This window comes from Salvelinus namaycush, chromosome 21 (genome assembly GCF_016432855.1).
Source record: "Salvelinus namaycush isolate Seneca chromosome 21, SaNama_1.0, whole genome shotgun sequence".
Classification (NCBI taxonomy): Eukaryota; Metazoa; Chordata; class Actinopteri; order Salmoniformes; family Salmonidae; genus Salvelinus; species Salvelinus namaycush.
In genome coordinates this window covers 43378139-43506231 of record NC_052327.1, presented here as the reverse complement: position 1 = coordinate 43506231, position 128093 = coordinate 43378139, and the positions used below count along the sequence as shown (strand labels likewise).

Sequence of the window (128093 nt, the reverse complement as noted above, 5' to 3'; positions counted from 1 at the left end):
CATTTATGATGTTATTTCGTATTTCTGTGGAAAATGTTTAGTACTATTTTCCGCCCTCATTGCAGGCGCTGTCTCGCTATAACGTAAGCTGTATGTCGTACTAAAGTTATTTTTTGAATTCTAACACGGCGATTGCATTAAGAACTAGTGTATCTTTCATTTGCTGTACAACATGTATTTTTTAGTAAAGTTTATGATGAGTTATTTGGTCAGATTAGGTGAGTGTCAGAAATATATCCGGAGATTCTGGGAAAAAGTTGCTACGTTTTCACAATGTATAACCACTGATTTCAGCTCTAAATATGCACATTTTCGAACAAACCATATATGTATTGTGTAATATGATGTTATAGGACTGTCATCTGATGAAGATTGTGAAGGTTAGTGAATACATTTATATCTTTTGCTGTTTTTTTCGCTATCGCTACCTTTGCGTTGAATGAATGCGGTTGTGTGGTTGGCTATTGTAGTAAGCTAATATAATGCTATATTGTGTTTTCGCTGTAAAACACTTTAAAAATCTGAAATATTGGCTGGATTCACAAGATGTTTGTCTTTCATTTGCTGTACACCATGTATTTTTCATAAATGTTTTATGATGAGTATTTAGGTATTTCACGTTGGTCTCTGTAATTGTTCTAGCTGCTTCGGTGCTATTTGTGATTGTAGCTGCAATGTAAAACTATGATTTATACCTGAAATATGCACATTTTTCGAACAAAACATAGATTTATTGTATAACATGTTATAAGACTGTCATCTGATGAAGTTGTTTCTTGGTTAGTGACTAATTCTATCTCTATTTGGTCGGTTTTGTACAAGCTACCTGTGCTGTGAAAGAAATGTCTGTGCTTTTTTGTATTTGGTGGTGAGCTAACATAAATATACGTGGTGTTTTCGCTGTAAAACATTTAAAAAAATCGGACATGTTGGCTGGATTCACAAGATGTTTATCTTTCATTTGCTGTATTGGACTTGTTAACTTCTAGTTCCTCCCAAACCCGGATCCGGGAGCACCCCCACCAGTAAAAAAGCTGACTAGCATAGCCTAGCATAGCGTCACAAGTAAATACTAGCATCTAAATATCATTGAATCACAAGTCCAAGACACCAGATGAAAGATACACTTCTTGTGAATCCAGCCACCATTTCTGATTTTTAAAATGTTTTACAGGGAAGACACAATATGTAAATCTATTAGCTAACCACGTTAGCAAAAGACACAATTTTTCTTACTCCACCATATTTTCACTCCATCAGTAGCTATCACCAATTCGACCAAATAAAGATATAAATAGCCACTAACCAAGAAAAAACTTCATCAGATGACAGTCTGATAACATATTTATTGTATAGCATATGTTTTGTTAGAAAAATGTGCATATTTCAGGTATAAATCATAGTTTACAATTGCAGCCCCCATCACAACTCTCACTAAAATGACTAGAATAACTACAGAGACCATCGTGTATTAGCTAATTACTCATCATAAAACATTTCTTAAAAATACACAGCGTACAGCAATTGAAAGACACAGATCTTGTGAATCAAGACAATATTTCAGATTTTCTAAGTGTTTTACAGCAAAAACACAATATATCGTTATATTAGCTTACCACAATAGCAAACCAGACAACAGCATTGATTCCAGCCAAACACAGCGATAACGTATTCACCACCAAAATAAATTAATTTTTCACTAACCTTCTCAGAATTCTTCAGATGACAGTCCTGTAACATCATATTACACAATCCATATAGGTTTTGTTCGAAAATGTGCATATTTAGCAGCACAAATCGTGGTTATACAATGTGATCAGTGGCAACAGGTCATGCATTCTGGCCGGCGCCATCTTGGAAAGGCACCTAATCTAATCAATAAATAATCGTAAACTTGACTAAAAAATACAGGTTGGACATCAAATGAAAGATGCATTAGTTATTAATGCAACCGCTGAGTTAGATTTTTAAAATTAACGTTACTAGACATACAGTGTGCGTTACAGCCAGACTAGTGCCGCAATAATGGCGGACAAATCCGTTTACATTTTTCCACATAAATACGGAATAACATCATAAATAGCTCTTACTTTTGGACGAGCTTCCATCAGAATCTTGTGCAAGTGGTCCCTTGTCCAAAAGAATCGTTGCTTGGTTGTAAAACGTCGTCTTCAACTTCGGAATTAGCAGCTAAGAATAGCTATGTGGCCACAACATGCCCAAATCCTCCAAACGCAATACTAAGGAAATTCCGAAAATAGCAATATACTCGCATAAACTGATATAACTCGGTTTAAAATAACTTCGTTATGATGTTTCTAACACCTATATCGAATTAAATTACAGACGGATATATCTAAGGTCGATAACTGAGCGTTTCAAAATGCCATCCTGAGGTCCTGCTTTGCGCAATGACGAACGTCGAAAAGAGAGCTCCCCTCGTTCCTTGGCCTTTTATAAACTCTGAGAACTACGTAGAAACTCCATTCCACTTCTCATTGGTTACTGACATCCAGGGGAAGGCGGGTGCAGTTCATGTCGACCCATAGGATACATACAGAGCTTTAAACTGATCTGAGAACAGAGCCTCATTTTCAGACCTTCGCAGTTCCTGTCATGGATTTCGCTGCAGAAAGAGTTCTGGTTCACCCACAGACATAATTCAAACGGTTTTAGAAACTAGAGATTGTTTTCTATCCAATAGTAATAATAATATGCATATTGTACGAGCAAGAATTGAGTACGAGGCAGTTTAATTTGGAGACCAATTTTCACTAAGTCGAAACAGCACCCCCTATATTCTCAAGAGGTTTAATGTGTGAAAGTTAAATTTTTCTAAAAAAAAAAAATTGAATTTCGCGCGCTGCCTTTTCAGTGGAATGTGGGGGGGGGTTGGGTTGTGCCGTGGCGGAGATCTTTATGGGCTATACTCGGCCTTGTCTCAGGATGGTAAGTTGGTGGTTGAAGATATCCCTCTAGTGGTGTGGGGGCTGTGCCTTGGCAAAGTGGGTGGGGTTATATCCTTCCTGTTTGGCCCTGTCCGGGGGTATCATCGGATGGGGCCACAGTGTCTCCTGACCCCTCCTGTCTCAGCCTCCAGTATTTATGCTGCATTAGTTTATGTGTCGGGGGGCTAGGGTCAGTTTGTTATATCTGGAGTACTTCTGTCTTATCTGGTGTCCTGTGTGAATTTAAGTATGCTCTCTGTAATTCTCTCTTTCTCTCTTTCTTTCTCTCAGAGGACCTGAGCCCTAGGACCATGCCTCAGGACGACCTGACATGATGACTCCTTGCTGTCCCCAGTCCACATGGCCGTGATGCTAGTCCAGTTTCAACTGTTCTGCCTGCGGCTATGGAACCCTGACCTGTTCACCGGACGTGCTACCTGTCCCAGACCTGCTGTTTTCAACTCTCTAGAGACCGCAGGAGCGGTAGAGATACTCTTAATGATCGGCTATGAAAAGCCAACTGACATTTACTCCTGAGGTGCTGCATTTATGAACATTTGAACATCTTGGCCATGTTCTGTTATAATCTCCACCCGGCACAGCCAGAAGAGGACTGGCCACCCCTTATAGCCTGGTTCCTCTCTAGGTTTCTTCCTAGGTTTTGGCCTTTCTAGGGAGTTTTTCCTAGCCACCGTGCTTCTACACCTGCATTGCTTGCTGTTTGGGGTTTTAGGCTGGGTTTCTGTACAGCACTTTGAGATATCAGTTGATGTACGAAGGGCTATATAAATAAATTTGATTTGATTTGAAGGACACATAGTCTACTAGTCCTAATAAGGACAAACATACCGAAGAGCACACCAAGCTAAACATAAGTATGAAGGCCAAAGACATAGGCCCATAGGATAGATGGACATATATTATTTTTAGGACATGAAGGGGTCCTGCCACCATTATAACTTAACTGAAAGCAGATATGGGCGTTATTGGGCATAAACAAGCAGGAAGCTTAAACTAAAAGATAATGGTGGCAGATAGACTGAGGGAAGGAACTTCATATGTATGTGGGATGGACTCATATGCTGTATGTGTATAAGAACAGAGCGAGTGTTTAGGGTCTGTGGTTGTTCCGCGGACCAGCACGGCTTATGATATTTCTGTATTAAGAACTAGTGTATCTATCATTTCCTATACAACATGTATTTTTTAGTAACGTTTATGTATAGTTATTTGGTCAGAATAGTTAAGTGTCATAAAAATATCCGCACATTCTGGGAAAAAGATGCTACGTTAGCGCAATGTATAACCACTGATTTCAGCTCTAAATATGCACATTTTCGAACAAAACATAAGTGTATGTATAACCTGATGTTATAGGACTGTCATCTGATGAAGCTTATCAAGGTTAGTCAAAATTTATATATCTTTTGCTGGTTTGTTACGATCGCTAACATTTGCTGCTGGTAAATGGCTTGTGTTTCTGGCTATTGTGGTAAGCTAATATAATGCTATATTGTGTTTTCGCTGTAAAACACTTAAGAAATCGGAAATATTGGCTGGAATCACAAGATGCCTGTCTTTCATTTGCTGTACACCATGTATTTTTCAGAAATGTTTTATGATGAGTATTTAGGTATTTGACGTTGGTGTCTGTAATTACTCTGGCTGCTTCGGTGCTATTTCTGACGGTAGCTGTGATGGTAGCTGCAATGTAAAACTGATTTATAGCTCAAATATGCACATTTTTCGAACAAAACATAGATTTATTGAATAACATGTGATAAGACTGTCATCTGATGAAGTTGTTTCTGGGTTAGTTTGGTTGGTTCTTGGTTAGTTAGGTTGGTTTTGTGCATGCTACCTGTGCTGTGAAAAATGTCTGTCCTTTTTTGTATTTGGTGGTGAGCTAACATAAATATACGTGGTGTTTTCGCTGTAAAACATTTTAAAAATCGGACATGTTGGCTGGATTCACAAGATGTTTATCTTTCATATGCTGTATTGGACTTGTTAATGTGTGAAAGTTAAATATTTCTAAAAAAGATATTTTGAATTTCGCGCCCTGCACTTGAAGTGGCTGTTGTCATATTGTGCCCGGCTTCGGGCTTGCAGCCCAAAGAAGTTAATGCAATCGCCGTGTTAGAATTCTAAAAATAACTTCATTACGACATCCAGCTTAGTTATAGCGAGAGAGTGCCCAAAATCTGGGCGCAAACTACTAGTACAACATGTTCGACAGATATATGAAATAGCATCATAAAATGGTTCCTACTTTTGACGATCTTCCAATGAGAATGTTGTACAAGGGGTCCTTTGTCCAGAACAATCGTTGTTTGGATTTAGAATGTCCTCTTCTCCAGTCAATTAGCACGGAAAGCTAGCAAAGTGGCGCGAAGCTCTCCTTCCTGAACATACGCAGACAAAGCAACACGCCTAACGTCCCGAAAAAATTTCAATAATCTAATAAAACTATATTGAAAAAACATACTTTACGATGATTGTGCTGACAAACTGCCTGGGAGCTCCTCAGTGGTGAAACTCCTCCTCCTTCAATCAGTGGTGAACCAGGTGGAACAAATCTTCCAGGCAATCTGGGCGTGCCAGCACCTGGCTCTGCTGTTGTCTTTAGACCACAGTGAAAGGAGCATTTATAACACCACAAGACCAAGGAAACTTCATCTTTGTGATCAAGGTGACTGTGCAAGTCCAAGCCCTCCACAAAACTGTGAAAGACAGCCGGTAAGCGCCATATTGGCCATGCTTGGCTAGACTGCTAATGATACTCTGGAAAACACAGACTCTTAACTCTTAACTTTGATAGGACTTTTGCAGTGGTATTTATAACTTCAAATGTTGTTTGTGGGGTATAAAGGAAAAGTAAGAAGAGCCAAATTCATTGTTGACAAAGAACTTGTTTGAAATGGTTAAAAGTAATTTAAACTTTGTAGAAATCTTATTAAACCAAGTTCTTAATTCAGTAACAAATGTATAGTCTAAAAAATCTTTGGCTAAAGAATGTAAGATTTGTCTGCTTAAAACTACTGATTAGAAAATAAATGTAATGTGTTACTACTAAAAATATTTTGAATGTATTTGGCTAAAATGCAAATTTAGATAAAAATATACTGATTCTGCTCATTTGATTAAAAATGGTGGGTTTCTATTTTGGGAAACATTTGCTTAAAAGTGGAAACCTTGTATTTTATAATGGCAGAAATGTGTTTATCTGAGGTGAATGTGGATAATTTTGTGTATTTAATTAGGCTGTCAACTCAAATAATAACTTGTATTTGTCATCTCTTTTTTGAGGTTTTTCACCTGTTTACTGCCAACCAAAGAATGGTAAATAAAAGACAAACAACTGATTCTATGGCTGTTTATTGAGTGAAATCCAGTTAAAATCTTCATGTGGAGGGACTGTCCTTTTCAAGTGGGGAATTGCACAAGAAGGAGGTCAAAACTTGACAATGATATTGTCACATGTATCAAATAAAATCAAAGCCGGAGATATTAGTCGTCTATAACGACAGCTTTTCAGAAGGCAAAACCAGGTCCCTTCACACGCTCTCCAGAAAACAGGAAACTGGTGACACGTCATACAAAGAGCTTTTATTCGACCCCAGATCAAGTTATACACTCCATTTCTTCTCTCACTGCCTGTCGACATCTAGTGAAAGACGTATGAAGTGCATGTATACTAATAAATATCAAGGACATTTATAGGCAGGCCCTAGAACAGAGCATCGATTTCAGATTTTCCACTTCCTGTCAGGAAGTTTGCTGCAAAATGAGTTCTGTTTTACTCACAGATATAATTCAAACGGTTTTAGAAACTAGAGAGTGTTTTCTATTCCAATAGTAATAATAATATGCATATTGTACGAGCAAGAATTGAGTACGAGGCCGTTTGAAATGGGCACCTTTTATCCAGGCTACTCAATACTGCCCCTGCAGCCCAAAGAGGTTAAAAGCCTTTATTGAATTCACAAGTTCTTGTAAGTGTTATATTTGTAAGACGATTTTCCACCACATACGTGGCGAGCTTGGCCAGGAGATCAAGGGACCACGGAGAGTGACGTTCCGGGCTGGCGACAGTTTCTTTGGACAATCTTGCAAACGGGTGGCCACCCAACTATTAAAAGGTAAGCTTGTTCTTACATAGTTGAATGTTTGTATAAATTGCTTCAGAGATACTGTCTCAGCGAGAAGGGCGTCACGTTGGTCTCTCTTTAAATTTCCTAAAAACCCAGTAAATGCTAAGAACTTTTGAATTCAATGAATTGCATGCATGTGTGATTTTGGGGGTTGTCAAAAGTAAACATATATGTGCATGTGTAGGGACTAAGTGAGTAGGGGCTGTGAACCTTGCTGGTGTCGGGCGTTTAGCGGAGGGGGCTTGCACTCGTTCTGATCGTACCGTTAGAACGGACCCACGTGTCTGGCTTGATTGGGAGGAGTCGTTCCGTCTGATTCTGCTTGGCCGAGCTCGACTGTCTCAGGGTCTGTTTTGGGATGTGCGTAAACACAGCCCAATCAACCTGAGCGGGCGACTTGAGTCGGGTGTGTGTGATTCGGACTGCCCCTCTCACCGGACCATTCATTTGGGGACCTTGTGTGGCCTGACTGGTGCGGCGGTTTGCGCTCTCTGACTGAGCTGCCTGGCCCGGTGTGGGGCTGCGGCTGTCTGCCCATACGGTCAAAACAGATAAAGTAGTTAGAAAGCCCACGATACCACCCTTTAACTTCTCTGCGCTACGCATCCCTAATACGGGATCACTTTCCTAAACAACCGCTAGAATTGCAGGGTGCCAAATGCATAAATATTACTAAAAATATTTATAATCATGCAATCACAAGTGAAATATACCAAAACACAGCTTAGCTTGTTGTTAATCCACTTATCGTGTCAGATTTTGAAAATATATTTTACAGCGAAAGAAATCCAAGCTTTTGTGAGTGTAGCTTTCAATGCTACATCAGCTAGCCCCAAATTAGCATGGTCACGAAAGTGTGAAAAGCAATAAAATTAATCGCTTACCTTAGATAATCTTCGGACGTTTCCACTTACGAGACTCCCAGTTACACAACAAATCTTCTTTTTGTTCGATAAATATTACTTTTATCACAAAGAAAACGCCATTTGGTTTGCGCGTTATGATGAAAAAAACTACAGCCTCGTTCCGGTCCTGAAAGGAAGATGGAAATTTCCAAACGTATCAGATTAAAAAATATTACTACAAATATTTATAATCATGCAATCACAAGTGAAATACACCAAAACACAGCTTAGCTTGTTGTTAATCCACCTATCGTGTCAGATTTTTAAAATATATTTTACAGCGAAAGAAATCCAAGCTTTTGTGAGTGTAGCTTTCAATGCTATAACAGCTTAACCTTATATTAGCTTGGCTAGCTTGGTCACGAAAGTAAGAAAAGCAATCAAATTAATCGCTTACCTTTGATAATCTTTGGGTGTTCCCACTCACGAGACTCCCAGTTACACAACAAATGTTATTTTTGTTCGATAAATATTACTTTTATCACAAAAAAACGCCATTTGGGTTGCGCGTTATGATGGGGGGAAAAAAGCCGTGTTCCGTTCGACAAATCCCCAAATGTATCCGAAATGGTCGTAGAAAAATTTCAAATGTTTTTTTATAATCAAACCTCAGGTTGTCTTTAAAAAGGAAAAATTAGAAAGGGGTCTGCTTGGATGGTATAATTCACGGCTACCGCCCCTGTTGAGAAGAGGGGGACTGAACAGTTGAATAAATAGGGAGCGGAAGAACTCTGACCCGATTTGGCTGGGTTAAACTGCAAAATAAATCCTGCGGATAAAACGCTCCGTCTAGCTAAACGGGGGTCTGTAAATCGGTAGGTCACGCCACGATATTGCTCTAATACAGAATAGAGGCCAATATTGGGTGGGTGAATAGGGTATGAAGACAGGCTGACCCGGTTAGGCAGTATTCTCGTCATACCGTGAAAAATCCTATAGAACAGAGCCTATAGAACAGGCTTATGTCGAGGAAGTGAATTAAGTCAGGAGGGAAAAACTTATGTGGAGGAAGTGAATTAAGTTTAGTAGAAAAAACTATAGGTCGTTTTAGGTAAAACGAAGGATATGTGTGAACAAATGTGAATAAAGAAACTGAACGAATTAGAATAAACGCATGAATGAGAATTCTCTGTGGTGAAATGAGTAGATCAGAATAAACTAGAATATACGGAAAAAGGAGGAAGAACAGGTTGTGTGTGTATCTTGTCATAGGTCCAGAGGAGGGACTGCGCAGCTTTTCTGTGATAGGCAGGATAATAAGGTTAAGGGGAGGCACTCTTAACTATCGCTAGACAAAGGGAACGAAATCGATAGACATTGGGCAAAATAAGTTATAAATAAGGATAAAATATTGACGTGATAATGTGTTAAACGTCCATTGTAAAAATACAATAGGTGTTAAAAAGAGGTATTAAACAGGGCACAGATAGTATATAACGGATGCGAAGTAGGGAGAAAAAATATACAGATAAACAAAAATTATACTACGTGGTTAAAATAAATCTAGGCTGTCTAGAATAAAGTGACAAAAATACATGAGAAACACCATAACAGAAGTCTAGAACACATATTAAAAATATCACGAGCATTGTAACGAAATAGGAGGAAACAGCAGGCGACCAGGCACTCTGTAGCAACAGAGGCTGCAGTTTAAAAATAGCCTGAAGGACAGGAAGAGGTGTAAAAGATACTGAGGCCAGGACAAGAGAGGAGGGCGTGAGAGGCTTGCCTCACTGACAGTGAATTAGGAATTAAGCAATAAGGAAAGAAAATAGAAATAAGAAAGAGTAGGCAGTATAAATAAATAAATTAGAAAGAAAAGGTATTAGATAAAATCCTAAACATTAAGTAAAGCTGAAATAACAGAATAAACAAGTGGATAAAATGAATAGAACACAAGTAGAGATCTTAGGGGCGAGACACCCCCTGAGCAAAGAAGAAATAATAAAGACTTCTATAAAATGGGAAAAACGCACAAAAAAGTTAAACACCAAATAGCCAGCGGTGGGAACATTAGATGTCTCTGTGTGTGAGGAATGGAGACGCTGATAAAGAACTATAAACCGAATGACAAGAAACAGAAAAGAAGAAATAAACGGGAAAGAGAAAATGAAATACTAAAAATGTTCAAAGAAGAAGGAACTGGTCTGTTAAAAAGCATGAAGACGGCAAGAGAAATGTTGAAGAAAGATGACAAAACAAAGAAGGGGAAAGAAGAGTGGGTGACTAACCCCCCACCTTATTCCGATGGGCAATTCCCAATGATAACTGGACACATGGAAATACAAGGTGAGATAGAAGTAACGGAAGAAGAAGAAGAGGCTGTCACGCCTGAGGCAACATGTGCACCCTCTCACCCAACAGGCAGAGACAAGAAAAGGACTGTGAAAAACTCAAGAACAGAAGAAGGGTTCAATTGCTATGAAGGCCTGAGAGAAACCTTAGCAGCAATGGAAACAGTAAAAAATGGAAAGGAGTCATCAGAGCCATTTACAAAAGAAAAAAGAAAAGCAAAGGAAAGAAAGGAAGAATACCATAGGAAAAGCTTGGGAATATTAGCAGATCCCCAAGAAAAACAGAGTCTTAGTGAGTCAGAAGGAGATGAGGAGGAGAGCTACAGATACAAAAGAAATAGAAAAGAAAGAGAAGAGCAAGCATCACAGCTACAGGAGGAATGTAAAGGGCTGGGATTAAAACTAGGAAAGAGTAGGGGAAGGCAACAGCGAGAGGATAACGATCTGGTCTGCGATGCATATGAGGGCATGAGGAGTAGGTCTGCAGAAGGCTATATTGGGGCTCGTAGAAAGGGGTCAGAGAAGGAACATGGTTACTACAAAGGACAGTGTCCAATCCTGATAAAAAGGCACTCAGGGACACTATACACCATGGGCTACGCAGGACCTGGAGGGGTTGGTTGTCCGTCTGCCAGATCTACATGAGGGGGCGGGTAAATTAATCAGAACCTGTGAAGAACATACAGTGGGGAAATTGCTGGCGGTGGGTGACATAAGGGCACTACTGGCCAGGGTAACGAGCATGCGTACTATGGGAGAGATCATGCAGGACGGTGGCATCGATGGCACAGAAGGGGGTGTGATAAATGATGGACTACTGTTCAACAGACACAGACCAGCCATCAAGGTGCTTTAAGAGCATCATATCCAACTAAAGTGGATCCCAAAGCACTGAGAGGTGAAGCTATTGGGGCCACAAAAAACCCAGCCACATACCTACATGGACAGCTGAAAAGATGGAGGATGGAAACAGAACAAGATCCTGAGGGGAACGACCTAATGACAACTATGTTCCGGAGTTCAGTGATAGAAGCCATGCCCCAGCCAGTAAAGAGCAGGCTGGAGGATGTGGTGGGACTTACTTCAAAACCTTACAAGGAATTCTGTGACTATATGATTCATGCTGTGGAGAAACATAGGAAGGATGAACAGAGACAGATGGAACAAGGAAAAGACATACAGAGGAGACTGACCCAGTTGCAGTTGGACGAGCTAACCAACAAAGGGAAGAAGAAAGTCCAGGCCGCAGTAACGACCCCTGTGTCAGAGATGGGAACAATGGCTGCTGTCTCCCCAGGAGAGCCACAGCTGCTCGGCCCCGGACAGGCCCAAATGCCAACCGCACTGCCAGTAGTAAATGTGTACACACAGCCCCCGAATTGTAATGGTGGGAAAAAACAACAGAAAAATGTACGGTCTGATCAAGGGAAAGGACCCAGGAGCCCTCGAGGGCCACCTGGTACTTGTTGGGAATGTGATCAAACGGGACACAACAGACGAGACTGTCCTACACGCCCATGGCAGGATCGGACTGAAGGAAATAGAAATAGAAGACCACCACCAACAAACAATGCCCCAAGGGGCTGGAGACCACCTGGTACTGAAAATCAGAATGGTGGGGATGCGAATGATGGATGGCGGGGCAACCCAAACCAGCCAGGCCCTCTGGACCCATGGTCAGGGCCTAGTCACACATACTAGGGATGCCCAGAGAATCCTACGGGGGAGGGTCAGTTTCCAATAATAACTACAAGGGCTGACCAAGAACCTATGCTGCAGGTTCAAATAGAGAACAGAGGCACACACATGATGATAGATACTGGAGCCACTTACACATGTGTGAGTCCAAATTATGCCTCTCATCTCCCCATGTCTGGTAAATATGCCAAAACAATAGGATTCTCGGGAAATACGCAGTTAATTCCAATGACTGCTCCAGTTCGTCTAACGGCTGATGGTAAATCAGCCACGATTCCAATATTAGTATCAGATCAAACACCAATTAACATATTGGGAAGGGATGCTCTATGCAAAATGGGCATACAAATTAAATGTTCTCCCGATGGAGTAATAATAGAAAGAACAGGATTACAATTACCAGTGGTGACTGCAGGAGAGACAGCTAACATATTGGCTAGGAGGCATTGAGGCAGATGTAGATAGAACTGTAAGGAAATGGGGTAAATTCATTCAGGCCCAAATACCTAAAGCAGTTAGAGCAAAATCTGAATATCACTGCACAATGCAATTTGACCCTCATCAGGACCCCTTACTAGAACAACTCTGGGTTATGGGGGCAAATGGAAGGAAACCACCAATAATGTCTCAGTACGTAATCATTGAAAAGCAGGGGGCCGCAATGGATGTGATGGACGGAGACGGATCTGAATTTGTGCAAAAATGGTTCAATGTTTCTGACTCTGTCCCTCACATTACATTGCTGGTAAATCAGGGATTTACATCAAAAGATCTAGGACCTATGATGAAGAAAGCTGGGGAAAAGAGTTGGGATAAAACAGACAATCCATTAAGTTTCCATTCAAAAGATAAAGCATTTATCAAAATAGTAACCACTACAATGTTGATTGGTGATCCCAGGGAGATAGAGGTTAGTGCAGGCCAACAGGTAATGTTAGGTGAGGGAATAGGACTGATTGGTGAACTCAGAGAAGAAATGGAGAAGATCATACCACTAGAGGTATGGTCACAACACGATACAGACGTTGGATTAGTGAAGTCAGCAAGTCCTGTTAGCATCAAAATAAAACCTGGTGCTAAACCTCCGTGGAAAGCCCAGTATCCTATGAAGCCTGAGGCTGAAGAAGGGATAAGACTGACAATTGAAGGACTGCTCAGGGCAGGTGTATTGATAGAGATGCCCAGCCGTTGCAATACACCCCTGCTACCTGTTCTTAAAGCCGAGGGTAAAAAATGGAGACTGGTCATGACTTAAGAGCTATCAATGACATTGCTCAGGATTGTCCTGCTGAAGTCCCAAACCCTCACACGCTGTTGACCAATGTTCCCCCTGATGCCAAATACTTTACCGTTATTGACCTATGTGGAGCGTTTTTTAGTATACCCCTGGCGGAAGAATGCAGACATTTGTTTGCTTTCAGGTACAGAGGCAGACCTCTGTCTTACTCTCGTCTTCCGCAGGGATTTAAGCTCAGCCCCCACTTGTTCAATCAAATACTGAGAGCTGATTTGGAAGAATTAATGCTAGATGGCACGCTGATCCAATATGTGGATGACCTGTTGATCTGTGCTTCGACAGTAGAACAGTGCCACTCTGACTCACTAAAAGTACTGCAGCGATTAGCAGGAGGAGGACACAAAGTCTCTAAAACAAAACTGCAGTACTGTCAACCTCAGGTTGAGTACTTAGGCAGAACGATAGCTCATGGAACTAAAGCAATAGCTCCAGGGCAGCTAGAGGGTATTAGCAAAGCACCGTTGCCACAAACGGTAGCTGAAATGATTACCTTTTTGGGAATGACGGGATTTAGCTCTGATTGGATAGAGGAGTATGTAGTTAAAACAGCTCCTCTGAGAGAAATAATGAAAGAAGCAGGACAGCTAAATCTGAGAGCAAAACTAGATTGGAACACTGATGCTTTGGTTGCATTTGAAACACTTAAGAGGGAAATGCAAACAGCACCAGCTCTAGCAGCCCCAGATTACACTAAACCATTTTTATTATACGTAGCAAATAGGTGTGATAATTATGCAGCGGCTGTTCTTATGCAGGAGACATGTAGTGGTAGGAAGAAACAGCCTATCGCTTACTACAGTTCTAAACTAGATCCGGTAGCTCAGGGTTACCCACCGTGTTATCAAGGGTTGGCAGCATTGCATTATGCTTATGACAAGGCGTCAACTATTACCATGGGGTATCCTGTGATTATCAGCACTCATCATAAAATAGTGGAGTTAATAGAACAAGGTAAATTTGTGTTAACCAATGCTAGGACATTGGACTATATGTCCTTACTCACCTATCCGGATGTCTCCATTAAAAGATGCAGCACTGTGAATCCAGCAGACAGAATTCCATTTGAATTTGAAGGAAAAGCACACGACTGTGTTGCAGAAGCTTTAACATTTACCAGACTGCGTCCAGACCTCAAATCTATTCCGTTAATAGACAAAGAGGGATATAACCTGGAGAATTACTTTGTTGATGGTTCTTGTTTCAAAGACTACACAGGTAATCATGCAGGGTTTGCAGTAGTTAAACAACAGGGGAAAGCTTTTACGGAGGAAATATTAGAACATTGCCCTCAACCATGTTCGGCCCAGTTGGCTGAACTACAGGCACTGACTGCAGCATGTGTGCTAGGAAGAGGTAAAATAGTTAACATCTATACTGATTCAGCTTACGCACATGGTGTATGTCATTTGTTTGGTGCAGTCTGGAAACAGCGAGGATTTAAAAAGAGTGATGGTACTCCCATCCAGCATCACGCGCAAATTGTCAAACTAATGACAGCTTTAATGTATCCTCGGAAACTAGCAATAATTAAATGTCAAGCGCATTTGTCATTAGGGGTAATAATGCAGCTCATGAAGCTGCCAAAAAAGCATCTAGATGTATTGTCCCAATTCTCATTGCACCATTGATGGACATAGTTGCCATTGTACCTATTACATCTCCGGCTGAGTTAATTCAAATTCAGTCTCGTGCTGGAATAACTGAGCAAAAAGACATGGGATATGGAGAACACATGATGGTGCCATACTAGCCACCACCACTTTACTGACGTTACTTATTAATGATGCACATGATATTGATCATTGTGCAAGGGGGGAGGTGATAAGAAAAATCAAAAAACAAGGTTTTTGGTCACCTTATTTACAAGCAACAGTAGACGAAATCTTGTCAAAATGTGAAAATTGTGCAAAAAACAACATACGTAAAGGTATAACTACGCCCATAGGTCACATACCGGTTCCAGAAGGCCCGTTTAGACACATTGTAATGGACTATGTAGACATGATAAAACCTATACGAGGTAAAAGGTACATGCTAGTTATCATAGATAGGTTCAGCAGATTGGTAGAAGCAATACCATCGGCTGATCAAGGGTCAGGAACAGTGATAAAATTCTTATCGACAGAAGTAATTCCCAGATTTGGGATCCCGTCCGGAATTAGCTCAGACAATGGTTCAGCGTTTATACAAAAAGTTGTAAAAACAATAATACAGCAGCTAAGAATGAAACAGAGACTGGGATGTGTTTATCCTCCGCAATCACAAGGAATGGTTGAGAGGGTTAACGGAACGCTGAAAAGCAAGATAACAAAGATCTGTAGATCTACAGGGCTAAATTGGGTGGATGCTTTACCGCTTGCACTAATGAGTTGTCGCATGGAAACTAACAGAAACACGCATCTATCACCGCATTGTAACGCTCGTCGTTAGGTGGAAGAGAGGAGGACCAAATCGCAGCGTGGTATGTATCCATATTTATTTGAATACTTCTTTTACACGAACAAAAACAATAAACCAAAACGAAACCAACGACGCTACAGTCCTGAACATGTGAACCTATAAACCAAAGAACGCAACGAACAGGAACAATCACCCACAAACAAACAGTGAGAACAGCCTACCTTAATATGGTTCCCAATCAGAGACAACGTAAAACACCTGCCTCTGATTGAGAACCATATCAGGCCAATTAGACAACCCTAAACCAATGAAACACATAACATAGAATATACCCACCCAGCTCACGTCCTGACCAACTAAACAAAGACTAAACAAAGGAAATAAGGTCAGGAACGTGACACGCATGAAATGCTTACGGGTCGACCCATGCCTATACCAATGTTAGGAGGACTGTACAAAGGTCTCTCCTTAGATATATTGCAAAGTGAATTAAAATCATATGTGCAGCACCTAACTAAGATACACAAAGTTATATATTCACAGGAGAAAAAGAAGGTGCCTGAGCCGGGACCGGAAGGACCTCTCCCAGTGATACCAGGAGACCTAGTCTACATTCGAGTGTTCCGAAGGAAGTGGGATCAACCAAGGAGAGAAGGACCCTACGAGGTGGCCGAAGCAACAACAACGGCCGTCCAAGTGAAAGGAAGCAAGACGTGGTACCATCTGAACCACTGCACCCGAGTCCCAACAGAGAGAAGGACACAACCATATAGAGATGAGGACACAGAGGATGCTGATTCACCAGGCGGGAGCCCGGAAGGAGCAGAAGCAGCGGAAACGATCGAGACGCCGGGAAGGAGCCAAGAAAACGGCAGACCAAGTGAAAGCCAAAATACGACAGGTGCATCGACTAATGCACCCAGAAGAGAAAGACGGAGAGACAATGCTGGAGAGAAAACCTGTAAACAACCAATATTCTCTCCAGTGGGTCCAGAGAGTCCAGGAATGGGGGGGAGTAACATGCCTGCTACTCCTGACGACATACCTGTTGTGGCAGACCTCTTTGACAGAAGCCCTCCACAGTGGGACCCCGAAGTACCACCTGCAGAATGGGAACATCTCTTCCCTGAAATTGATACCTTTCCAGATGGAAGCCCAGTCCGGCCTGAGGAGAGGGAGCCTCAGGGGAAGAAAGAGGAAGAGAAGCCTCACGAGAAACAGAAGGAGAGACCCCGCAAGGAGGAGCAGAAGTCCCGCAAACTGGAGAAAACAGGGATTTCCCCACAATTGACTTTTCAGCTCTTGAATGGTCCCCTTAACAAACAATTGAAGTTAGAACCACAGAAGAACAATGACATTGACATAGCAAAAGTAACAGTGAACTCTAGTACAGAGACGACAGACTCACGCACAATCAAGAAGCATGGTGGAAACAGGAAGAGAAGAGAGGAACCAGCCGAACAATCTAAAAAGAATGACAGGGTTAGAATCTCTGTTCCACCTCAAATCATAACAGAAGCAGGAGAACAAAAATCTATCTCAATCATAAGGATCAAACCCTTACCAGAGATTGCACTCTGTGGATGGACACATCATCAAACGAAGGGAGAAGTCGTTTGGGACCACAGAGGATGTGACCTGATGGTAATCAAATAAAAAGACGAGTGGGTGCTCATCATGAACAAGATTGAACCAGTGGAAGGTGAAGAATACATAGTTGAAATAGCGAGAACAAGATTGAATGAAGGAAGTAGCACCACGGTCATTAGAATTGATCCTATGCCTATACCTGAACGGGAAGAGCCTGTGACAACTAGAACAACGACAACAACGGTGGCAGCTGCTGTGAAGACCACAGTAGCTACCACTAAGATAACATCACCTGCCCTTACCAAGCAGTCCACTGTACCCACAAAGAAACCTGAAACACCAGAACCAGGCGGGTTCTTTACTGACATTTGGAACTTTCTGACAAACTCTAATGATCTACCTCAAGACAAGAACATTGTAACGACGACAGATATCTCAGAATTAGAACCACTCAAGGACAACACACGAGAAGAAGTAGTCAAGAACGAGTGGTATGAATGGGCTAAATATACGGCAAACAAACACAGAATGGACAATTGTATTTTGTGTAGCAAGTCACCTTTGTCTAATCTTTTAATAGTCCCTGAACCTGCATCATTTAACAACTGTGCGAGTTGGAAAGATGGCCACTGTGCGACATAGAATGCAGAATTGCTCTGGGTAGCTCTCGGGGTAGGACTATATTGAATGAGACCATGTTGGGAGACAATGACTGTGCTGCCTATAACATTAGAACTGAATTAAATGGACCTCAACTAGATAGAAGCACCATTGTTAAAGGAAAATATGAATGTTTCTATAGCCATAACACCCATGGAATTGACGTAGGAAACACCACTGTAGAACGTAATACTATTTGGGTATTAGAGAATGCGGGAGTTCGTAAAATTAATGATAAAGGGTTGATTATGAATAGAAAAGGGTTGTGTGGTCACATAACTCAGGTGGCGCCATCTCTTACTATGTTGAAAAATCAAGACAGAGGTATCGCTGATAGTTTCTGGATGTGTGGAAAAAACAAACTGCTGAATGTATTGCCTGAAGGATGGACTGGTCTTTGTGCCTTAGTTAGAGCAATTCAACAGGTCGCCATTATTAAATCACCCCATGATGACTATGTTAAACCTAGAGTTAACTTCTACTTGGTCACAATCCCGGATCCGGGAGCACCCTCATCAGTAAAAAAGCTGACTAGCATAGCCTAGCATAGCGCCACAAGTAAATACTAGCATCTAAATATCATGAAATCACAAGTCCAAGACACCAGATGAAAGATACACATCTTGTGAATCCAGCCATCATTTCTGATTTTTAAAATGTTTTACAGGGAAGACACAATATGTATTTCTATTAGCTAACCACGATAGCAAAAGACACAACTTTTTTTTCTCCACCATTTTTTTACTGCATAGGCAGCTATCACAAATTCGACCAAATAAAGATATAAATAGTCACTAACCAAGAAACAACTTCATCAGATGACAGTCTGATAACATATTTATTGTATAGCATATGTTTTGTTCGAAAAATGTGCATACTTCAGGTATAAATCATAGTTTTACATTGCAGCCACCATCACAACTCTCACCAAAGCAACTAGAATAACTACAGAGAGCAACGTGAATTACCTAAATACTCATCATAAAACATTTATGAAAAATACACAGTGTACAGCAAATGAAAGACAAAGATCTTGTGAATCCAGCCAATATTTCAGCTTTTTTAAGTGTTTTACAGCGAAAACACAATATAGCATTATATTAGCTTACTACAATAGCCAACCACACAACAGCATTGATTCAAGCCAACAATAGCGATAACGAATAAACCAGCAAAAGATATAAATTTTTTCACTAACCTTCTCAAACTTCTTCAGATGACAGTCCTATAACATCATATTACACAATACATATAGAGTTTGTTCGAAAATGTGCATATTTAGCGGCACAAATCGTGGTTATACAATGAGAATAGTAGCCAAGCTGCAAACAAAATGTCGGGAGAAATCTTGGGAGAGGCACCTAATCTAATCAATAACTAATCATAAACTTGACTAAAAAATACAGGTTGGACAGCAAATGAAAGATACATTAGTTCTTAATGCAACCGCTGTGTTAGATTTTTAAAATTAACGTTACTACGACATACAGCGTGCGTTAAAGCGAGACCGCACCGAAATTAATGGCGGAATAGTAGGTCAACATTTTTCAACAGAACAACGAATTAACTTCATAAATAGTTCTTACTTTTTGATGAGCTTCCATCAGAATCTTGGGCAAGTTGTCCTTTGTCCAGAATCATCGTTGCTCGGTTGTAGATTGCCGTCTTCAACTTAGGAATTAGCAGCAAACATTAGCTATGTAGCCCAGACGTGCCCAACTCACTATAACGCAGCACAAAGAAATATCCGAAAATCGCAATATACTGATATAAACTGATATAACTCGGTTTAAAATAACTACATTATGATGTCTTTAACACCTATATCGAATAAAATCAGAGCCGGATATATCTAAGGCCTATAACGAGAGCTTTCCAGGATGCCATCCTGAGGTCTGTCTCGCGTCATGGCGAACGTTGAAAAGAGTGCACCCCACGTTCCAAGACCATTTATATGGCCTCAGATCTGCCTAGCAACTCCATTCCAATTCTCACTGCTTGCTGACATCTAGGGGAAGGCGTATGCAGTGCATGTCGACCAATAGAATACATGCAAATTAATAAACTGACCCTGGAACAGATTGCCTGATTTCAGATTTCTCACTTCCTGACAGGAAGTTTGCTCCAACTTGAGTTCTGTTTTACTCACAGATATAATTCAAACGGTTTTAGAAACTAGAGAGTGTTTTCTATCCAATAGTAATAATAATATGCATATTGTACGAGCAAGAATTGAGTACGAGGCAGTTTAATTTGGGAATGAATTTTTACAAAGTGAAAACAGCACCCCCTATTGAGAAAAGGTTAAAAGGGCTTATGAAACAGATCCTGAAGTATACCTTGATGCAATTGGACAGCCTAGTGGGGTACCTAAGGAATTTAAGGCCAGAGATGAGGTTAAATCAGGATTTGAATCTATATTCTTGTGGATAACACCTAATAAGAACTTAGAGTGGATTAATTATATTTACTATAATACACAGAGATTCATTAACTTCTTCTTAATAGGGGGCGCTATTTTCACTTTGGGAAAAAATAGTGCCCAAATTAAACGGCCTCGTACTCTGTTCTAGATCATATGATATGCATATTATTATTACTATTGGATAGAAAACACTCTGAAGTTTCTAAAACTGTTTGAATTATATCTGTGAGTAAAACAGAACTCATTTGGCAGGCAAACTTCCAAACAGGAAGTGAAAATTCTGAAATGGGTCTCTGTGAAAGGCATCGCCTATTCAATTGCCTTGTATTTATGGATATGTATGCACTTCATACGCCTTCCACTAGATGTCAACAGGCAGTAGAACGTTGAATGAGGTGTCTTGCCTGATGTGGGACCGAATGAGAGCATTTGGAGTGACAGGTCAGCCATATTGGCAGTATTTTGCTGCGCACCTGGGTGCACCATATCGTTGTCTGCAATGCGTTAGGTAGACACGAAGAAATGCTCCGTCTGGGACGTTATTGGATACATACGAGAAATACATCCTAAAGATGGATTCTCAACTGAGTTTGACCAGTTTATTCGACTTTTATTATCACTTTTTGAATTTTTCGTTCCATGCGTCAAACTTTCATGGACACGTGAGCTCCACTATGCTAGCCAAAATTGCTAATTCGACAGAAGAAGTGGACATTCTAAAACAAAACAACGATTTATTGTGGAACAAGGATTCCTGGCACTGCATTCTGATGAAAGTTCATCAAAGGTAAGAGAATATTTATGATGTTATTTCGTATTTTTGTTGAATATGTTGACTCCAACATGGCGGAGAATGGCTGAGCGCTGTCTCAGATTATTGTATGCTGTGCTTTTTACTAAAGTTATTTTTTAAATCTAACACAGCGGTTGCATTAAGAACCAGTGTATCTTTAATTATATGTCCAACATGTATTTTTCAGCAAAGTTTATGATGAGTTTTTCTGTTAGATTACGTGACTCTCTAAAATTTCTCCAGACAATTTGGAGCATTTTGGCGCCATGTTCACAATGTAAAACCAGGATTTGTAGCTATAAATATGCACATTTTCGAACAAAACATAAATGTATTGTATAACATGATGTTATAAGACTGTCATCTGATGAAGTTGTTCAAAGGTTAGTGATTAATTTTATCTCTATTTGTGGGTTTTGTGAAAGCTATCTTTGCGGTGAAAAAATGGCGTTGTGTTTTGGGCTATTGTAGTGAGCTAACATAAATATATGTTGTGTTTTCGCTGTAAAACATTTAAAAAATCGGACATGTTGGCTAGATTCACAAGATGTTTATCTTTCATTTGCTGTATTGGACTTGTGATTTCATGATATTTATATGCTATTATTTACTTGTGGCGCTATGCTAGGCTATGCTAGTCAGCGTTTCTGATGAGGAGGATCCCGGATCCGGGAGGGTGGGTCGGTAGTTAACTATACCGACTCGGCTCTAACTGCGTTGGGGGAACAGGTACAGGCTACCAGTAAAATGACATGGCAAAATAGACAGGCTCTCAACTGGCTCTTAGCGGAGAAGGGGGGAGTTTGTGTCATGTTTGGAGATGACTGTTGCACCTTTATTCCCAATAACACTGCACCTAATGGTTCTTTCGTTATTGCTATGGCCAAACTTAAAGGATTACGAGCAGAAGTAAAGGCTAATGCTGGTTTTGACTCTCATGTTTGGGATTGGTTGGACCTAGCATTAGGAAAGTGGGGAGCTATGTTTGCTAGGATGGCCATCATGCTGGGAGGAGGGTTATTGGCACTGGGTACTGTATTTTGTTGTGTTTTACCCTTGATAAAATCCTTTGTGGTTCATACAACAGTTAAACAGATGTCTGTAAGGAGAGCTGACCCTCCTGTGGTAATTAACCCTGTACCTGGAAGCCCTGGCCATTATACCAATAAGTATGGAAAGCCTTGTAATGCTGTCGGAGGACCTCTTGACTGTCCCTTTGGTAATCCGAACTTTCTTTATGGAGTGATTCGGGGAGGTGGTTATGCATGCCACGATTTTCGTACGGATGGTTTGCCTGTTTATGTTAAATTACCAAGTTCAGGTGAATGTCTACTTGTACATGTCCACAAAAAATGTCATTTGCGTGGCTATTGCAAGTGGTGCACAAAAAATCGTGAGGATGGTCATGACCATTATCCAGAACCTTTTTTCTGTGCTAAGTGTCAAAGAGGGGATTGTCGTATTTGTCACGATGAGGACTGTGCTCCTATGTAATGATTTTTAGCATATCTGTCTAGCCTAATGCTTTGTGTTATTGTGTGTTTGTTTGAATTTTTTACATATATATCTATGAATATATATTTTTATTTTTATTAAAGTTAGTTTTGCCTTCTAAAAATAGGATAATTTAATAACATGCTAGGAAACAGAGGGAATTCCGGTTACAAGTGTCTACGGACCATGTCCTTAATCTTCTAACAAAGGGTGTTATCTTTGATATTACTTTGTTAGAGAGGTGTCTGCGAGGGAGGATCATGTTGAAATGTTTGATTTTAGAATGATGTCTTGTTAATTTTCTTTTTTGAAACTGCATGAAGGCTACTTATATTGGGCTCATAATCATTGTTTTATTTCTCCATTTTCACAAAACTGAGATAACCTCAGGCAAGGCTACATACTACATGCTCATTGCTTCTACACAATATAATGATTGATTATAATGTTTTTAATTTCTTACTAACTAGATCTTTTACTCCTATCTATGCTATTAGTTGGAGATGTTTGGTCTAGTTGGGTTGTGTAAGTGTTTTATGTTTCCAATTGGATCTTTTACTCCTATCTTTGTTGATGTTTGGAGATGTTTGGTCCAGTTAACCTGTATGCTTTATTCACATTTGATAATCTTTTTGCCCATCTTTGGTATTGGCCTTCACCATCTTGATGTCCTTTTAGTATAGTTTGTGGGACTAATTAGTCCCAGAGGAGGGATTTGTGGGAGTAAATGGTACATATTGGGACAGATATAATGCTATAGAGCAAAGACAGGTGTACATCAGACCACAGGAGGAGAAGGCGACACTTAAGTGCATAGGACAGCTGGACATACTAATGTTAGAGGGACACATAGTCTACTAGTCCTAATAAGGACAAACATACCAAAGAGCACACCAAGCTAAACATAAGTATGAAGGCCAAAGACATAGGCCCATAGGATAGATGGACATATATTATTTTTAGGACATGAAGGGGCCCTGCCACCATTATAACTTAACTGAAAGCAGATATGGGCGTTATTGGGTGTAAACAAGCAGGAAGCTTAAACTAAAAGATAATGGTGGCAGATGGACTGAGGGAAGGAACTTCATTTGCATGTGGGATGGACTCATATGCTGTATGTGTATAAGAACAGAGCGAGTGCTTAGGGTCTGTGGTTGTTCCACGGACCAGCACGGCTTATGATATTTATGTATTAAAAGCCTTTATTGAATTCACAAGTTCTTGTAAGTGTTATATTTGTAAGACGATTTTCCACCACAATACATATAAATATATGGATGAGCAATGAGAGAGCAGCATAGGCAAGATGCAATAGATGGTATAAAATACAGTATATACATATGAGATGAGTAATGCAAGATATGTAAACATTATTAAAATGGCATTATTAAAGTGAATAGTGATCCATTTATTAAAGTGGCCAATGATTTCAAGTCTGTATGTAGCAGCCTCTCTGTGTTAATGATGGCTGTTTAAACTTCTTATGGCTGCAATCCCGTTAACGGGATGATATGACAACAGCCAGTGAAAGTGCAGGGCGCCAAATTCAAACAACAGAAATCTCATAATTCAAATTCCTCAAACATACATGTATCTTATACCATTTTAAATGTAATCTTGTTGTTAATCCCACCAAAGTGTCCAATTTCAAATAGGCTTTACAGCGAAAGCACCACAAACGATTATGATAGGTCACTGCAAAATCACAGAAAAACACAGCTATTTTCCCAGCCAAAGACAGGGGTCACAAAAAGCAGAAATAGAGATAAAATGAATCACTAACCTTTGATGATCTTCATCAGATGACACTCATAGGACTTCATGTTACACAATACATATATGTTTTGTTCGATAAAGTTCATATTTATATCCAAAAACCTCAGTTTACATTGGCGCCATGTTCAGAAATGCCTCCAAAATATCCGGAGAAATTGCAGAGAGCCACGTCAAATAACATAAATACTCATCACAAACTTTGATGAAAGATACATGTTTTACATATAATTAAAGATACACTTGTTCTTAATGCAACCACTGTGTCAGATTTCAAATAGCTTTACGGCAAAAGCACAATATTCAATAATCTGAGAACAGCGTTCAGCCACAAAAGGAAGCAATACACTTACCCACCAAATTGCGCAGTCAACAAAACTCATAAATAGTATTATAAATCTTCACTTACCTTTGCTAATCTTCGTCGGAATGCACTTCCAGGACTCCCACTTCCACAAGAAATGTTTGTTTTGTTCGGTAATGTCCATCATTTATGTCCAAATAGCTATATTTGTTAGCGTGTTTGGTAAACAAATCCAAAGTCAGGAAGCGCGTTCACTAAAAGCAGACAAAATGTCAAAAAGTTCCGTAACAGTCAGTAGAAACATGTCAAACGATGTATTGAATCAATCTTTGGAATGTTTTTAACATAAATCTTGAATAACGTTCCAACCGGAGAATACCATTGACTTCAGATGTGCGATGGAACAGAGCTCCCTCTCATGTGAACGTGCATGGTCAGAGCATGGTCAGGTCATGGTAGACCTGACTAATTCCTGTCTCCTCCGGCCCCACTTCACAGTAGAGGCATCAGACAAGGTTCTACAGACTGTTGACATCTAGTGGAAGCCGTAGGAAGTGCAAACAGATCCATATCCCACTGTGTATTCAATAGGGGCTGGGTTGAAAATCGACCAACCTCAGATCCCACTTCCTGTTTGGATTTCTTCTCAGGTTTTTGCCTGCCATATGAGTTCTGTTATACTCACAGACATCATTCAAACAGTTTTAGAAACGTCAGAGTGTTTTCTATCCAATACTAATAATAATATGCATATATTAGCAACTTGGACTGAGGAGCAGGCTGTTTACTATGGGCACCTCTGGGCACCTTTCATCCAAGTTACTCAATACTGCCCGTGCAGCCATAAGAAGTTTTAACAGTGATGGCCTTGAGATAGAAGCTGTTTTTCAGTCTCTCGGTCCCAGCTTTGATGCATGTGTACTGACCTCGCCTTCTGGATGGTAGTGGGGTGAACAGGCAGTGGCTCGGGTGGTTGTTGTCCTTGATGATCTTTATGGCTTTCCTGTGACATCGGGTGGTGTAGGTGTCCTGGAGGGCAGGTAGTTTGCCCCCGGTGATGCGTTGTGCAGACCGCACCACCCTCTGGAGAGCTTTGCGGTTGTGGGTGATGCAGTTGCTGTACCAGGCGGTGATACAGCCCGACAGGAGGCTCTCAATTGTGCATCTGTAAAAGTTTGTGAGGGTTTTAGGTGACAAGCCACATTTCTTCAGCCTCCTGAGGTTGAAGAGGCGCTGTTGCGCTCCTCTGTCATTGTCACAGCTGTGCATATCCCCCCTCAAGCCGATACCACGACGGCACTCAAGGAACTTCACAGGACTTTATGCAAACTGGAAACCATATATCATGAGGCTGCATGTATTGTAGCTGGAGATTTTAACAAAGCAAATTTGAGAACAAGGGTACCTAAATTCTATCAGCATATTGATAGAATACTACTGCTACTCTAACTTCCGCGATGCATACAAGGCCCTCCCCTACCCTCCTTTCAGCAAATCTGACCACGACTCCATTTTGCTCCTCCCTTCCTATAGACAGAAACTCAAACAGGATGTACCCGTGCTAAGAACTATTCAACGCTGGTCTGACCAATCGGAATCCACGCTTCAAGATTGTTTTGATCACGCGGACTGGGACATGTTCCAGGTAGCCTCAGAGAATAATATCGACGTATACGGTGATTCGGTGAGAGAGTTTATAAGGAAGTGCATAGAAGATGTTGTTCCCACTGTGATTAGGTACAAGAAAGGTGACTGGGAATATGGCCGAATACAAACAGTGTAGTTATTCCCTCCGCAAGGCAATCAAACAAGCAAAATGTCAGTATAGAGACAAAGTGGAGTCGCAATTCAATGGCTCAGAAACGAGACGTATGTGGCAGGGTCTACAGACAATCACGGACTACAAAAGAAAAAACAGCCAGGTCACGGACACTGACGTCTTGCTTCCAGACAAACTTTAGCTGATTTAGCTACTTCAGAACATCAACACAAGCAGACCAGAAATAGACAAGTTTTTCTTAGGAAGTTATTTGATTGGTGTGAAGTCAAATCCAAACTGGCCCCCCTTGGAGGTTGTTTTGCTGCACCAGTACAACCCACAGTTGAGCTCAGCTCAATGCTTATTGGCTAATTATTTAATTTTTTTAACAAGGGAGGCCAAATGCTTTTGGCATCAATCAAATGCTACGGCGGCAACATGTTATACTCTTTCGGTCCAGACAGCATCAACTACATGGGCTACACATACTGAGACAGAGGGGTGCTGTTTCCATCGCTCGGATGATTTCAGCCTCTTGCGAATTGACACAAATATTAAAACACAGAGAGAGATGAAAAATGAATAATAATAATTTATATATTTCTATTGGTCAAATATTTGGGAAAACTGGCTTCCCTTCGCATCCATCCATTTGCTATTGCTATCTATTCAGGAAGGCCCTCACAAATCTGTCAGTAAAATCCCTTCCCATGAAACAGAGAACACACTCTGTCCTGCTGAGTTTTGATCAGGGTTTGGAACCGGTTCAAGGAACAGAACCAGAACCGAGAACAAAAGATAACCGTTATTTTAAAAGCATGGGAACCGGTTAATAACGTTATTTTACGTTCCGGGCATTTTTTTCCAGTCCCACAAAAAAATGCAACAAAGTGCCCATGCAAAGCCCTCACTGTCACTCAGAAACATATTCCAGTGTCTGCCTGCCACCTGAAGATCTTTGCCTGTGTATGTGTGTAGGCTACCTGCCCCTCCCCTCTTGCTGACGCATGCATAGTCTACTGTAGCTGCTGATGTTACAAGCGTGATTCAAATTAAGGAGAGAGATTTTTATTAGAGAACAATGGATTAACTTTTTCAAAGCTAGTTAAGTATACTATAGTTATCATGTTTCACATTGGATTTATTAACTTCAAAAAAGTAAAACATGTTTTTATTTTATTTCTGGTGCCGCTCTGCACACACAAGCTTGTTAGCAAGCTAGCTTATTAGCTAGCTCTGGTCTAGCTCTCGAAATCTGTAGATGGCATTATGTGTAATGTAATGGAACTGAGAGTCATAATCAAGGGCTAGTTCTGGTCCAACGTTAGTTAATCAAATCTAATCAAATATTATTAGTCACATGCGCTGAATACAACATGTGTAGACCTTACAGTGAAATGCTTACTTACGAGCCTCTAACCAACAATGAAGTTAAAAAATAATAATAATATGAATAAGAAATAAAAGTAATAAGTAATTAAAGAGCAGCAGTAAAATAACAATAGTGAGACTATATACAGGGGTGTACCGGTACAGAGTCAATGTGCGGGGGCACCGATTAGTCAATGTAATTGAGGTAATATGTACATGTAGGTAGAGTTATTAAAGTGACTATGTATAGATGATAAAAACAGAGAGTAGCAGCAGTGTAAAAGGGGGGGGGGTCAATGCAAATAGTCTTGGTAGCCATTTGATTTGATGTTCAGGAGTTTTATGGCTTGGGGATAGAAGCTGTTTAGAAGCCTCTTGGACCTAGACTTGGCGCTCCGGTACCGCTTGCTGTGCGGTAGCAAAGAGAACAGTCTATGACTAGAGTGGCTGGAGTCTTTGAACATTTTTAGGGCCTTCCTCTGACACCGCCTGGTATAGAGGTCATGGATGGCAGGAAGCTTTGCCAAAGTGATATACTGGGCCGTATACCCTCTGTAGTGCCTTGCGGTCGGAGGCCGAGCAGTTGCCATACCAGGCAGTGATACAACCAGTCCCTGACTGGTTGTATTTTTTTTTACCTTTATTTAACCAGGACAGACTCATTGAGATTTAAAATCTCTTTTTCAAGAGCGTTCTGGCCAAGATAGGCAGCACCAAGTCATTACAAAAATTACAGACAAACAACATAAAAAACTTCAAGTAATCTAGTAAAAACCATAGAATTCACAAGAGTATAACAAAAATCAAAAACAGCAAATTAAAAACATTGACAGGTCAGGGAATCAGTCTCAAGATCATTCATCAGTGATTTAAAAATACCAATCAGGACAAGTTCTTCCAGTTTAAAAGTATTTTGTAAGGCGTTCCAAGACGATGGCGCAGAGTAGATAAAAGCCCTTTTACCAAATTCAGTTCGGACATTTGGAACAGTTAGCAGGATAAAGTCCAGCGAACAAAGAGAGTACCCACCACATTTCTGAACAATAAAAATGCCCAAATAAAAAGGTAGTAAACCCAAAATGGCTTTATAAATAAAATTATACTAGTGACGAGCCTACGAGTGACTAGAGAAGATCAGCCAACCCTGGTATACAAAGTGCAGTGGTGCGTAAGGGTTTTGTAGTTTAAAATAAATCTCAAAGTGCCATGGTAAAGGGTGTCGATTGATCTCAAACACTGAGCGGAAGCATTCATATATAAAATATCCCCATAGTCTAGTAAAGGCATAAATGTAGCTGATACTAGCCTCCTTCTGGCTTCAAAAGAAAAACAGGCCTTATTCCTAATATAAAAACCCAATTTCAGCTTCAATTTTTTTGTAAGTTGTTGAATATGCAATTTAAAAGAGAGGCCATCATCAATTTAAATTCCAAGATATTTATATGAGGTTACAACCTCAATCTCCTTGCCCTGACAGGTAGTAATAGGTGAAAGGTTCAGAGGTCTATTTCTTGCTTTAGAAAACACCATTAGTTTAGTTTTGTCAGTATTGAGGATAAGCTTCAATTGACACAAGGTATGTTGAACAGTATAAAAAGCAGTTTGCAAGTTCTGGAAAGCTTTTGTAAGAGACGAGGCACAACAGTAATTAACAGTATCATCAGCATAAAAATGAAGTTGCGCATTTTGGACATTTTTGTCTAAATCATTTATATAAATAGTGAATAAAAGAGGACCAAGTACAGAGCCTTGGGGCACACCATTAAAGACAGACAATTTAACAGACATAAGCCCATCAAATTGAGTGCACTGAGTTCTATCAGACAGATAGTTAGCAAACCATGCAACTGCATGCTCTGAAAGACCTACACTCGACAATCTCTGCCTTAGTATAGCATGATCAACTGTATCAAAAGCCTTAGAGACATCAATAAAAAGTGAGAGACAGTGCTGTTTTTTGTCAAGGGCTTCAGTGATATCATTTAAAACCTTCATGGCTGCTGTAATTGTGCTATGCTTCTTCCTGAAGCCCGATTGGTACATTGATAAAATAGAGTTAGTAAATAAAAACTCTTTTAGCTGTTCACTCACAAGGGTTTCAAGTATTTTCACCAGGGGTGACAGCTTTGAGATTGGCCTATAATTATTTAAAAGAGTTGGATCTCCCCCTTTTAAAAGTGGTAGGACAAATGCTGATTTCCAGATCTTTGGAATTTCATTACATTCCAGGGTTAGATTGAACAGATATGTAAGTGGTTCAGCTATGAAATCAGGATGCTCTCGATAGTGCAGCTGTAGACTCTTTTGAGGATCTGAGGACCCATGCCGAATATTTTCAGTCTCCTGAGTTAGTTAGGCTAAATCTCTGATGTTCAAAAGACATTCAAAGTGCCTTCATGGAAGCCGCTCCTCCGTAGGTATCATTCTGTGGTCTTAATTCAGGTAATGCATGTCATAACAACAATATGCCCAGCGCTGCATGCCCACTGCCATCCTCACCTTCAAAATTTCAGTCGTATGTAGCACCCTACACTACACTTGTCTGTCCAATGCATGTACATAGCTTGCACGGTCCACTGCTCTATCCATTGGTGAAGAAATTTAATGTCGAGCTAAATGTAAAAAATATATACAGTATATATTTCTGAAGTTTAAAAGGGAACAGAAAGGAACGTTATTTTTTGGGAGGTTTGAACCGTTTCAGAATTTTACTTCGCTGGTGGGAACAGTGGAACAAAAAAAATGATGGTTCTGTTCAGAACAAAACTATTGGAAACTATTTTTGGTTCCAACCCCTGGTTTTGATGCAGTCTTTACCCGACAAAGTCAGGTTAGGATGTCATTTATCCCGTGAGAGCTTTTGTCCCGAACCCATTAAGGTGTTTTAGGTGCCAAGCTTATGATCATGTTGCAGCAGTGTGTAGGAAGGAGATTCCTAGATGTGAGAAGTGTGCAGGAGGGCATGAGACAAAGGAATGTGTAGTATCTGTTGAAAAAGATGTGTGTGTTAACTGTAGGGGTAAACAGAACGGAAAACGCCGCACACTGCTGCTCATGCTCCCAGGTGATATTTATTTATGACAACATTTCGACCCTTAGGTCTTCATCAGGTATCCATCATATACCATTGATACCTGATGAAGACCTAAGTGTCGAAACATTGTTATAAATAAATATCACCTGGGAGCATGAGCAGCGTTTTCCTTTCTGTTTCCGATGAGTTTGCCTACAACTCCAGCACCTGCGGAAAGTACCTGGATGTGCATATGTTCTTCAGCTTTTGTAACTGTAGGGGTACACATGGTGCTGGAGATCCGTAGTGTCCAGTTTAAAAAAAGGCAGGTTGAGATTGCCAGGATCAGAGTAGTACAGAAGGTGTCGTATGCTGAGGCACTGAAGAGAGTAGTATAGGGAGATGGGTCCAGGGCGAGGGATCCTAAGAGGCTCCTTGTGAATAAGCCAAGGCCAATAGTTAGCATTCATAGCCATGGTTATCAACTTTACCGCGGAAATGGAACGTATATCACATAAAAATAGATGATGTGGTGGCAGCTGCAGAAAAGTACTTGGGTGTATGAGATTTTACTGCAGAAGAGTTGGCCTGGTGTTGGATGAGATGGAATAGTGGTGAGGGTGTAGTTTAAAAAAAAAGTATTCTTTATTTAACTAGGCAAGTCAGTTAAGAACAAATTCTTATTTACAATGACGGCCTACCGAGGAACAGTGGGTTAAATGCCTTGTTCAGGGGCAGAACGACATATTTTTACCTTGTCAGCTCAGGGATTCGATCAATGCTCTAACCTTTTTTTTCACCTTTATTTAACCAGATAGGCCAGTTGAGAACAAGTTCTCATTTACAACTGCGACCTGGCCAAGATAAAGCAAAGCAGTGCGACAAAAAACAACAACACAGAGTTACACATGGGATAAACAAATGTTCAGTTTATAGCGCAATAGAAAATCTATATACAGTGTGTGCAAATGGAGTAAGGAGGTAAGGCAATAAATAGGCCAATAGTAGCGAAGTAATTACAATTTAGCAAATTAACACTGTAGTGATAGATGTGCAGATGATGATGTGCAAGTAGAAATACTGGTGTGCCAAAGAGCAAAAAAGTAAATAAAAACAATATTCAACTAACCTGCCGCCCCAGGTTAGACGGTAGGGCAATTTTTCTTCCCTTTTCCCAGTCCCTTTTCCTTTCCCTTTTTGTGTCACATCGTGTAATGAATTCACACTCCGGAACAGTAGGCAGAAACACACGGCCAGATAAGAGAACTACAGTAGATGACTAGGAAGGCTGCGACTGGCCTCACACTCCAGTACAGTTGGTGGCGCTGTATGCGCCTTTCAGTTGGTTGCGATCGGCCAATACAAATGTAAAGAAGAAGAACAATCCGTTCCCATACTGCAATGCGTCAATAATTTGATAATGTACCAAAATGGTGAGGAGTTTCTATGTGTACATCCATTTGTTCTATTTTGTATGGTGTACATATAATACATTTTGTGTTGCAGTGGCTTTTATTATTATGCAGTGTTTCCTGTAGGTAGCTAGAGCCGAAAACACAGACAGGAAACGGTATTGGGCTCAAGGCCTTTGAGGGCTAGCACTGCTTAGCTCGCATTATTTTCAGTTGGCTAGCGAGCTATAGTAGCTATATGCTTATGGCCAACGTTGGCTAGCTAGCTGTATACATATTATATTATATTGTTGTAGTTGATATTGGTAGTTAGGTAAAGGTCTATACATATCCCACATAAAATGCATCCCAATAGCCCATGTAACACCACTATGCAACAGTAACCTGTTGAAGTTAGCATGCAAACAATTAGCAAACTAGACAGGCAGGATATAAGCATGTTTTGTGACCACTGACACTAGCCCAAGCAGAGACCTTAGAGGATAATAATCTATGACCCAAGCATTAGTTTTAACAGTTACAGCCAACAAGTTGAAAAAGATAAATGTGCACATTGAACTAGCTATGGCTATTAACATATGATTATTATTTTTAGACACTGATCTACAAGGCACTGATGGTTCAGGCATTCTTGGGAGTCCTGATGTACGCAGACGGATCCCCATTAAGCTGCTATCCAAGCAGCCAGTCAGAAGCAAGGCTGTTAACCACTCACAGAGACCCTTAAGCAGACTCCCCTCCAAAACCCAGTCTAATGATGAAGGTAAGCATGATGGTGGCTTGAAGGAGAGAGAAGCACATCCAGAATTGCCATTCATGCCAATTGTATTCCTTAATGTTCTAGAGGGCTTTGGGTTCAAGCAGGAAGATAGATTTGAGCGCAAGTCTGGAGATGCGTTAGGCAACCAGAGGAGGTTCTCTCAGCCCCTGTTCTGGGACTACAAAGTAAGTGTCCATTCTCTATTTTTCTTCTAAATCACGGTTACTCCTCTAATTTGTTGCGACCCAAAATAACACTATCATGATGTTGCAGGCTGCATATTGTGTGTATTCTTTCAGAGACAGCTAAATGTGAAAATATTAGTTTTGTCTCTTCAGCTGAATCTGGTTGGCGAAAAGGACGACACGCCAGTTCATTTCTGTGAGATATGTGGCCTTCCCATAAAGCTCTATGGACGCATGGTAAGTTTATGCCTCCTTCCCTCACTAGGAATATTTCTGCAAGTAACTATAATCCACACTCTTTATTCATTCATTTTTATGCCTTGACACCACAGTAGGTTGGTGGCACCTTAATTGGGGAGGACAGGCTTGTGGTAATGACTGGAGCGGAATCAGTGGAATGGTATCAAATACATTAAACACATGGTTTCCATGTGTCTGATGCCAATCCATCTACTCTGTTCCAGCCATGAATATGAGCCGTCCTCCCCTCACCAGCCTCCTGTGCTTGACACTTGGCGCTCATGTGTGCTAACATTGTTCCTCTTCCACAGATTCCCTGCAAGCATGTATTTTGCTATGATTGTGCCCTGCTCCATGAGAAGAAGATGGAAAAGATGTGTCCAGGGTAAATTGCCTCTCCAACCTTGCCTTCGATTATAATGTACAAGTTAAATTAGTCATGAACTGTTGTGAGCCATCTCCCTCACATTGTGAGTGCACAGTCTAGTCTCTCTGTTAATTCTCAAAGCATGTGTTGATGTAATGCGTGTGTTGTCGCTGGCTCCACTTCCCTTACTAAACCCCTAAGATTAGTCTCACCCTATACAGCTGCACAGATCCGGTCCAGCGGGTCGAGCAGTGCCTGCGGGGCCTCCTCTACATGTGCAGCATCGTTCCGGGCTGCAAGCGCACCTACTTGTCCCAGCGCGACCTGCAGGCCCATGTCAACCACCGACACATGAGGGCAGCCAAGGCTGCAGGAGGGGGCATCCTACCACGCCTAGAGCCCTTGCATCCACAACTGGCCTCAGAGCCACCTGACCACCACCGTCGGCTACCACTGCCCCACCTGGCCAAAGGCCCCCCCACTTTTATCCAGGCTACTCAATACTGCCCCTGCAGCCCAAAGAGGTTAAAAGCCTTTATTGAATTCACAAGTTCTTGTAAGTGTTATATTTGTAAGACGATTTTCCACCACATACGTGGCGAGCTTGGCCAGGAGATCAAGGGACCACGGAGAGTGACGTTCCGGGCTGGCGACAGTTTCTTTGGACAATCTTGCAAACGGGTGGCCACCCAACTATTAAAAGGTAAGCTTGTTCTTACATAGTTGAATGTTTGTATAAATTGCTTCAGAGATACTGTCTCAGCGAGAAGGGCGTCACGTTGGTCTCTCTTTAAATTTCCTAAAAACCCAGTAAATGCTAAGAACTTTTGAATTCAATGAATTGCATGCATGTGTGATTTTGGGGGTTGTCAAAAGTAAACATATATGTGCATGTGTAGGGACTAAGTGAGTAGGGGCTGTGAACCTTGCTGGTGTCGGGCGTTTAGCGGAGGGGGCTTGCACTCGTTCTGATCGTACCGTTAGAACGGACCCACGTGTCTGGCTTGATTGGGAGGAGTCGTTCCGTCTGATTCTGCTTGGCCGAGCTCGACTGTCTCAGGGTCTGTTTTGGGATGTGCGTAAACACAGCCCAATCAACCTGAGCGGGCGACTTGAGTCGGGTGTGTGTGATTCGGACTGCCCCTCTCACCGGACCATTCATTTGGGGACCTTGTGTGGCCTGACTGGTGCGGCGGTTTGCGCTCTCTGACTGAGCTGCCTGGCCCGGTGTGGGGCTGCGGCTGTCTGCCCATACGGTCAAAACAGATAAAGTAGTTAGAAAGCCCACGATACCACCCTTTAACTTCTCTGCGCTACGCATCCCTAATACGGGATCACTTTCCTAAACAACCGCTAGAATTGCAGGGTGCCAAATGCATAAATATTACTAAAAATATTTATAATCATGCAATCACAAGTGAAATATACCAAAACACAGCTTAGCTTGTTGTTAATCCACTTATCGTGTCAGATTTTGAAAATATATTTTACAGCGAAAGAAATCCAAGCTTTTGTGAGTGTAGCTTTCAATGCTACATCAGCTAGCCCCAAATTAGCATGGTCACGAAAGTGTGAAAAGCAATAAAATTAATCGCTTACCTTAGATAATCTTCGGACGTTTCCACTTACGAGACTCCCAGTTACACAACAAATCTTCTTTTTGTTCGATAAATATTACTTTTATCACAAAGAAAACGCCATTTGGTTTGCGCGTTATGATGAAAAAAACTACAGCCTCGTTCCGGTCCTGAAAGGAAGATGGAAATTTCCAAACGTATCAGATTAAAAAATATTACTACAAATATTTATAATCATGCAATCACAAGTGAAATACACCAAAACACAGCTTAGCTTGTTGTTAATCCACCTATCGTGTCAGATTTTTAAAATATATTTTACAGCGAAAGAAATCCAAGCTTTTGTGAGTGTAGCTTTCAATGCTATAACAGCTTAACCTTATATTAGCTTGGCTAGCTTGGTCACGAAAGTAAGAAAAGCAATCAAATTAATCGCTTACCTTTGATAATCTTTGGGTGTTCCCACTCACGAGACTCCCAGTTACACAACAAATGTTATTTTTGTTCGATAAATATTACTTTTATCACAAAAAAACGCCATTTGGGTTGCGCGTTATGATGGGGGGAAAAAAGCCGTGTTCCGTTCGACAAATCCCCAAATGTATCCGAAATGGTCGTAGAAAAATTTCAAATGTTTTTTTATAATCAAACCTCAGGTTGTCTTTAAAAAGGAAAAATTAGAAAGGGGTCTGCTTGGATGGTATAATTCACGGCTACCGCCCCTGTTGAGAAGAGGGGGACTGAACAGTTGAATAAATAGGGAGCGGAAGAACTCTGACCCGATTTGGCTGGGTTAAACTGCAAAATAAATCCTGCGGATAAAACGCTCCGTCTAGCTAAACGGGGGTCTGTAAATCGGTAGGTCACGCCACGATATTGCTCTAATACAGAATAGAGGCCAATATTGGGTGGGTGAATAGGGTATGAAGACAGGCTGACCCGGTTAGGCAGTATTCTCGTCATACCGTGAAAAATCCTATAGAACAGAGCCTATAGAACAGGCTTATGTCGAGGAAGTGAATTAAGTCAGGAGGGAAAAACTTATGTGGAGGAAGTGAATTAAGTTTAGTAGAAAAAACTATAGGTCGTTTTAGGTAAAACGAAGGATATGTGTGAACAAATGTGAATAAAGAAACTGAACGAATTAGAATAAACGCATGAATGAGAATTCTCTGTGGTGAAATGAGTAGATCAGAATAAACTAGAATATACGGAAAAAGGAGGAAGAACAGGTTGTGTGTGTATCTTGTCATAGGTCCAGAGGAGGGACTGCGCAGCTTTTCTGTGATAGGCAGGATAATAAGGTTAAGGGGAGGCACTCTTAACTATCGCTAGACAAAGGGAACGAAATCGATAGACATTGGGCAAAATAAGTTATAAATAAGGATAAAATATTGACGTGATAATGTGTTAAACGTCCATTGTAAAAATACAATAGGTGTTAAAAAGAGGTATTAAACAGGGCACAGATAGTATATAACGGATGCGAAGTAGGGAGAAAAAATATACAGATAAACAAAAATTATACTACGTGGTTAAAATAAATCTAGGCTGTCTAGAATAAAGTGACAAAAATACATGAGAAACACCATAACAGAAGTCTAGAACACATATTAAAAATATCACGAGCATTGTAACGAAATAGGAGGAAACAGCAGGCGACCAGGCACTCTGTAGCAACAGAGGCTGCAGTTTAAAAATAGCCTGAAGGACAGGAAGAGGTGTAAAAGATACTGAGGCCAGGACAAGAGAGGAGGGCGTGAGAGGCTTGCCTCACTGACAGTGAATTAGGAATTAAGCAATAAGGAAAGAAAATAGAAATAAGAAAGAGTAGGCAGTATAAATAAATAAATTAGAAAGAAAAGGTATTAGATAAAATCCTAAACATTAAGTAAAGCTGAAATAACAGAATAAACAAGTGGATAAAATGAATAGAACACAAGTAGAGATCTTAGGGGCGAGACACCCCCTGAGCAAAGAAGAAATAATAAAGACTTCTATAAAATGGGAAAAACGCACAAAAAAGTTAAACACCAAATAGCCAGCGGTGGGAACATTAGATGTCTCTGTGTGTGAGGAATGGAGACGCTGATAAAGAACTATAAACCGAATGACAAGAAACAGAAAAGAAGAAATAAACGGGAAAGAGAAAATGAAATACTAAAAATGTTCAAAGAAGAAGGAACTGGTCTGTTAAAAAGCATGAAGACGGCAAGAGAAATGTTGAAGAAAGATGACAAAACAAAGAAGGGGAAAGAAGAGTGGGTGACTAACCCCCCACCTTATTCCGATGGGCAATTCCCAATGATAACTGGACACATGGAAATACAAGGTGAGATAGAAGTAACGGAAGAAGAAGAAGAGGCTGTCACGCCTGAGGCAACATGTGCACCCTCTCACCCAACAGGCAGAGACAAGAAAAGGACTGTGAAAAACTCAAGAACAGAAGAAGGGTTCAATTGCTATGAAGGCCTGAGAGAAACCTTAGCAGCAATGGAAACAGTAAAAAATGGAAAGGAGTCATCAGAGCCATTTACAAAAGAAAAAAGAAAAGCAAAGGAAAGAAAGGAAGAATACCATAGGAAAAGCTTGGGAATATTAGCAGATCCCCAAGAAAAACAGAGTCTTAGTGAGTCAGAAGGAGATGAGGAGGAGAGCTACAGATACAAAAGAAATAGAAAAGAAAGAGAAGAGCAAGCATCACAGCTACAGGAGGAATGTAAAGGGCTGGGATTAAAACTAGGAAAGAGTAGGGGAAGGCAACAGCGAGAGGATAACGATCTGGTCTGCGATGCATATGAGGGCATGAGGAGTAGGTCTGCAGAAGGCTATATTGGGGCTCGTAGAAAGGGGTCAGAGAAGGAACATGGTTACTACAAAGGACAGTGTCCAATCCTGATAAAAAGGCACTCAGGGACACTATACACCATGGGCTACGCAGGACCTGGAGGGGTTGGTTGTCCGTCTGCCAGATCTACATGAGGGGGCGGGTAAATTAATCAGAACCTGTGAAGAACATACAGTGGGGAAATTGCTGGCGGTGGGTGACATAAGGGCACTACTGGCCAGGGTAACGAGCATGCGTACTATGGGAGAGATCATGCAGGACGGTGGCATCGATGGCACAGAAGGGGGTGTGATAAATGATGGACTACTGTTCAACAGACACAGACCAGCCATCAAGGTGCTTTAAGAGCATCATATCCAACTAAAGTGGATCCCAAAGCACTGAGAGGTGAAGCTATTGGGGCCACAAAAAACCCAGCCACATACCTACATGGACAGCTGAAAAGATGGAGGATGGAAACAGAACAAGATCCTGAGGGGAACGACCTAATGACAACTATGTTCCGGAGTTCAGTGATAGAAGCCATGCCCCAGCCAGTAAAGAGCAGGCTGGAGGATGTGGTGGGACTTACTTCAAAACCTTACAAGGAATTCTGTGACTATATGATTCATGCTGTGGAGAAACATAGGAAGGATGAACAGAGACAGATGGAACAAGGAAAAGACATACAGAGGAGACTGACCCAGTTGCAGTTGGACGAGCTAACCAACAAAGGGAAGAAGAAAGTCCAGGCCGCAGTAACGACCCCTGTGTCAGAGATGGGAACAATGGCTGCTGTCTCCCCAGGAGAGCCACAGCTGCTCGGCCCCGGACAGGCCCAAATGCCAACCGCACTGCCAGTAGTAAATGTGTACACACAGCCCCCGAATTGTAATGGTGGGAAAAAACAACAGAAAAATGTACGGTCTGATCAAGGGAAAGGACCCAGGAGCCCTCGAGGGCCACCTGGTACTTGTTGGGAATGTGATCAAACGGGACACAACAGACGAGACTGTCCTACACGCCCATGGCAGGATCGGACTGAAGGAAATAGAAATAGAAGACCACCACCAACAAACAATGCCCCAAGGGGCTGGAGACCACCTGGTACTGAAAATCAGAATGGTGGGGATGCGAATGATGGATGGCGGGGCAACCCAAACCAGCCAGGCCCTCTGGACCCATGGTCAGGGCCTAGTCACACATACTAGGGATGCCCAGAGAATCCTACGGGGGAGGGTCAGTTTCCAATAATAACTACAAGGGCTGACCAAGAACCTATGCTGCAGGTTCAAATAGAGAACAGAGGCACACACATGATGATAGATACTGGAGCCACTTACACATGTGTGAGTCCAAATTATGCCTCTCATCTCCCCATGTCTGGTAAATATGCCAAAACAATAGGATTCTCGGGAAATACGCAGTTAATTCCAATGACTGCTCCAGTTCGTCTAACGGCTGATGGTAAATCAGCCACGATTCCAATATTAGTATCAGATCAAACACCAATTAACATATTGGGAAGGGATGCTCTATGCAAAATGGGCATACAAATTAAATGTTCTCCCGATGGAGTAATAATAGAAAGAACAGGATTACAATTACCAGTGGTGACTGCAGGAGAGACAGCTAACATATTGGCTAGGAGGCATTGAGGCAGATGTAGATAGAACTGTAAGGAAATGGGGTAAATTCATTCAGGCCCAAATACCTAAAGCAGTTAGAGCAAAATCTGAATATCACTGCACAATGCAATTTGACCCTCATCAGGACCCCTTACTAGAACAACTCTGGGTTATGGGGGCAAATGGAAGGAAACCACCAATAATGTCTCAGTACGTAATCATTGAAAAGCAGGGGGCCGCAATGGATGTGATGGACGGAGACGGATCTGAATTTGTGCAAAAATGGTTCAATGTTTCTGACTCTGTCCCTCACATTACATTGCTGGTAAATCAGGGATTTACATCAAAAGATCTAGGACCTATGATGAAGAAAGCTGGGGAAAAGAGTTGGGATAAAACAGACAATCCATTAAGTTTCCATTCAAAAGATAAAGCATTTATCAAAATAGTAACCACTACAATGTTGATTGGTGATCCCAGGGAGATAGAGGTTAGTGCAGGCCAACAGGTAATGTTAGGTGAGGGAATAGGACTGATTGGTGAACTCAGAGAAGAAATGGAGAAGATCATACCACTAGAGGTATGGTCACAACACGATACAGACGTTGGATTAGTGAAGTCAGCAAGTCCTGTTAGCATCAAAATAAAACCTGGTGCTAAACCTCCGTGGAAAGCCCAGTATCCTATGAAGCCTGAGGCTGAAGAAGGGATAAGACTGACAATTGAAGGACTGCTCAGGGCAGGTGTATTGATAGAGATGCCCAGCCGTTGCAATACACCCCTGCTACCTGTTCTTAAAGCCGAGGGTAAAAAATGGAGACTGGTCATGACTTAAGAGCTATCAATGACATTGCTCAGGATTGTCCTGCTGAAGTCCCAAACCCTCACACGCTGTTGACCAATGTTCCCCCTGATGCCAAATACTTTACCGTTATTGACCTATGTGGAGCGTTTTTTAGTATACCCCTGGCGGAAGAATGCAGACATTTGTTTGCTTTCAGGTACAGAGGCAGACCTCTGTCTTACTCTCGTCTTCCGCAGGGATTTAAGCTCAGCCCCCACTTGTTCAATCAAATACTGAGAGCTGATTTGGAAGAATTAATGCTAGATGGCACGCTGATCCAATATGTGGATGACCTGTTGATCTGTGCTTCGACAGTAGAACAGTGCCACTCTGACTCACTAAAAGTACTGCAGCGATTAGCAGGAGGAGGACACAAAGTCTCTAAAACAAAACTGCAGTACTGTCAACCTCAGGTTGAGTACTTAGGCAGAACGATAGCTCATGGAACTAAAGCAATAGCTCCAGGGCAGCTAGAGGGTATTAGCAAAGCACCGTTGCCACAAACGGTAGCTGAAATGATTACCTTTTTGGGAATGACGGGATTTAGCTCTGATTGGATAGAGGAGTATGTAGTTAAAACAGCTCCTCTGAGAGAAATAATGAAAGAAGCAGGACAGCTAAATCTGAGAGCAAAACTAGATTGGAACACTGATGCTTTGGTTGCATTTGAAACACTTAAGAGGGAAATGCAAACAGCACCAGCTCTAGCAGCCCCAGATTACACTAAACCATTTTTATTATACGTAGCAAATAGGTGTGATAATTATGCAGCGGCTGTTCTTATGCAGGAGACATGTAGTGGTAGGAAGAAACAGCCTATCGCTTACTACAGTTCTAAACTAGATCCGGTAGCTCAGGGTTACCCACCGTGTTATCAAGGGTTGGCAGCATTGCATTATGCTTATGACAAGGCGTCAACTATTACCATGGGGTATCCTGTGATTATCAGCACTCATCATAAAATAGTGGAGTTAATAGAACAAGGTAAATTTGTGTTAACCAATGCTAGGACATTGGACTATATGTCCTTACTCACCTATCCGGATGTCTCCATTAAAAGATGCAGCACTGTGAATCCAGCAGACAGAATTCCATTTGAATTTGAAGGAAAAGCACACGACTGTGTTGCAGAAGCTTTAACATTTACCAGACTGCGTCCAGACCTCAAATCTATTCCGTTAATAGACAAAGAGGGATATAACCTGGAGAATTACTTTGTTGATGGTTCTTGTTTCAAAGACTACACAGGTAATCATGCAGGGTTTGCAGTAGTTAAACAACAGGGGAAAGCTTTTACGGAGGAAATATTAGAACATTGCCCTCAACCATGTTCGGCCCAGTTGGCTGAACTACAGGCACTGACTGCAGCATGTGTGCTAGGAAGAGGTAAAATAGTTAACATCTATACTGATTCAGCTTACGCACATGGTGTATGTCATTTGTTTGGTGCAGTCTGGAAACAGCGAGGATTTAAAAAGAGTGATGGTACTCCCATCCAGCATCACGCGCAAATTGTCAAACTAATGACAGCTTTAATGTATCCTCGGAAACTAGCAATAATTAAATGTCAAGCGCATTTGTCATTAGGGGTAATAATGCAGCTCATGAAGCTGCCAAAAAAGCATCTAGATGTATTGTCCCAATTCTCATTGCACCATTGATGGACATAGTTGCCATTGTACCTATTACATCTCCGGCTGAGTTAATTCAAATTCAGTCTCGTGCTGGAATAACTGAGCAAAAAGACATGGGATATGGAGAACACATGATGGTGCCATACTAGCCACCACCACTTTACTGACGTTACTTATTAATGATGCACATGATATTGATCATTGTGCAAGGGGGGAGGTGATAAGAAAAATCAAAAAACAAGGTTTTTGGTCACCTTATTTACAAGCAACAGTAGACGAAATCTTGTCAAAATGTGAAAATTGTGCAAAAAACAACATACGTAAAGGTATAACTACGCCCATAGGTCACATACCGGTTCCAGAAGGCCCGTTTAGACACATTGTAATGGACTATGTAGACATGATAAAACCTATACGAGGTAAAAGGTACATGCTAGTTATCATAGATAGGTTCAGCAGATTGGTAGAAGCAATACCATCGGCTGATCAAGGGTCAGGAACAGTGATAAAATTCTTATCGACAGAAGTAATTCCCAGATTTGGGATCCCGTCCGGAATTAGCTCAGACAATGGTTCAGCGTTTATACAAAAAGTTGTAAAAACAATAATACAGCAGCTAAGAATGAAACAGAGACTGGGATGTGTTTATCCTCCGCAATCACAAGGAATGGTTGAGAGGGTTAACGGAACGCTGAAAAGCAAGATAACAAAGATCTGTAGATCTACAGGGCTAAATTGGGTGGATGCTTTACCGCTTGCACTAATGAGTTGTCGCATGGAAACTAACAGAAACACGCATCTATCACCGCATTGTAACGCTCGTCGTTAGGTGGAAGAGAGGAGGACCAAATCGCAGCGTGGTATGTATCCATATTTATTTGAATACTTCTTTTACACGAACAAAAACAATAAACCAAAACGAAACCAACGACGCTACAGTCCTGAACATGTGAACCTATAAACCAAAGAACGCAACGAACAGGAACAATCACCCACAAACAAACAGTGAGAACAGCCTACCTTAATATGGTTCCCAATCAGAGACAACGTAAAACACCTGCCTCTGATTGAGAACCATATCAGGCCAATTAGACAACCCTAAACCAATGAAACACATAACATAGAATATACCCACCCAGCTCACGTCCTGACCAACTAAACAAAGACTAAACAAAGGAAATAAGGTCAGGAACGTGACACGCATGAAATGCTTACGGGTCGACCCATGCCTATACCAATGTTAGGAGGACTGTACAAAGGTCTCTCCTTAGATATATTGCAAAGTGAATTAAAATCATATGTGCAGCACCTAACTAAGATACACAAAGTTATATATTCACAGGAGAAAAAGAAGGTGCCTGAGCCGGGACCGGAAGGACCTCTCCCAGTGATACCAGGAGACCTAGTCTACATTCGAGTGTTCCGAAGGAAGTGGGATCAACCAAGGAGAGAAGGACCCTACGAGGTGGCCGAAGCAACAACAACGGCCGTCCAAGTGAAAGGAAGCAAGACGTGGTACCATCTGAACCACTGCACCCGAGTCCCAACAGAGAGAAGGACACAACCATATAGAGATGAGGACACAGAGGATGCTGATTCACCAGGCGGGAGCCCGGAAGGAGCAGAAGCAGCGGAAACGATCGAGACGCCGGGAAGGAGCCAAGAAAACGGCAGACCAAGTGAAAGCCAAAATACGACAGGTGCATCGACTAATGCACCCAGAAGAGAAAGACGGAGAGACAATGCTGGAGAGAAAACCTGTAAACAACCAATATTCTCTCCAGTGGGTCCAGAGAGTCCAGGAATGGGGGGGAGTAACATGCCTGCTACTCCTGACGACATACCTGTTGTGGCAGACCTCTTTGACAGAAGCCCTCCACAGTGGGACCCCGAAGTACCACCTGCAGAATGGGAACATCTCTTCCCTGAAATTGATACCTTTCCAGATGGAAGCCCAGTCCGGCCTGAGGAGAGGGAGCCTCAGGGGAAGAAAGAGGAAGAGAAGCCTCACGAGAAACAGAAGGAGAGACCCCGCAAGGAGGAGCAGAAGTCCCGCAAACTGGAGAAAACAGGGATTTCCCCACAATTGACTTTTCAGCTCTTGAATGGTCCCCTTAACAAACAATTGAAGTTAGAACCACAGAAGAACAATGACATTGACATAGCAAAAGTAACAGTGAACTCTAGTACAGAGACGACAGACTCACGCACAATCAAGAAGCATGGTGGAAACAGGAAGAGAAGAGAGGAACCAGCCGAACAATCTAAAAAGAATGACAGGGTTAGAATCTCTGTTCCACCTCAAATCATAACAGAAGCAGGAGAACAAAAATCTATCTCAATCATAAGGATCAAACCCTTACCAGAGATTGCACTCTGTGGATGGACACATCATCAAACGAAGGGAGAAGTCGTTTGGGACCACAGAGGATGTGACCTGATGGTAATCAAATAAAAAGACGAGTGGGTGCTCATCATGAACAAGATTGAACCAGTGGAAGGTGAAGAATACATAGTTGAAATAGCGAGAACAAGATTGAATGAAGGAAGTAGCACCACGGTCATTAGAATTGATCCTATGCCTATACCTGAACGGGAAGAGCCTGTGACAACTAGAACAACGACAACAACGGTGGCAGCTGCTGTGAAGACCACAGTAGCTACCACTAAGATAACATCACCTGCCCTTACCAAGCAGTCCACTGTACCCACAAAGAAACCTGAAACACCAGAACCAGGCGGGTTCTTTACTGACATTTGGAACTTTCTGACAAACTCTAATGATCTACCTCAAGACAAGAACATTGTAACGACGACAGATATCTCAGAATTAGAACCACTCAAGGACAACACACGAGAAGAAGTAGTCAAGAACGAGTGGTATGAATGGGCTAAATATACGGCAAACAAACACAGAATGGACAATTGTATTTTGTGTAGCAAGTCACCTTTGTCTAATCTTTTAATAGTCCCTGAACCTGCATCATTTAACAACTGTGCGAGTTGGAAAGATGGCCACTGTGCGACATAGAATGCAGAATTGCTCTGGGTAGCTCTCGGGGTAGGACTATATTGAATGAGACCATGTTGGGAGACAATGACTGTGCTGCCTATAACATTAGAACTGAATTAAATGGACCTCAACTAGATAGAAGCACCATTGTTAAAGGAAAATATGAATGTTTCTATAGCCATAACACCCATGGAATTGACGTAGGAAACACCACTGTAGAACGTAATACTATTTGGGTATTAGAGAATGCGGGAGTTCGTAAAATTAATGATAAAGGGTTGATTATGAATAGAAAAGGGTTGTGTGGTCACATAACTCAGGTGGCGCCATCTCTTACTATGTTGAAAAATCAAGACAGAGGTATCGCTGATAGTTTCTGGATGTGTGGAAAAAACAAACTGCTGAATGTATTGCCTGAAGGATGGACTGGTCTTTGTGCCTTAGTTAGAGCAATTCAACAGGTCGCCATTATTAAATCACCCCATGATGACTATGTTAAACCTAGAGTTAACTTCTACTTGGTCACAATCCCGGATCCGGGAGCACCCTCATCAGTAAAAAAGCTGACTAGCATAGCCTAGCATAGCGCCACAAGTAAATACTAGCATCTAAATATCATGAAATCACAAGTCCAAGACACCAGATGAAAGATACACATCTTGTGAATCCAGCCATCATTTCTGATTTTTAAAATGTTTTACAGGGAAGACACAATATGTATTTCTATTAGCTAACCACGATAGCAAAAGACACAACTTTTTTTTCTCCACCATTTTTTTACTGCATAGGCAGCTATCACAAATTCGACCAAATAAAGATATAAATAGTCACTAACCAAGAAACAACTTCATCAGATGACAGTCTGATAACATATTTATTGTATAGCATATGTTTTGTTCGAAAAATGTGCATACTTCAGGTATAAATCATAGTTTTACATTGCAGCCACCATCACAACTCTCACCAAAGCAACTAGAATAACTACAGAGAGCAACGTGAATTACCTAAATACTCATCATAAAACATTTATGAAAAATACACAGTGTACAGCAAATGAAAGACAAAGATCTTGTGAATCCAGCCAATATTTCAGCTTTTTTAAGTGTTTTACAGCGAAAACACAATATAGCATTATATTAGCTTACTACAATAGCCAACCACACAACAGCATTGATTCAAGCCAACAATAGCGATAACGAATAAACCAGCAAAAGATATAAATTTTTTCACTAACCTTCTCAAACTTCTTCAGATGACAGTCCTATAACATCATATTACACAATACATATAGAGTTTGTTCGAAAATGTGCATATTTAGCGGCACAAATCGTGGTTATACAATGAGAATAGTAGCCAAGCTGCAAACAAAATGTCGGGAGAAATCTTGGGAGAGGCACCTAATCTAATCAATAACTAATCATAAACTTGACTAAAAAATACAGGTTGGACAGCAAATGAAAGATACATTAGTTCTTAATGCAACCGCTGTGTTAGATTTTTAAAATTAACGTTACTACGACATACAGCGTGCGTTAAAGCGAGACCGCACCGAAATTAATGGCGGAATAGTAGGTCAACATTTTTCAACAGAACAACGAATTAACTTCATAAATAGTTCTTACTTTTTGATGAGCTTCCATCAGAATCTTGGGCAAGTTGTCCTTTGTCCAGAATCATCGTTGCTCGGTTGTAGATTGCCGTCTTCAACTTAGGAATTAGCAGCAAACATTAGCTATGTAGCCCAGACGTGCCCAACTCACTATAACGCAGCACAAAGAAATATCCGAAAATCGCAATATACTGATATAAACTGATATAACTCGGTTTAAAATAACTACATTATGATGTCTTTAACACCTATATCGAATAAAATCAGAGCCGGATATATCTAAGGCCTATAACGAGAGCTTTCCAGGATGCCATCCTGAGGTCTGTCTCGCGTCATGGCGAACGTTGAAAAGAGTGCACCCCACGTTCCAAGACCATTTATATGGCCTCAGATCTGCCTAGCAACTCCATTCCAATTCTCACTGCTTGCTGACATCTAGGGGAAGGCGTATGCAGTGCATGTCGACCAATAGAATACATGCAAATTAATAAACTGACCCTGGAACAGATTGCCTGATTTCAGATTTCTCACTTCCTGACAGGAAGTTTGCTCCAACTTGAGTTCTGTTTTACTCACAGATATAATTCAAACGGTTTTAGAAACTAGAGAGTGTTTTCTATCCAATAGTAATAATAATATGCATATTGTACGAGCAAGAATTGAGTACGAGGCAGTTTAATTTGGGAATGAATTTTTACAAAGTGAAAACAGCACCCCCTATTGAGAAAAGGTTAAAAGGGCTTATGAAACAGATCCTGAAGTATACCTTGATGCAATTGGACAGCCTAGTGGGGTACCTAAGGAATTTAAGGCCAGAGATGAGGTTAAATCAGGATTTGAATCTATATTCTTGTGGATAACACCTAATAAGAACTTAGAGTGGATTAATTATATTTACTATAATACACAGAGATTCATTAACTTCTTCTTAATAGGGGGCGCTATTTTCACTTTGGGAAAAAATAGTGCCCAAATTAAACGGCCTCGTACTCTGTTCTAGATCATATGATATGCATATTATTATTACTATTGGATAGAAAACACTCTGAAGTTTCTAAAACTGTTTGAATTATATCTGTGAGTAAAACAGAACTCATTTGGCAGGCAAACTTCCAAACAGGAAGTGAAAATTCTGAAATGGGTCTCTGTGAAAGGCATCGCCTATTCAATTGCCTTGTATTTATGGATATGTATGCACTTCATACGCCTTCCACTAGATGTCAACAGGCAGTAGAACGTTGAATGAGGTGTCTTGCCTGATGTGGGACCGAATGAGAGCATTTGGAGTGACAGGTCAGCCATATTGGCAGTATTTTGCTGCGCACCTGGGTGCACCATATCGTTGTCTGCAATGCGTTAGGTAGACACGAAGAAATGCTCCGTCTGGGACGTTATTGGATACATACGAGAAATACATCCTAAAGATGGATTCTCAACTGAGTTTGACCAGTTTATTCGACTTTTATTATCACTTTTTGAATTTTTCGTTCCATGCGTCAAACTTTCATGGACACGTGAGCTCCACTATGCTAGCCAAAATTGCTAATTCGACAGAAGAAGTGGACATTCTAAAACAAAACAACGATTTATTGTGGAACAAGGATTCCTGGCACTGCATTCTGATGAAAGTTCATCAAAGGTAAGAGAATATTTATGATGTTATTTCGTATTTTTGTTGAATATGTTGACTCCAACATGGCGGAGAATGGCTGAGCGCTGTCTCAGATTATTGTATGCTGTGCTTTTTACTAAAGTTATTTTTTAAATCTAACACAGCGGTTGCATTAAGAACCAGTGTATCTTTAATTATATGTCCAACATGTATTTTTCAGCAAAGTTTATGATGAGTTTTTCTGTTAGATTACGTGACTCTCTAAAATTTCTCCAGACAATTTGGAGCATTTTGGCGCCATGTTCACAATGTAAAACCAGGATTTGTAGCTATAAATATGCACATTTTCGAACAAAACATAAATGTATTGTATAACATGATGTTATAAGACTGTCATCTGATGAAGTTGTTCAAAGGTTAGTGATTAATTTTATCTCTATTTGTGGGTTTTGTGAAAGCTATCTTTGCGGTGAAAAAATGGCGTTGTGTTTTGGGCTATTGTAGTGAGCTAACATAAATATATGTTGTGTTTTCGCTGTAAAACATTTAAAAAATCGGACATGTTGGCTAGATTCACAAGATGTTTATCTTTCATTTGCTGTATTGGACTTGTGATTTCATGATATTTATATGCTATTATTTACTTGTGGCGCTATGCTAGGCTATGCTAGTCAGCGTTTCTGATGAGGAGGATCCCGGATCCGGGAGGGTGGGTCGGTAGTTAACTATACCGACTCGGCTCTAACTGCGTTGGGGGAACAGGTACAGGCTACCAGTAAAATGACATGGCAAAATAGACAGGCTCTCAACTGGCTCTTAGCGGAGAAGGGGGGAGTTTGTGTCATGTTTGGAGATGACTGTTGCACCTTTATTCCCAATAACACTGCACCTAATGGTTCTTTCGTTATTGCTATGGCCAAACTTAAAGGATTACGAGCAGAAGTAAAGGCTAATGCTGGTTTTGACTCTCATGTTTGGGATTGGTTGGACCTAGCATTAGGAAAGTGGGGAGCTATGTTTGCTAGGATGGCCATCATGCTGGGAGGAGGGTTATTGGCACTGGGTACTGTATTTTGTTGTGTTTTACCCTTGATAAAATCCTTTGTGGTTCATACAACAGTTAAACAGATGTCTGTAAGGAGAGCTGACCCTCCTGTGGTAATTAACCCTGTACCTGGAAGCCCTGGCCATTATACCAATAAGTATGGAAAGCCTTGTAATGCTGTCGGAGGACCTCTTGACTGTCCCTTTGGTAATCCGAACTTTCTTTATGGAGTGATTCGGGGAGGTGGTTATGCATGCCACGATTTTCGTACGGATGGTTTGCCTGTTTATGTTAAATTACCAAGTTCAGGTGAATGTCTACTTGTACATGTCCACAAAAAATGTCATTTGCGTGGCTATTGCAAGTGGTGCACAAAAAATCGTGAGGATGGTCATGACCATTATCCAGAACCTTTTTTCTGTGCTAAGTGTCAAAGAGGGGATTGTCGTATTTGTCACGATGAGGACTGTGCTCCTATGTAATGATTTTTAGCATATCTGTCTAGCCTAATGCTTTGTGTTATTGTGTGTTTGTTTGAATTTTTTACATATATATCTATGAATATATATTTTTATTTTTATTAAAGTTAGTTTTGCCTTCTAAAAATAGGATAATTTAATAACATGCTAGGAAACAGAGGGAATTCCGGTTACAAGTGTCTACGGACCATGTCCTTAATCTTCTAACAAAGGGTGTTATCTTTGATATTACTTTGTTAGAGAGGTGTCTGCGAGGGAGGATCATGTTGAAATGTTTGATTTTAGAATGATGTCTTGTTAATTTTCTTTTTTGAAACTGCATGAAGGCTACTTATATTGGGCTCATAATCATTGTTTTATTTCTCCATTTTCACAAAACTGAGATAACCTCAGGCAAGGCTACATACTACATGCTCATTGCTTCTACACAATATAATGATTGATTATAATGTTTTTAATTTCTTACTAACTAGATCTTTTACTCCTATCTATGCTATTAGTTGGAGATGTTTGGTCTAGTTGGGTTGTGTAAGTGTTTTATGTTTCCAATTGGATCTTTTACTCCTATCTTTGTTGATGTTTGGAGATGTTTGGTCCAGTTAACCTGTATGCTTTATTCACATTTGATAATCTTTTTGCCCATCTTTGGTATTGGCCTTCACCATCTTGATGTCCTTTTAGTATAGTTTGTGGGACTAATTAGTCCCAGAGGAGGGATTTGTGGGAGTAAATGGTACATATTGGGACAGATATAATGCTATAGAGCAAAGACAGGTGTACATCAGACCACAGGAGGAGAAGGCGACACTTAAGTGCATAGGACAGCTGGACATACTAATGTTAGAGGGACACATAGTCTACTAGTCCTAATAAGGACAAACATACCAAAGAGCACACCAAGCTAAACATAAGTATGAAGGCCAAAGACATAGGCCCATAGGATAGATGGACATATATTATTTTTAGGACATGAAGGGGCCCTGCCACCATTATAACTTAACTGAAAGCAGATATGGGCGTTATTGGGTGTAAACAAGCAGGAAGCTTAAACTAAAAGATAATGGTGGCAGATGGACTGAGGGAAGGAACTTCATTTGCATGTGGGATGGACTCATATGCTGTATGTGTATAAGAACAGAGCGAGTGCTTAGGGTCTGTGGTTGTTCCACGGACCAGCACGGCTTATGATATTTATGTATTAAAAGCCTTTATTGAATTCACAAGTTCTTGTAAGTGTTATATTTGTAAGACGATTTTCCACCACAATACATATAAATATATGGATGAGCAATGAGAGAGCAGCATAGGCAAGATGCAATAGATGGTATAAAATACAGTATATACATATGAGATGAGTAATGCAAGATATGTAAACATTATTAAAATGGCATTATTAAAGTGAATAGTGATCCATTTATTAAAGTGGCCAATGATTTCAAGTCTGTATGTAGCAGCCTCTCTGTGTTAATGATGGCTGTTTAAACTTCTTATGGCTGCAATCCCGTTAACGGGATGATATGACAACAGCCAGTGAAAGTGCAGGGCGCCAAATTCAAACAACAGAAATCTCATAATTCAAATTCCTCAAACATACATGTATCTTATACCATTTTAAATGTAATCTTGTTGTTAATCCCACCAAAGTGTCCAATTTCAAATAGGCTTTACAGCGAAAGCACCACAAACGATTATGATAGGTCACTGCAAAATCACAGAAAAACACAGCTATTTTCCCAGCCAAAGACAGGGGTCACAAAAAGCAGAAATAGAGATAAAATGAATCACTAACCTTTGATGATCTTCATCAGATGACACTCATAGGACTTCATGTTACACAATACATATATGTTTTGTTCGATAAAGTTCATATTTATATCCAAAAACCTCAGTTTACATTGGCGCCATGTTCAGAAATGCCTCCAAAATATCCGGAGAAATTGCAGAGAGCCACGTCAAATAACATAAATACTCATCACAAACTTTGATGAAAGATACATGTTTTACATATAATTAAAGATACACTTGTTCTTAATGCAACCACTGTGTCAGATTTCAAATAGCTTTACGGCAAAAGCACAATATTCAATAATCTGAGAACAGCGTTCAGCCACAAAAGGAAGCAATACACTTACCCACCAAATTGCGCAGTCAACAAAACTCATAAATAGTATTATAAATCTTCACTTACCTTTGCTAATCTTCGTCGGAATGCACTTCCAGGACTCCCACTTCCACAAGAAATGTTTGTTTTGTTCGGTAATGTCCATCATTTATGTCCAAATAGCTATATTTGTTAGCGTGTTTGGTAAACAAATCCAAAGTCAGGAAGCGCGTTCACTAAAAGCAGACAAAATGTCAAAAAGTTCCGTAACAGTCAGTAGAAACATGTCAAACGATGTATTGAATCAATCTTTGGAATGTTTTTAACATAAATCTTGAATAACGTTCCAACCGGAGAATACCATTGACTTCAGATGTGCGATGGAACAGAGCTCCCTCTCATGTGAACGTGCATGGTCAGAGCATGGTCAGGTCATGGTAGACCTGACTAATTCCTGTCTCCTCCGGCCCCACTTCACAGTAGAGGCATCAGACAAGGTTCTACAGACTGTTGACATCTAGTGGAAGCCGTAGGAAGTGCAAACAGATCCATATCCCACTGTGTATTCAATAGGGGCTGGGTTGAAAATCGACCAACCTCAGATCCCACTTCCTGTTTGGATTTCTTCTCAGGTTTTTGCCTGCCATATGAGTTCTGTTATACTCACAGACATCATTCAAACAGTTTTAGAAACGTCAGAGTGTTTTCTATCCAATACTAATAATAATATGCATATATTAGCAACTTGGACTGAGGAGCAGGCTGTTTACTATGGGCACCTCTGGGCACCTTTCATCCAAGTTACTCAATACTGCCCGTGCAGCCATAAGAAGTTTTAACAGTGATGGCCTTGAGATAGAAGCTGTTTTTCAGTCTCTCGGTCCCAGCTTTGATGCATGTGTACTGACCTCGCCTTCTGGATGGTAGTGGGGTGAACAGGCAGTGGCTCGGGTGGTTGTTGTCCTTGATGATCTTTATGGCTTTCCTGTGACATCGGGTGGTGTAGGTGTCCTGGAGGGCAGGTAGTTTGCCCCCGGTGATGCGTTGTGCAGACCGCACCACCCTCTGGAGAGCTTTGCGGTTGTGGGTGATGCAGTTGCTGTACCAGGCGGTGATACAGCCCGACAGGAGGCTCTCAATTGTGCATCTGTAAAAGTTTGTGAGGGTTTTAGGTGACAAGCCACATTTCTTCAGCCTCCTGAGGTTGAAGAGGCGCTGTTGCGCTCCTCTGTCATTGTCACAGCTGTGCATATCCCCCCTCAAGCCGATACCACGACGGCACTCAAGGAACTTCACAGGACTTTATGCAAACTGGAAACCATATATCATGAGGCTGCATGTATTGTAGCTGGAGATTTTAACAAAGCAAATTTGAGAACAAGGGTACCTAAATTCTATCAGCATATTGATAGAATACTACTGCTACTCTAACTTCCGCGATGCATACAAGGCCCTCCCCTACCCTCCTTTCAGCAAATCTGACCACGACTCCATTTTGCTCCTCCCTTCCTATAGACAGAAACTCAAACAGGATGTACCCGTGCTAAGAACTATTCAACGCTGGTCTGACCAATCGGAATCCACGCTTCAAGATTGTTTTGATCACGCGGACTGGGACATGTTCCAGGTAGCCTCAGAGAATAATATCGACGTATACGGTGATTCGGTGAGAGAGTTTATAAGGAAGTGCATAGAAGATGTTGTTCCCACTGTGATTAGGTACAAGAAAGGTGACTGGGAATATGGCCGAATACAAACAGTGTAGTTATTCCCTCCGCAAGGCAATCAAACAAGCAAAATGTCAGTATAGAGACAAAGTGGAGTCGCAATTCAATGGCTCAGAAACGAGACGTATGTGGCAGGGTCTACAGACAATCACGGACTACAAAAGAAAAAACAGCCAGGTCACGGACACTGACGTCTTGCTTCCAGACAAACTTTAGCTGATTTAGCTACTTCAGAACATCAACACAAGCAGACCAGAAATAGACAAGTTTTTCTTAGGAAGTTATTTGATTGGTGTGAAGTCAAATCCAAACTGGCCCCCCTTGGAGGTTGTTTTGCTGCACCAGTACAACCCACAGTTGAGCTCAGCTCAATGCTTATTGGCTAATTATTTAATTTTTTTAACAAGGGAGGCCAAATGCTTTTGGCATCAATCAAATGCTACGGCGGCAACATGTTATACTCTTTCGGTCCAGACAGCATCAACTACATGGGCTACACATACTGAGACAGAGGGGTGCTGTTTCCATCGCTCGGATGATTTCAGCCTCTTGCGAATTGACACAAATATTAAAACACAGAGAGAGATGAAAAATGAATAATAATAATTTATATATTTCTATTGGTCAAATATTTGGGAAAACTGGCTTCCCTTCGCATCCATCCATTTGCTATTGCTATCTATTCAGGAAGGCCCTCACAAATCTGTCAGTAAAATCCCTTCCCATGAAACAGAGAACACACTCTGTCCTGCTGAGTTTTGATCAGGGTTTGGAACCGGTTCAAGGAACAGAACCAGAACCGAGAACAAAAGATAACCGTTATTTTAAAAGCATGGGAACCGGTTAATAACGTTATTTTACGTTCCGGGCATTTTTTTCCAGTCCCACAAAAAAATGCAACAAAGTGCCCATGCAAAGCCCTCACTGTCACTCAGAAACATATTCCAGTGTCTGCCTGCCACCTGAAGATCTTTGCCTGTGTATGTGTGTAGGCTACCTGCCCCTCCCCTCTTGCTGACGCATGCATAGTCTACTGTAGCTGCTGATGTTACAAGCGTGATTCAAATTAAGGAGAGAGATTTTTATTAGAGAACAATGGATTAACTTTTTCAAAGCTAGTTAAGTATACTATAGTTATCATGTTTCACATTGGATTTATTAACTTCAAAAAAGTAAAACATGTTTTTATTTTATTTCTGGTGCCGCTCTGCACACACAAGCTTGTTAGCAAGCTAGCTTATTAGCTAGCTCTGGTCTAGCTCTCGAAATCTGTAGATGGCATTATGTGTAATGTAATGGAACTGAGAGTCATAATCAAGGGCTAGTTCTGGTCCAACGTTAGTTAATCAAATCTAATCAAATATTATTAGTCACATGCGCTGAATACAACATGTGTAGACCTTACAGTGAAATGCTTACTTACGAGCCTCTAACCAACAATGAAGTTAAAAAATAATAATAATATGAATAAGAAATAAAAGTAATAAGTAATTAAAGAGCAGCAGTAAAATAACAATAGTGAGACTATATACAGGGGTGTACCGGTACAGAGTCAATGTGCGGGGGCACCGATTAGTCAATGTAATTGAGGTAATATGTACATGTAGGTAGAGTTATTAAAGTGACTATGTATAGATGATAAAAACAGAGAGTAGCAGCAGTGTAAAAGGGGGGGGGGTCAATGCAAATAGTCTTGGTAGCCATTTGATTTGATGTTCAGGAGTTTTATGGCTTGGGGATAGAAGCTGTTTAGAAGCCTCTTGGACCTAGACTTGGCGCTCCGGTACCGCTTGCTGTGCGGTAGCAAAGAGAACAGTCTATGACTAGAGTGGCTGGAGTCTTTGAACATTTTTAGGGCCTTCCTCTGACACCGCCTGGTATAGAGGTCATGGATGGCAGGAAGCTTTGCCAAAGTGATATACTGGGCCGTATACCCTCTGTAGTGCCTTGCGGTCGGAGGCCGAGCAGTTGCCATACCAGGCAGTGATACAACCAGTCCCTGACTGGTTGTATTTTTTTTTACCTTTATTTAACCAGGACAGACTCATTGAGATTTAAAATCTCTTTTTCAAGAGCGTTCTGGCCAAGATAGGCAGCACCAAGTCATTACAAAAATTACAGACAAACAACATAAAAAACTTCAAGTAATCTAGTAAAAACCATAGAATTCACAAGAGTATAACAAAAATCAAAAACAGCAAATTAAAAACATTGACAGGTCAGGGAATCAGTCTCAAGATCATTCATCAGTGATTTAAAAATACCAATCAGGACAAGTTCTTCCAGTTTAAAAGTATTTTGTAAGGCGTTCCAAGACGATGGCGCAGAGTAGATAAAAGCCCTTTTACCAAATTCAGTTCGGACATTTGGAACAGTTAGCAGGATAAAGTCCAGCGAACAAAGAGAGTACCCACCACATTTCTGAACAATAAAAATGCCCAAATAAAAAGGTAGTAAACCCAAAATGGCTTTATAAATAAAATTATACTAGTGACGAGCCTACGAGTGACTAGAGAAGATCAGCCAACCCTGGTATACAAAGTGCAGTGGTGCGTAAGGGTTTTGTAGTTTAAAATAAATCTCAAAGTGCCATGGTAAAGGGTGTCGATTGATCTCAAACACTGAGCGGAAGCATTCATATATAAAATATCCCCATAGTCTAGTAAAGGCATAAATGTAGCTGATACTAGCCTCCTTCTGGCTTCAAAAGAAAAACAGGCCTTATTCCTAATATAAAAACCCAATTTCAGCTTCAATTTTTTTGTAAGTTGTTGAATATGCAATTTAAAAGAGAGGCCATCATCAATTTAAATTCCAAGATATTTATATGAGGTTACAACCTCAATCTCCTTGCCCTGACAGGTAGTAATAGGTGAAAGGTTCAGAGGTCTATTTCTTGCTTTAGAAAACACCATTAGTTTAGTTTTGTCAGTATTGAGGATAAGCTTCAATTGACACAAGGTATGTTGAACAGTATAAAAAGCAGTTTGCAAGTTCTGGAAAGCTTTTGTAAGAGACGAGGCACAACAGTAATTAACAGTATCATCAGCATAAAAATGAAGTTGCGCATTTTGGACATTTTTGTCTAAATCATTTATATAAATAGTGAATAAAAGAGGACCAAGTACAGAGCCTTGGGGCACACCATTAAAGACAGACAATTTAACAGACATAAGCCCATCAAATTGAGTGCACTGAGTTCTATCAGACAGATAGTTAGCAAACCATGCAACTGCATGCTCTGAAAGACCTACACTCGACAATCTCTGCCTTAGTATAGCATGATCAACTGTATCAAAAGCCTTAGAGACATCAATAAAAAGTGAGAGACAGTGCTGTTTTTTGTCAAGGGCTTCAGTGATATCATTTAAAACCTTCATGGCTGCTGTAATTGTGCTATGCTTCTTCCTGAAGCCCGATTGGTACATTGATAAAATAGAGTTAGTAAATAAAAACTCTTTTAGCTGTTCACTCACAAGGGTTTCAAGTATTTTCACCAGGGGTGACAGCTTTGAGATTGGCCTATAATTATTTAAAAGAGTTGGATCTCCCCCTTTTAAAAGTGGTAGGACAAATGCTGATTTCCAGATCTTTGGAATTTCATTACATTCCAGGGTTAGATTGAACAGATATGTAAGTGGTTCAGCTATGAAATCAGGATGCTCTCGATAGTGCAGCTGTAGACTCTTTTGAGGATCTGAGGACCCATGCCGAATATTTTCAGTCTCCTGAGTTAGTTAGGCTAAATCTCTGATGTTCAAAAGACATTCAAAGTGCCTTCATGGAAGCCGCTCCTCCGTAGGTATCATTCTGTGGTCTTAATTCAGGTAATGCATGTCATAACAACAATATGCCCAGCGCTGCATGCCCACTGCCATCCTCACCTTCAAAATTTCAGTCGTATGTAGCACCCTACACTACACTTGTCTGTCCAATGCATGTACATAGCTTGCACGGTCCACTGCTCTATCCATTGGTGAAGAAATTTAATGTCGAGCTAAATGTAAAAAATATATACAGTATATATTTCTGAAGTTTAAAAGGGAACAGAAAGGAACGTTATTTTTTGGGAGGTTTGAACCGTTTCAGAATTTTACTTCGCTGGTGGGAACAGTGGAACAAAAAAAATGATGGTTCTGTTCAGAACAAAACTATTGGAAACTATTTTTGGTTCCAACCCCTGGTTTTGATGCAGTCTTTACCCGACAAAGTCAGGTTAGGATGTCATTTATCCCGTGAGAGCTTTTGTCCCGAACCCATTAAGGTGTTTTAGGTGCCAAGCTTATGATCATGTTGCAGCAGTGTGTAGGAAGGAGATTCCTAGATGTGAGAAGTGTGCAGGAGGGCATGAGACAAAGGAATGTGTAGTATCTGTTGAAAAAGATGTGTGTGTTAACTGTAGGGGTAAACAGAACGGAAAACGCCGCACACTGCTGCTCATGCTCCCAGGTGATATTTATTTATGACAACATTTCGACCCTTAGGTCTTCATCAGGTATCCATCATATACCATTGATACCTGATGAAGACCTAAGTGTCGAAACATTGTTATAAATAAATATCACCTGGGAGCATGAGCAGCGTTTTCCTTTCTGTTTCCGATGAGTTTGCCTACAACTCCAGCACCTGCGGAAAGTACCTGGATGTGCATATGTTCTTCAGCTTTTGTAACTGTAGGGGTACACATGGTGCTGGAGATCCGTAGTGTCCAGTTTAAAAAAAGGCAGGTTGAGATTGCCAGGATCAGAGTAGTACAGAAGGTGTCGTATGCTGAGGCACTGAAGAGAGTAGTATAGGGAGATGGGTCCAGGGCGAGGGATCCTAAGAGGCTCCTTGTGAATAAGCCAAGGCCAATAGTTAGCATTCATAGCCATGGTTATCAACTTTACCGCGGAAATGGAACGTATATCACATAAAAATAGATGATGTGGTGGCAGCTGCAGAAAAGTACTTGGGTGTATGAGATTTTACTGCAGAAGAGTTGGCCTGGTGTTGGATGAGATGGAATAGTGGTGAGGGTGTAGTTTAAAAAAAAAAGTATTCTTTATTTAACTAGGCAAGTCAGTTAAGAACAAATTCTTATTTACAATGACGGCCTACCGAGGAACAGTGGGTTAAATGCCTTGTTCAGGGGCAGAACGACATATTTTTACCTTGTCAGCTCAGGGATTCGATCAATGCTCTAACCTTTTTTTTCACCTTTATTTAACCAGATAGGCCAGTTGAGAACAAGTTCTCATTTACAACTGCGACCTGGCCAAGATAAAGCAAAGCAGTGCGACAAAAAACAACAACACAGAGTTACACATGGGATAAACAAATGTTCAGTTTATAGCGCAATAGAAAATCTATATACAGTGTGTGCAAATGGAGTAAGGAGGTAAGGCAATAAATAGGCCAATAGTAGCGAAGTAATTACAATTTAGCAAATTAACACTGTAGTGATAGATGTGCAGATGATGATGTGCAAGTAGAAATACTGGTGTGCCAAAGAGCAAAAAAGTAAATAAAAACAATATTCAACTAACCTGCCGCCCCAGGTTAGACGGTAGGGCAATTTTTCTTCCCTTTTCCCAGTCCCTTTTCCTTTCCCTTTTTGTGTCACATCGTGTAATGAATTCACACTCCGGAACAGTAGGCAGAAACACACGGCCAGATAAGAGAACTACAGTAGATGACTAGGAAGGCTGCGACTGGCCTCACACTCCAGTACAGTTGGTGGCGCTGTATGCGCCTTTCAGTTGGTTGCGATCGGCCAATACAAATGTAAAGAAGAAGAACAATCCGTTCCCATACTGCAATGCGTCAATAATTTGATAATGTACCAAAATGGTGAGGAGTTTCTATGTGTACATCCATTTGTTCTATTTTGTATGGTGTACATATAATACATTTTGTGTTGCAGTGGCTTTTATTATTATGCAGTGTTTCCTGTAGGTAGCTAGAGCCGAAAACACAGACAGGAAACGGTATTGGGCTCAAGGCCTTTGAGGGCTAGCACTGCTTAGCTCGCATTATTTTCAGTTGGCTAGCGAGCTATAGTAGCTATATGCTTATGGCCAACGTTGGCTAGCTAGCTGTATACATATTATATTATATTGTTGTAGTTGATATTGGTAGTTAGGTAAAGGTCTATACATATCCCACATAAAATGCATCCCAATAGCCCATGTAACACCACTATGCAACAGTAACCTGTTGAAGTTAGCATGCAAACAATTAGCAAACTAGACAGGCAGGATATAAGCATGTTTTGTGACCACTGACACTAGCCCAAGCAGAGACCTTAGAGCAGGGGTGTCAAACTCATTCCACGGAGGGCCTAGTGTCTGCAGGTTTTTGGTTTTTCCTTTCAATAAAGCCCTAGACAACCAGGTGTGGGGAGTTCCTAACTAATTAGTGATGTTAATTCATCAATCAAGTACAAGGGAGGAGCGAAAACCCGCAGACACTCGGCCCCCCGTGGAATGAGTTTGACACCTGTGCCTTAGAGGATAATAATCTATGACCCAAGCATTAGTTTTAACAGTTACAGCCAACAAGTTGAAAAAGATAAATGTGCACATTGAACTAGCTATGGCTATTAACATATGATTATTATTTTTAGACACTGATCTACAAGGCACTGATGGTTCAGGCATTCTTGGGAGTCCTGATGTACGCAGACGGATCCCCATTAAGCTGCTATCCAAGCAGCCAGTCAGAAGCAAGGCTGTTAACCACTCACAGAGACCCTTAAGCAGACTCCCCTCCAAAACCCAGTCTAATGATGAAGGTAAGCATGATGGTGGCTTGAAGGAGAGAGAAGCACATCCAGAATTGCCATTCATGCCAATTGTATTCCTTAATGTTCTAGAGGGCTTTGGGTTCAAGCAGGAAGATAGATTTGAGCGCAAGTCTGGAGATGCGTTAGGCAACCAGAGGAGGTTCTCTCAGCCCCTGTTCTGGGACTACAAAGTAAGTGTCCATTCTCTATTTTTCTTCTAAATCACGGTTACTCCTCTAATTTGTTGCGACCCAAAATAACACTATCATGATGTTGCAGGCTGCATATTGTGTGTATTCTTTCAGAGACAGCTAAATGTGAAAATATTAGTTTTGTCTCTTCAGCTGAATCTGGTTGGCGAAAAGGACGACACGCCAGTTCATTTCTGTGAGATATGTGGCCTTCCCATAAAGCTCTATGGACGCATGGTAAGTTTATGCCTCCTTCCCTCACTAGGAATATTTCTGCAAGTAACTATAATCCACACTCTTTATTCATTCATTTTTATGCCTTGACACCACAGTAGGTTGGTGGCACCTTAATTGGGGAGGACAGGCTTGTGGTAATGACTGGAGCGGAATCAGTGGAATGGTATCAAATACATTAAACACATGGTTTCCATGTGTCTGATGCCAATCCATCTACTCTGTTCCAGCCATGAATATGAGCTGTCCTCCCCTCACCAGCCTCCTGTGCTTGACACTTGGCGCTCATGTGTGCTAACATTGTTCCTCTTCCACAGATTCCCTGCAAGCATGTATTTTGCTATGATTGTGCCCTGCTCCATGAGAAGAAGATGGAAAAGATGTGTCCAGGGTAAATTGCCTCTCCAACCTTGCCTTCGATTATAATGTACAAGTTAAATTAGTCATGAACTGTTGTGAGCCATCTCCCTCACATTGTGAGTGCACAGTCTAGTCTCTCTGTTAATTCTCAAAGCATGTGTTGATGTAATGCGTGTGTTGTCGCTGGCTCCACTTCCCTTACTAAACCCCTAAGATTAGTCTCACCCTATACAGCTGCACAGATCCGGTCCAGCGGGTCGAGCAGTGCCTGCGGGGCCTCCTCTACATGTGCAGCATCGTTCCGGGCTGCAAGCGCACCTACTTGTCCCAGCGCGACCTGCAGGCCCATGTCAACCACCGACACATGAGGGCAGCCAAGGCTGCAGGAGGGGGCATCCTACCACGCCTAGAGCCCTTGCATCCACAACTGGCCTCAGAGCCACCTGACCACCACCGTCGGCTACCACTGCCCCACCTGGCCAAAGGACACCCCCTCATACCGCCACAGCTGCAGGGACATGATCCCTATGGCCAGCCCCCTCCCGCCTCGCCGTCAACCCCCTCCTCTGAACTGGGCCCCTCTGGTCTCCATCGCCCCCCACTGGGTCAGGAGACGTTCCGCATTGCCACGTTGACTACTCGCAAGCACAGCAACCTCATCACTGTGCCCATTCAGGATGACTCTGGGGACTCGCCCCTTCCCCAGCCTGCCCAGGGCATGCCCCCTCCCCACCCCCATCAGGGAGACTACCCTGGCCAGCCCCACCACCTGATGGCCCTCCCACCCCAGCAGCAGCACTACGGCCCACCCCCTCAGCCACCACCCACCCTCAGCCACCCTATGCAGCACCTGCCTCAGGGCTCCGGGACGCCTCATCTGGTCTACAACCAGGTCCCTCCCATGTCCTCAGGCCTGCCTCCTATCACCCCACTACCCAGACACATCATGGGCCAGATGCCTCCCTACATGAACCACCCACCTCCCCCAGGCCCCCTGCCCCAACACGGTGGTCCTCCTGTTAACACGCCCCCTCCCCACCACTACAATCCAAGCTCCATGCAGCAGGATCGGGGCACTCTCAGCCCGCCCTTTAACCAGCCCGGAGCACTGAGCCCAGGGATGTGGCCAGCCCCCAGGGGCACTCACCCGCCCCGCATGCAGGGGCCCCCACCCCATGGCCAGATGCCTGGTCCTCCCCAGCACCCAGACCAGTCCCGCTACCGCCCTTACTATCAGTAACCTCACCCAAAACCTAGTTCAGAGTTCAGACATTGCATTGTGTTGATTAGTTTAAATATGGAGCCTATATGAGTGAGTGGAACTAATGAAAACCTGAAGTGAGTCTACAGGTTTTCTGAATATCTCAATAGATTTTAGAAATAATTTCTGTTTTTGAATTCTCATCAAATTAATTGTGAAAGACTGAACTTAATTTTTCTGAAATCAATCATTATTCAGACACATGGAAATGTTATTTTGTCATTTTCCAAAGATGTCGTAATGCCTGGTGAATTTTTCAATGAGATAGAATTTGATTAAATGTATGGTTACAAAAATGATTTAATGTGTTTGGTACATTTTGTGGAGGCATTGGCCATTCATATTTTGGGTGAGACGTTAAGCAAAATTAATGTACTGATGCTATGAAAATAATGATCAAAAATACCTGCCATTTCTGAAATGTATGCAACTGAGTTTTTTACCAAATGTTATTACAATAAAGGTTGCATACCCCAGTTTGATCATGTTATTGTGGAGGACCTTGTAGGCGTATATTTTACACTGTTGGAACTTTGTGGATTGTGATTTTCAAGATGCGAATAAATGCCAATGTTTGTTGGTACAGGTCCGGAACTAATGTTATAAAACACGCTTCCTCCCGGCCTAACTATTGGAAGGACACATTTCTTGAGCAATGATTGGCCAGAAAGAAGCACGCTAGAAGAGCGCACGATAAATTCGATATTTGCTCAGCTTTGTAGCTAGCTACTGTAGTTTTATTGTTTATTGAACTACAGTTTAAGTGGCCCTGGTAAAGTCTTCCAAGTTACAGAAAATGACCACTTTAGTTCTTGATAACGGAGCTTATTCGGCCAAAATTGGATACAGCCACGAAAAAGTCAGGTAACATTAACGTTACAAGCTATGATGCTAGCTAACAAATATAACTGGATAAACATAGTTGTGCTTTTTATTGTTGGATGTTTTATAGAAAAAATGCATCTATTATTGTGACCAATTTCAAGGGAATAATCAGATCGGATGGTTAAAGCTTCAATCTGTGATTCGTTTTTCAGCAAAACGGCAGCTCCGTCACTTGTTTTGGTATAGACGGGTTGGTTGTTTAGCAACAACTGAGGCAAAACAGACGGGATTGGCTTAGATTGTTGACAACGTGTAAACTATATTTCGTCTCCAATTGTCTCTTGTCTCTCAAATACATCGTTACTTGTTGGTTAACTAGATTTTATCCATATTAGAATTGACATGAAATCAGTCAGAACAAGACAGGATGGTATCAACAGCAAGATTAAAGTTGTTGCAACCAGTCACTTACGATTCCCCACATGGCAGTTTGTCATTGTTGGTAGCTATCTGGCCATCCAGAATCACAACAACTCATGGATTTCTGCCCCATTGATGCGTGTACATCTTTTTCCTGAATTTGTCAGCTAACCCATCTATACAGATGGGGCTAGGGAAATGAGCTCCCTCTCAAATTCATAGACTGTTCTCTAGCTAGATGCAAGGACTGACACTTCATGATATTTTGAAGCTTTATGTTCTTGTTTGTAAACAATGGAGTAATAAAACCTTTCATTTGGGTAATAGAGAAACAGTCGTACTAGCTCATGGGGCATTTATAACTTATAATATTCTTCAATAATCAATGGGAAATATCAATAATAATCATACCTTTAAATGAGTATTTCAGGATTTTACAACTTGATTTTAGATGTTTCCTCACCCTGAAAGTTGTTTTCGTGCCAGGAGAAATTGTAATGCATGGTTCGGTTTTCTTTAAACAGCCACTGCAAACTTCAGCTAACTTAAGCCACTGCAAGTTAAGATCAATGGAAGTGATAGGGGCATGTGGGCATACAAAAAACTAATCTAAAGTTAAAATAAAAAGACCAAATCTAAAGTTAGTTACGTTTGTAGTGGCTGTGTAAAGAAAACCGAACCATTGATTACAGTTTATCCTGGCCCATAGACTACTTGCAGGATGAGGAACCATCTAACATTAAGTTGTAAAATCCTAAACTACCTCTTTAACCGGCAGACCTCTTCGATTTCAAGCAGAGTGCTCTTGTTTCTCTTTTCCCATAGCGTTATCCCAAATTGTCAGTTTCGCTCCAAGACGTCAAGGTTGAAGACTTTTACCGCCAACCAACTGGATGAAATCAAGGATCCCTCAGGACTTTTCTACATTCTCCCTTTCCAAAAGGTGCGCATGTGATCTGGCCGTGTCGTCCAGGGGGTTGCACAGCATCTTGCCAGTAAATTATTCCTAGGCTTGGCGGACAAAAGGGGCACTGCATCCGAAAGACTAAAATGCTTTTTATTGTCTGTTCTGTTGCAGGGTTACCTTGTTAATTGGGATGTCCAAAGAAAAGTGTGGGATCACCTCTTTGGAAAGGAAATGTTTAAGGTGCTGTTGATCCAATGTGTTGTGATTAATGATTTTCCACAATTAGCTGAATCACAAATGTTGTGTAAGTAACCCTATGGAATTGAAGATGGGTAGAGATTGATAACAGTGGGGAAGAAGTTGCAATGTGTATGTTATGGCTGCAGGTGGACTTTGCAGACACCAGTGTAGTGATCACAGAGCCCTACTTCAACTTCACCTCCATTCAGGAGTCCATGAATGAGATCCTGTTTGAGGAATACCAGTTCCAAGCAGCTCTCAGAATTAATGGTGAGTTCAATGTACTCAGTAAAGGACTTCCCCAGTGGCCGAAGGCTTGTGTGTTTTCAATTAGTAACTATGCTAGATCTAAGATATCTATATTTTGATCTTACACTGTGACTGAATGATAAATTCAACCCAATGCAAGTTAAATTATGATGATACAGACCTGGCTGTGATAATGGTAGAAAGTATTCCTACTTGGCTGTGTAATGCGGATGTCCTCTGTTTCAGCTGGATCCCTGAGCGCCCACCGCTACTTCCAGGTGAACAACCAGGAGCTGTGCTGCATCGTGGTGGACAGTGGCTTCTCCTTCACCCACATAGTCCCCTACTGCAGGGGGAAGAAAATGAAGGATGGGATATGCAGGTTAACACTATTGCTATTCAACATTAACAGTGCAAAAAAGTTACCAAAAATAACTATAATTTTCAAAAACGTGCCACGACATGATTCAAAATGAGTTTGGAATATTTCAGATTGCAATTGTATTATATACACCTTTTACCAAACCCGTAACCTCCACATGGATGTCTTAAAAATACATATTTTATGAAATATGGTAGCCTTTGGTGTTATTTATTTGTGCTGTGCCCTAAAGCTAATGCGACATGGTTTTGGGACTTAGCTATTAGCATGTAGCACTATTTTTAGTTGACAATAGTTTCATTTTGTTTCCCTTGGTAGGATCAACGTAGGAGGCAAGCTACTGACCAATCATTTGAAGGAGATTATTTCATATAGGTAAGATTGTCATGTCAAACTGGCATTGACTATTGTGTTCATAGTTTTGTACAGCTTCTCCAATGTCACGTGTTTGTGCAGAATTGTAATTGATATAATTTTATTGCGCTGAATGTCCTTCCTCAACAGGCAGTTGCATGTCATGGATGAGACCCATGTGATCAATCAGGTGAAAGAGGATGTGTGCTATGTATCCCAGGATTTCTACAAGGACATGGATATAGCACAGTAAGGACATTTTCATTTTTATTAGAGCATCGTCTTGCCTGCTAAACTAGACACAAGTCTGTATGTGCATTTCTAAGGACTGTTTTTTTATTTAACCTTTATTTAACTAGGCAAGTCAGCTAAGAACAAATTCTTATTTACAACGATGGCCTACCGGGGAACAGTGGGTTAACTGCCTTGTTCAGGGGCAGAACGACAGATTTTTACCTTGTCAGCTCGGGGATTCGATCCAGCAACCTTTCGGTTACTGGCCCAACGCTCTAACCTGCCGCCCCAAACTTGTAGGCTACTATTTAATTGAAGCAGTTATGTCAGTAGACGAGTGAGTGTTGATTTAAAGGTGGTGATCAACTCTGTTTGCAGGTTAAAAGGAGAGGACAACACAGTGATGAGAGATTATGTGCTACCAGATTTCAGCTCCATCAAGAAGGGCTTTTGCAAGGTATGGATTCTTCACACGCATTTATTTGAACCCACTTTCCGTTCATTGTTACACCTAAACTCAGCAAACAATAAACATCCTCTCACTGTCAACTGCGTTTATTTTCAGCAAACTTAACATGTGTAAATATTTGTATGAACATAACAACATTCAACAACTGAGACTTAAACTGAACAAGTTCCACAGACATGTGACTAACAGAAATTGAATAATGTGTCCCTGAACCAAGGGGGTCAAAATCAAAAGTAACAGTCAGTGTGGCCACCAGCTGCATTAAGTACTGCAGTGCATCTCCTCCTCATGAACTGCACCAGATCAGTTCACCAGTTCTTGCTGTGAGATGTTACCCCACTCTTCCACCAAGGCCCCTGCAAGTTCCCAGACATTTCTGGGGGGAATGGCCCTAGCCCTCACCCTCCGATCCAACAGGTCCCAGACGTTGTGTGCATGATTTCCTGCAAGACAGGAATGCCATGGATGTCTTCCATATAATGCACAGCGTTGAGATTGCCTGCAATGACAACCAGCTCAGTCCGATGATGCTATGACACACCGCCCCAGACCATGACGGAACCTCCACCTCCAAATCGATCCCGCTCCAGAGTACAGGCCTCGGTGTAATGCTCATTCCTTCGACGAGAAACGCAAATCCGACCATCACCCCTGGTGAGACAAAACCGTTTGTGCTCATAGGCGACGTTGTTGCCAGTGATGTCTGGTGAGGACCTGCCTTACAACAGGCCTACAAGCCCCCGGTCCAGCCTCTCTCAGCCTATTGCAGAAAGTCGGAGCACTGATGGAGAGATTGTGCGTTCCTGGTGTAACTCGGGCAGTTGTTGTTGCCATCCTGTACCTGTCCCGCAGGTGTGATGTTCGTATGTTTACGATCCTGTGCAGGTGTTGTTAGTGGTCTGCCACTGCGAGGACGATTAACTGTCCGTCCTGTAGCGCTGTCTTAGGCGTCTCACAGTACGGACATTGCAATTTATTGCCTTGGCCACATCTGCAGTCCTCATGCCTCCTTGCAGCATGCCTAAGGCACGTTCACACAGATGAGCAGGGACCCTGGGCATCTTTCTTTTGTTGTTTTTCAGAGTCAGTAGAAAGGCCTCTTTAGTGTCCTAAGTTTTCATAACTGTGACCTTAATTGCCTACCGTCTGTATGCTGTTCGTTAACGACCGTTCCACAGGTGCATGTTTATCAATTGTTTATGGTTCATTGAACAAGCATGGAAAACAGTGTTTAAACCCATTACAATGAAGATCTGTGAAGTTATTTAGATTTTTACAAATTATCTTTGAAAGACAGGATCCTGAAAAGGGGACGTTTATTTTTTTTTTCAGAGTTTACATTACAATTTAATGAGGTTGTGGATGGAGTAGTCCCCTGTTCTCTGACCATCCTCTGTGTCTCCCCCAGCCAAGAGAGGAGATGAACTTCACAGGGAAATACAAGACCGGAGAGCAGATCTTGCGCTTGGCCAATGAGAGGTTTGCCGTCCCAGAGATGCTCTTTCACCCCTCAGACATCGGCATCCATGAGATGGGCATCCCTGAAGCGCTAGTCAACTCCATCAACAACATGCCAGAGGGTAGGAGAAAGAACAATCATCACACTTTCACTCACAGTCATACAAGAGATTGAGCAGGTGAAGAGGTGTCAATGAAATAAAATGTCATTTTCTCTCCTGTTTCCTTGTATAGAGATGCAGCCCCACTTCTACAAGAACATTGTCCTCACTGGGGGTAACACATTGTTCCCAGGGTTCAGAGATCGGGTGTACAAAGAGGTCCGCTCCCTCACCCCCACCGACTTCCAGGTTTCTGTGCTGCAGCCACCCAAGTGAGTGCACAGGCAGGGTCTATTTAGAAGATTGAAGAAGAAATAAACTCTAGAGTTTGCAACTACTTTTCAAGGCTTAACATTTTTATTTAGGGAGTAAAATCTTATCACCGATTTGTAAATGAACACGTTACCTTTCTCTGTCCGTAGTCCAATCTCCTACCCATGGGAAGGAGGCAAGCTCCTGGCAGAAAACCCAGACTTTGATGAGATGGTGGTCACTCGCGAGGACTATGAGGAGAATGGACATTTCATTTGTGAAGAAAAGTTTGATATCTAAAGGACTTTAGTTGTAATAATTTGTTTCACAAAGGTCATTGGGCAGAGAATGGCTGAAGCAACTACAGCAGATCCAACAATTACATTTTTAAAAACTGAAAATGTAATTGGAATTCAGATTTCTAGTACTGTTATTGGGATGCAAACTTTACATTCTTACACGTCTTCGGCTGTCATTATAAATGTGTGAACATTGAATCACAGGTAGTGTCCATCAAAGGAGTGTAGAACTTACCAATTCATATTTACCACTGGGTTTGCTGGCAAACCATAAAACAAAATTCTAACTCAATACAGTAACAAACCACCCCTAAAGCCCCTCACTCATCATTAAATTGCTCCAGTGAGTTTATTTGCTAAATAAACACATTCCTCAAGAGTATGTTAGATGTTGATCATTATTTCCCCCCTACTTACAGATTCAACTTTACTATCAACTTTCGTAGAATCAACTACTGTCTGGGGAGAAACTGATCTCCTGAAGTGGGATCATGGATCCATCTGTGTCATAGAAGAACGGATATTGATTTCTATGAGAATTAAGGTTCTATAAAACTTTCTCTGCAGGAAAGGCTCGTTCTGAGCCCATTTGTTCAAATGTTACATCTGGCACCTGACTAAAGTGGCTGTTATTTATTGACACATGTAAGAGGTCATGCATGCTTATGACAAGATGCATTACAGCCACATCTTAATGCATTATACCTGTTGGTGTAACAGAATAAATAACCATGGCAAGATAAGGTGAGAAATCCAAATTGAGATCAGGTACTGGTGTCTTTAGTCATGTGACGTCTACTGTTGCTTAACAACAGACCTTGTGTGTAAAGATGGCAAACAATTACTTATTTGAGGAAAGCTAAGAAACAACTGTCTGCATTATATAATGGCCTGAAGCATTATATATGCTGTTGTTATGCTGTTATGCTGATTAGGCTTATATTGTTACCTGTGCATAGAAGGCACTGACATATCTGTACTTTGTACCAAATGAAACTGGGTGTAGCTGGTAGTATGATATCAGTTTCAACTCAACTCCAGAATAAATTGGTGGCTATGAGTGATCATGGAAATATGGCAAGTTTTTGCATGCCTTCCAGTCATGGTAAGTCCTACATTTTCAAAGAGAGACAATGCATGTTTTTGTATTTTTGACATAGACACCAGCAATACAGTATAATGTTTGTAGGAAGCAGGAAAAAACTGTTCAGGATTTGCTCAAGTTTCATATTGCCATTGCTCATGTCTGGAAAGGCAACCTGAGATTGCTCTCTTTCTCTGTGACAGGCCAAGCACTACCAGAAGTCAAGATTGTGCTTCTTGGCAGCAGAATCTCTGGCAAGAGTTCCTCTAGAAATACCATCCTGGGTATAAAGAAATGTAGGCAAAAACAGTCAGTTGCACAAAGCAGTCAGTTGCACTACCAGCTACACTGTATGTTGGTCACAGTGATCGAAACACCAGACTGGAGCAGTGCTCCGACAGTGACCACTCCAAAATGGTTTAAAGAAGAGATTCAACATAGCATTTGTCTGTGCCGTCCAGTGACATACGTATTCCTCCTGGTAATCCCAACCGATGAGCCATTAAGAGAAGCTGATAAGAGAGCAGTGGAAGAACACATGGGTCTTTTCAGTGAGATGGTTTCGAGACATGCCATCATCCTGTTCACATATGGTGATGGCCTACAATAAATAACAATTGAGCAGCAGATTGAAAGGGAGGGTGACAATGTGAGAACAAATATCAAGTTCTTAGCAATATGCTCAAAGCGGAAAATACTCGGAAGTTGTAAAACTTCTGGAGAAGATAAAGGAGATGATGGAAAGAAACAGGTAAATAATAGCCACATTTATCTAAATGGTTAGTGTCAATAAAGAACCATATTGCCACATGTTCTTTGTCAATTAACTTGTCTCAACAGCAGCAAGCGTTTCAAAAACATTTTCTGTTTTGTGCCTACTTACCCAACCCTAAACTGTGTCATATGGCTTCCAGCACTTCATCTCTTGGGATCTGAACGCAGGACAGTACTGCTGGGAAAGACTAAAGCTTTGAAGAACTCCGCAGGAAACAGTCATCCTGGGCAGAGAGGCTTTTGAAGCTACTGGAGGACAAACTCCACATTGTGAGAAGAAGTTGGGTAAGGTGGCAAGTCGCCAGCTAACTAGTCGACACACCGGGCAGGAGGAACAGATCAATCCAAGAAACCCCAAACTTAGATAAGTGGGAAATAGTGCATTGTGTGTCAGTGTGTTCTCAGGGGCCCCAAGCTTTTATTTTGGTCATTTGGTCCACTTAATGGCTCATTTTTAGAAACACAACGGAGAGCAGTAGTGGAACACATGGAACTACTTGGTCGAAACGTACGGAGACACGCTAGTGCTGTTCACTACAGAGAACCCACTAGAGGACATAAAGCAGAGAGCATTAAGCATGGAAAGAGAAGGGAAGGCTCTCAAGTTGCTCTTGAAACAGTGTGATCAAAGGCATCATGTGCTGAACTTAAATGGAATGGTCTCCCTTAGATCACAGAGCTTCTGAGGAAGGTGGAGAGGATGGTGATAGGAAACGGGATTACAGTAGGTTTTACAAGACCTTGAAGAGGAGAGCAGCGATTGACAAAGGGAAACAGAGGATGTCGAAAGTGCAAGAGCAACGAAATATGATCAAAGAAAAAGTTAAGACCAGTGCAGTGGTCCATTTGCAGTAGACCCACATGACTACTGTGGTCTTTGACCCCTTCCCTTTATTAGCTTAATTTACCTTTGTGACCGAGGTATCACACATGAATAATTCAACCATTTGAAGAATTTATTTCCAAAACGCTATATCCACTAATTTTTCACATTTGTGTTTTGTAATCAGAAATTATTGCTTATTTGTGTGTAAAATATTACTGCTTTCAGACTTGTAATTCATAGATATTAGATGTGTCCGAAAATAAATTTCTTTGCAAAATGGTATATATCCATTGTTTAGCTGAAATGCAATGTTTTTATCCTGTATATTTGACTGTGATATGTGGTTGTCTCACTATCTTAAGATAAATGAATTTACTGTAAGTCGCTCCATGCCATTGAGCAGCACATTGAAAGTGAATGAGAGGCCCTACAATGGCTCATTGAGAAATGTGTTTTCAATAACATGAACAAAACCAGGTCACAGAGCTATTGGAGAAGAAGGATGAATTGGTGGCAAAGAACAGAAGTTGCCACACCAGAAATTAGGATGTAGATGATGAAGAAAAATCGATATCTGTAATTGAATGGGAAGATCTAGTCGAGAAGATGGTCAAGATAACAACAGAGGAATCGCAGAGGAAGCATTGTTTTTTTCCCCTCCCAGCAGTAACTTTGATTTAAAGAAAGAGAACCTTGGACCTTGCATGTTTTTATTATACAGTGGGGCAAAAAAGTATTTAGTCAGCCACCAATTGTGCAAGTTCTCCCACTTAAAAAAGATGAGAGAGGCCTGTAATTTTCATCATAGGTACACTTCAACTATGACAGACAAAATGAGAAAAAAAAATCCAGAAAATCACATTGTAGGATTTTTAATGAATTTATTTGCAAATTATGGTGGAAAATAAGTATTTGGTCAATAACAAAAGTTTCTCAATACTTTGTTATATACCCTTTGTTGGCAATGACAGAGGTCAAACGTTTTCTGTAAGTCTTCACAAGGTTCACAAACACTGTTGCTGGTATTTTGGCCCATTCCTCCATGCAGATCTCCTCTAGAGCAGTGATGTTTTGGGGCTGTTGCTGGGCAACACGGACTTTCAACTCCCTCCAAAGATTTTCTATGGGGTTGAGATCTGGAGACTGGCTAGGCCACTCCAGGACCTTGAAATGCTTCTTACGAAGCCACTCCTTCGTTGCCCGGGCGGTGTGTTTGGGATCATTGTCATGCTGAAAGACCCAGCCACGTTTCATCTTCAATGCCCTTGCTGATGGAAGGAGGTTTTCACTCAAAATCTCACGATACATGGCCCCATTCATTCTTTCCTTTACACGGATCAGTCGTCCTGGTCCCTTTGCAGAAAAACAGCCCCAAAGCATGATGTTTCCACCCCCATGCTTCACAGTAGGTATGGTGTTCTTTGGATGCAACTCAGCATTCTTTGTCCTCCAAACACGACGAGTTGAGTTTTTACCAAAAAGTTATATTTTGGTTTCATCTGACCATATGACATTCTCCCAATTTTCTTCTGGATCATCCAAATGCTCTCTAGCAAACTTCAGACGGGCCTGGACATGTACTGGCTTAAGCAGGGGGACACGTCTGGCACTGCAGGATTTGAGTCCCTGGCGGCGTAGTGTGTTACTGATGGTAGGCTTTGTTACTTTGGTCCCAGCTCTCTGCAGGTCATTCACTTCACTTTGCTCACCGTTCTTGTGATCATTTTGACCCGACGGGGTGAGATCTTGCGTGTAGCCCCAGATCGAGGGAGATTATCAGTGGTCTTGTATGTCTTCCATTTCCTAATAATTGCTCCCACAGTTGATTTCTTCAAACCAAGCTGCTTACCTATTGCAGATTCAGTCTTCCCAGCCTGGTGCAGGTCTACAATTTTGTTTCTGGTGTCCTTTGACAGCTCTTTGGTCTTGGCCATAGTGGAGTTTGGAGTGTGACTGTTTGAGGTTGTGGACAGGTGTCTTTTATACTGATAACAAGTTCAAACAGGTGCCATTAATACAGGTAACGAGTGGAGGACAGAGGAGCCTCTTAAAGAAGAAGTTACAGGTCTGTGAGAGCCAGAAATCTTGCTTGTTTGTAGGTGACCAAATACTTATTTTCCACCATAATTTGCAAATAAATTCATTAAAAATCCTACAATGTGATTTTCTGGATTTTTTTTCTCATTTTGTCTGTCATAGTTGAAGTGTACCTATGATGAAAATTACAGGCCTCTCTCATCTTTTTAAGTGGGAGAACTTGCACAATTGGTGGCTGACTAAATACTTTTTTGCCCCACTGTATATGCCTGTTCATTAAGTGCATACCATGCAACTGCACTACTTTTACTGTGTGATAAGAAAGGCACACAATATGAAGGGCTTTACTCAACCCTGCTTTTATGTTTCAGTGAGTGGTGGCACCCCCTCTGAAGATGGAAGCTCAGTTTATAGTGCTGAAGCACACGCCAAGGCAAATATACTTATGACTAACAAAGTGAATAAATGGCTAGGTCAACTGAGTACAGATGTCAGTCTTATTGAGCCAACAAGGAAGACAAGGACAAACAGAGGAAGCATAGACTTCCCTCTTCCCAGCAGTAAGTCTATTAAAATTACAAGCTTACTGATGAGTCTTGAACAATAACCACCACTCCTGCTTTAATTCTCCTTTCTGTACTAAGTTGATGACTGATGATTACTTTTATTAGGAATATCTTTGTCTCATACAGCATGTCAATATACAATTATTCACCTAGACAGACTAGCAGCATATCATTTGCAAACATTACATACATAGTGCAAGAGCCATGTAACATTAGACTTAAAGTATTCACATAGACAGATAACCATACAGCACAGTACAACCACAGCTAAATGTACCAGAAAGATATTGCAAAGCTATTTTTGTTTTACATAACACAGCTGCACTGCTATTATTTTTTTATTTAACCTTTATTTAACTAGGCATGTCAGTTAAGAACAAATGCTTATTTACAACCCCAGCTGTGCCAATTGTGCACCACCCAGGACTCCCAATCACAGCCAGATGTGATGTAGCCTGGATTCGAACCAGGTACTGCAGTGATGCCTCTTACACTGAGATGTAGTGTCTTAGACCACTGTGCCACTTGGGAGCCCTCGAACAACAGGGACACAAAGTGCTTTACTCAATTCTGCTTTTAGGTTTCAGTGAGTGGTGGTGATGCCCCCTCTGAAGATGGAAGCTCAGTTTTTAGTGCTGTTGCTCATGGCAAGGTGTCTGAATGGAAAGGGCATACTGGGAGTTCTTCCAATGCATCATCAGAATATCAGAGTGCAGCCAGTAAGTCTATTAAGTCTATAAAAATGACAAGCTAATTGAGTCCTGATCAATCACTACTGGTACATTCTCCTTTCTTTATCCAAGTATCTTTTTCAATTTTATTTGAAATAGTAAACAAGTATAGACTTTCTGTTTATGAAGCATGGCTATATGTACAGTACCAGCAGAGATGGGTTGTATTTCTGTTGCATGTATTTGAAATATGTATTTCAATGACTTCTGAGTAATTTGTATTACATGGGGCTGAACTACACTCCAATGTATTTTGTAACGTGATACTTTTGAGAGCTGTAAATTGTATTTTCAAAATACAAAATACTTTTCTATAGCATTTTTTGTATAGTTCGCAATTTTGTGGCCCCCTTTCACCCTGCATTGTTATCAGACGTATGGTACTATGGTGTGATAAGAGTGTCTGATACATTAACTAAATATAAATGTATATGTAAAAATGGGCACTTGTAAAGCATGCTTAGTATTGTTCTAATGAGCTCCGCCAGAAAACAAGGCCAATAATAATACCCAATGTGCTTTGCAGTTCATTTTGGTATGTTAATATCCACATATACATTTTGGTCATTTAGCAGACACTCTTATCTAGCGTGACTTACTCAACCTTGCTTTTATGTTTCAGTGAGTGGTGACGCCTCCTCTGAAGATGGAAGCTCAGTTTCTGATTTACGAGTACATGAATGGCCAACAGAGGAATGCTGGGACTCATTTCTGATGCATCATCAGGATATGATGACTTTGAGTGCAGTTGCTAGTTTCATGGATACCTCTAATGTGACAAGTCAGAAAGGGGAAAGCCAAGAGGATAGACTGAATCATGTCAGCGACAATGCAACAATGTTAGAAAAAATAGACTACACACATCCAGAAGGCAAGGTCAGTACAGGTGCATCAAAGCTGGGACCAAGAGACTGAAAAACAGCTTCTATCTCAAGGCCATCATAATGTTAAATAGCCATCACTAGCTGGCTTCCACCCGGTTACGCAACCCTGCACCTTAGAGGCTGCTGCCCTATTTACATAGACTTGGAATCACTTTAATAACTTTAATAACGTTTAAATAATGTTTACATACTGCTTTACTCATCTCATATGTATATACTGTATTCTATTCTACTATACTTTAGTCAATGCCACCCCCGACATTGCTCGATCTAATATATATTTCTTAATTCCATTATTTTACTTTTATATTTGTGTGTATTGTTGTGAATTGTTAAATACTACTGCACTGTTGGAGCTAGGAACACAAGCATTTCGCTACACTCGCAATAACATCTGCTAAATATGTGTATGTGACCAATAAAATCAAATGGTATTTGAACAAGCCGTAAGAGTAACTGCGTCACATGAGTCGAACGTTTCCAGCTCCACATTTGGGGCAATACGCTCTCTCTAACCGTTCGTCACACTGGTGTCAGAAGTGGGATAGTGCTTGTGGCTGTCGACATTTAAATCAATTGTATTCATTGTATTGTGTATTTACAGTATATGTTGCATGGGGCCGGATGTATTGTATTGGGGAATTATATCTGGTGTTTACTGTATTTCTTATGTGGAGCATTTTCTGTTGATTATGATACTTGTAACTGACTTGCCTTTCATATTGAAGGGATAAATTCAGTTGTGAATTGAATTTGACTGAAAGGACTTGGTCGTGAATCACAGGGCATGGATACTATGGCTGGGGGTAGATGGTTGCCTAAAGCCGGTTTCACATGTCTCGTGCAAGAACAGCTTTGCGCTGGGTGAGACATGGTTTATCAATGGAGGAGGCGCATGCCCAGCAATAATGGCTCCGCCTAGCTCAGAGTTCAAGTTAATTTAACTTTAACCTTGCGCTGCGCCCGACCCCATAGCGTGCTTGGCAGCTTGCACAAATCAAGTGAATGGGACCTAAAGACTCCAATATGGAATTACTACAGGACCCTATGCAGTAGCCTACATACACCGGGAATCAGACTGCTAAGACCTGGCACAACAAAGCTAATAACCCTGTGCTAGAACACTGAAATGCAGAGTTGGCAGTTGCCAGGAGCACCAGAGAGGTGCTGTGCTGGGCCTCCCATGTCATTGATTATTGATGTTTTGAGATTTAAAAGTTGTAATTATTTTTGCCTACTCTTGAGCTGGCTGAAACCATTTTAGAATAACTATATGTTTCTTAATTAAAGTTCACACCAAAACCCCACCTCTTTTGTCAATATGGTGAAACAAACAATGGTCATACATAGGCCTACATTCCTGTTTTGGTATAGGCTTATAATATATTTCAGGCTTACCCATCCAGGTGCACTGTCCATTCAATCAGCAGTCTTACATATGTGTCAGCACTCCGCGCTGCAGCATTGTATTTGGAACACCTAAGAAAAATACAAAAAAGAGAAGGAACTGAGTTTACACAGTCAACTCATTTACACATTATCAGGGGTTCAGCAGCGAAGCTGGTGAAACCCGATTGTATTTGTTGGCGTTCATAATTATTATTACTACTCTTCCGATTCCTCTGGTGGAGGTAGGAAACAATACCTCCACTACGCTGCTCCTCAACACAGTGTGAAGAAGGTGAAAAGTGGAGAAGGTGAAAAGCTTTAGGTTCCTTGGCGTACACATCACTGACAATCTGAAATGGTCCACCCACACAGACAGTGTGGTAAAGAAGGCGCAACAGTGCCTCTTCAACCTCAGGAGGCTGAAGTAACTAATGCACAATTGAGAGCATCCTGTCGGGCTGTATCACTACCTGGTACGGCAACTATACCATCCGCAACCGCAGGGCTCGCCAGAGGGTGGTGCGGTCTGCCCAACGCATCACCGGGGGCACACTGCCTGCCCTCCAGGACACCTACAGCACCCTATGTCACAGGTAGGCCAAAAAGATAATCAAGGACATCAACCACCTAAGCCACGGCCTGTTCACCCTGCTATCATCCAGAAGGCGAGGTAAGTACAGGTGCATCAAAGCTGGGACCGAGAGACTGAAAAACAGCTTCTATCTCAAGGCCATCAGACTTAAATAGCCATCACTAGCCGGCTACCACCCAGTTACTCAGCCCTGCACCTTAGAGGCTGCTTCCCTATGTACACAGACATGGCATCACTGGTCGCTTTAATAATGGAACATTAGTCACTTTAATAATGTTTACATTCTGCTTTACTAATTTTGTATATATATACTATATTCTACTGTATTTATGTCAATGCCACTCGAACATTGCTCGTCCTAATATTTATATATTTCTTAATTACATTTTTTTACTTTTATATTTCTGTGTATTGTTGTGAATTGTTAGATACTACTGCACTGTTGGAGTTCGGAACACAAGCATTTCGCTACACCTGCAATAACATCTGCTAAATATGTGTATGTGACCCAAAAATGTTGATTTCATTTCATTTCTTTCACAAGGCCAAATTAAAATGCAAAATTCCTGTGAAATAGTGAGGCCTAGGAAGCAACCTGGCATGATGGTAAAGGGCCAAATGCCATGCCAATTGGCCATATAGTGGTTCTATAACAAATTCTATAACAGATGCAAACATTGAAAAGTAACGCCCCTCAACCCGTGTGACCTAGAGTCATGAAATTTGGTACATCGGTCCCTCTCCTCATAAGGAACAAAAACCCTAGAATTTTGTGAAAAACACTTAAAACGCTACTCCTCTGGCACCAAATGACCGATCTGCACAAAACTTGATATGTGGCATCTATGGACCAATCTCTCACAAATTACTATTTTGCAAGACAACATCTCAAACCAAATGGCCTCTACTGACCAATAAATATTAATGTGGGTGTGGTCTACACATGTTCCAAACACTGTCAAAACTCAACATATCTAAGCCCATTCAGATCAAATCAAATCAAACGTATTTATAAAGCCCTTCTTAGATCAGCTGATATCTCAAAGTGCTGTACAGAAACCCAGCCTAAAACCCCAAACAGCTAGCAATGCAGGTGTAGAAGCACGGAGGCTAGGAAAAACTCCCTAGAAAGGCCAAAACCTAGGAAGAAACCTAGAGAGGAACCAGGCTATAAGGGGTGGCACGGCCCTCTTCTGGCTGTGCCGGGTGGAGATTATAACAGAACATGGCCAAGATGTTCAAATGTTCATAAATTACCAGCATGGTCAAATAATAATAATCACAGTAGTTGTCGAGGGTGCAACAGGTCAGCACCTCAGGAGTAAATGTCAGCTGGCTTTTCATAGCCGATCATTTGAGAGCATCTCTACCGCTCCTGCTGTCTCTAGAGAGTTGAAAACAGCAGGTCTGGGACAGGTAGCATGTCCGGTGAACAGGTCAGGGTTCCATAGCCACAGGCAGAACAGTTGGAACTGGAGCAGCAGCACGGCCAGGTGGACTGGGGACAGCAAGAAGTCATCATGCCAGGTAGTCCTGAGGCATGGTCCTAGGGCTCAGGTCCTCCTAGAGAGAGAAAGAAAGAAAGATAGAATTAGAGAGAGCATACTTAAATTCACACAGGACACCGGATAAGACAGGAGAAATACTCCAGATATAACAGACTGACCCTAGCCCCCCGACACATAAACTACTGCAGCATAAATACTGGAGGCTGAGACAGGAGGGGTCAGGAGACACTGTGGCCCCATCCGATGATACCCCCAGACAGGGCCAAACAGGCAGGATATAACCCCACCCACTTTGCCAAAGCACAGCCCCCACACCACTAGAGGGATATCTTCAACCACCAACTTACCATCCTGAGACAAGGCCGAGTATAGCCGATTATAGATCAACCACACGGTGGCGCTATAACGGGCCCATGTTTATATCTCAATCTTTTTGACTCAGAGTGATGAAATTTGGCAAAAATGCTCAAGGATATGAGTCTAGCTACCCTATAGTTTTTGTTTGGCCACATGGTGACGTTGTTAGACAGGACAAATCATTCACACAAGCTCATTGGCTCATACCGGCTATATCGTTTGCGCAAGAGTCTTGGAAAATATTGTGTTTGAAGATGTGCATCAATAGATGCTGTATGCCAAATTTGGTGCAGATTCTGTAGATGAATACGTTTTAAAGTAATCGATATCCTTAAATGGTCCACAATACATCAAAATAATATTATCTTGCATGATCAGTTTGATTTTGAGTTCTGATATTTGAAGGAAAAAATTAACAGCACACTGCTCTTGATAGTAACACTGAACTTTAATAAGCTTACGTATCGGCCTCACGGCCTTCGTCGGATCTTTTGACGAAGGACGAAGGCCGCGAGGCCGATACGTAAGCTTATTAAGTTAAGTTCATTGTTACTATCAAGAGCAGTGTGCTGTTTCCTTTTTCCTTCATCTTGTTCAACTGTTACCATGCACCCGCAAAAAAAGATTGCTCAGATGTGCAAGTGCCTTTTGAATTTGGAGTTCTGATATTTGGCAAGCCTGGTAAACAGTACTGATGTAACTTGTTATAGGGAAATGTGTCAAATTGTGGCATTGCTGCTTGCAGCTACTGTATATTTGATCCCTGTACTCTTCTAGCTAGCCTAGATAGGACTACAAGATCTGGATTTGAGTGTCTTTGAAGTCTGGTTTAGGTCGTCCTGTCTCTTAAGATTTCATAGCAAGCTCGTGCTATCGTGGCGCGAAATCCTGGAGAACCAATTATATTTTCCTTGGCGGGAACAGACCAGCAGGAACATCAAATACAGTTTACTTTAGAGACTCTGTGGTAACGTTACAGCAGTAACCATAACGTAGACTGACCGACGACTGTTAAAACATATACAGTATTAGCAACTGATAAACATTTGACTTATGTCGAAATTACAGTAGGTTATAGCGGTAGCAGTGACTAGTACTCGTCCTCACTTAATTTAAACGTTGACGTAAATTAACAGTAGTTAGCTAGTCTAGTGTGTTCCTTAGATTTTTGGCTAGAATAACACACGTCCGGTACTGTTAATGGCCTCCACTGGGAGAAAACAGTCAAAGAAAACGAAGCATGCAGAAGACTCAACTGACTTAAAATCGTTTGATTTCGCACTTGAGGACGAAAAGACAGAACTGAGTTGTTCAGAGGATGACATCCGAGAAGGTATCTAGCTAGCTAACTGACGTTAGCTTTGCAAAGGCAATTGGTTTTCTGATCCCATTTGGGCTAGCTAGCTAATTTACCGTATGTGGTATCTTATCACCTTCATCTCTGCCAATGTCCATAGATGAAACTCCTGTTGTTGACAAGATGGCCAAGAAAAGGTCATTTGAGGAAGATGATCTAAAAGTTGGAGTGGGGTAAGTTATAAAGTTGGCTAACATAAACTAAGCTTCATACCAGCAACGGCCTGTTATAATCGTCAAATTGAGCCTTCATTCTTTTAATTGTTTATTGAATCTTGGCATTCCCTAGGAACGAGGTACAAACCATGTTGGAGAGATTTGGAGGCAAGTTTATCACAATGTGATTTATTTTAGCTAGCCAATAGCTATATATTGAATACTCTAAAATAACTGTTGGTTAAGGTTGTCGTAACCAAAGGTAGGCGTATGCTATGTTCTTTAATAAATGTTTGTCTCAAATTAGTATTTGTTTCATAGCTGATATAAGCAAAGCCATGCAGGCCAAGAGGAAACGTTTAGAGACCTTCACCAAGAGCACACTGAAGGGCAGCAATCAGAAACTGGAGCAGCTGTGGAATACCCAGTATGCACAAAGGTAACAACACCTGCTGAGACCAGAGATCGTGTGAGGCAGTGTCAGCCCTCCTTCACCTCAGCAACACCTCCTGGCATTGAATATAGGCTGTATCACAACCGGCAGTGATTGGGAGTCCCATAGGGCAGCGCACAATTGGCCCAGCGTCATCCGGGTTTGGCCGGTGTAGGCCATCATTGTAAAGAAGAATTTGTTCTTAACTGACTTGCCTAGTTAAATAAAGGTTAAATAAAAATATATATAAAATGTACACACAGATGGCACCCAGTTTGTCATATACATTACGTGAAAAAAATTGTCCGAAAATATTGTCTGCATTCTTTGTTTAGCAAGGTTCTTTATTCAGATGGAGCTGAAGAATACAAAGGTACCAATCAGAAGTATACTTTCTACCTGAAAGTTTTGCTTTGTTTTCGTTAAAATCACCATGAACACTGCCAGTTGAATTTTTGTGTCAATGTTTTTGGATCACCTTTGAAACAATATGCATGCTCTCAAATCAAGCTCCCAGACTCCAGCAACAACAACAAAACTAAGAATATAATTATGTTTGGGTGCATTGTAGGGTACGTCAATCACTACACATGGCAGGTGACATTTGATATCACTGTAGTGGCCAAAATCCTATCCCAGACACCATTTTATTGCCATTAGTTTACACATTTATTAGCCTACATCTGATGTTTGCTTTGCACTTTGTCATTTGTCTTGGGTAACGGTGAAAACTTTGTCTACTGGGTGTTTTTGCAGGCAGAAGCTGACTCAGGAGTACTCACAGCAGGTGTCATCTGTGCTGCAGCAATGGGAGATTGATGCACAGAAATCAGAGGATCAGGAGGAAAAATTGAATGTCAGTGCTACTCTGTATACTGATAATGCAACTTTTTCGGGACTCACATACAGTATACAGCTAAAATGTATCATTATCTTTTCCACTATAGAACTTGTTTCGCCAGCAACAAAAACTGTTCCAGCAGGCTAGAGTGGTGCAAAGCCAGAAACTGAAAACCATCAAAGAGCTATACGAGCAGTTCATTAAGGCGAGTCCCAGATGACAGTTTTCTCATACAATGTTTGGCAGGTGCAAATGCTCCCAAAGACACTGATCCATAGCTGGAATTCCATCATTACAGATGAGGAATTTTACACAACTTTTTAACAAGTGTTTTTGATTTGCACATCAGTATGGTACTTAATTTATAAATCGGCTGTCCTGTGGCATTCGCTAGATGACTTCTCCGTCAGGTTTGTTTTCTGTATTTACGGGTCATGAGACACATGCTACGGGAGTACCAATTTCAAAATTACGCGTCAACTCGCTGCTGTTCTACAACACACTATTGTACAAATCAAAACACTTATCAAATTGAAGTGCAAAAAAAACGCTATTTGGAATGATTCAATTTCAACAGATCTTTCTATCAAGTTAATCAAAATAATTGAAACTCTTGGGTTTGTCATAATGTCTTTTTAAGAACATGGAGGAGATGGAGAAGAGCCATGAGACCTTCTTGCAGGGGGCACAGGTGGAGCTGAAGAAGGAGATGGCAGTGTTGCAGAAGAAAGTTATGATGGACACTGTGAGTTACGCAATGTCAATCGCATTTACAGTTTTTGAAAAATTGTACACTCATGACAAAATTATGTTAAGTTCAGCTAATTGGCTTGGCTCAAAGCTAGCAAACGGTCAAAAATAATTAATGGATAAAGTGACACCAGCTGTCATGACATTTTTTATTTGATTATTTTCACGTCGTGTAGCCTTCATGTCTGAGGGTTAATTAAAGTAAATTGAAACCGCTTATTAATTTATGATGGAAGTTATGTTGCGTCCAACTCCTACTCATTTCTAGCTACCACTGAGTTATGGCAAGAAGAATGGCGCTGAAGGAGATGGCTGCCGTTTTACGATCCCGTAACCAATTGTGCTATTGTGTATGTTTTTTTCACGTTATTTGTAACTTACTTTGTACAATAAGGATTTACTTCAGACGCCCGACAAGGCCCTCATCCCTGTCATTCGCAGGACAAAGAGACGGAGGTATCGAGGACGAAGGTCTGGGTGCCTTGTAAGGATCCGTCGCCGAGAGGGTATCTTTACCATCGATCCTATTAGCCAACGTACAATCAATCGATAATAAAATAGACGAACTACGATCATGTATATCCTACCAATGGGACATTAAAAACTGTATTATCTTATGTTTCACCGAGTCGTGGCTGAACGACGACATGAATATCATACAGCTGGCGTGTTTTAAGCTTTTTCGGAGAGGATAGAACAGCGGCCTCTGATAAGACGAGGGGTGGCGTCTATGTATATTTGTAAACAACAGCTGGTGCACAAAGTTAGGGGAAGGGGGTATATCTGACCTCCATCATCTAGGACGTGACAATGGTTAATCAAATCTCCCCATTTATGCCAATTTTTTTGCTCAGTTTTGCAGGCCTTCTCATACAGCTGCAACTGTATATGCATTCGTAAATCATGACCTTTCTTGAGTTGGGCTCTGGGATGGTCCAACTGTTGAGAATCTGAGTCTATGGTTGTTGTGGGGGAAAGGGGTTGAGTGTGTATCCCACAACTGTTACGAGGGAGTAAAATATGTTAGGGACAATATAGGATGATTCACAATAATTGTTTGCTAATATAATAATTGCTTGCCATAATGTAATTTTGGTAATGGCGAGACTGGTGAGAGGTAAAAATCCTTCACATAAATTGCCTACATTACTCCAAATATTATTAGCTAATTATGGAAAATAAGAAACAGGATTTTATATTTAATTTGAATGGCTATATATAATACAAATACAGTTGAAGTCGGATGTTTACATACACCTTAGCCAAATACATTTAAACTCAGTTTTTCACAATTCCTGACATTTAATCCTTGTAAAAATTCCCTGTCTTAGGTCAGTTATGATCACCACTTTATTTTAAGAATGTGGATTGTCAGAATAATAGTAGAGAGAATGATTTATTTCAGCTTTTATTTCTTATTACATTCCCAGTGGGTCAGAAGTTTACATACACTCAATTAGTATTTGGTAGCATTGCCTTTAAATTGTTTAGCTTGGGTCAAATGTTTCGGGTAACCTTCCACAAGCTTCTCACTAAGTTGGGTGAATTTTGGCCCATTCCTCCTGACAGAGCTGGTGTAACTGAGTCAGGTTTGTAGGCCTCCTTGCTTGCACACGCTTTTTCAGTTCTGCCCACATATTTTCTATGGGATTGAGGTTAGGGCTTTGTGATGGCCACTCCAATACCTTGACTTTGTTGTCCTTAAGCCATTTTGCAACAACTTTGGAAGTATGCTTGGCGTCATTGTCCATTTGGAAGACCTATTTGCGACCAAGCTTTAACTTCCTGACTGATGTTTATCCTCGACTTCGGCGATGTCATTTACAAAATAGCCTCCAACACCCTACTCAACAAATTGGATGCAGTCTATCACAGTGCCATCCGTTTTGTCACCAAAGCCCCATATACTACCCACCACTGCGAACTGTACGCTCTCGTTGGCTGGCCCTCGCTTCATACTCGTCGCCAAACCCACTGGCTCCAGGTCATCTACAAGACCCTGCTAGGTAAAGTCCTGCCTTATCTCTGCTCGCTGGTCACCATAGCAGCACCCACCCGTAGCACGCGTTCCAGCAGGTATATCTCACTTGACACCCCCAAAGCCAATTCCTCCTTTGGCCACCTCTCCTTCCAGTTCTCTGCTGCCATTGACTGGAACAAACTACAAAAATCTCTGAAACTGGAAACACTTATCTCCCTCACTAGCTTTAAGCACCAGCTGTCAGAGCAGCTCACAGATCACTGCACCTGTACATAGCCCAAACAACTACCTCTCCCCCTACTGTATTTATTTATTTATTTTGCTCCTTTGCACCCCAGTATTTCTACTTTGCACCCTCATCTACTGTCAAATCTACCATTCCAGTGTTTTAATTGCTATATTGTATTTACTTCGCCACCATGGCCTATTTATTGCCTTTACCTCCCTTATCTCACCTCATTTGCTCACATTGTATATAGACTTATTTTTCTACTGTATTATTGACTGTATCTTTTTTACTCCATGTGTAACTCTGTGTTGTTATATGTGTCGAACTGCTTTGCTTTATCTTGGCCAGGTCACAGTTGTAAATGAGAACTTGTTCTCAACTTGCCTACCTGGTTAAATTTTTATTTTTATGTTGCTTCAATATATCCACACAATTGTCCTTCCTCATGATGCCATCTATTTTGTGAAGTGCACCAGTCCTTTATGCAGCAAAGCACCCCCACAACATGATGCTGCCACCCCTGTTCTTCATGGTTGGGATGGTGTTCTTCGGCTTGAAAGCCTCCCCCTTTTTCCTCCAAACATAACAATGGTCATTATGGCCAAACAGTTCTATTTTTGTTTCATCAGGCCAGACATTGCTCCAAAAAGTACGATCTTTGTCCCCATGTGCAGTTGCAAACCGTAGTCTGGCTTTTTTATGGCGGTTTTGGAGCAGTGGCTTCTTCCTTGCTGAGCGGCCTTTCAGGTTATGTCAATATAGGACTCGTTTTACTGTGGATATAGATACTTTTGTACCTGTTTCCTCCAGCATCTTCACAAGGTCCTTTGCTGGTGTTCTTCGGCTTGAAAGCCTCCCCCTTTTTCCTCCAAACATAACAATGGTCATTATGGCCAAACAGTTCTATTTTTGTTTCATCAGGCCAGACATTGCTCCAAAAAGTACGATCTTTGTCCCCATGTGCAGTTGCAAACCGTAGTCTGGCTTTTTTATGGCGGTTTTGGAGCAGTGGCTTCTTCCTTGCTGAGCGGCCTTTCAGGTTATGTCAATATAGGACTCGTTTTACTGTGGATATAGATACTTTTGTACCTGTTTCCTCCAGCATCTTCACAAGGTCCTTTGCTGTTGTTCTGGGATTGAATTGCACTCTTCGCACCAAAGTACATTCATCTCTAGGAGACAGAACGCGTCTCCTTCCCGAGCGTTATGACGGCTGCGTGGTCCCATGGTGTTTATACTTGCATACTATTGTTTGTACAGATGAACGTGGTACCTTCAGGCGTTTGGAAATTGTTCCGAAGGATAAACCAGACTTGTGGAGGTCTACAATCTGAGGTCTTGGCTGATTTTCTTTGATTTTCCCATGATGTCAAGCAAAGAGGCACTGAGTTTGAAGGTAGGCCTTGAAATACATCCACAGGTACACCTCCAATTGACTCAAATTATGTCAATTAGCCTATCAGAAGCTTCTAAAGCCATGACATCATTTTCCATGCTGTTTAAAGGCACAGTAACCTTCTGACCCACTGGAATTGTGATACAGTGAATTATAAGTGAAATAATTGTTTGAAAAATGACTTGTCATGCACAAAGTAGATGTCCTAACCGACTTGCCAAAACTATAGTTTGTTATCAAGAAATTTGTGGAGTGGTTGAAAAACAAGTTTTAATGACTCCAACCTACAGTGGGGCAAAAGTATTTAGTCAGCCACCAATTGTGCAAGTTCTCCCACTTAAAAAGATGAGAGAGGCCTGTAATTTTCATCATCATTTTCACACTTCAACTATGACAGACAAAATGAGAAAGAAAATCACATTGTAGGATTTTTAATGAATTTATTTGCAAATTATGGTGGAAAATAAGTATTTGGTCACCTACAAACAAGGAAGATTTCTGGCTCTCACAGACCTGTAACTTCTTCTTTAAGAGGCTCCTCTGTCCTCCACTCGTTACCTGTATTAATGGCACCTGTTTGAACTTGTTATCAGTATAAAAGACACCTGTCCACAACCTCAAACAGTCACACTCCAAACTCCATTTGCACAACAGCATGTGAAATTTATTGTCAATCAGTGTTGCTTCCTAAGTGGACAGTTTGATTTCACAGAAGTGTGATTGACTTGGAGTTACATTGTGTTGTTTAAGTGTTCCCTTTATTTTTTTGAGCAGTGTATTTCTCCCATGGGCGAAGAAATTCAAGAAGGGGTGATTATGATCACCAGTCCTTATGAGTAATTTTGATCCAAATGTGCAAATTGTCCAAACAGATTAGATGGATTATTTGAAATATGTTATTGGACAATAAACAGATATGGCTTTTTAACCTATACGGTCCAAATAATGATGATCCAAGCTTCTTTGAAAATATATCTAAGAATTTATCAAGTCTACAAGCAACACTAGACTCTATTATTATGGTGGGGGATTTACTGGTGTTTTGCGGGTACTATTTAATGAAGCTGCCAGTTGAGGACTTGTGAGGCGTCTTTCTCAAACTAGACACGAATGTACTTGCTCAGTTGTGCACCAGGGCCTCCCACTCCTCCTTCTATTCTGGTTAGAGCCAGTTTGCGCTTTTCTGTGAAGGGAGTAGTACACAGCGTTGTACGAGATCTTCAGTTTCTTGGCAATTTCTCCTGTGGAATAGCCTTAATTTCTCAGAACAAGAATAGACTGACGAGTTTCAGGAGAAAGTTATTTGTTTTTGGCCATTTTGAGCCTGTAATCGAACCCACAAATGCTGATGCTCCAGATACTCAACTAGTCTAAAGAAGGCCAGTTTTATTGCTTCTTTAATCAACAGAAAGGTTTTCAGCCATGCTAACATAATTGCAAAAGGGTTTTCTAATCATCAATTATCCTTTTAAAATAATAAACTTAGATTAGCTAACACAACATGCCATTGGATCACAGGAGTGATGGTTGCTGATAATGGGCCTATGTAGATATTCCATTTAAAAATCAGCCGTTTCCAGCTACAATAGTCATTTACAACATTAACAATGTCTACACTGTATTTCTGATCAATTTGATATTTTAATGGACAAAAACTGTGCTTTTCTTTCAAAAACAAGGACATTTCTAAGTGACCCCAAACTTTTGAATGGTAGTGTATATTTACCCCCAAAATATATGGGGGTTTGGAAATAATGCAGACAATTACATTGATGGAAGCAACAATCTATCCGTAATATTAAAGCTGATCCACCCCTTAAAAAAAATTAAGTCTAAGGAAGTCTCGAGGTTTTGCTCGCCTGAGGTAGATTATCTCATGATAAGCTGTAGACCACACTATTTACCAAGAGTTTATCTGTATTTTTTGTAGCTGCCTATATACCACCACAAACCGATGCTGGCACTAAGGCTGCACTCAATGACCTGTATACCGCCATAAGCAAACAGGAAAACACTCATCCAGAGGCGACGCTCCTAGTGGCATGGGACTTTAATGCAGGGAAACTCAAATCCGTTTTACCTCATTTCTACCAGCATGTTAAATGTGCAACCAGAGGGGGAAAAACTCTAGACCACCTTTACTCCACGCACAGAGACACGTACAAAGCTCTCCCTCGTTCTCCATTTGGCAAATCTGACCATAATTCTATCCTCCTGCTTACGAGCAAAAACTAAAGCAGGAAGCACCAGTGACTTGGTCAATAAGAAAGTGGTCAGATGAAGCAGATGCTAAGCTACAGGACTGTTTTGCTAGCACAGACTGGAATATGTTCCAGGATTCTTTCGATGGCATTGAGGAGTACACCACATCAATAAGTGCATCGACGACATCGTCCCCACAGTGACTGTACATACATACCTCAACCAGAAGCCATGGATTACAGGCAAGATCCTCACTGAGCTAAAGGGTAGACCTGTCTCTTTCAAGGAGCGGGACTCTAACCCGGAAGCTTATAAGAAATCCTGCTATGCCCTCCTACGAACCATCAAACGGGCAAAGCGTCAATACAGGAATAAGATCGAATCATACTACACCGGCTGTGACGCTTGTCAGATGTGGCAGGGCTTGCAAACTATTACAGACTACAAAGGGAAGCACAGCTGCGAGCTACCCAGTGACACGAGCCTACCAGACGAGCTAAATTACTTCTATGCTCGCTTCGAGGCAAGTAACACTGAAGCATGCATGAAAGCATCAGCTGTTCCAGACGACTGTGTGATCACGCTCTCCGTAGCCGATGTGAGTAAGACCTTTAAACAGGTCAACATTCACAAGGCCGCAGGGCCAGACGGATTAGCAGAAGGTGTGCTCCGGGCATGTGCTGACCAACTGGCAAGTGTCTTCACTGACATTTTCAACATGTCCCTGATTGAGTCTGTAATATCAACATGTTTCAAGCAGACTACCATAGTCCCTGTGCCCAAGAACACTAAGGTAACCTGCCTAAATGACACTGACCCGTAGCACTCACGTCTGTAGCCATGAAGTGCTTTGAAAGGCTGGTCATGGCTCACATAAACACCAATTATCCCAGAAACCCTAGGCCCACTCCAATTTGCATACTGCCCCAACAGATCCACAGATGATGCAATTGCTATTGCTCTCAACACTGCCCTTTCCCACCTGGACAAAATGAACACCTATGAGAGAATGCTATTCATTGACTAGAGCTCAGCGTTCAACACCATAGTGCCTTCAACGCTCATCACTAAGCTAAGGACCGTGGGACTAAACACCTCCCTCTGCAACTGGATCCTGGACTTCCTGACGGGCTGCCCCCAGGTGATATGGGTAGGCAACAACACATCAGCCACGCTGATCCTCAACACTAGGGGCCCCTCAGGGGTGCAGGCTCAGTCCCCTCCTGTACTCCCTGTTCACTCATGACTGCATGGCCAGGCACGACTCCAACACCATCATCAAGTGGTAGGCCTGATCACCAACAACGATGAGACAGCCTAAAGGGAGGAGGTTCGAGACCTGGCCGTGTGGTGCCAGGGCAACAACCTCTCCCTCAATGTGATCAAGACCAAAGGAGATGATTGTGGACAACAGGAAAAGGAGAACCGAGCACGCCCCCATTCTCATCGACGGAGCTGTAGTGGAGCAGATTGAGAGCTTCAGGTTCCTTGGTGTCCATATCACCAACAAACTATCATGGTCCAAACACACTAAGACAGTCGTGAAGAGGGCACGACAAAGCCTATTCACCCTCAGGAGACTGGCCTCAGATCCTCAAAAGGTTCTACAGCTGCACCAGCGAGTGCATCCTGACTGGTTGCATCACTGCCTGGTATGGCAACTGCTCGGCCTCTGACCGCAAGGCACTACAGAGGGTAGTGCGTAAGGCCCAGTACATCACTGGGGCCAAGCTTGCTGCCATCCAGGACCTCTATACCAGGTGGTGTTAGAGGAAGGCCCTAAAAATAGTCAAATACTCCAGCCACCCTAGTCATAGACTGTTCTCTCTGCTACCGCACGGCAAGCGGTCCCGGAGCGCCAAGTACCCACAAGCCATAAGTCTCCTGAACAGCTAATCAAATGGCTACCCCAGACCCCTCTTTTACGCTGCTGCTACTCTCTGTTTATTATCTATGCATAGTCACTTTAACTCTACCTACATGTACATATTACCTCAATTACCTCGACTAACCGGTGCCGCTGCACATTGACTCTGTATCGGTACCCCCTCTATATAGCCTCGCTATTGTTATTTTACTGCTGCTGTTTAATTATTTGTTACTTTTATTTTCCATTTACTTAACACTTATTTTTCTTAACTTCTTAAAGCGTTGTTGGTTAAGGGCTTGTAAGTAACCATTTCACTATAAGGTTGTACTTACTTACTGACTTTGTTGTCCCCATGGGGAAATTGTGTTGCAGTGTCATGTACACGTTTAAAGTGGCGTTTAAATACAAAACAAAATTGACAATACAACTTTCATAACAGTTACATACCAATAAAACCTTCTTTTTTTAAGACGAGCCTGCTGGCCTTACTGAGTCAATAGGAAAATTAGCCCGAGCTACTTAGGAGGGATATCACACCTGGCACAAATGATTGTCTTGTTCTGTTTTTCCTGCTGAGGGGTGCCCTATACCTGTGCCCAGAGGGGAGTAGTTCAAAGTCTGGGTACAGGGGGTGGCTTGGGTCTAAAATTATTTTGTGAGCCCTGCGGAGGGCCCTGACCTTAAAGATCTCATCCAGGCCTGTCTGTTTGACTCCTAGTACCTTGCTTGCTGTGGTGATAATCCTTCTCAGCATATTTCTCTGGCTGACAGTGGCATTGCCAAACCAACAAACAATACAAAAAGTTAAAATACTCTCAATGAAAGATTTGTAAAACAGAGTCAGTATAGTACAGTCTACATTAAAAGATCCCAGTATTTTGAGAAAGTACAGTCTCTGTTGGCTCTTTTTGTAGATCAGGTCTGTACATTTACTCCACTGACAATTATTGTCCAAGAGGACACCCAGGTATTTGTATTCCTCTACAATCTCTATATTCTGACCTCTGATAGATGTTGCAGAGGTAGGTGTTGTACACTTCCTGAAGTCTATGCACATCTATTTGGTCTTGTTGGTATTGAGGACCAAGTGTGATTCCTCACACCACTCTACAAAGTCATCTAGGACCGGGCCATGATGTTCCTCGTCATCATGCAACAGGCTGATCAAGGCAGTGTCATCAGCGAACTTAACGAGGTGTCTGTCAGAATGGGAACTAGTACAACTATTAGTGTACAGGAGTGGGGACAAAACACATCCCTGAGGAGCGCCTGTGTTGGTATTGCGTAAGTCCGACACGTGGGGACCTATTTTGACTCGCTGTGGGCGTTGGCTCAGGAAGTCCAACAGCCACAAAAAGTATTCGGCGCATGTGACGAATACAATTTTATTCAATGTTTTTATTTTAAAAAATCTGTAATGGTTTCCCATTGGTCACTTGAGTGTTATAACCCATCTCTCTCTGTCCACAGCAACAGCAGGAGATGGCCACTGTCCGCAAGTCTCTTCAGTCTATGCTGTTCTAGAGGAAGTTTAATCTGATGTTACCATGTCAATAGCCTCTACAGTCAAACCGCTAAGGGTTTTTACAATTCGAGAGTTCACGACAATTAGACACTGGAAATGAAAGACAGAGATAAGGTTTTCAAAGTCTGATATCTGTTTGTATATTTGCATGCTGTATTTATTCATTAACATGTTGCTTATTCGTATATTTATTTGCCAGTTGATCTGCTATTGTATACTTACCTGTATGTTTATCTTCTGTTTCATAAAACAATTTGCTCTAAACAATACAATTTTGTTTTTATTAAAGCCATTATAAGTAGCAGTTATTTTTTATAATGGACTGAAGTATTTTCTGATTTGTCAAGGCAGACAACAATAACAAAACTTTGATCCACTCTGTGTGCTTTTACATTTTTGCCTCTTGTTTTTTTCTCCAAACATTGATGTATTCTTTTTTATATTTACACAATGTTGGGGCTGTACAGTATGTTGGTTGTAATGTAATAGACTATCAAATCACCAGTACATCCCTGCAAATAGGTGGCAATAATGTACCAATAACTGAGCTGGGCATGTAAACAAACCCACAAGGAAGAAGACACTTCACTTACTGGATAGGATTGCAGGGACTGTTATTAGGCAAAAATGGGTAAGATTTGTTGCTACCTTTTTTAGTGTGTCATACTTTTGTTACGTTTCTCATGAAATCAATGTTTAGCTACTGATTAGTTTCCATCAGCCAATGTTTGCTCTGTGTTAGCATTTAAAGAGCTAGGTAGGATGTGGTAAATTTACAATTTCCTATGAATACAGTTCAAATTATTTGGGTGTTCTTTGAGTTAAACCAGATGAACGTTTGCTATCCAGGGAATGTGTAAGACAGATGTCGCTGTATACTAGCTACTTCAATGACCTCTGTCTCCTCGTATTGCATTGTTATTCAGGAAAATAACTTGCTGACCCGTGAAAGTGAATGCATACCAGACAATGCTATTATAGCTAGGCCTTTAGTAATATGCATTGACCAGACCTGACATTTGTATTTTGTCCTTTGAAGTTATGTCTGTATAGTTTGATCAATGTAATGAGTAAAGTATGACTACTATACTTTTATCTATCCCTCCTGCCATGTTAAATCTCCGATCTCTTTTCTGGCCTGTTTTGCACCAGGAAAATTAGGATACTGATCCTGTGGTTGGATGGAGCTGGGAAAAAAACTACAATTCTTTACAGACTTCTAGTTGGGGAGGTCGTCACCACTATAACCAGTGAGTGAAAATATTCAACTTATTCTCAGTGCTGAGTAACATACTCAAACTCAAACTGATGTGCGTAACTTTGCATGCCAATACAATGGTATGTCTTGCAACATATATATTTGTTACTGAAATGGCTCAAGCTACTGGTCTGCCCCCACCCAGCCATTTGCTTCAACATGGAAACGGTAACATACAAGGATCTGACATTCCAGGTGTGGGATCTTGGAGGGCAGACCAGTATTAGGTTGCAAGATATTCCTGACTTATTTATTGTAGCATATGTCTCACACATCTGAAGTTTGCAACTGTCAGCGGTCAGTTTGTCAAGAGTCAACCAACAAATGTATTGGTTACACTGTTTCTTCTTGCATCTCTCTCTGTTTCAGGCCTTACTGGCGCTGCTACTACTCCAAAACCGATGCTGTTATCTATGTAGTGGACAGCAGTGACCAGGACGGGATGGGAATTTCCAAGTCTGAACTGGTGGCTATGCTTGAGATATCCCAATCTGCTCCTTATACCATCACGGTCACCTAATCATCCCCAGCTTACAATTGGCTCATTCATCCCCCATCCTCTTCCCTGTAACTATTCCCTAGGTTGTTGCTGTAAATGACAATGTGTTCTCAGTCAACTTACCTGGTAAAATAAAAAAGGAATTTGGCTTTAGGAGCTTGTATATGTTTACTGGTACCATGGCTCACACTTATCTTCTTATCCATTAGTCTAATTTATCAGGCTGTAATACACAATGAATTGGTATATACAGCCTGAAATGAATGAAAATAGTGTAAATGTTCCTTACAAGCCAGAATGTTGAATACAAATATATATTTGAACTTACTCTGCCGGATGTCTGTGCGGTTTGACCGTAAGCCACTTGAAATCTGCTAAATTGCAAATAAACTCAGCAAAAAAAGAAACATCCTCAATGTCAACTGTTATTTTCAGCAAACTTAACATGTAAATATTTGTATGAACATAACGAGATTCAACAAATGAGACATAAACTGAACAAGTTCCACAGACATGTGACTAACAGAAATGGAATAATGTGTCCCTGAACAAAGGGGTGGTCAAAATCAAAAGTAACAGTCAGTATCTGATGTGGCCACCAGCTACATTAAGTACTGCAGTGCATCTCCTCAAGGACTGCACCAGGTTTGCCAGTTCTTGCTGTGAGATGTTACCCCACTCTTCCACCAAGGCACCTGCAAGTTCCCGGACATTTCTGGGGGGAATGGCCCTAGCCCTCACCCTCCGATCCAACAGGTCCCAGACGTGCTCAATGGGATTGAGATCCGGTCTCTTCGCTGGCCATGGCAGAACACTGACATTCCTGTCTTGCAGGAAATCACGCACAGAAGGAGCAGTATGGCTGGTGGCATTGTCATGCTGGAGGGTCAGGTTGAGCCTGCGGGAAGGCTACCACATGAGGCGCCTGTCTTCCCTGTAACGCACAGCTTTGAGATTGCCTGAAATGACAAGAAGCTCAGTCCGATGATGCTGTGACACACCGCCCCAGACCATGACAGACCCTCCACCTCCAAATCGATCCCGCTCCAGAGTACAGGCCTCAGTGTATTGCTCATTCCTTCAACGATAAACGCAAATCCGACCATCACCCCTGATGAGACAAAACCGCGACTCGTCAGTGAAGAGTACTTTTTGCCCGTCTGGTCCAGGGCCGGGGGGTTTGTGCCCATAGGAGACGTTGTTGCCGGTGATGTCTGGTGAGGACCTGCCCTCAGTTCAGCTTATTGCGGACAGTCTGAGCACTGATGGAGGGATTGTGCGTTCCTGGTTTAACTCGGGCAGTTGTTGCCATCCTTTACCTGTCCCGCAGGTGTGAGGTTCGGATGTACCGATCCTGTCCAGGTGTTGTTACACGTGGTCTGCCACTGCGAGGACGTCTCCCTGTATCGCTGTCATAGGCGTCTCACAGTACGGACATTGCAATTTATTGACCTGGCCACATCTGCAGTCCTCATGCCTCCCTGCAGCATGCCTAAGGCACATTCATACAGATGAGCAGGGACCCTGGGCATCTTTCTTTTGTTGTTTTTCCAGAGTCAGTAGAAAGGCCTCTTTAGTGTCCTAAGTTTTCATAACTGTGACCTTAATTGCCTACCGCCTGTTAGTGTCTTAACGACTGTTCATTAATTGTTTGGTTCATTGAACAAGCATGGGAAACAGTGTTTAAACCCTTTAGAGTGAAGTGATTTTGATTTTTACAAATTATCTTTGAAAGACAGGGTCCTGAACAGATGTTTATTTTTTTGCTGAGTTTATGTCCACTCATTGTGACAAGTTAATGTTCATATGAATCTGTCTTTGAAGTCAAGCTTCTCACCTTGGGAAAAACTTCAATAGAATCTTCCATCTCTGTCCTTTGTGTAGAGTCATACAAGGGACACTTTGGGCCGGTCCATTGTGTTCGCTTTAGTCCAGACGGGGAGCTCTATGCCAGCGGATCAGAGGATGGAACACTCCGTCTGTGGAAGACAGCCTTGGGTAAAACCTACGGCCTGTGGAAATGCGTGCTGTCAGGTGAGGGGTCAGACAATCTGACCCTGTGGTCCACTTCAATTGGATGTCATTCCAGAAATATGAAGTAGCTAGCATTTAGACTAAGTAAAAAAATACTTAGTCAATTTCTTTGTCGGTTCACAGAGGAGCTGATCTCAGACAACTGATGTCTCCTACCTGGCTACACCTGAAATAAAGGCCTGAGGTCCAGGACCCAGCAGGTCTACGCACAACTTCTGGCAGGGTCCCTATCCACTATCCCTAAATTGGACGTATGTGGGGAAGAGAAACTTGAGTCCTAACACACGCACTAGGTCTGTCAGTGGTCATCCTATTGCATTTCTCTATTTTGATGCAACCATGAAGTGTTTGCCAAGCATCAATGTTAGTTTTTATCAATAGTATATGGGAGAGATGTTTACATTGAGAAAACACATAGTAGTACTTTTGTCTCTTAATTCCTATTTTGCCATTGTTGCAGCTGTATTTCATTGTTAAATTAAATAATTTTAACATGCTGTCTCTAAAGTTTTCAGTTTGCACCATGAATGGTTCTATAAACATTCACCTTAACCAGAATTAATTACATTAACAAAATTGTACACATCTAGTATTTATATTCCTCTTCACAAAACATCAATAACAAAAACAAATATCTGATGGGCAAACTTGGCAACGCAAGCACACTTCAGAGGGAGCTTGGCACCACTTACTATTAGAAATTGATGACCAATATGACATTTTCTTGCCTAGTCCAAAGACAGTATCATGATTGGTGAAAGACAAAGGCATGCCCTCATTCTGTTTCAGTGTGCCAGTAAAAGCCAAAGATACTATCAACTTCAACCATACTATGCTGAAGAGAAGAACACCTCTTTCCATGACAGACTGACCAAGTGAAAGCTATGATTCCTTATTGATGTGACTTGTTAAATATTGCAACCCAATATTAGGAAGCTGTTCCTAACGTTTGGTATACTCTGTATTTAAGCAATGCATCTTCCTGTCCCTGGGTCCTTGTTGACCTCTCTTTATGCGAGGGGAGAGAACGGTTTGGAATTGGGCTAAAATTGTCCAGCACTGATAACCACGGTCACAGATGATTGATGTGACTGATAGCACACTTTGCAAAGAACATACTGGTCAATCCTTTAACTACCAGTAAGGCACTGAAGAGTAAATTCATTCCAAGATGGAAGGGGACTAAACCAGGACACAAAAAAAGGCATTGTCCCACAGAGACCTAATACATTCTGTCTGAGTTGAGAGGGGGCAACTGTTTCTAGGGTTGATGAGGTGGTAAGTCCAAGTCAACCTCTCAGTAATTGGCTCGGAGTCGTTTGTTCTCCTCCCTCAGCTTCTCGATCTCCTCTACCAGCGTGTCGTTGACCGAGTACTTCTCGACCAGACCATGGATCTCATTCTGAAACGCAGCAAGGAACCAAGGGGTAAGTTAGGGAAATGGAACCACAATGTAGACAGGTTTAGCTAGTGCTTTGTCAAGGGACTCTAAATAGTGTGTGGTGTGTAGTGGCACGTGTGTCAGTGGAGTAGGACCAGAGGGACATGTCACTTACCAGCTGAATGTAGAACTGTTTGACCATCTCCACCTGGAGGTTCACTATGTCTCGGTGGCAGGCGTCCCTGTTGAGGAAATGGAGTTAGCCAAAAATCCACAGAACTATTGACCAGAGATGCGCAAGTAGGTTCAACAACCGAGGGTGATCTGCTGTGAGAAAGTGCAACCACCTGAAGTCTTCCAGGGTCTCGTGGATCATGTTGCGAATGAACTGGATCTGCAGTGATGTGAGGGGAGCGCCTCCACCCTCTGCTCCAACAGCCTCCACTATTCTCTCTGATACAGAGGATGCTACCACTGAAGAAACTGCAGGGCCTGCTGACACAGGGTATTTTTCATTGATTTCATCAATGTACTACCACACAATTAATGTACTGTTGTGCTTAGATATGCTCTCTAGCATACAAATACACAGTAGCCATACACAATTTAAACAGTCATGCTATTAAACATATTAATTGATGACATTATGATGTATATCTGCAGCTGTTACCCACACAGAAAAAACAACCACAAACTCACCTGGTGCAGTAGTGTGCGGACCACCATTGAGGGGTGTGTTGTAGCGCAGTTGGGCCTGCATGTCATTGGCCGCCCTCAGGCTGGGTTCAGGGGTGAAGAACAGCTGTGCTGGTTGGCTGTGTGGGGTGGGGCCTTCACCCTTCTCATACTGTCAATCGAACAAACAACAGGTGAAGAGCAGCTTGAACATTTAGACAGGAAAAACCGACCGACTAAATAAGGGGTCTAATTTCAGGTTCTGGGGCCTCCCTGCCCATCTTTGATCGAGCCCAACACTATCACACTTGATTCAAGTAATGAAAGTCCTTGAATATTTTGGTCTGGGAAGACCCCAGGACCAGAATGGAATACTCCTGGTTAAAATGGTCTGTCAGCATTCCAAATTGTACAACAGCTGATTGAATAAAGTAAACTGACCCGTTTCAAATCCAGTGTGTCTGTCTGCGCTGGCGGCTCGGCATCCTCCTCTTTGATTGGTTGAGGGGTCTGGAAGACAGACAGGGGGCTGTAACAGCGCCCTCCTCCAGGTGTGCCCAGGGGAGTCTTGCGGTGTGGGGGTCCACCAGAGTAGGAAGGGAGGAAGTCCAGATTGTTTCCTTTCTTCCCACTTGTTACATCTGCGGTCATTCCATGGGATTTGTAATCTGGAGAATGAGTGAATCAATGGTCAGCTTGTACATTACAGTTAATGAGTTTGAAAAAGTTTACAGGTTTGTGAAGCTGTCCAGACCAATTTGAACTTTGAATGTCAAGGGACACAAATGGAATCTCACCCTCTCTGACTGGAGAGAAAATGTCCAGACTATTGCGTCCCACTTTGCTGAACTTCTCCGTGCTGTTTTGCCCTTCTCCTTCTCTGGAGAACATATCCAAACTGGTCCCTATGGTACATACAACAAGCCACAAATGTGGTCTCAATCATGTACACCAGTATAGATGATGTACAGGGGACAGTGAACTTTATTGAATGTTTACAGCAGTGTTTCTCAATCCATTCCTGGGTGAACCCGTGGTGCACATTTTTGTTCTATCCCAGCACTAACAAACCATCTTTAACTACTCACCAAGCCCTTGATTAGTTGCATCAGGTGTATAACAGAGGGTTAATTAAAAAAGACACACATCTTTTACTCATGGTTAGCTGTGCAGGGTCCTCATGAACTTTCAATGAGAACTTGAACTGTAAAAGAGGACATGCATGGCATTTTCCAAGTACCATTCCCTTTGATTCCACCAGGAGCATCACCACCCATCCCATGGGCTTTGTAATCTAAAGACAAAAAAACAACAAGCTGTCAGTTTAAAAAGAAAATGGTGTGATGACCAAATCCAAACTTAATACCAGTGAGTTGAAACTAAGTCAGACGAGTGGGGAGCTCACCGTCTCTTACGGGGGAGAAGATGTCCAGGCTGTTTCTACCCACGCTACTGAACTTGTCCAGACTGGGCAGGCGGTCAGCACCCGGCTGGCCCTCCGCCTCTCTGGAGACCACTTCCACACTGGAGCCTACACACACACACACCACACACACACACACACACACACACACACACAATGACAACCAGCTCTCTAGACCTCCAGGCTCAGGGTACCCCTGGTCTAGACCATGAATTGGAAATGGGGTGATGTTTCAGGTCAGGATGTTGGCCAGAAGTATATTTGAGGTACTAGAGCAGGTCTGACCTGTGCCCTGTGCCTGTCCATCCCCTCCATCTACCATGTGGGGTGCAAGCAGGCTAGAGGGGGGTGTAGAGGTGGAGCTGTGGGTGGCTGCTGGTAAGTAGGTATTACCCAGCCTGGCTGAGATCCTCTTGCTTGTGTGAGAGCTAGAAGACTTGCTGGATGCCATTTTACTGGACTAATGGGGGGAAAAAAGGGACATGGTTAGCTTGAAAAGGCTAGGTTTAATTGATCTCAGGTTACACATTCCAGTTAAATACCTACAAGCTTCAATACGGTCCCTATTGAGCACATGATTTAAAGTTTTAGATGCATCTTTATTAGTCAGGAGCCCAGCCCATAGCCACACAATACAGAGCTTACAGCACATGCTGTCAAGATATACACACCGAACTGGAAAAGTGCATCACTCTGGGAAAATTATTACTGTAATGACGAAAGGTTACAACATTTCCTATCAAGTGAAGTAGAACACTGTCAACTCATTTACACGAATTAAGGTAAAACTAGTTCATTTAATACAATATGCACAACAGACCAAAGAAAACCCACATGGTCTTGGCGTGCCTCCTTGTGCAGACAAATGGCATCCCAAAATCATTGTCTCTGTCACAGTACACCAGTGGTCCCGAACTAAAATTTCCTCTGAACTCAGCTCAAGAAAATTCAATTTGCGGGATTGAAAAGTAACATTTAAAAATGTTCAAATCTTGAATAGGACTTTTAATTCCCTGACTGGATTGAATTGAAAAAGCGCTGTGGTGTGTAGCCTACCTTGAGGTGTCTGCTCTGGGAGCTCTGGAAGCGCAGGCTGGTGATGGAGGTCTTGTGTGCAGTGGCAGTCTTGGTGGGAGCGCTGAGGTTGCGCAGGTCGTACAGGTACAGTCTGCCCTGGGTGGAGCCCACCACCAGGCCTGCCCCGTCTGGAGTGAAGTCAATGGCGGTCAATGGGGACTCCACACGCATGCTGCGGAGAACACTGCGAGAGAGAGAGAGCACACAAACACAAAATGTCAAGACTACATTAAAGCAAAAGAGCCAGCTCTGAAGTCCCTTTGCGCTGTTGAAGAACTAATTACTAGTAAAGGACCGCATCATTGAAAAAAAATACAAGGCCATTTCAAATGTGAATGTGTTTGACCCTCAAATTTTTTTGACCCTCAATGTGTTTGACCCGCAACAAAAGCAGCTTGCACAAAAACACCAACGTAACAGGCTCTCTCTCAGTCATACAGTATGTCTCTATACTTGTGAAGTCAATACTAAATCCCATTTTCTTACATCTTGCTGGAGGTGTCGTAGCAGATGATCTTCTTGTCCAGGCCCACGGTGACAAAGAGCAGGTCATTGGCTGGGGAGAAGGCCAGGCCCGAGGCGGGGGCCTTGTGGGCTCCATCAAATACGTGCAGCTCTTTCTGAGTGTTGGCGTCCCACAGGACCACAGAGCCACTATCTGACACACTGCCCAGCAGGGAGCGCTTCACCACAGAGTACTTCAGGTCGTGGATGGGCTGAGGTGGGAGGAACAGTGTTATTTTAGACCTATGAGTGTGTGACCTGACATTTTACCTTGGGAGCACCGTGAGCCAAAAAATATAAAAATCACATCGATAATTGTTGTAATTAGGCTTCGCTTTAGCACTTTAAGTGCCCTAGAGATAAAAGATATGACCCACATTACTGGCGCAATGTTTTTTTTCTATCGTGAATTGGCTATACATTCATTAAATTTCGCAGGCTTTTCCAAAACCACTCGTGGGCATTCGTTTACACCTTATTCAGTCATCTAACCTCATTAGCTAGTTAACAACCTGGGTCCGACTTACCAATAGAACTTAGGCTTGCAATTGTTTTCACAATACATCTTTCCTACAACTGCCAAATATGAACATGTTTCCCAAAACACCACGCAGTTCGCTCAGTGCATCGTTGAGGCATGTGTCGATATTGCCTAAACATCAGACTTGCCATGGTTACACCATGGATATTCAGTCTGAGGGAAAAAATATATATTTTAAAATGCATGGGTCTCTACAAACCAGAATGTTGAATAAAATGATATTTACACTTACTTTACCGTTGTCCGTGCTGTTGGTCCTTTTGACAGTAGGTGGTGGAGATGGGGTATCCACAGAAAAGTGTTGTTTACCCGACTTTTTGCGGTGCAGGTAGGTTCTGTCGCTTGTGTGTTCAATCTCCTGACGCATTGCATGTGATGCACAATAGCCAAATTTAACCGAACGTAGTTGACCGAAGCACATTTCCTGCAATCAGCTGTAAGTGTTTGTGAAATTTGCCAGCTGATTTTGTGGGACGGCGTTCGGTCTGTGGTTCGGTCAGGCTTGGCCATATTGTGTAAGTGTTTATCACGTGCGAGTTGCATCAGTATTGAACATACAAAACCGGAAAAACAAACCGATATACAGACCAGCGCACTGAAGGTCGGGTTGATAACACTTCCCTGTGGATATTTTGTCTAAGATTACCTCCGACATCGGGCCAAAATCGTCAGACAAATATAAGTAGAAATTAAGTTGGTTCAACATTCTGACTTAAAATGGGACTGTTCGGGAATGCTGAGCCTACATGTTAGAGATGAGCATGTAAGCATTTCAGATTCTAAAAGAGGATAGTGCCCATACTGATAGGATCAAAAGAAAGGCAGTGCTGCTCTCGGATTTGCTTTCTCTATTCAAATCTTAACTTAAAAATGGGACATTTCATATTTTTTCTAAATGTATATTCATCATCTAAAGCAGCACCCCAACATACACTACATGTGGACACCTGCTCATGGAACATCTCATTCCAAAGTCATGGGTCCCCCTTCAGTGTTATAACAGCCTCTACTCTTCTGGGAAGGCTTTCCACTAGATGTTGGGTGATTAGGCCTGGCTCGCATTCGGCGTTCCAATTCATCCCAAACTGTGTTCAAAATGGGTCTGAGGTCAGGGCTCTGTGCAGGTCAGTCAAGTTCTTCCACAAACCATTTCTGTATGGACCTCACTTTGTGCACAGGGGCATTGTCATGCTGAAACAGGAAAGGGCCTTCCCCAAGCTGCTGCCACAAAGTTGGAAGCACAGAACCGTCTAGAATGTCAATGTATGCTGTAGTGTTAGGATTTTCCTTTCCCTAGGGCCTAACCACTGGAACTAAGGGGCCTAGCCCGAACCATGAAAAACAGCCCCAGAACATTATTCCTCCTCCACCAAACTTTACAGTTGGGACTATGCATTGGGGCAGGTAGCTGTCCCCTGGCATTGCCAAGCCCAGATTCTTCCGTCAGACTGCCAGATGGTGAAACATGATTCATCCCTCCAGATAATGCGTTTCCACTGCTCCAGAGACCAATGGTGGCGAGCTTTACCCCACTCCAGCCGAAGCTTGGCATTGCGCATGATCTTAGGCTTGTATGCGGTTGCTCGGCCATGGAAACCCATTTCATGAAGCTCCCGATGAACAGTTATTGTGCTGACGTTGCTTCCAGAGGCAGTTTGGAACTCAGTAGTGAGTGTTGCAACTGAAGAGACGATTTTAACATGCTACAGCACTTAGCGGTCCCGTTCTGTGAGCTTGTGTGGCCTACCACTTCACGGCTGAGCCATTGTTGCTCCTAGACATTTCCACTTCACATTAACAGCACTTATAGTTGACTGGGTCAGCTCTAGCAGGGCAGACATTTGACGAACTGACTTGTTGGAAAGGTGGCATCCTATGACGGTATCACATTGAAAGTCACTGAGCTCTTCAGTAAGGCCATTCTACTGTCAATGTTTGTCTATGGAGATTGCATGGCTGTGTTCAATTGTCAGCAACAGGTGTGGCCGAAATAGCAGAATCCACTCATTTGAAGGGGTGTCCACATACGGTAAATACAAAAGTATGTGAAAATGGCGTGTTAATGTTTTGTAGTAAAAAAAAATGAAGATAAGTGTTTGCAATGACAACCAATTAGTAGGCAAAATCACAATGCACACCAATGATGTCATTGGAAACTTCTTACTATAAAACATAGATATGCGCAATATTCACATATGTTGATGTTGGGGTGGTGCTGATGAATATGACGTTGAAACATTTCCCTTTAACATAATTATTCCACAATACTGATGATGGATCAGCTCCTATTGAGATATCGCCCATGGCTGCAAATAAGAGGCGGCTTATTCTTAAAATGTTTTCTCTTTATCAAAAAATAAATAAAATACAACACATACAAAAGACAACATACAGATATGTACAAACAATACCCACTTGTTCTAACCCCTTATCTCCAGTGCCTGCACTACTCTCCGTACTCAAATTGCACCATTTTGTTCTTCTCCCACACACACTCTTTCAATATTTAGATAATGAAGCATATGATTTTTCCATTGTCTTAACGATTGAGGATTGGTTGATTTTCAGTATATACCCCATCGGGTATCTCACTGCACTCTCATATGACATGTCTTGACATATGCAGACAGACATTAAAAGTAAACTCAATACAGTAGTTTATATTGGATTAAGCATACATTGTTGTTCCAACATTCCCTCCATCGAATATCAGTTATTTTTAAGTCTTGGTACCAATAGCTAATATTTTTTGCTAAGCGGGTGTCAGTTAGGCTCTCTGCAAGGTTTTGTATCTCTTACCCATCGTATGAATATCCTTTTCTGACTCAAATAGAATTCTCCCAAGATTTGATATTGAAACTTGTTTATAAGTTTCATGTATTTGAAAATATCTACATTGGTCAGTGCAAAATAGATTTTAAATCCTATCAAGGAAATGTATTTATCTCCTATTACCAAGTAATTCACGGTTTCGATGCCTTTAGTTTCCCATGTGAGCAAATGTATTTATCTCCTATTACCAAGTAATTCACGGTTTCTATGCCTTTAGTTTCCCATGTGAGCAAATGTATTGGTGCATTCTGAAAAAGGTATTCAAGGATTGTTCAATAGGGTTTTTTGGAAGCAATATTGGTTCAAGTAGAATCGGTTTAAATTCCTTCCATATTGTTAATATGTATATCTTCAATATGTACCATTGTTCCTCTTTAGTGCATTTAACAGTAGGTCTCAAGTAAAAGCCTTGGGTGGCAAGTTGATACAATTCCAAGTCTGGAAGGTTAAAACCACCTTTATGGAGATGTCCCTGTTCATTTTATGAGTTGTATTTGCCCATAAAGTCTTATGGATGAGTATACCTTTTTAAAGGCCTGTCTTCGGTTGGGTAGTTGGTATTACCGAGAATAATTATAAAAACTTTGGGAGCCTGCCATTCTGAAGAGGTTTATTCTACCTGTAAGATTTATGGGAAGATTGTTCCAATTGTCATGACTCTCCTGAGGACCCAAAGGATCAGGTTAGTGGGTCAGCTCTTCAGCACCCTCTCTCTACCGCAGAGGGGGAGAAGGATGAAGTTGGCCCGGTTTTATGACTTCACAACCGGATAGTAAAATACCTTTCAAACTCTGGGCTCTGCAGTATTGAACATTTAATTTGAGTGTTACAGAGAGACACTTGGCCAAAACCGTAACATCAAAAGGTTGGACATTGAAACAATATTTCTAACGTAAATAATGTGGGAAATGGTTAGTGGGGCTCTAAACAATAATCATGTCAAATAATTTGTTGTTTTGTGATATTAAGGACGGTATAACGAAATAACGATAACTCTACAAATTTATATGTCCCAGTTATCAGATTTAGATCTAAATGTTGTGGAACTTATGATTAAACTATTTGTGAGAAGATGAAATGTTATTTTAGCCTTCTACATGAGAATTATCTTTCATGTAAAGTTTTACCCAGTCAGTAACCACGCCCACGTGAGCACGGACATTATGCCAAAAGGATGGAACACCCCTTTTGCCAGAGTGCTTATAAAAGGACTCCTAAAAATGTTACATATGAGACCAAAACATGCCGGGTTGCTGCCGATGTGGACAGTGGTCTTAGAACGGTTAAATGATTATTCAGGGTACAGCTAACAGACACCAGCTGCATTAAGTACTGCAGTGCATCTCCTCCTCATGGACTGCACCATATTTGCCAATTCTTGCTGTGAGATGTTACCCCACTCTTCCACCAAGGCACCTGCAAGTTCCCGGACATTTCTGGGGGGGGGGGGATGGCCCTAGCCCTCACCCTCCGATCCAGCAGGTCCCAGACGTGCTCAATGGGATTGAGATCCGGGCTCTTCGCTGGACATGGCAGAACACTGACATTCCTGTCTTGCAGGAAATCACGCACAGAAGGAGCAGTATGGCTGGTGGCATTGTCATGCTGGAGGGTCATGTCAGGATGAGCCTGCAGGAAGGGTACCACATGAGGGAAGGGGATGTTGTCTCTAACGCACAGAGTTGAGATTGCCTGCAATGACAACAAGCTCAGTCCGATGATGCTGTGACACACCGCCCCAGACCCTCCACATCGATCCCGCTCCAGAGTACAGGCCTCGGTGTAACGCTCATTCCCTCGACGATAAACGTGAATCCGACCATCACCCCTGGTGAGACAAAAACCGCGACTCGTCAGTGAAGAGCACTTTTTGCCAGTCCTGTCTGGTCTAGCGACGGTGGGTTTGTGCCCATAGGCAACGTTGTTGCTGGTGATGTCTGCTGAGGACCTGCCTTACATCAGGCCTACAAGCCCTCAGTCCAGCCTCTCTCAGCCTATTGAGGACAGCCTGAGCACTGGAGGGATTGTGCGTTCCTGGTGTAACTCGGGCAGTTGTTGTTCCCATCCTGTACCTGTCCCGTAGGTGTGATGTTCGGATGTACCGATCCTGTGCAGGTGTTACACGTGGTCTGCCACTGCGAGGACGATCAGATGTCCGTCCTGTAGCGCTGTCTTAGGCGTCTCACAGTACGGACATTGCAATTTATTGACCTGGCCACATCTGCAGTCCTCATGCCTCCTTGCAGCATGCCTAAGGCACATTCACGCAGATGAGCAGGGACCCTGGGCATCTTTCTTTTGGTGTTTTTCAGAGTCAGTAGAAAGGCCTCTTTAGTGTCCTAAGTTTTCATAACTGTGCCCTTAATTGCCTACCATCTGTTAGCTGTTAGTGTCTTAACGACCGTTCCACAGGTGCATGCTCATTAATTGTTTGGTTCATTGAACAAGCATGGGAAACAGTGTTTAAACCCTTTGCAATGAAGATCTGTGAAGTTATTTGGATTTTTACAAATTAGCTTTGAAATACAGGGTCCTGAAAAAGGGACGTTTCTTTTTTTGCTGACTTTATGTACATTGCATTCATATCGGGTTAGTCCACTAGGGACTTTATTGCATCGTGTTAATACTCAGTGTATAATCTATTGTGTGTGTGTTTAATTCATTAGTTAATTATATATTTACAAAGTCAATTTATGTAAGCTCATTCATCATGGAGACTAGGGTTTATGCAGATTTATAGGATACTAAGACGTTCAGAATGAGACTGAAATAGGAGCACATGAATGGATGACAGATAGTTTAGAGATATTCGCGTTAACTCAGGAAACACTCGCTAAATAAACTTTTCCCGTGGTGCCCCAGATAACGACTTAATTGTTATATGATTAATTTCATTGCGTAATAATTGAATGTGGTATGTGATTATTTCGATGAATAGCCATCATCACATTAATGGTAGTCACATCACGACACTTAAATAGATCAGGTTTCATATTGTTGAGTAATGGGATAAAGTTCAGTATACAAAATATTAAGAACACCATCGTAATATTGAGTTGCACCCCCCCTTTTGCCCTCAGAAAAGCCTCAATTCGTTGGGGCATTAACTCTACAAGGTGTCGAAAGCGTTCCATAGGGACTCCAATGCTTCCCACAGTTGTCAAGATGACCTTTGGGTGGTGGATCATTCTTGATACACATGGGAAACTGTAGAGCGTGAAAAACCCAGCAGTTCTTGACACAAACCGGTGCGACTAGCACCTACCATACCCAGTTCAAAAGACACTTAATCTTCATTCATCCTCAATGGCATACATACACAATCCATGTCTCAAGGCTTAAAAATCTCCCCACCTTCATTTTCACTGATTGAAGTGGATTTAACAAGTGACTGACCTGGATTCACCTGGTCAGTCAAAGTCATGGAAAGAGCAGGTGTCCTTAATGTTTTGTACACATTGTATATTTGCTGTTTGTTGCAACTTATGAAGCATCCTAACTCTTTGATATTGTTGTGGTCTACTTAAACAATTGCTGTAGATTGAATTATTATTTTTCCTATTGCAATTATTAAAACCCCCCCCCCCCCCCCCACATTCATTCTACATCCTTAGATATGAGTATTCTTAAATATTTTTAGCAAGGGGGGCATTGACTTTTCAATATTGGTCAGGTATATCAGGAGATCGTTGACAAATAGGTTTACTTTATATTCATGTTCGTCAATAGCAAAGCACAGATTACATTTGACCGATACTTTCCTTGCCAAAAAAACAGCGTCGTCTGGGTTTGGCTGTGGTAGGCCGTCATTGTAAGTAAGAAATTGTTCTTAATAGGGATAGCCCTCGTTTTCAATTTTAGCCTAAATAACATACCGAATCTAACTGCCTGTAGCTCAGGCCCTGAAGCAAGGATATGCATATTCTTGGTACCGTTTGAAAGGAAACACCGAAGTTTGTGGAAATGTGAATTGAATGGAGAATATAACACAATAGACCTGGTAAAAGAAAATAAAGAAAAAAACCAAACAGTGTTTTTTTTTACCACCATCTTTGAAATGCAAGAGAAAGGTCACTGTTATAGCCATCATTCTGGTTGTAATTCCGATAATGTCCACAAGATGGCAGCAGTGTATGTGAAAAGTTTCAGATGGATAACTTGGAGTATGACTGATCAAATCAAAGTTTGTCACATGAGCAGAATACAACAGGTGTGGACCTTACAGTGAAATGCTTACTTACAGGCTCTAACCAATAGTGCAAAAAAGGCATTAGGTGAACGATAGGTAGGTAAAGAAATAAAACAGTAAAAAGACAGGTTATATACAGTAGTGAGGCTATAAAAGTAGCGAGACTACATACAGACACCGGTTAGTCAGGCTGATTGAGGTAGTATGTACATGTAGATATGGTTAAAGTGACTATGCATATATGATGAAAAGAGTAGCAGTAGCGTAAAAGAGGGGTTGGCGTGTGGTGGGTGGACCACAATGCAGATAGCCCGGTTAGCCAATGTGCGGGAGCACTGGTTGGTTGGCCCAATTGAGGTAGTATGTACATGAATGTATAGTTAAAGTGACTATGCATATGATAAACTGATCCTCAAGACTTCGTGTGAAGTCCCCAGGTACATTTGGGCAAATCGTGAAGGAGACATTCGTGTTCATATTCCATTTTTCTGCAAGAATATCGTCAAATCGGTATACTTGGACTTTGATTTAGCTTTCCAAGTATTAGTAGCCATATTATAAAGTTCAACATTTGAAGCTACATTTTACAACATATACATGGTTTCCGTAAAGCCCAGCTCATTGGCCATCTAGCTAGCTTTGTTTGACCCCGATTGGTGCTTATTTGACAAAGATACAGTCGTTCAAGTGATGGAGGCGTCGCTCTCTGACCAAATATGGTGTCCAATAGGATATACTACACCCCTAATGATATAGTGAAGTCTTGTTACGTTCTAGGATCTCTGAGGAATACATACGAATGTGATTTGACTCGTTGAAACAACGTTTAGGGTGAGAGTTTCACAGATTCCTTTCTTTGCAAATTGAACGAGTGGAAATACAAAATTGATTGTGCGTGCTATATGGACCTTTTTAGGATATGAAAAAGGATTTTATCTAATAAAACGTCATTTCGTGTTATATCTGGGACCCTTTGGATGATAAATCAGAGCAAGATTTCAGAATTTAAGTTCACATTTCACCTTCAGAGGTGAATTTATCAAACCTATCGCGGTGAAAAAAATGTTAGGAGCTCTCAAACAAATGCATGGCATTTTTTCTCAGTAATAGCTACTGTAAATTAGAAAGTGCAGTTATATTAACAAGAACTTAAGCTTTCAGCCGATATAAGACACTTATATGTACCGACATTTGTTGTTTCTCTACAATCTGCGATCTTGACATAACGCGCTGCATGATTTACAACTGTCCCGTTGACGGGATGCCGATCCTTAACTTCTCTAGGGTAGGGGCCAGCATTGGGAATTTTGGATGAAAAGCATGCCTGTTAAGATATTTTATCAAGGTTTAAGATAAATGATTAAATAATTCTACCCAGAAACTTAACCATTAGGATTAGAGGTTATATAGCATGGACAAGGGGTAATTAAAAATGATAACCATTGTGGAAGAAAGGAATGTATGTATGTGCCGAAAGAAAGAGACTCGTTAACCTATGTTTGAACCGACCCAGCTATAACTCTGTGAAGACAAGACAGCGAGAGCACCTCCAGGTTTTCCGTATCTGGGGGGGACTGGAACTGCCAGCTAAGTGGTAATAAAGTGTGGTGAGACTTCAAGAGATAATTCAGATATAGTGTGTAATGTGTGTGCGTTAGTGTGTTGGAATGGACTTTGGAATCAGCTTTGTCTTGTCGGAGAGGAGGGACATTTTAGGACGCTATGTGTGATATATAAACTAATGTACATGGTATTTTGTGTAGAAATCTCTCGAGAATAAACGCCATTGATTATTTTGGTGGCTGGTTTGTCTATTTTATGCAAATAAGAACCTTACAAATTCTTATAAACGGACAGAGTGTTTGCTTTGTTATAATTAAATTGGTTAACGAACACATAGGAATCAAATTCCTTTATCAGTGCCCAAATTAAACTGCCTGCTACTCAGCCATAAAAGCTAGAATATGCATATAATTAGTAGATTTGGATAGAAAACACTGAAGTTTCAAAAACTGTTTGAATGATGTCTGAGTATAACAGAACTCATATGGCAGGCAAAAACCTGAGAAAAAATCCAACCGGGAAATCTTGAGGTTTGTAGTTTTTAAACTCATTGCCTATCGAACACACAGTGTCTATGGGGTCATATTGCACTTCCTAAGGCTTCCACTAGATGTCAACAGTCTTTAGAACCTTGTTTGAGGCTTCTACTGTGAAGTGGGGGCGAATGAGAGGGGATTGAGTAAGGTCTCTCCCAGAGTGCCATGAGCTGACCACGCGCGTTCATGTGAGAGGTAGCTTGCGTTCCATTGCAATTCTAAAGACAGGAATTCTCCGGTTGGAACATTATTGAAGATTTATGTTAAAAACATCCTAAAGATTGATTCTATACATCGTTTAACATGTTTCTACGGACTGTCACGGAACTTTTTGACCGAGTGATCGCGCCTCATGAATTTTGATTACTGGGCTAAACGCGAACAAAAAGGAGGTATTGGACATAAATGGACTTTATCGAACAAATCAAACATTTATTGTGGAACTGGGATTCCTGGGGGTCTATTCTGATGAAGATCATCAAAGGTAAGTGAATATTTATAATGCTATTTCTGACTTCTGTTGACTGCACAACATGGCGGATATCTGTTTGGGTTGTTTTGGTCTGACACAGCGGTTGCATTAAGGAGAAGTGGATCTAAAATTCCATGCATAACACTTGTATCTTTTAGCAATGTTTATTATGAGTATTTCTGTAAATTGATGTGGCTCTCTGCAAAATCACCGGATGTTTTGGAACTACTGAACATAACGCGCCAATGTAAACTCAATTTCTTTTATATAAATATGAACTTTACCGAACAAAACATACATGTATTGTGTAACATGAAGTCCTGTGAGTGTCATCTGATGAAAATCATCAAAGGTTAGTGATTAATTTAATCTCTATTTCTGCTTTTTGTGACTCCTCTCTTTGGCTGGAAAAATGGCTGTGTTTTTCTGTGACTTGGCTCTGACCTAACATAATCGTTTGGTGTGCTTTCGTCGTAAAGCATTTTTGAAATCGGACACTGTGGCTGGATTTACAACAAGTGTATCTTTAAAATGGTGTAAAATACTTGTATGTTTGAGGAATTTTAATTATGGGATTTCTGTTGTTTTGAATTTGGCGCCCTGCAGTTTCACTGGCTGTTGACGAGGTGGGACGCTAATAAAACATAATAAAAACCTATTTCTTTCACTTACTTGCTGTGCTGTTTCGTTGTTCATTTGTTCAGTCATTTCATTCTCAACCAGGATTTCTATGGAACGCTGTTTGGGTCTTTGCGTGTCAAAAAATGTCAAATAGCAATATTTGACGTGTCAAATAAGCTTGTTGACCAATCAGGACCTGAATATGACTGCATGTCCCATAATTTAATGCGTTAACACGTTTTTTTACGTAGTTATTACACATTGATTACACTATCCCTCGTATTTCATATGTCACAACAATTCATCGATATGTATGCTATGATGCTGGTAAAGTTGTCTCGCGCACCTACAGTGCTGGTCATTAAAAAAAAGCTAGCTAACTCATGGATGCAAACCATGTTCTTCCCCAAAAACATGGCAAAACGACATCTGTTTCAGGAGTTATAGTTAGCTAGGTGTCATCTAAAATAACCATAATTTATAAGACAGTTCTTATTTGATTAATGGTGGTCGGACCCATCTATGTGAAGCTAGCCACAATAAGGATTAGCCACAATAGTGGACTTTGTGGTTAGCCTTCAAAATACAAGTATGGCATATTTCTACTATTTGTATTCATTTGCATCACTGTCAATGACACTTATTTAGAAGGCAAACCGCAAATTCCACTACTGTGCCTAATCCTTATTATGGCTAGCTTCACAACACAACCTCATTAGCTAGATGAAGCTAGCTGGCTGCTTATAACATTAGCTTTGGGCAACAGGGTTAAGTAGCTGGCTAGCTATTTATTTTCATGAACTGAAGTTCAATAGGCGAACAACAATACTTACAAGGATTCCTAAATCATTGCTAAGAATAATGAAAATGACTGCAGTTCCTACTGGTCATTGTTTTCAGGCTGGTTGTATTGGTGCTAGCTAGGTACCAAGCTAAAGCTAGCTACCCCAGAAGTTGCGGTCGAACAAATTATGCTTTATTACCAACGCGGTATTGTAAACACATCGTTTGTGGCCGGTGTTTGGAGACATTTGTACAGTTGACAGGGCTACTGTATCTTTTTTTGACACACAAAGACCCAAACAGCGTTCCATAGTATGTATGTCGTGAAGCTAATAGCAGTGACGCTCCGGTAGGGCAACATCTAAACATTTTTTTTTTAAAGCGCACTTGGTAGTGTGTACCAGTGCTCGACCAGTCGGCAAAAACCAACATCACCCACGACAGAACGGTTGATTGTCAAGGGCAATGAATAGCATTATCTTGGCTTTAAATGGACTTTGCCTTTGAGTTGTCTCGCTGAAATTCTTACTCTTTCAAATGACTGCTCGACCCACACAACAGACATTGTGGGCTAGGTTAGGAATGCTGTGTAGCGCAAATATTTTTTTTTTAACGTGGCGTCATATAGGTATGCACGTCAGCTTTGACATCAGTTTTGCACGTCGGCGTTAAACTAGACATCTGATATGTTCACCGATATATCGTGCATCCCTATTTGCCAATACCTGTTATGTTTGGGTCGTGTTTAATACTTTCTGCAAGCGTTTCAATTGCCAGTGCGAACAGGAGAGGGGAGAGAAGACATCCCTATCTTTTGCCCCTCTAATTTGATCAGATAATGTATTGTTATATTTTTGCTTTAGGATATTTATATTAAAATTTATTATTTCGGGGCCTCCCGGGTGGCGCAGTGGTCTAGGGCACTGCATCGCAGCGCTAGCTGTGCCACCAGAGTCTCTGGGTTCGCGCCCAGGCTCTGTCGCAGCCGGCCGTGACCGGGAGGTCCGTGGGGCGACGCACAATTGGCCTAGCGTCGTCCGGGTTATGGAGGGTTTGGCCGGTAGGGATATCCTTGTCTCATCGCGCTCCAGCGACTCCTGTGGCGGGCCGGGCGCAGTGCGCGCTAACCAAGGGGGCCGGGTGCACGGTGTTTCCTCCGACACATTGGTGCGGCTGGCTTCCGGGTTGGAGGCGCGCTGTGTTAAGAAGCAGTGCGGCTTGGTTGGGTTGTGCTTCGGAGGACGCATGGCTTTTGACCTTCGTCTCTCCCGAGCCCGAACGGGAGTTGTAGCGATGAGACAAGATAGTAATTACTAGCGATTGGATACCACGAAAATTGGGGAGAAAAGGGGGTAAAATTAAAAAAAATATATAATACATATGTATTATTTCAGCTGGTAAGTTCAAAACTTCGGAAGCTTTCAATAGAAAAGGCCATTCAGCTGGTCAAGCCTTTTCGGCTATCAGCCATTATTGATAAATCTACACTGATTTTTTTTTTATACCCAACATGTAAAGTGTTGTTCCCATGTTTCACCAGCTAAAATACACTGAACAAAAAATGTACGTAAAAAGCAACAATTTCAAAGATTTTATTGATTTACAGTTCATATAAGGAAATCAGTCAATTGAAATAAATTCAATATGCTCCAATCTATGGATTTCATATGACTGGGAAGAGATGCATCTGTTGGTCACAGACACCTTAAAAAAAAAAAAAGTCTATCAGAAAACCAGTCAGAAAGTCAGAAAACCAGTCAGTATCTGGTGTGACCACCATTTGCACCTCATGCAGCATGACACATCTCTTCCGTATAGAGTTGATTGTGGCCTGTGGAATGTTGTCCCACTTCTCTTCAATGGCTGTGCGAAGTTTGCTGGATATTGTCGGGAACTGGAACACAGTCATAGACGTCGATCCAGAGCATCCCAAACGTGCTCAATGAGTGACATGTCTTGTGAGTATGCAGGCCATGGAAGAAACTGGTACATTTTCAGCTTCCAGGAATTGTGTACAGATCCTTGCGACATGGGGCCGTGCATTATCATGCTGAAACATAAGGTGATGGCATGGATGAACGGTACGACAATGGGCCTCGGGATCTCTTCACGGAATCTCTTCATTCAAATTGCCATCGATAAAATGCAATTGTGTTAGTTGTCCATAGCTTATGCCTGCCCATACCATAACCCCACTGCCACCATGGGGCACCCTGTTCAGCAAACCGCTCACCCACACAACGCCATACATGCTATGCTGTCTGCCATCGGCCCGGTACAGTTAAAACCGGGATTCATCCGTGAACTGCACACTTCTCCAGTGTGCCAGTGGCCATTGAAGGTAAGCCATTTGCCGCCTGAAGTCGACGACAAGCATGCAGATGAGCTTCCCTGAGACAGTTCGTGCAGCAACTCTTCAGTTGTGAAAAACACACAATTTCATCAACTGTCCAGGTGGCTGCTCAGACAATTCTGCAGGTAAAGAAGCTGGATGTGGAAGGTCCTGGGCTGACGTGGTTGCACATGGTCTGCGGTTGTAAGGCCAATTGAACGCATGCCTAATTCACTAAAACAATGTTGGAGGCTGCTTATGGTAGAGAAATTAACATTAAATTCTCAGGCAACAGCTCTGGAGGACATTGCTGCAGTCAGCATGCCAATTGCATGCTCCCTCAAAACTTGAGACATCTGTAGCATTGTGTTGTGTGACAAAACTGTACATTTTAGAATCGCCTTTTGTCCCCAGCACAAGGTACACCTGTGTAATGATCATGCTGTTTAATCAGCTTCTTGATATGCCACACGTCAGGTCGATGGATTAGTTTGGCAAAGGAGAAATGCTCACTAACAGGGATGTAAACAAATTTCGTACACAACATTTGAGAGGAAAACGCATTGTGTGTTATGGCCAATTTATGGGATCTTTAATTTCAGCTCATGAAATATGGGACCAACACTTTACATGTTGTTTATATTTTTGTTCAGTGTACATTTTGAGACTGCCTATAATGCATCTTAATTGTCACCCAAATTGTTTTTATTGTCTTTAATCCTTCAGCCACATATTGGATGACCAGTAACAAACCTGGTCCCTACCACCCAGAGACTGGGTGAGAATTGAATACGTTTAGGTAAATCCATTTGAATTCATTCACTTTTTTGACCACACAGCTTCTGATTTTAACAAAACCTTCATTCACATAGCCATTCATATTTGCCCCTTGTAGAAGCGCTCAGAAAGTGACTTTTTGGACCTGAATGCCAAAACATTAAGAGATAAAGGTGCTCAACATTAACCTATTGGCATTCCCCACCATACCATGAGACCCTGTCTTCAAGAAAATGTGTCAACTGATTGCGGGCACAACACAAAAAACTCAGATGTGTAATAGGGTTTAAGCTACAACATATGCAAATAAATACATTTTTTTTAAAGTACGTTAAAAAAATATATATATTCCTAAATCTTTTTTTTTTCAAGAAATAAATAGTTGACAACACTAAGCTTTTAAAAGATAAATGGTTAAGTTGATATTTTTCCAGTGATGAAGACATGGACATCTCATGGTATGAAAATAGGTCAACTTTTGAGCACGTTTATCTCCTGAATGTTTAGGCAAAAAGGTTACTTAATTACCATTTTTTCCAAGGGCAAAACATTTATGGAAAGTTATTTTTTAAATTTAACTAGGCAAGTCTGTTAAGAACAAATTCTTTTTTACAATGACGGCCTACCCCGGCCAAACCCTAACGATACTGGGCAAATTGTGCGCCGCCCTATGGGACTCCCAATCACAGCGGTTGTGATACAGCCTGGAATCGAACCAGGGTCTGTAGTGACGCCTCTAGCCTTAGATCGCTGCATCACTCTGGAGCCAAAAGGATGCTGTCAAAAAGTGATTGAATTCAAATGGACTTACCTAATAAGCAAAAGGGCCATGGTTAGTGTTAACTGTGTCCGGGCCAACAGAACACTCACCTGGTTGGTGCCGTGTCCAAAGGCCTTACTAGACAGGTTGGTGGTGATGCTGTGCAGGATGATGTCACCACTGGTGGAGCCTGATGCGATGTAGCTGTCACTACCATTAAAGGACACACACGTCACCTCTTCATTGTGGTCCTGGTGAGAGAGCGGAGAGACAAGTGAGGAGGTAGGTTGTGTTGGTAATAAAGGTAACTCCAAAATGTCTCGATATCTACACCGAAAGCTTTGCCCAAGATCAAGTGCAATGTTACATAGCACCAGGTTTTCAGGTGAGATTCGTTCAAAAGATAAGTGCTAGGACATACAGTTGAAGTCGGAAGTTTACATACACCGTAGCCAAATACATTTAATCTCAGTTTCACAATTTCCTACATTTAATCCTAGTAAAAATTCCCTGTTTTAGGTCAGTTAGGATCACCACTTTATTTTAAGAATGTGAAATGTCAGAATAATAGTAGAGAGAATGATTTATTTCAGCTTTTATTTCTTTCATCACATTCCCAGTGGGTCAGACGTTTACATACACTCAATTACTATTTGATAGCACTGCCTTAAATTGTTTAGCTTGGGTCAAATGTTTCGGGTAGACTTCCACAAGCTTCCCACAATAAGTTAGGTAAATTTTGGCCCATTCCTCCTGACAGAGCTGGTGTAACGGAGTCAGGTTTGTAGGCCTCCTTGCTCGAACACACTTTTTCAGTTCTGCCTACAGATTTTCTATAGGATTGAGGTCAGGGCTTTGTGATGGCCACTCCAATACCTTGACTTTGTTGTCCTTAAGCCATTTTGCCACAACTTTGGAAGTGTGCTTGGGGTCATTGTCCATTTGGAAGACCTATTTGCGACCAAGCTTTCACTTCCTGACTGATGTCTTGAGATTTTGCTTCAATATATCCACATAATTTCCTCCTCATGATGCCATCTATTTTGTGAAGTGCACCAGTCCCTCCTGCAGCAAAGCACCCCCACAACATGATGCTGCCACCCCGTGCTTCACGGCTGGGATGGTGTTCTTCGGCTTGCAAGCTTCCCCCCCTTTTCCTCCAAATATAACGATGGTCATTATGGCCAAGCAGTTCTATTTTTGTTTCATCACCAGGACATTCTCCAAAAAGTATGATCTTTGTCCCCATGTGCAGTTGCAAACGTAGTCTGGCTTTTTTATGGTGGTTTTGGAGCAGTGGCTTCTTCCTTGCTGAGCGGCCTTTCAGGTTATGTCGATATAGGACTCGTTTTACTGTGGATATAGATACTTTTGTACCGTTTCCTCCAGCATCTTCACAAGGTCCTTTGCTGTTGTTCTGGGATTGAATTGCACTTCGCACCAAAGTACATTCATCTCTAGGAGACAGAACGCGTCTCCTTCCGAGCGTTATGACGGCTGCGTGGTCCCATGGTGTTTATACTTGCATACTATTGTTTGTACAGATGAACGTGGTACCTTCAGGCGTTTGGAAATTGTTCCGAAGGATAAACCAGACTTGTGGAGGTCTACAATCTGAGGTCTTGGCTGATTTCTTTGATTTTCCCATGATGTCAAGCAAAGAGGCACTGAGTTTGAAGGTAGGCCTTGAAATACATCCACAGTACACCTCCAATTGACTCAAATTATGTCAATTAGCCTATCAGAAGCTTCTAAAGCCATGACATCATTTTCCATGCTGTTTAAAGGCACAGTAACTTCTGACCCACTGGAATTGTGATACAGTGAATTATAAGTGAAATAATTGTTGAAAAATGACTTGTCATGCACAAAGTAGATGTCCTAACCGACTTGCCAAAACTATAGTTTGTTATCAAGAAATTTGTGGAGTGGTTGAAAACAAGTTTTAATGACTCCAACCTACAGTGGGGCAAAAGTATTTAGTCAGCCACCAATTGTGCAAGTTCTCCCACTTAAAAAGATGAGAGAGGCCTGTAATTTTCATCATCATTTTCACACTTCAACTATGACAGACAAAATGAGAAAGAAAATCACATTGTAGGATTTTTAATGAATTTATTTGCAAATTATGGTGGAAAATAAGTATTTGGTCACCTACAAACAAGGAAGATTTCTGGCTCTCACAGACCTGTAACTTCTTCTTTAAGAGGCTCCTCTGTCCTCCACTCGTTACCTGTATTAATGGCACCTGTTTGAACTTGTTATCAGTATAAAAGACACCTGTCCACAACCTCAAACAGTCACACTCCAAACTCCATTTGCACAACAGCATGTGAAATTTATTGTCAATCAGTGTTGCTTCCTAAGTGGACAGTTTGATTTCACAGAAGTGTGATTGACTTGGAGTTACATTGTGTTGTTTAAGTGTTCCCTTTATTTTTTTGAGCAGTGTATTTCTCCCATGGGCGAAGAAATTCAAGAAGGGGTGATTATGATCACCAGTCCTTATGAGTAATTTTGATCCAAATGTGCAAATTGTCCAAACAGATTAGATGGATTATTTGAAATATGTTATTGGACAATAAACAGATATGGCTTTTTAACCTATACGGTCCAAATAATGATGATCCAAGCTTCTTTGAAAATATATCTAAGAATTTATCAAGTCTACAAGCAACACTAGACTCTATTATTATGGTGGGGGATTTACTGGTGTTTTGCGGGTACTATTTAATGAAGCTGCCAGTTGAGGACTTGTGAGGCGTCTTTCTCAAACTAGACACGAATGTACTTGCTCAGTTGTGCACCAGGGCCTCCCACTCCTCCTTCTATTCTGGTTAGAGCCAGTTTGCGCTTTTCTGTGAAGGGAGTAGTACACAGCGTTGTACGAGATCTTCAGTTTCTTGGCAATTTCTCCTGTGGAATAGCCTTAATTTCTCAGAACAAGAATAGACTGACGAGTTTCAGGAGAAAGTTATTTGTTTTTGGCCATTTGAGCCTGTAATCGAACCCACAAATGCTGATGCTCCAGATACTCAACTAGTCTAAAGAAGGCCAGTTTTATTGCTTCTTTAATCAACAGAAAGGTTTTCAGCCATGCTAACATAATTGCAAAAGGGTTTTCTAATCATCAATTATCCTTTTAAAATAATAAACTTAGATTAGCTAACACAACATGCCATTGGATCACAGGAGTGATGGTTGCTGATAATGGGCCTATGTAGATATTCCATTTAAAAATCAGCCGTTTCCAGCTACAATAGTCATTTACAACATTAACAATGTCTACACTGTATTTCTGATCAATTTGATATTTTAATGGACAAAAACTGTGCTTTTCTTTCAAAAACAAGGACATTTCTAAGTGACCCCAAACTTTTGAATGGTAGTGTATATTTACCCCCAAAATATATGGGGGTTTGGAAATAATGCAGACAATTACATTGATGGAAGCAACAATCTATCCGTAATATTAAAGCTGATCCACCCCTTAAAAAAAATTAAGTCTAAGGAAGTCTCGAGGTTTTGCTCGCCTGAGGTAGATTATCTCATGATAAGCTGTAGACCACACTATTTACCAAGAGTTTATCTGTATTTTTTGTAGCTGCCTATATACCACCACAAACCGATGCTGGCACTAAGGCTGCACTCAATGACCTGTATACCGCCATAAGCAAACAGGAAAACACTCATCCAGAGGCGACGCTCCTAGTGGCATGGGACTTTAATGCAGGGAAACTCAAATCCGTTTTACCTCATTTCTACCAGCATGTTAAATGTGCAACCAGAGGGGGAAAAACTCTAGACCACCTTTACTCCACGCACAGAGACACGTACAAAGCTCTCCCTCGTTCTCCATTTGGCAAATCTGACCATAATTCTATCCTCCTGCTTACGAGCAAAAACTAAAGCAGGAAGCACCAGTGACTTGGTCAATAAGAAAGTGGTCAGATGAAGCAGATGCTAAGCTACAGGACTGTTTTGCTAGCACAGACTGGAATATGTTCCAGGATTCTTTCGATGGCATTGAGGAGTACACCACATCAATAAGTGCATCGACGACATCGTCCCCACAGTGACTGTACATACATACCTCAACCAGAAGCCATGGATTACAGGCAAGATCCTCACTGAGCTAAAGGGTAGACCTGTCTCTTTCAAGGAGCGGGACTCTAACCCGGAAGCTTATAAGAAATCCTGCTATGCCCTCCTACGAACCATCAAACGGGCAAAGCGTCAATACAGGAATAAGATCGAATCATACTACACCGGCTGTGACGCTTGTCAGATGTGGCAGGGCTTGCAAACTATTACAGACTACAAAGGGAAGCACAGCTGCGAGCTACCCAGTGACACGAGCCTACCAGACGAGCTAAATTACTTCTATGCTCGCTTCGAGGCAAGTAACACTGAAGCATGCATGAAAGCATCAGCTGTTCCAGACGACTGTGTGATCACGCTCTCCGTAGCCGATGTGAGTAAGACCTTTAAACAGGTCAACATTCACAAGGCCGCAGGGCCAGACGGATTAGCAGAAGGTGTGCTCCGGGCATGTGCTGACCAACTGGCAAGTGTCTTCACTGACATTTTCAACATGTCCCTGATTGAGTCTGTAATATCAACATGTTTCAAGCAGACTACCATAGTCCCTGTGCCCAAGAACACTAAGGTAACCTGCCTAAATGACACTGACCCGTAGCACTCACGTCTGTAGCCATGAAGTGCTTTGAAAGGCTGGTCATGGCTCACATAAACACCAATTATCCCAGAAACCCTAGGCCCACTCCAATTTGCATACTGCCCCAACAGATCCACAGATGATGCAATTGCTATTGCTCTCAACACTGCCCTTTCCCACCTGGACAAAATGAACACCTATGAGAGAATGCTATTCATTGACTAGAGCTCAGCGTTCAACACCATAGTGCCTTCAACGCTCATCACTAAGCTAAGGACCGTGGGACTAAACACCTCCCTCTGCAACTGGATCCTGGACTTCCTGACGGGCTGCCCCCAGGTGATATGGGTAGGCAACAACACATCAGCCACGCTGATCCTCAACACTAGGGGCCCCTCAGGGGTGCAGGCTCAGTCCCCTCCTGTACTCCCTGTTCACTCATGACTGCATGGCCAGGCACGACTCCAACACCATCATCAAGTGGTAGGCCTGATCACCAACAACGATGAGACAGCCTAAAGGGAGGAGGTTCGAGACCTGGCCGTGTGGTGCCAGGGCAACAACCTCTCCCTCAATGTGATCAAGACCAAAGGAGATGATTGTGGACAACAGGAAAAGGAGAACCGAGCACGCCCCCATTCTCATCGACGGAGCTGTAGTGGAGCAGATTGAGAGCTTCAGGTTCCTTGGTGTCCATATCACCAACAAACTATCATGGTCCAAACACACTAAGACAGTCGTGAAGAGGGCACGACAAAGCCTATTCACCCTCAGGAGACTGGCCTCAGATCCTCAAAAGGTTCTACAGCTGCACCAGCGAGTGCATCCTGACTGGTTGCATCACTGCCTGGTATGGCAACTGCTCGGCCTCTGACCGCAAGGCACTACAGAGGGTAGTGCGTAAGGCCCAGTACATCACTGGGGCCAAGCTTGCTGCCATCCAGGACCTCTATACCAGGTGGTGTTAGAGGAAGGCCCTAAAAATAGTCAAATACTCCAGCCACCCTAGTCATAGACTGTTCTCTCTGCTACCGCACGGCAAGCGGTCCCGGAGCGCCAAGTACCCACAAGCCATAAGTCTCCTGAACAGCTAATCAAATGGCTACCCCAGACCCCTCTTTTACGCTGCTGCTACTCTCTGTTTATTATCTATGCATAGTCACTTTAACTCTACCTACATGTACATATTACCTCAATTACCTCGACTAACCGGTGCCGCTGCACATTGACTCTGTATCGGTACCCCCTCTATATAGCCTCGCTATTGTTATTTTACTGCTGCTGTTTAATTATTTGTTACTTTTATTTTCCATTTACTTAACACTTATTTTTCTTAACTTCTTAAAGCGTTGTTGGTTAAGGGCTTGTAAGTAACCATTTCACTATAAGGTTGTACTTACTTACTGACTTTGTTGTCCCCATGGGGAAATTGTGTTGCAGTGTCATGTACACGTTTAAAGTGGCGTTTAAATACAAAACAAAATTGACAATACAACTTTCATAACAGTTACATACCAATAAAACCTTCTTTTTTTAAGACGAGCCTGCTGGCCTTACTGAGTCAATAGGAAAATTAGCCCGAGCTACTTAGGAGGGATATCACACCTGGCACAAATGATTGTCTTGTTCTGTTTTTCCTGCTGAGGGGTGCCCTATACCTGTGCCCAGAGGGGAGTAGTTCAAAGTCTGGGTACAGGGGGTGGCTTGGGTCTAAAATTATTTTGTGAGCCCTGCGGAGGGCCCTGACCTTAAAGATCTCATCCAGGCCTGTCTGTTTGACTCCTAGTACCTTGCTTGCTGTGGTGATAATCCTTCTCAGCATATTTCTCTGGCTGACAGTGGCATTGCCAAACCAACAAACAATACAAAAAGTTAAAATACTCTCAATGAAAGATTTGTAAAACAGAGTCAGTATAGTACAGTCTACATTAAAAGATCCCAGTATTTTGAGAAAGTACAGTCTCTGTTGGCTCTTTTTGTAGATCAGGTCTGTACATTTACTCCACTGACAATTATTGTCCAAGAGGACACCCAGGTATTTGTATTCCTCTACAATCTCTATATTCTGACCTCTGATAGATGTTGCAGAGGTAGGTGTTGTACACTTCCTGAAGTCTATGCACATCTATTTGGTCTTGTTGGTATTGAGGACCAAGTGTGATTCCTCACACCACTCTACAAAGTCATCTAGGACCGGGCCATGATGTTCCTCGTCATCATGCAACAGGCTGATCAAGGCAGTGTCATCAGCGAACTTAACGAGGTGTCTGTCAGAATGGGAACTAGTACAACTATTAGTGTACAGGAGTGGGGACAAAACACATCCCTGAGGAGCGCCTGTGTTGGTATTGCGTAAGTCCGACACGTGGGGACCTATTTTGACTCGCTGTGGGCGTTGGCTCAGGAAGTCCAACAGCCACAAAAAGTATTCGGCGCATGTGACGAATACAATTTTATTCAATGTTTTTATTTTAAAAAATCTGTAATGGTTTCCCATTGGTCACTTGAGTGTTATAACCCATCTCTCTCTGTCCACAGCAACAGCAGGAGATGGCCACTGTCCGCAAGTCTCTTCAGTCTATGCTGTTCTAGAGGAAGTTTAATCTGATGTTACCATGTCAATAGCCTCTACAGTCAAACCGCTAAGGGTTTTTACAATTCGAGAGTTCACGACAATTAGACACTGGAAATGAAAGACAGAGATAAGGTTTTCAAAGTCTGATATCTGTTTGTATATTTGCATGCTGTATTTATTCATTAACATGTTGCTTATTCGTATATTTATTTGCCAGTTGATCTGCTATTGTATACTTACCTGTATGTTTATCTTCTGTTTCATAAAACAATTTGCTCTAAACAATACAATTTTGTTTTTATTAAAGCCATTATAAGTAGCAGTTATTTTTTATAATGGACTGAAGTATTTTCTGATTTGTCAAGGCAGACAACAATAACAAAACTTTGATCCACTCTGTGTGCTTTTACATTTTTGCCTCTTGTTTTTTTCTCCAAACATTGATGTATTCTTTTTTATATTTACACAATGTTGGGGCTGTACAGTATGTTGGTTGTAATGTAATAGACTATCAAATCACCAGTACATCCCTGCAAATAGGTGGCAATAATGTACCAATAACTGAGCTGGGCATGTAAACAAACCCACAAGGAAGAAGACACTTCACTTACTGGATAGGATTGCAGGGACTGTTATTAGGCAAAAATGGGTAAGATTTGTTGCTACCTTTTTTAGTGTGTCATACTTTTGTTACGTTTCTCATGAAATCAATGTTTAGCTACTGATTAGTTTCCATCAGCCAATGTTTGCTCTGTGTTAGCATTTAAAGAGCTAGGTAGGATGTGGTAAATTTACAATTTCCTATGAATACAGTTCAAATTATTTGGGTGTTCTTTGAGTTAAACCAGATGAACGTTTGCTATCCAGGGAATGTGTAAGACAGATGTCGCTGTATACTAGCTACTTCAATGACCTCTGTCTCCTCGTATTGCATTGTTATTCAGGAAAATAACTTGCTGACCCGTGAAAGTGAATGCATACCAGACAATGCTATTATAGCTAGGCCTTTAGTAATATGCATTGACCAGACCTGACATTTGTATTTTGTCCTTTGAAGTTATGTCTGTATAGTTTGATCAATGTAATGAGTAAAGTATGACTACTATACTTTTATCTATCCCTCCTGCCATGTTAAATCTCCGATCTCTTTTCTGGCCTGTTTTGCACCAGGAAAATTAGGATACTGATCCTGTGGTTGGATGGAGCTGGGAAAAAAACTACAATTCTTTACAGACTTCTAGTTGGGGAGGTCGTCACCACTATAACCAGTGAGTGAAAATATTCAACTTATTCTCAGTGCTGAGTAACATACTCAAACTCAAACTGATGTGCGTAACTTTGCATGCCAATACAATGGTATGTCTTGCAACATATATATTTGTTACTGAAATGGCTCAAGCTACTGGTCTGCCCCCACCCAGCCATTTGCTTCAACATGGAAACGGTAACATACAAGGATCTGACATTCCAGGTGTGGGATCTTGGAGGGCAGACCAGTATTAGGTTGCAAGATATTCCTGACTTATTTATTGTAGCATATGTCTCACACATCTGAAGTTTGCAACTGTCAGCGGTCAGTTTGTCAAGAGTCAACCAACAAATGTATTGGTTACACTGTTTCTTCTTGCATCTCTCTCTGTTTCAGGCCTTACTGGCGCTGCTACTACTCCAAAACCGATGCTGTTATCTATGTAGTGGACAGCAGTGACCAGGACGGGATGGGAATTTCCAAGTCTGAACTGGTGGCTATGCTTGAGATATCCCAATCTGCTCCTTATACCATCACGGTCACCTAATCATCCCCAGCTTACAATTGGCTCATTCATCCCCCATCCTCTTCCCTGTAACTATTCCCTAGGTTGTTGCTGTAAATGACAATGTGTTCTCAGTCAACTTACCTGGTAAAATAAAAAAGGAATTTGGCTTTAGGAGCTTGTATATGTTTACTGGTACCATGGCTCACACTTATCTTCTTATCCATTAGTCTAATTTATCAGGCTGTAATACACAATGAATTGGTATATACAGCCTGAAATGAATGAAAATAGTGTAAATGTTCCTTACAAGCCAGAATGTTGAATACAAATATATATTTGAACTTACTCTGCCGGATGTCTGTGCGGTTTGACCGTAAGCCACTTGAAATCTGCTAAATTGCAAATAAACTCAGCAAAAAAAGAAACATCCTCAATGTCAACTGTTATTTTCAGCAAACTTAACATGTAAATATTTGTATGAACATAACGAGATTCAACAAATGAGACATAAACTGAACAAGTTCCACAGACATGTGACTAACAGAAATGGAATAATGTGTCCCTGAACAAAGGGGTGGTCAAAATCAAAAGTAACAGTCAGTATCTGATGTGGCCACCAGCTACATTAAGTACTGCAGTGCATCTCCTCAAGGACTGCACCAGGTTTGCCAGTTCTTGCTGTGAGATGTTACCCCACTCTTCCACCAAGGCACCTGCAAGTTCCCGGACATTTCTGGGGGGAATGGCCCTAGCCCTCACCCTCCGATCCAACAGGTCCCAGACGTGCTCAATGGGATTGAGATCCGGTCTCTTCGCTGGCCATGGCAGAACACTGACATTCCTGTCTTGCAGGAAATCACGCACAGAAGGAGCAGTATGGCTGGTGGCATTGTCATGCTGGAGGGTCAGGTTGAGCCTGCGGGAAGGCTACCACATGAGGCGCCTGTCTTCCCTGTAACGCACAGCTTTGAGATTGCCTGAAATGACAAGAAGCTCAGTCCGATGATGCTGTGACACACCGCCCCAGACCATGACAGACCCTCCACCTCCAAATCGATCCCGCTCCAGAGTACAGGCCTCAGTGTATTGCTCATTCCTTCAACGATAAACGCAAATCCGACCATCACCCCTGATGAGACAAAACCGCGACTCGTCAGTGAAGAGTACTTTTTGCCCGTCTGGTCCAGGGCCGGGGGGTTTGTGCCCATAGGAGACGTTGTTGCCGGTGATGTCTGGTGAGGACCTGCCCTCAGTTCAGCTTATTGCGGACAGTCTGAGCACTGATGGAGGGATTGTGCGTTCCTGGTTTAACTCGGGCAGTTGTTGCCATCCTTTACCTGTCCCGCAGGTGTGAGGTTCGGATGTACCGATCCTGTCCAGGTGTTGTTACACGTGGTCTGCCACTGCGAGGACGTCTCCCTGTATCGCTGTCATAGGCGTCTCACAGTACGGACATTGCAATTTATTGACCTGGCCACATCTGCAGTCCTCATGCCTCCCTGCAGCATGCCTAAGGCACATTCATACAGATGAGCAGGGACCCTGGGCATCTTTCTTTTGTTGTTTTTCCAGAGTCAGTAGAAAGGCCTCTTTAGTGTCCTAAGTTTTCATAACTGTGACCTTAATTGCCTACCGCCTGTTAGTGTCTTAACGACTGTTCATTAATTGTTTGGTTCATTGAACAAGCATGGGAAACAGTGTTTAAACCCTTTAGAGTGAAGTGATTTTGATTTTTACAAATTATCTTTGAAAGACAGGGTCCTGAACAGATGTTTATTTTTTTGCTGAGTTTATGTCCACTCATTGTGACAAGTTAATGTTCATATGAATCTGTCTTTGAAGTCAAGCTTCTCACCTTGGGAAAAACTTCAATAGAATCTTCCATCTCTGTCCTTTGTGTAGAGTCATACAAGGGACACTTTGGGCCGGTCCATTGTGTTCGCTTTAGTCCAGACGGGGAGCTCTATGCCAGCGGATCAGAGGATGGAACACTCCGTCTGTGGAAGACAGCCTTGGGTAAAACCTACGGCCTGTGGAAATGCGTGCTGTCAGGTGAGGGGTCAGACAATCTGACCCTGTGGTCCACTTCAATTGGATGTCATTCCAGAAATATGAAGTAGCTAGCATTTAGACTAAGTAAAAAATACTTAGTCAATTTCTTTGTCGGTTCACAGAGGAGCTGATCTCAGACAACTGATGTCTCCTACCTGGCTACACCTGAAATAAAGGCCTGAGGTCCAGGACCCAGCAGGTCTACGCACAACTTCTGGCAGGGTCCCTATCCACTATCCCTAAATTGGACGTATGTGGGGAAGAGAAACTTGAGTCCTAACACACGCACTAGGTCTGTCAGTGGTCATCCTATTGCATTTCTCTATTTTGATGCAACCATGAAG

The 128093-nt window shown here is 41.7% G+C and overlaps 5 protein-coding genes and 2 long non-coding RNA genes across 9 annotated transcripts; 6 read left to right on the top strand and 1 right to left on the bottom strand.

Annotated features, from left to right (window-relative positions):
* Positions 1–32207: 32207 nt before the first annotated feature.
* Positions 32208–35201, top strand: LOC120066745 (E3 ubiquitin-protein ligase Hakai-like). Of its 2 annotated transcripts, none has more exons than XM_039018213.1 (6): positions 32208–32314; positions 32889–33056; positions 33138–33238; positions 33392–33475; positions 33790–33863; positions 34067–35201. In XM_039018213.1, the coding sequence occupies exons 1-6, from the start codon at positions 32302–32304 to the stop codon at positions 34566–34568; spliced, it is 942 nt and encodes a 313-aa protein (XP_038874141.1). In that variant the 5' UTR covers positions 32208–32301; the 3' UTR covers positions 34569–35201. The 2 variants fall into 2 exon arrangements, with proteins under 2 accessions (XP_038874141.1, XP_038874140.1); XM_039018212.1 differs by having other exon boundaries at positions 34052–35199.
* A 24465-nt stretch (positions 35202–59666) lies between these two features.
* Positions 59667–63229, top strand: LOC120066744 (E3 ubiquitin-protein ligase Hakai-like). 2 transcript variants are annotated; one of them, XM_039018210.1, is made up of 6 exons: positions 59667–59773; positions 60549–60716; positions 60798–60898; positions 61052–61135; positions 61450–61523; positions 61727–63229. In XM_039018210.1, the coding sequence occupies exons 1-6, from the start codon at positions 59761–59763 to the stop codon at positions 62730–62732; spliced, it is 1446 nt and encodes a 481-aa protein (XP_038874138.1). In that variant the 5' UTR covers positions 59667–59760; the 3' UTR covers positions 62733–63229. The 2 variants fall into 2 exon arrangements, with proteins under 2 accessions (XP_038874138.1, XP_038874137.1); XM_039018209.1 differs by having other exon boundaries at positions 61712–63229.
* Positions 63230–63399: 170 nt separating this feature from the next.
* On the top strand, positions 63400–69325 carry actr6 (actin related protein 6). Its single transcript, XM_039018208.1, has 11 exons — positions 63400–63617; positions 64824–64941; positions 65077–65145; positions 65292–65415; positions 65641–65776; positions 66095–66151; positions 66281–66379; positions 66743–66821; positions 68242–68413; positions 68526–68664; positions 68815–69325. Exons 1-11 carry the CDS (start codon positions 63550–63552, stop codon positions 68942–68944), a joined length of 1191 nt encoding a protein of 396 aa, XP_038874136.1. The 5' UTR covers positions 63400–63549; the 3' UTR covers positions 68945–69325.
* Positions 69326–80891: 11566 nt separating this feature from the next.
* On the top strand, positions 80892–92429 carry sycp3 (synaptonemal complex protein 3). The gene is made up of 8 exons (XM_039018205.1): positions 80892–81024; positions 81149–81221; positions 81337–81371; positions 81525–81642; positions 82393–82492; positions 82584–82682; positions 83118–83222; positions 92376–92429. The coding sequence occupies exons 1-8, from the start codon at positions 80892–80894 to the stop codon at positions 92427–92429; spliced, it is 717 nt and encodes a 238-aa protein (XP_038874133.1).
* A 573-nt stretch (positions 92430–93002) lies between these two features.
* LOC120066394 lies at positions 93003–94582 on the top strand. The gene is made up of 3 exons (XR_005478762.1): positions 93003–93061; positions 93583–93680; positions 94058–94582. It is a non-coding gene; the product is annotated as an uncharacterized LOC120066394 (long non-coding RNA).
* A 2218-nt stretch (positions 94583–96800) lies between these two features.
* On the bottom strand, positions 96801–120358 carry LOC120065916 (protein NEDD1-like). Its single transcript, XM_039016960.1, has 13 exons — positions 120345–120358; positions 116798–117014; positions 101264–101493; positions 100757–100961; positions 99986–100160; positions 99683–99808; positions 99518–99571; positions 99075–99182; positions 98719–98945; positions 98302–98449; positions 97950–98094; positions 97778–97844; positions 96801–97623 (listed from the first exon to the last, which is right to left on the bottom strand). The coding sequence occupies exons 1-13, from the start codon at positions 120356–120358 to the stop codon at positions 97519–97521; spliced, it is 1821 nt and encodes a 606-aa protein (XP_038872888.1). The 3' UTR covers positions 96801–97518.
* A 4172-nt stretch (positions 120359–124530) lies between these two features.
* On the top strand, positions 124531–126110 carry LOC120066392. The gene is made up of 3 exons (XR_005478761.1): positions 124531–124589; positions 125111–125208; positions 125586–126110. It is a non-coding gene; the product is annotated as an uncharacterized LOC120066392 (long non-coding RNA).
* The last annotated feature ends 1983 nt before the right edge of the window (positions 126111–128093 follow it).

Excerpts from the sequence above, each read along its gene's own strand:
- LOC120066745 (XM_039018212.1), top strand. Across the intron at positions 33,057-33,137 it reads AACCCAGTCTAATGATGAAG|AGGGCTTTGGGTTCAAGCAG; the intron begins GTAAGCATGATG and ends TTAATGTTCTAG. Across the intron at positions 33,239-33,391 it reads CCCTGTTCTGGGACTACAAA|CTGAATCTGGTTGGCGAAAA; the intron begins GTAAGTGTCCAT and ends TTGTCTCTTCAG.
- LOC120066744 (XM_039018209.1), top strand. Across the intron at positions 60,717-60,797 it reads AACCCAGTCTAATGATGAAG|AGGGCTTTGGGTTCAAGCAG; the intron begins GTAAGCATGATG and ends TTAATGTTCTAG. Across the intron at positions 61,136-61,449 it reads TAAAGCTCTATGGACGCATG|ATTCCCTGCAAGCATGTATT; the intron begins GTAAGTTTATGC and ends CCTCTTCCACAG.
- actr6 (XM_039018208.1), top strand. The coding sequence starts at position 63,550 with ATGACCACTTTAGTTCTTGATAACGGAGCTTATTCGGCCAAAATTGGA. Across the intron at positions 65,416-65,640 it reads AGCAGCTCTCAGAATTAATG|CTGGATCCCTGAGCGCCCAC; the intron begins GTGAGTTCAATG and ends CCTCTGTTTCAG. Across the intron at positions 66,380-66,742 it reads AAGGACATGGATATAGCACA|GTTAAAAGGAGAGGACAACA; the intron begins GTAAGGACATTT and ends CTCTGTTTGCAG.
- sycp3 (XM_039018205.1), top strand. The coding sequence starts at position 80,892 with ATGGCCTCCACTGGGAGAAAACAGTCAAAGAAAACGAAGCATGCAGAA. Across the intron at positions 81,643-82,392 it reads AATACCCAGTATGCACAAAG|GCAGAAGCTGACTCAGGAGT; the intron begins GTAACAACACCT and ends GTGTTTTTGCAG. Across the intron at positions 83,223-92,375 it reads AGAAAGTTATGATGGACACT|CAACAGCAGGAGATGGCCAC; the intron begins GTGAGTTACGCA and ends CTCTGTCCACAG.
- LOC120065916 (XM_039016960.1), bottom strand. Across the intron at positions 100,161-100,756 it reads CCCAGAGCAGACACCTCAAG|TCCAGTAAAATGGCATCCAG; the intron begins GTAGGCTACACA and ends TCCCCCCATTAG. Across the intron at positions 99,809-99,985 it reads TGGACAGGCACAGGGCACAG|GCTCCAGTGTGGAAGTGGTC; the intron begins GTCAGACCTGCT and ends GTGTGTGTGTAG.